This window comes from Embiotoca jacksoni, unplaced genomic scaffold, assembly GCF_022577435.1.
Source record: "Embiotoca jacksoni isolate LCO1_2020_lvr unplaced genomic scaffold, fEmbJac1.0.p SCAF_14, whole genome shotgun sequence".
Taxonomy (NCBI): Eukaryota; Metazoa; Chordata; class Actinopteri; family Embiotocidae; genus Embiotoca; species Embiotoca jacksoni.
In genome coordinates this window covers 10,625,901-10,770,079 of record NW_027185274.1, presented here as the reverse complement: position 1 = coordinate 10,770,079, position 144,179 = coordinate 10,625,901, and the positions used below count along the sequence as shown (strand labels likewise).

At 39.7% G+C, this 144,179-nt stretch overlaps 4 protein-coding genes across 9 annotated transcripts in view; 2 read left to right on the top strand and 2 right to left on the bottom strand.

Moving 5' to 3' along the window:
- gucy1a2 (guanylate cyclase 1, soluble, alpha 2) overlaps positions 1-2,358 on the top strand; it is a 42,065-nt gene extending 39,707 nt beyond the window's left edge. Inside the window, exon 9 of the mRNA XM_069147919.1 lies at positions 1-2,358. This exon is cut by the window's left edge and continues 2,498 nt beyond it. The gene's annotated coding sequence lies outside the window, so the exon portion shown is untranslated.
- Positions 2,359-22,671: 20,313 nt separating this feature from the next.
- On the bottom strand, positions 22,672-30,086 carry aasdhppt (aminoadipate-semialdehyde dehydrogenase-phosphopantetheinyl transferase). 2 transcript variants are annotated; one of them, XM_069147917.1, is made up of 7 exons: positions 29,747-30,086; positions 29,526-29,639; positions 29,008-29,128; positions 28,223-28,344; positions 27,249-27,410; positions 24,383-24,451; positions 22,672-23,349 (listed from the first exon to the last, which is right to left on the bottom strand). In XM_069147917.1, the coding sequence occupies exons 1-7, from the start codon at positions 29,888-29,890 to the stop codon at positions 23,182-23,184; spliced, it is 900 nt and encodes a 299-aa protein (XP_069004018.1). In that variant the 5' UTR covers positions 29,891-30,086; the 3' UTR covers positions 22,672-23,181. The 2 variants fall into 2 exon arrangements, with proteins under 2 accessions (XP_069004018.1, XP_069004019.1); XM_069147918.1 differs by lacking the exon at positions 24,383-24,451.
- Positions 30,087-31,280: 1,194 nt separating this feature from the next.
- Positions 31,281-37,869, top strand: msantd4 (Myb/SANT-like DNA-binding domain containing 4 with coiled-coils). The gene is made up of 5 exons (XM_069148385.1): positions 31,281-31,284; positions 32,130-32,320; positions 33,373-33,468; positions 33,595-33,891; positions 34,870-37,869. Exons 1-5 carry the CDS (start codon positions 31,281-31,283, stop codon positions 35,617-35,619), a joined length of 1,338 nt encoding a protein of 445 aa, XP_069004486.1. The 3' UTR covers positions 35,620-37,869.
- Positions 37,870-41,445: 3,576 nt separating this feature from the next.
- Positions 41,446-141,812, bottom strand: gria4a (glutamate receptor, ionotropic, AMPA 4a). Of its 5 annotated transcripts, none has more exons than XM_069147911.1 (18): positions 141,623-141,812; positions 138,095-138,253; positions 97,255-97,494; positions 94,027-94,079; positions 93,640-93,771; positions 91,441-91,494; positions 90,323-90,481; positions 85,603-85,770; positions 84,684-84,788; positions 83,613-83,723; positions 75,456-75,662; positions 73,993-74,208; positions 72,898-73,058; positions 60,582-60,780; positions 57,079-57,326; positions 53,920-54,034; positions 49,788-49,925; positions 41,446-44,954 (listed from the first exon to the last, which is right to left on the bottom strand). In XM_069147911.1, the coding sequence occupies exons 1-18, from the start codon at positions 141,714-141,716 to the stop codon at positions 44,790-44,792; spliced, it is 2,724 nt and encodes a 907-aa protein (XP_069004012.1). In that variant the 5' UTR covers positions 141,717-141,812; the 3' UTR covers positions 41,446-44,789. The 5 variants fall into 5 exon arrangements, with proteins under 5 accessions (XP_069004012.1, XP_069004013.1, XP_069004014.1 ...); XM_069147912.1 differs by lacking the exon at positions 53,920-54,034 and adding an exon at positions 52,152-52,266; XM_069147913.1 differs by having other exon boundaries at positions 44,863-44,954; positions 49,678-49,925.
- Between the last annotated feature and the right edge of the window lie 2,367 nt (positions 141,813-144,179).

Here is a 144,179-nt window from a genome sequence, read left to right as displayed (position 1 = left end):
CGGTGCTGCACACAGATTGTAGAAAAATGATTAGAAGAATAATTGACTTAAGACACTAACTTAAAACTAATGCAGATCTGGCCAAAAGTCAAACCCACGAAAGGAAATGCCCTCTAACAAAGAATAACAGCATAACAATGAAATGTTGTATATTAGAGGAGAGGGACGGATGAGGGAGATTCGCAAAGTCGAAAAGTTCTCCTTTTAATCCGCCAGTGTTTGAAGTAGAGATGGGTTGCCAAGTGCTAAAAGACTTTGTTAATAGTTCATTTTTGCCATAAATAATTCTGCCTTCAGATTCACAGTCGGCAGTAGTGTTAGAAAGCTTAAAAAACTTCCACATTTACAACATGCTCTGTAAAAGTTCTAGTACATTTTGACAAGGAAAAATAGACAATTTTGCTCACAAAGAAAATGCGAGTATATTTTTTAGGCTTTTTTTTTTTGCATACAGCTGATAGTGTTATTCACATTTACTGTAAACAAAAAAAACAACCCTAAACTATTTTCAAAATTTTGTTCTGTTGCTTAAAGTATGCTATGCAGTATAGAACTAACAACGGACTGGAGAATAAACACATGAAGAAAAACCCTGTCAGTCAAAAACATTGCAACAATTGTAGCCTAAAACTATTAGCAATCGTGACACAAAGAAAGAAAATATGTGTATTAACTCAAAACTAGATGCCTCTGTTTTGTTGGCCAACCTTTTTAATCTTAAACCAAGAGTGTATATCTACAGTTTAAATTCAGACAAGTGGCTGCTCCAAATTTAAGTCAGTATATTATTTGTTGTTGGGGTTTACTTCACCTAATAGAAGACAGCATAATGTTGTTCACGTTTTTAATTGCTTTGTTGCAACAAAGCCAAAACCTTTTCTAATGCCTGGAGGTCTAAAACATACATTTAAACAAAATTATAATGTAGAGAACCAAAATCTGCAGCACCCACTGGCTCATCACTGAAATATACATTCTGCATATGTATCCAAGATCAGCACTCTTTTATAAACGTTGTCAAATTTTGCCTGAGAAAAGTAACTTATGGTTCATTACAAATTGTGAAATACAGGAGAGAATAGTTCACCATAGTGTTCAAAAGCCTGAGGGAAGTTTCCATGTCTTTAAGGCCTGGGAAAGTACAGTAGATACTAGTTTGCCTTATTTGTTTTCCTGATTATTAAATATAATTACACAAGTATTCGAGAGGCCACGAAGGTCCTTTCAGAGAACGGATCAATTTTTTAAGAATTGTCTTTAGCTTCGTGGTGCTTTTAAAATCCATAAGGAGTCAAATGTGCATAAGGGAAATAAGGCAAAACTTTCCAGAAACCCAATATTATCCAGATTATCCATAATGCATTTCTTATTTATTCATTTTTGGTAGAAAGAAATTACAATTAGTGAAATCCAAAAATTGAAAAAAAAACAACAACAACTACAGTTTGACTATGATATTACATTAGCAAGTGAAAACAATGGTAAAGTCACTTCAGGGAAAAAAACAACAACAACTAACCGCATCAACACAACGACAGCATTGTATCATCAGGTAAAAATGACTGAATTTCCTTCGGGACCTTGTGAGGTAGGTGAGCTACTTTTAGGTGTATTTGACAGCTGTGTCAATCAACTTTTGGATGAGGTGTTTGCAGTGCTGGCTTTCACATGCAGATGCATCAGTGCTCTCCGACTGTCGTGCCAGCGCTAATGCATACAAGCATTAATGTGTTCTTGATAAATTGTAGCATAAATGGTAGTGCAGGCGTCGTTTACACTCGACTTCAGCAGTGCCTAAATTCTGCTTCGAGGCTAAATAAAGGACATTACACCAGCGTTCCACCCACACAACTTGTGTCCAATGCTCACGTCTCCAAGTCTCTAAATTCTTGGCATGATATTAGACGTTTGACCAGATCTTAACAAGTCTTGCTGTTATGATGCAGAGGTGTTGCAGGTTCTGATTCCCGACAGTGTTGTTGTCAGTCTTGGACAATCACACTGCAGTGTGTACTGTAGATTACTTACTCTTACACGTGCATACATCACGGTTACAACGGCAATACAACCGAGCTGTACTGTATAAGTTGCGTCGAACAATGAACGTGAACAACTGTCGCCGTGAGCCTGAGGTAAGTGTCAGAGGGTCCAATGTCCAGTGAGACGAAGCCAAATACATCTACAACTCCAGAAACTGTTATCTGTGTGCCTGCCTGTTTGAGTTTTTCTGTGTGTGGATCAAACAGTATCGGATTATTAATAAAAAGCTAACTGTACTTGTAATAGATCTGTACAATTTAGATCTATTTATTATAATTAGACTGAAACATGAACATTTTAATAAAATTCTATGGCAGATATTTCTTGCTTTACTTCTCAAAATGATTTGACATTTTCTTTGCTGGTTTGTCTTTTTATATATATATATCTATATATATATAGATATATATATCTATATATATATAGATATATATATCTATATATATATAGATATATATATCTATATATATATAGATATATATATCTATATATATATAGATATATATATCTATATATATATAGATATATATATCTATATATATATAGATATATATATATATTTCAGCCAGATACTTGACGTCAGTAAGAGTGCCATCTAATGGCAGCCTGGTTTTCCCAGCATACCAGTGTCCCACAAAACCTTCACACACTCAAGTAATGTCTCTCCAACCCCCCCACCCCCCAAGAATTGAGAAAAAATAATTTCCACACTATTGTAATTTTTTCATTCCACGTCTTATTTTGAATGATTTTCCTCAGATGCATTTATGAAAACTTTTTCTTCAACTGAATTCGCATGAGACTGTCCTTTTTGTTGAAAAATAAAATTGCTTAACAGATGTTTTTCGCAGGACATTCTTATGAACTGTTTTTGTTGCCAAGGTCAACGTCATCCCCACTTACTTACAGTACAATGGGTCTCAGCTGAGGGGAAATTGGTCCCTTTTTGATCAACAGTAGCCTGGTTTTAACAGCAGAAACAAACACGGTTGATGCTTGTGAAGCATGTCCAGGGTTCAATAAAAAAAAAAAATCTAGTTCCCCTTAAAAGGTGCTCATTACTCTCACTCACCTCTAGTCTACAAAGCTTCACCCTTATGACAATAGCAGCTTCCATAACATTTGTTCACCAGCTTAATTTAAAACTGATTAAATAGATTTGACATTTAACAGTTCATCATTTCACTGAGCTCACTCTTAGACCTCAGTTTGGGAACCAGTGGTTTATCATCACGTGTGAAAGATCTGGTGTACTTTGGTGTCATGTTGTAAGCTGACCCTGGACATGAACCCTGTTTGACCTTGTTGTTGGAATCAGGTGTCTACTGTATATTAAAGGGGCTTGATGACAGCTGTTGGTTTCTGACTGACATTAAGGGCGCATCTTTTGTCTTATATGATGTTGATGTTGTTATTTTTTTACTTCAGGTTCAAATTCCACCAAAGGGTTTGTTTACATTTTTTCAGCTTTCATAAACAACAACAGTGCTCGTAAAAGCACCAAAAGGTGCTTCAGGATAATCTTTTTTAAGTCTAAAAAACTAACTAAGTCTCTTAATATTTACAAGTCAAGTTGTGACATAGTCCGTTTAAACAACAAAAAAAAGCTGTTTGTGTAAAAACATGGGGAGGTAAGCCAGTCCATTAACTTGATACAGGGTAGTTTCACCCAACCTTTCTGACTCTTTAAGAATGCTTTTAAACTGTGCCAATAATTTTCAGCCTGCAGGCACTATGCAGAATTAAAATGGTTGCCATGTAAACTATGGTAACCAGCAGCGTTTGTTTTTTGCTTGCCTCCTGTTAATTTTGTCATGCTTGTGCAACTCTTTATACAAATCCTCAAAGACATTTTACCTTCGTCGGTAATTTGGTAACAACTTTGGTTGTAACAGTCAAATAACGGACGTCTGCAAAATATTCATTGACCATTTTCATTTTCTCATAGTTCACCCCTCTCGTCTGTTTGGTGGTAACTTTTCTTCTCGTTTTTCCTAGCCTTTTAGCCCTTTAGCCATCCCTCCTACCTTTATCTTTTGCCCCCTCACAACCTCCATATATGCAAATACTTCTCATCATACTAATTGGCTCTGGGAGGTTTGAATATTTCACATGGACCATTTTCAGTGCCCAGGCGCCAGAACATCGCACAGGCTAACGTGCTAATGGAAATCACACACACACACATACACACGCACGCACGCACGCACGCACGCACGCACGCACGCACACACACACACACACACACACACATCTGAAGGTATGAACGAGTGATCAAAGACCATGTAATTTACACACTGTGCCAGTCACATTAGCCAAATGAAGTAGGACTGAGTTATACGGGTGTTGTGGGATGAGGGTGTGGGTACTCTGTATCTGAATGAATTATGTAGTCATTATTTATCTGCAGAGGAGATGGTCTCTGATCACTGCGTGTCATCGTGTATTTAAAAACATTGGTATGTTTTCCTTTAAGCTTGACCTCTTAGGGGGATTTTTTATAGAAAAATGATAACAAAAATCTTTTACAAAATTTGCCAAAAAGTCTCTCTGAGACACACAACCTCCCACACCATTATGTGTGTGTGTGTGTGTGTGTGTGTGTGTGTGCGTGCGTGCGTGCGTGTGTGCGTGCGTGCGTGTGTGCGTGCGTGTGTGTGTGGGCCGCTCCTGTCTGGAGCATTTTAGATATGAATATATCATTTTGGGTTGAGTAATAAGTAATTTCTCCCCTGTAACTGCTGTGGTTTGCTTCCAAAAAAACTCATTGTCAGAAAAACTGTCAAACTTTAAAGAGCTCCTGAAATTTGCCTAGTAATAAATATTATGAATTTACATGTGAAATTATTTTATATTTTTCTATTTAAGAAAAAAGTTAAAATTACTTCTTCACTGTTCAACCACTCAAGTTATAGCTTACGTGCATATCAGTCCAAACCAATATAGATGTTGCGGCAAAAAAAACAACTTAAAATTCTAAAACATGGATTTTTCATACACAACTTTAGTCCTGACACAATTTTCAATTGTGGTGACCTATACAATCACCACAATTTCCAGATGGACACACTGGTAATGTAACCAGTGGCCCCTCAGTTGTCGTGTTGAATCATGGACATAATAATAATAATTGTATCCTATTAAATATTTTAATTATTGAGTTATAACCACAAATATGTTTTACGAGACAACCAAACTGTATTGAGTTCATCCTTGAGTCCAAGTAGATGCCAGTGCTAAAGTAATTCCCTATATGGCGTTCCTGAGATATCACATTCACAAGAGAAGGATGGATGTACGGATCACATTGACTTTGACCTCTGACCTTTTAATACTTAAATCTACTTACTTCATCCTTAAGTCCAAGTGAATTTGAAGAGATTCCCTGAAGGCGTTCCTGAGATTTTGCATTCACAGAAATGGAATCAGGGTAGATAGTACGAACATGAGGTCATGTTGACCTTGACGTTTGACCTCTGATCAGCAAAGCCTTCACATAATTCAAATTGAAGATTTCTGCCAAATTTGTAGGTCTCTATAGGTAATTCCTGAGATATTGCGTTCACAAAAATGGGAAAAGATGTGTCTAGTTTTATTCGTTATTGTATTCTACAGAGTACAAATGCACCAAATTACTGCGGAGCCATCTAGAATCGTGACATTTGAAACAAAAGTGTGGTTTGAGGCTGTGATTTAAAGAAAGGAAGAAACTTGTAAATAATGTAAAATATGATGTGCTGGACATAAACGAAATATTTGTGATCAGCTAACGATTAATAACTATGTTGAAGTACTGTAATGATGAATGTAAAGTCTTACTAGACTGATCTCAGGTGAATATCATAGTCAGATAACAACCTAAGAGCTGCTAAGTATGTTCTGCAATTTACTACTTCACGTTAAATTGTGTAGTCTGACATTTCTCTATTCTCTTTAGCCTTTTTAGTGTGCCTCGCCAAGATTTTCACTGGCTCAATCTGGCCCCTCCCCAACAAAAATTTTTCTGAAGGCGCCACTGTTAGTGGCTCAGGACAGCTTCAGTGGGGAGTACAAGCCAAAAAGATCATGTTTGTGACAATGACTACATTGTACAGTTAAAAGAAAGCTACAGACAAAAACCTGTGAAGATGAATAATATGTAAAGCATGTAAGTGCATGCCCATTAGTAAAGTGCTGAGCTGATAAAAACTGTGTAATACTCTCTTAAGTCCCAAGAGAAAAATGTATTCAAAACCAGAAGGTATGTCTTGGTCTTGTGACCTTCAGCGCATTAATATTTATCTGTAGGCTGTAAACATGCAGAGGAAGACAGACTGGATGAAAAAAGGATTGACCTTCATCTTCCTTGTGGTTCTTGTTAAGTAATAAACTGTCAGAAGCTCCGGCTGATGGGGCGTGTCTACACCCACCCACAACACCACCCTCCAAATCAACAATCTGTATGTTTGTCCGTATCTGTGAGTGTAATTTGTAGCCGAAGGGTCATGCTCCTCAACAATGAATCATTGCTCTTTCCTCACTTTTTTTTTCCTTTTTCATCTGTGGTCTCTCCATCTTTCTCTCATCCATCACCCACTACTGTGTTCTCTCAGGCGCCTTCAGCTTTTTACACATCTTTCTCTTCCTTTCAGCTCGTCTCTCTCTCATTGCTGTTTTTGTCATCGTTTTGTCCCATCTGCATTTGAAGGCCTGAAAGACATTCAAACAATTTCTGTTTTACTGATTCATTAATTGTTATTTTTCCTTTTCAAAACCCTGATTTAAGCACCACTGTTGTATATTAAGGTTTTCTAATGCATTCTTTCTTCCACCTGCAGTGCCAGCCACAGGCGTTGTGTTTTTGAGTTGTCCATCTTCCTATTCTCATTAATGCTGTACACTTCAAATATATGAATTCATTCAGAGCCAAATGCATATAAAAAGCGATGGCATGAACGGAAATTTCGGATGAGACAAACTGGCTTTAATGCCCATATCCTGCCTTGCTCGGACGTTATTCACCAGAGTCACCAGAGTGGAAAAGAGATGAGTGGGATTGGGGATTAGTGTTGATCCATGCAAATTAAAAGATCAGAGAGGCAACCTCGCAACGCTGTGTGGTTACAATGCCCTCTGTGTCAATCCGCATGTTTTTGCGAGTGTGTGCGTGTCTATTTACATGTTTTGTTTGTGATAGCTTGTAAATACCCGCAAGACATCAATCTCCTATGATCATGTGCCTTTTACTGTGCTGGATGCATCTTTGCTCATTTGCAGGATTGGCCGTCCATTAATCTTTTTAAGAGGAGCAAAGTGATGCATATTTTTTTTGCCTGGAACATGAATGTATATTTATCATACAAACCTCTGTGGCGACTCATATATGATATACTGGTTAATCTCACAGATCAATATGCAATATCTCTGTGGCAGCAGTTTTACCTGCAGGATTACTAGAAAACACACCATGGGGGCCAATGTTGCAGCTGTCCTTGAAAGCCTGGATTTTCTGTAAAAATCTTACTTAACAGACAGAAATCAGGCATATTTTGTTAAAGGGTTCTCTCGAACCACAAGCTGACCTTCCCCATGCTTTTTTTTTTTTTTTAACTTATTTTCTTTGATGTAGATGTACTAATTGGACTTTCATTGCTAACTTGCTGATTCGTGAAAACAGTGTTGCTGTCCGTTTGTCTCGTTCTTGTGAATATGATATCTGATGAATGCCTTGAATGAATTTCTTGAAACTTAGCAAAGAGATTCACTTGGTTCGTATGGATGAACTAAATATATTTTGGTGATCAGTCAAGGTTACTGTGGCCTCACATCACACGACACGGCACAAACATTCACTTTGATTAGAAGAAGAACTGAAAATAATTTTTTTGGTCAAAGACACATTCATATCCGTTTCCCTCTTTGAACAAAAATAATCTCTGGAACGCCTTGAGGGAATGTCTTTAACTGTGGCACAAACATTTACTCGGACTCAAGGATGAACTGATAAGATTTTGGTGGAAAAGGTCAAAGTTTAATATCACTGTGAGGTTACATCCATTTCCCACTGTGAATGCAATATCTCAGGAAAGCTTTGAAGTAATCTCTTCAAATGTGGCACAAACATTTAATAGTAAATAGATTTTGGTGCTCAAAGGTCAGAGGTCAAGGTCAATATGACCTCATGTCCATCTTATCCATTAGTCCTAGCCTAGAGAGAATTTGTTAAAATTTGGTTCTGACATTTACTTGGAATCAAGGATCAACTGATCAGAATTTAATTGAAAATAGAACAAAGAAAACATGTCAAATGATGAAACTGAGAAGTCATATTGTTTCATGAAAAATATATGCTTATATTGAATTTGATGCCAGCAATATGTTTAAAAAAAAAAGTTGTGACAGGGGCATGTTTACCACTGTTTTGCATCACCTCCTCACTCTGTAAACGTTTTGGAACTGTGGTGGAGTTTTGAAAAGTGAAAGTTTTGACAGTGAAATGTTCCATTCTTGCCTGATATAGGCAAGCTGCTCAACAGCTCAGGGTTTCCTCTGTTGTATTTTTCGTTTCATGAAGCGGCAAATATTTTCAATTGGTCTGTGCTGCGGGCAGGACATTTTAGCACCCGGACTGTTATACTATGGAGACATGCTGTTTGTATTATGTGCAGAATGCAGTTTAGCATTGCTTTGCTGAAATAAGCAAGGCCTTCCCTAAAAATCTTGCTCCAAAACCTGTATATATCTCTCAGCATTAATGGTGCCTTCCCAGATGTGCAAGCTACCCATGCCAAAGTAATTTCACATTTTTATTCATCAGACCACCAGTTTTCCACTAATACCTTACTCCATCTTAAATGAGCTCTGACTCAGCAAAGGTGGCAGCATGTCGAGATCATGTTTATATATGGTTTCTTCTTTGCATGGTAGAATTTCAACCTGCATATGTGGATGCAGCCACAAAGTGTTTCTGAGCCCAGGCAGTGATTTCCATGACAGATTTGTTTCTGTTTTTTAATGCCGTGCCAACTGGGGGCCCAAAGATCCGGCCATCCAATCTTCCATCCATCTTGGCACTAAGACTAAACTGATCAGCAGCTATTTATTTATTTTACAGTCATGAGAGTGGTATACATTTGTTCTACTAATCTGCTGCAAGAAAGCAAATGAGTATATTTCCCCAAATTTTGAATTTTTTCTTTAATACTAAGGCCATGAACATTTTTACTGGTCAGTTGAATACCCGGTGGTTAAAAAAAAAAATGCTGTTTTAATACAAATGACCGGAAGGTAATACACAATATGTCCAATTATAACACTTCAGAGTCTACCTGTCTATTTGGGTTGTGTGCGTGTGTGCGCGCGCGTGTGTACGTGTGTGTGCGTGTGTGTACGTGTGTGTGTGTGTGTGTGTGTGTGTGTGTGTGTGTGTGTGTGAGACTTGGAAGTTCGTCAAGGGCTGTTCAAAGGAACAAGCAGGACACAGCTGATGAAACAAACTGTACATAGCTCTCTGTGTGTGCAAGTGTGTGTGTGTTGTGGTGAGCGTGATTTAAGGATACGCTCTCAGTACTACTTCCTGGAACATCTTGTAACCTTATTATCATGCTCTCATTAGATACTCATTAAGACCAATCCGATTTCCTTGTAATCGAATCACTCTGCATGAATTATGAGAGAAATCCATTATTTCTCCAAACATCCAGCTAATAAGACTGGGATGTGCCACCTGCTATGTGTTTGTGTCCTTCTACATCATTGGGCCTTCACTGTTACAAATATACACGTAGGATTCTTTATTATGTCCTGTAAAATAGATGAATAGGTCGTCACCTATTCATGAGTGGTTTTGGGTTGTAATTCGGACAGAGCAAAGGTATGCGTGAGATAGTATACGTATGTTATTACATTACATTTCATTTAGCTGACGCTTTTATCCAAAGCGACTTACAATAAGTGCATTTCAACCATGAGGGTACAAAACCCAGAACAATCATGTGATTGCGCCTACTCTGTTTTACACACCTCCAGATAAATATCTAACTCCTGGACTGAGAGCTTTGGATGAGACAAAGTGTTCACCTCAACCCAATTCAAACTAAGCAAACAGGAGTCAAGTTGTGTAGTATGCAGGGAGTTACTTGGTTTTGATCATTATGACTCAGACAGTCTGTGTGTGTTCTCACTTAACTACAGTTTACTATACTGTATGTTTGTGTGGAGAATTCATCTTTTTTTGTTTTACCTTAAAGTGGATACAATTACAGATATATCTTTTTTGTACTTATAAAAGAAGCATTTGTAACCACACACAAGACGCCTGGAACTGCAAACAGGATTGATTATTACTTTTTGTATTTGGAATTTTTAATCCATGAAGATATTACCCCAGAGTCGAAGTAAGTGATTTTTATGCCTTCACACCAGTGAGAGCCAATTCTGTCCCTCTTGAGTGAAATATCTCAAGAGCACCCTCGGTGAATTTCTTCAAAGTTTTTCAGCTGGTCCCAAGGATGGAATTATTAGATTTTGGTGTTCACAGGTCAAAGGTCAAGGTCACTGTAACCTCACATCATCCTACTCCTCACATTTGCCACAAACATTAACTTGGCTCCCTTTTAAGAACACACTACTGGAAAGTGGTACACAAGTGGTAGTGAATCATAAGTGTGAAGTTTATAAGGGACCCAACAAGTCTGATATTTACTCTATGAACTGTCAGAATATTCACTAGACTGTTTGATCAAAACATCAATATTTGCAGCCCCAGACTAAATATTAAATACAAATTCACATTCTTTTCCTAACATGGATGCAGTTTCAGTTTTAAGATTGGGTGGTTTTCTGCACCAGCCAGAAAAGAGTTTAAACAATATTTCCCCCATGTGCTAAAATGACCGATCTCTTTAGAATTGAACCTTCTTCGAAAAAAAGAAATCGATTTTTTTTTCGGAGACAGCTGTGTAATAATGATAGTCCTTGATATTCATTTTCTATTTCATTGATAGTTTGATTGCAACATTTAACACACAAGAAAGATTCATAAATACAAATTAAAGTAAAAAAAAACAACCAAAAAAACAGATTGGAATGTTCCTTCACCATATCATCTCTGTCTTTCCTTGTTTCATCTTCCTCACCCTGTCTTCACTTCTGCTTCTTTTCAAATTTAAAAGCTCCAGGCATGTATACTCTATCGCTCATGCACAGGCATAAATATATCCTTTATTTAATGTAGTAGTCATGGACGTTCATACTTGTGTGCTGAAAGCACGCACAGAGTTTAAATACAGTTTAACAGTAAACATTCCCTCGGCCTGTTTGACATCTGACCTTTGTGAACTTGTTCTATTCATTTTCTTTTGCAGCTGCAACAACAATCCAAGAATCCTTACAGTGTTTGAGTGTGAGAATGTGTCTTGTGTGTACGTGCATTTATCCAAATGCTGACGAAGGAACTGATGGGAATTTATTGATGCTTTGATCATTTTTCAACCTCTAGTGGTCTGAACCGGGGTGTATTTGATGAAAAACGGTTTGTTTCTTGCAAAGCGTTACTCATGTTGTGAAAGCCCTCTCCCTAAATTAAAGATGCAATGTATTTTTTTTTTTACAAGTAACAGTAATAGGCCCGACTTAAAAAGTCTCTTATTTCATTCACCTGGTTACATGTCAGTACTGGGTTGTAGAGTTGTTTCATAGCTTTGGAATTCAAATGTAGAGTGTATGTTTGGGTTTACTGTGGTGATCTGACAGATCAGATTGTTTCTTAAACCTATGTTTTCTTTTAAACATAAATATTTGGACACTGGAATGTGATGTGTGCAGCCTGATCTGTTTTCATTTGTAACATAGTTTTCATCTGATGTAGGCAGCTGAGCATATGTCGTTTTTCTGCAAAGCTCTGTTGCACTTTTGCACAATAATATACTTTCATATCTTTGAGCTACCCAGTTCAGCTACTGGTCACTGAACGGCTTAACCAAAGAAAAATAATGTAAAAGACCTTGCTCAAGGACAACATAGCTAAAGCCTGCAGAGATAAAACGTGCCTTATTTTTGTCTTTTACTTTCACAAATACTTTACTGATGTAAAGTATTTGCAACATAGTTACTGATGTAAAGTATTTGTCACTGGTAGAAGCTCCAACTGTCTGTTTGGCTTCAGGTTAGACCGACCTCCTGGAGGACACAGGCTCCTATTGTTTTGTAAAAAGCCATTTATAAAACAATTCACAAACACATGCTGCTGCTTTGAGGCAACTATATTTTTTCTTTTACTTTGCATGGACAAGTATCCTTATCTGAACATTAAGCAAATGTAATGTTAGGATGCATAGATCAAAGTTAGAGTCCTGTACAATTTTCCAATCAGTAGATTAATTTGCAGCATTCAGTTTATGTGAACCCTGTGGGTGGCCTGTATTGTTGTTGCGGTTTAATGAACATCCCCACACAGTTGAATTAATGCAACTGGATTTAGTGTTAGACTTTTACAAATAGTTTGCGCCTTTAATCGAGGAGGCTTCTTCAGTTCAAACTACCAAGTGGGGACATTGTAACTGAGCACAGATAACTTAGCTGAAAGAAATGATGACAGACTGTTTTTTTCAACAGTTGCTGATACTTTCTTTTTTCTTGAGGCTCTTGCTAATCTTTTCATTGAACCTGCTTTTCCTAATTTTAATTGCACATGGTCTTTCAGGCGAGGCATTACTGAGTCTCCTGTACGTCCAAATTTTACTCAACATTTATGATGTGTGAATCAGTGCTGATTACTCCAATGACAATGGCTCACAAATGTCTATGTTGTGACATACGACATTTAGATTAAGCATCTGTTGGGTGTTGTTGTTTATCTAATGTGGATTCAGTATGATGTTGGAGAACTGATGTAGTCTCTGGTCATTTTACATTCTCTCACCTTTTGACTGTGCTGGTATGTGTGTGCACTAGTCTGAGCTGGATGGGCATTTACATTTGTGTGTTATGTCCATGCCCTTTGTCTCCTACCCTAGAGTGAGGTTTATTTTTGGGGTGATGCATGATGGCTTGCTCCCACAGGATGCCATCATCCCACAGGATGCTCATCGTGTCAAAACAAATCGCTGTGCGTGAGTAAGTCGCTTTGGATAAAAGCGTCGGCTAAATGAAATGTAATGTAATGTAATGTGCATGTGTAAGTGTGCATATGTGTGTGGCTGTTTTATTTGTACCGTCTATGCATCCGTGCATATTAATACTTAAAGTGCACGTACATGTATGTGTTTGTGGAAGGATTGCTTTGTTTGTTGTTTGTTAGTTTAGAAACTTCAGACTTTGTAAACTGAAAAAAAAAAAATCCTTAAGTATTTTAATTATTTAAATCTCTACCAATCTACTGAACTGTATATGTTTAATAGCTGAAAGATTTATGCAGCAGCTGTAGTAATTCAGAATCGCAATGGCAGCTGCTCTACTAAGTCATTACTGTAAATACAAATATGCGGCATGTGCCAGCTTTTTACCTAAATCACCAGCTTTCATGGAAACAAAAAGACAAATAAGTCAACAGACAAAAGATCAATCAATCCAAGAGCACTGGTCGGAGCCAGATCCAAACCAGCATTTAGAAAAGAGACAGTCAAATATGCGGTATCTTTGCAATCATCAAGTTAAATCAAATCAAACTTGCTTAAGTGCTCAGCCCTTAATCAAATAACTAAATCTGCAGCTCTGCAGAATTCAGTGTCAGCTTGCAGCTGCTTAAAGCTCAGTGTTTTAGTTTGTAGATCCACCCAAAAAGATATCACTCACTTCTCTCTAAAAAAAAAAAAAAAAAAGTAAACTAGCTTATATGAAGTGTGCTGCATGCTTCATCCACAATGTGAAAGCCAGAGCAGCAGAGGGAACAGGATTTTTACCATCTAACAAGCCAAAAAAACATTTCTATGTGGATGAATGAAGCACGAGTGAATACTGGGCTTACATGTGATGGCCGGAGAAAAAAAAGCCCAAGTTCCATTGTGTTTTTCTATGATATGTGTAAAATAAAATCATATAGAAGTCATTTTGCCATGAGATTGTTTTGCCTCCACAAAAATGTTGTTTATTTGGAATATTTCAAAATCACTGTCACATTGAATAATCTTGTCCGACAGTCTGAATATCAGTGTTTTTCTAACACTGTCATTGTAATAAGTCTTTTTTTTTTGTTTTGTTTTTTGTCTGTGACATACAGTTACAGTTGCTAGTTTAAATAATGACATATCCTTTGGGGGACAGGTACATGGCAGTAGACCAAGACTGAGGTCTAAATCCATTGTGGCAATTCTGACGTTGCTCTGATGTGAATGCTGAGTGTGTCAGCGCCTAAAGGTGAATTGATTTTGAGCACCCATGACCGTTCCCTGAGCACGCACAATTACTAACCAATTTCATGGGTTTGCATGTCTGTGTGTGTGTGTTAATGAGCCGTTCCTAAACCTATCAATCAGTTTAATTAATCCACCTCAAGATTGGTTATAGGCAACATGTGGAAAGGGGAAGGTCCAGTTCTTTCTTTTCAGCCCTGCTCTCTTTCTTCATACATTTAGTTTCAATTATTTTTGCATTTCATCCATTTTACCTCTCTTGAATTCCCACCACTTTTTTTTTAATTTTTTTTTATCTGAACATAATGTCTCTCATCCCTCCTCTTCAAAACTCTTCTTGCATTACCGCTCCATGGCACCAATTTCAGATTCCCTATTTAAAGAGTGCAAATATGGTTCTGATGCAATGAGATGATTTCAGAAATAATTTTCCAAATTGACTACGGTGGTGGGTTTGGTGGTCTTAATGTCAGAGTTGGCATCACTGTGTGCTGAGTGTATTTTATTTTCAGAATATCCTCTTTAACACTAGAATGGAGGTCATTTCATGGAGTTTTAAGCAGTTTAAATAAAAAATGTACTTCAGCAACTTAGGTCCACAGTTATGTTGTAGCAAAACCACTGAACATGATATGATTATTTTACCTGACAGTAATTATTCGTTTAATTTTGAATCTTTTATTGTTTTAAATTCCTGACCATATTTTGTGGGGATTCTTGTCTTTTTAGTATTTTGTTCTCTCACCTCATCTTTTGCTACAAAGCCTAATTTCCCCCTCCAACTCTCCTCTCTTGTCTCTCCAAGGAAACTGGAGTACCTCTCTTGCTGCCTTCTCCAACTCCCTCCTCGCCATCATGCCCTTGTGAATGATGTTAGAGTACCTGCAGCACTAGATTGCATTTGTGCAGATGGCTGAGAACACAAGCACACCCAGGTTTGCATTAATACAGCTGGCTGGATGCAGGTGCCCCACTTACATATGGAAAATAGGCCAGCGACCGTGGTTGTGATTTTTTTGCATGAATGTGTGTCTTAAGGACACTTTTTCTGCACACGTAAGAGAGTGTTGAGCAAATGTCATATCCCGGTAGCTGCTGCATGTGTGTGTGCGCGTGTGTGTGTGAGAGTTCAGTGACGCAAAGATGCAGCCTGTATCCCATTTAATACAACGTATTTAGTAAGTTGTCGCCACTTGAAAGATGGATTTATAAGGTATTAGGTTTATGATTAAGGTAAGAATTGGGATTATATAATTTAGTTTGACCAAAATGTACATTTCAGATAGTCAGCAGACGGGTTGGTTCTGCCTGCTTTGTGGAGAAAAATGGAGGAAAACTCGCTGCCAACTGTAACCCTGAATCTCATAAAAACAACCTTTAAAAAAATGCTGTTACTCTTTAGTAATTTATGAAGACTCAGCAAATCTAAGACCTATTTATTCCCTCAAATATAATCAGAAACCGAATTTTATGCCAATTTAAGGCATAGCTGGAGGCATTATGTTTTTCGGGTTGTCCGTCTGTCCTGTTCTCGTGAACATGATGTCAAGTACGCCTGAAGAGAATTTCTTCAAACTTGGCAAAAACACTCATTCAAGGATGAACTGATTCGATTTTATTTATTTTTTTCTCGTGCGTGCAATATCGTAGGAATGCTTTGACGGAATTTCCTCAAATTTGGCACAAACACTCACTCAAGGATAACCTTATAATATTTTAGTGGTCAGAGGCGAGGGGTCACTGTGAGTTCACATCCATTTCCCACTCTGAATAGAATATCTCAGGAAGGCTTGGCCAGTGAGTGGAGACTTTATTTTTTTGTGCCCAGTCAATAAATAGTCCAGCATTAAACTCTTTGCAAAATGTAAATTTTAAAAAACAAAATAAATCAGATTTTTGCACAATTTTTGGTGGGCAGATTTTGTTACCATCGGTCAGAGCCAGATTCAATGTTATCCTATAGCCAGTATTTGTGCTAAGCTAACTCAGCCAGAAAGGGACAAAGTATAACTCTCAGAATGAGGCACTGTTCCTCTAACATTTGCTGCAAAAAAACAACAACAGCATTTTGGTCTATAATCACCAATAACTATACTGTAGGTATTAGTAGGATTTAGGATTCTAGTCATCCCATTCAGCTGCATGTGCAGTAATGACATGATATCTGCACTAATACTCTGGGTTACCAAAATTCAGAGTAATTAATTGACTGACTCATATCAGTCAGGCAGTTGATCACAGGAGGATTAGATGAACATATGCACTAATGCTTTAACTCCATATTACACACACATAGCGTAGAGTATTTCACTTAGCAGTGAGCACATAGAGGAAGATTAACGCAGCTTTTTACTTAAAAAAAGGATTGATACAAAGCATTTGTTTTGTATCTGAGTAAACATGAAGCTTAAAGCTTGGAGTGAAAAGAACATTTTTTCACTCAGGGCAACGTCAAACCTATTTTTGGAGACGCCAAGCAAACATCGAAATAGCATCCCACTCCCTTGGAAGTAAACAATGAAGTAGCCGTGAGAAAAAGAAAAAGGGGGAAAAACACTTTTGAACACATTTTTCGTCCAGTAACGAAGTATGGTGTTTGACAAATCACTTTAGGCTTAGTCTTAAATTGTGTTCTTATTGTAGTAGTTGGGGAACATGGACATAACCACGGTCTTGTTGGGGGAGGGGGGATGTGCCCCCCCACAACTGAGAAAATACCAATCTGTCCCCCCAATATAGCGTAGAAAATATATTAAATATATTCTCCATTCATGAATACTACTCATGGGACTATAGGTATGTAGCCTAACATCCACAATACAGACATATTGCTATCTATCAGTGATATTTATGAGTGATCCTTTAGGGTTAAAGGAAAGAATAAAGAATGCAAAGTTTATCCTACTGGGAATGGTCAAGAGGAGACCATATTAGTACATATTCATGACATATTGGACGACATACTATGACATCACGTTTTAATGACATTTTGGCTAATATACTATACCAAGGCATTTTTGACAACATACTAAACTGAGACATTTTTATGATAATTTGGACGACATACTATAGTATGATATTTTTATTACATTTTGGACGACATATTATAGTATCACTTATTTATGAAATTTTGGAGGACATAATGTAGTATGACATTTTTTTTCACATTTTGGAGGACATATAGTATGACGCGAGATTTTACGTAAATACGTGATGTCAAGTACATGAGATTTTAAGTAAGTAAGTCAGTAAATACGCAAGTATGCACAGAAGTATTTAGATTTTTCAGATGACACTATATGAAATATTTCTGATATTTGGGAGGACATACTATACTATGAAATTTTGGACGATGTATGACTTTTTTATTAAATTTGGACCACACGCTATCGTAAGACTTGTATTTAATTTGGACAACATATTATAGTATGACTTATTTGACATTTTGGAGGACATACTGTAGTATGACTTATTTAATTTGAACGACATACTATAGTATGACTTTTTTATGAAATTCGGACGACATACTGTAGTATGACATTTTAATGACACGAGATTTTATGTAAATACGCGATATCAAGGACATGAGATTTTAAGTAAGTACATGAGAATTTAAGTAAGTCAGTAATTTTTTACATTTTGGACTGTATGCTACACTTTAAATTTGTATTACTTTTGCACGACATACTGTAGTATGACGAAATCAAAGGTAAGCGAGGGATATGCGTATCCTGCATTCAGTACTCATCCTTATCAAATCAGCCTTGACTAAAAACAACCAAGACTAAGTGTCTACAACCAGGTTTCCAGCTCTCTGAAGATGTATTTAGGCATAGCCATACTAAAATTGAAATGCTAAAGACAGAATGCTATCATCCTTAGCTTTTTTGTGGTGAAGATGTTAGGAGACGTCATGTACTTTGCCAAGAATTAATTTCCTCAATAGCAGCAAAATTAGCTTTCAGAAACTCCTACAAGTTATGTAAATACTTTTACTTTTACGGTTGATTAAGTCGGACAGACACAAACAGACTGAAAACACTCACTTGAATATAAGAGCAACCTACCTTTTTCAGACCAAAGTTTCTATAAAACAAAACAAAACAAAACTGATATGCGGGCCAATGTAGGTTGAACCAGTTAAAACTATTGCATATGAGAGCATATTGGTTACCTTTCTTACTCAACAAAACATCAAAATGCAACCTTGTTGTATTATTATCATAAGGAACATTTTTCTCTGCAAATGACCCATGCTCTTAAATATGATATTTCAGTAATGCCAAAAGGAAATGTCTTTAAATTTAGAACAAATGTTAACTTGGCCTCAACAATTAAGTAATTCGATTTTGGTGGTCAAAGGTTTTTACCTTTGTCACTGATTCATTGACTCATTGTCACTGTGGCCTCATATCTGTCCTATTCTTGTGATTATGATATCTCAGGAACGCCTGAAAGGACCTTCTTCAAATTTGGCACAAACATTCCCTTGGACTCAAGGATGAAGTGAATCGATTCTGATGTACTCTTTGGAATAATGGTTGTAAAGCAGAGCTTAAAAACATTTATGCAACTTTGAAACTGACTAAAATGATACAAATATGCCAGTAAAAGTATAAATGTAGCACAAAATGTTCTTCTCTTCTTCCAGAAAAAAACTCAAACAACAACAACAAAAAAAACTGCTCTTATCCTCAACAGCAGGCTGATGTGAGGCTCATCTCTCACCTCGGGCTAAACTCACAGTCTGATGCCCAAAGCACTCTTGTCTCCAGCCAACATTTGAAAAAAAAAAAAAAAAAAAAAAAAAAAAAGTATATTCCTGTGGTCTCATCTTTGACATGGCAGTCAACTTGAGGCAACTAAAAATGGCCTCCCTCTCTGCAGAAAGCCTGTGTGACTCCAGTCTGACCCTGCTACCTCGTTTCTCCTCTTTCACTGCAGCCTCCCAGATACACAAATGCATTTGTCAAGCTGGGCAGTATGGTTGAAAGAGATATCAATATTTTAGTACGATGTTATGGCTTTGTAAAAAAATATATTTCACTGTTATGCTTGAAATTATGTATATTTATTAAAATATGTGAAACAATAAAAAAAAAAAGTGTCATTCATTTGATGTTGCTTGAAATCATTAATTAGCTTATGTCGTTTATGAAAGGATATGAAAATATGATAATAATCCGGAATGCCACTGAATATTGATTAAAAATTAGGAATTATTGCGCAGCTAAACTCATGAACATGTGAGAGAGGACAGACGAAAGGACACACAGGAGAGTAAGAGCTGGACTGAAAAAAAAAAAAAAATCATAAATAGAACATGCAGTAGTTACTGGACGCTTTATGTCAGTCTGTATTGGACTCACAACAATCACTGGAACCACAGGGAAGAAAAAATTAAAATAAAACCATGTGGGCTTCATTTATAATGGGAACACTTTCTGGGGAAAACCTGGTGTGGTCCGGAGAGACGGCATCCATCCCACTTTGGATGGTGCAGCTCTTCTTTCTAGAAACATGGCCGTGTCTCTTAACAGCCCTAAAACATGACATCCCAGGGTTGAGGCCAGGACGCAGACTTGCAGTCTTACACGCTCCTCTGCAGCTTCTTTAAAGCTGTCACTCCCCCAAAACTTTCAACATTCCATAGAGGTTGTGTCTGTTACCAAACCACCTACATTTAAAAAATACACAAAATTCAACAACAGACGTATCAATGAAAATAAAAAAAAATAAAAAAGATCGATCCTAGCAATTTAATAGATTAAAAAAAAAAAAAAAAAGACAATTAAATGTGGGCTATTAAATATCAGATCTCTCTCGTCTAAATCTCTAAGTAAATGATTTGATAACCGATCATCAAATTGATTTATTCTGTCTCAGTAACCTGGCTGCAGCAGGAAGAATATGTTAATATTAATGAAGCAACTCCTGACTGACTGATGTTCTCCCAGCAGTAAGAGGCCTTCATAGTTTATATGGTCCTTCAAAACAACACCATTAGACAGAAACAGCAAAGTTACATGTTGAAAATTTGGAGGGAATTAACAGTGTTAGCCTTTGCATCATTGATCGTGTCATTCAACGGAACATCTTCTCCTTGACATTTTGTCCTTGTCCTTTTCCACCACTATATCTTATATTGTACAGAAATGCTGAATCCCTTGAGTTACAAAATGTTTAGTTTTTTGGAAATTAAAAATGAATTCGCTGCATTGTAAACAAAACAATGTTTTCTAGAGCTGCGTGCCTTGAACATTGTGTTGTATATTTTTTTGATGCAGTGTGTAAGGACTGCTCAATATAGTGTTTTAATTCTGACTGGCTTGGAACATGATCTGAAAACTTAAGTTTGGTTTTGAGCACAGATGAAACTGTTTTGAGGCGAAAGTTGGGTTTTGCAGGAAGATTTAGAGGTTTTGTGAATGTAGTTTGAAGATTGGGTTTTGTGCTTACAGTTTATAGAAAAGGGTGGAAGGTTTCAAGAAATGTGTCCTACCGATCGTGAAAAACTGTAATAGAGAAAAACAAGAACAACCCCAGGTTTTTCAGCAGTGTAGGCTGACAAAGAGTCACAGCTCTGTTGAGCCATCTATTCCTTCAGCTCTCGGCAGTAATGATTTCATCAACTTTTTCACGAATAAAATTGTTACTGTTAGGGGAAAAAAAATTGGGCAGACCCTTCCTGCCACTGTCACTGATATGTTGCTAAGCATAGCAGCCCTGGAAGCATCCGTGGGACCGGATTTGTACCTTGAACATTTCTCTCCTGTTGAGAACTCCGAGCTAACTGCAACTATTTCCTCATCTGGATCATCTACCCGTCTCTTGGATCCCATCCCAACAAGACTCCTCAAGGAAATCTTCCCTTTAATTAGTACTTCCATATTAGATCAGATCAACCTATCTATTCTAACCGGCTATGTACCATAGGTTTTTAAAGTGGCTGCAATTAAACCTTTACTTAAAAAGCCTACTCTTGATTCCAGTTGTTTTAGGAAACTACAGACCAATTTCCAACCTGCCGTTTATTTCTAAAATCCTTGAAAAAGTTGTTGCAAATCAACTTTGTGATCAATTACGGAGGAATGGCTGTTTGAACATTTTCAGTCAGGCCTTAGAGGTTTTCATAGCACAGAAACAGCACTGGTGGAAGTTACTAACGATCTCCTAATAGCCTCAGATAATGGACTTGTCTCTGCACTTGTTCTTCTGGACCTCAGCGCTGCTTTTAACATGATTGATCACACGATTTTATTACAGGGATTGAAAGATGTTATGCGAATCAAAGGAACTGCATTAGACTGGTTCAAATCCTACTTATCAGATAGATTTCAGTTTGTCCATGTCAACAATGAGTCTTCCAGACAAACAAGAGTTAGCTATGGAGTTCCACAAGGCTCAGTGTTAGGCTCAATACTTTTTACTTTGTATATGCTTCCATTAGATGTCATCAGGAAGCGCTGCATAAACTTCCATTGTTATGCAGATGACACTCAGCTATACCTTTCTATAAAACAACGAAACAAATCAGTTAGTAAAACTTGAAGAATGTCTGAAAGACATAAAGGACTGGATGACCAACAACTTCCTGCTTCTAAATTCAGACAAAATGGAAGTTATTGTCCTAAACACCTCAGAAACTTTCTCTAATCACTTTGTTAATCTAGATGACATTGTTTTGGCCTCCAGCACCACCGTGAGGAACCTTGGAGTCATCTTTGATAAAGATTTGTCCTTTAGCCACCGGATAAATCAAGTCTCTTGGACTGCCTTCTTTAATCTATGCAATATTAATAAAATCAGGAAAATCCTGACGAAAAAAAGTTAATTCATGCATTTGTTACTTCCAGGCTGGATTATTGTAATTCTTTGTTAGGATGTCCAAATTACTCATTAAAAACCCTGCAGTTGATCAAATATGCTACAACAAGAGTACTGACTGTAAATTATATTTCTCCTATTTTAAAGTTTTTCCTTCCCTCTGTTGGAGGTTTTTCTCCCTTAAAGAGGAGTTTTTCCCTCCTAGTTTATGTGGGAATTGTTGAATTGTCGGGTTTCTCTGTATAATGTAAAGTTCTGCTGTAAGGAATTTAATGTGTTAAGTGCCATGAAATAACCCGTGTTGTGATTTAGTGCTATATAAATAAAATTGAATGGAATTGAATTGAATTGAAAAAGCACATGAAATAAATATAAGTTGTGAGAAACATCAATCTTTAAACTAAAGAGTGAATTATCAGGGTTTTTTTTTTTCACCAGTGCCCTGCAGACATTGCAACTCTTTTTTTTCCTTTTCTTTATTTGAACAAATACATTCAGATTGAAAAAACATATTTTCGTGAGGGATGGTGGGGAGTACAAACATCAGTAATGAGGAGTCAATTACAGAATCTTGGAGCTTGTATCCGGAAATTACAGAATCTGTTTTTATTTGTAAAAGTTCGCTTCATCTCACTTTAAACACAAAGTCAACCAATATAAGAAGTTAAGGATATTTAAAGAGTATTCATAATTTATCAATAATAAATGTTGGATGCACTGTACAATATTGGTGTTTTTTGAATATTTTTTTTTCACCAGAGCCAAGGATCTAATGGTAGATGGTGTATTGATTCGTAAGTCCTCTGAGACAGCTCTGCAAATAAACTTGACGTGACTTATGTTGAATAAGAGAGCAGCTTCAGTGTCAGTGAAAGTGTTTCTTTTCAGGCACTTCTGAAAAGTGCGTGTGTGTGTGTGTGTGTGTGTGTGTGTGTGTGTGTGTGTGTGTGTGTGTGGCAGGTGTGAATATCACTGAGACAGGTGGTTATGTGGATGTGTGTGTATCCCTCTGTCTCTGTGGAGCTTCAGCCTTCATCCTAAAGGTATCCCAGTAGGCGGGGTCTTCCTCTGTCAGAGGCGAAGCCGAGGCGATGAGCTCACTGAACAACAGCAGCGTAAATGTAGTGGGGGGTTGAAGAGATGAAGAAAGTGTCTGAAAGAAAGAGAGAAGAAAGTTAGTGTGTAGTTGGGCTGTATCTAAAAAAAATATTATTCATTCATTCATTAGCCTGCAAAATGATGGAAAAAAGGCAAAAGAGACCTGACCAACACTAAAAATACCAAAATGGATCCTCATTATTGGGGAAGATTAAACTTAGATTTGGTTGGTATCCTTATTAAACAAAATATAAAAAATGTATTAGAACTATTTACATTCTTGTAAGAAATGTTCTATTCACCGTCTGAACGATTGATTCTCTAATTATTTCCCCACTATTGTCTAATTCAGACTATCGATTGTGACTCCTGCTAACCTTTTTTGAATATGCTAATTTCCTGAGTTGCTTGCTTTTGTACATAAAGGAGGTTTATTGGTGAACACTTCTTGTTGCTGCTGTTATGACAATCTCCACCAATAGATAAATTACATATTGTTAATCCAGCACTAACGCCTTCGACACATTGCCTCCGGTACGGCGACCCCCTCGCCGTGCTGTTGCAGCAGGTTCGTGCGTGTCCACACTGCCAGCGTGTCCGCTGCAGCGCTGCTACTGCCAGCCCTATCTTTATACACTGACTTCCCCTTTGATAAAGGCCATCGATAAATATTTGAGGTCAGACAAATAAAGAGTTGTAACTGAAAAGCAGTAACATCTTTTTTTCCTTTTTTTTTTTAACTACCTCAGTGCGAGACACACAGCCACCCACACATACAGCCTTTCGCCTGTTAAATAATTGGCACGAGCCTACATTGGGTTTCTGCAATGACTGCGTAGTTCACATGTGATCACTGATCTTTTCCATGTTTTTTTTTTTTTTTTCCTTTCTGGGAAACGCAGATGTCCCACGTGAAAAATAAGCGCAGCAGCAGCAAGGCAAGACACGGACGTAATGTACATCTCGTGCAGGGCTGTGCGGCCGCTAAAACCTGGGATGGGATCGGTGGACGGACTGCTTGTAGGTTTGGCTCACAGGGTGATGTTGGTTTTTGATTGTGAAGTATAATAAATGTCACATGTCCTTACTGCGGAGCCTGGTTTGTCTGCTGGTCCGAGCGCTACGGCAACATGATGATCAGCATCCAGCAAGCTCTCCTGTAGAATCACGCACGCACAGACACACACACACACACACACACACACACACACACACACACACACACACACACACGCAAATAAAAAAATTGTGCATAGTGCACCAAATTAAAAAAAAAAGAAGAGCAAATTCACACAATGTGAAAAATACTGCATCTGTGCACCCTTATCTCATATTCATTCATACATTCATGCTGCATGCGTCCACTCGTGCCTTATCTCTCGAATAAATGAATTTTGAACATCTCGTAACTGTTTGCATGATTTGTAAGGCGAGGGAATGAAGTCGGATAACCACTGTGCTCACCAGTTACACATCACCTCCCGAGCAAAAATGGGGTCCGTGATACCATGACGCATCATGAGCGTACACATATTCACTGTAAAGGTTGAGGAAATAAATATATTTTACAGCATAAAATGTGTGAAGCAAATCTGTAGTTTTCCAGCCTTGCTTAAAATAATGTTGATTTATTTTTTTACTGTGGGTTTTTTCGCTTGAACAAAAAACGTGCTACTAATCTTATTGCTTCTTGTATTTACATTTTAAAGGGAACATTCACTTCTCAGCTTGCCCACATCCACTGTAAATCCATCCGGTTGAGGCTCAATACATCCATTCAAACTTTATAACTTCTACTTCCGAATACCCGTGGTGGGTTTGTGCAACCAGAAACAACAAACATTTTAGAACATGTTATCGCGTTTAAATGTGAGCGTGTTATCATTTCACTGTTCGAAGAGAACTGTCTTTGTGAGTGTGTGCAGATTGTGCGTTATGATGTCCCTCAATGTCCGAGCCAGAGGACGTGGCAGCATTCCCGCTCATCTCGCCTCACTGTAAGCACTTAAGAGCTTCGAGTGGGCCTATTTGTATGCAAGACAAATCAAAGTCAATTCACTTCGAGTTCGCTTGACCTCTCAAGGTCACGGCAGTCATTTACTGATCACAAATAATGACGTGTTGCTGTTCTTAAGGGCGAACAGAGATATGACCAGCCTCGCTGAGATGTGTTGGTCCAGCCTGGAATGGTTGTTTGTACATCATCAAGCTCATGTCTGAGTAATTACACCTAAATGTGCAGCATTAAGCATGTAAAACATGACTGGGTGGAGCCAACTATATACGGTTGTGTAGTTTGGTGAAGTGATTCCCAACCTGTAGGTTGACCCCCCCCCCCCCCCTTCTAAGAATCACAAAATAAATCCAAGGGGTCGTTGATGATTAAAAGGTAGAAGAAAACCTCTGTTTGGTGTATATGAGGGGTCCCGCTTAGCCACTGCTTTTTTTTGTAAGGGGTCGTTAACCACTCGTTTAATCTTTAGCATTGTATTTTGTTATGATAATAATAAGAAACTAGTATGTAAAGCGGTCCACCACTGCTTTTCATTCTTTGTGCCCCATCAAATCCAACATACTGCATGTTGCTGTTACTTCACTATGTGCCCGAGATCGATAGGAGCCGTTTTTCCCTGGTGTGAAAACACAAGACACTAAAACAGCATTAGGCCTCCGTGACCTCAAGAGGGATGGAAAGAAGAGACAGCTTTTTAAACCAGTAGTAACCTTCTAGCAGCCACTTGTTAATCCCTCAGACACTGGGCACGGAGGGGCGAGCGAGACGAGGAGGAGGAGGAGGAGGAGGAGGTGGAAAAGAGAGGAATAATATGGGGAGGAAGGCACAAGACAAAAATGACGAGGATTGATGGAAACATGATTCTTCTGCTCTGATGGAGGCTTGTCATGGTATCAGGAGGGCTGGAGGGACACTCGAGAGCCCCTCTGATGCAATCACCCGTGGGTACTTTCCTGTAAGACCACCTGCGATCCACTTTGTAAATGCTCTTAAGGAGCAGCCAGACCCTTTGAACCACGCTAGGTTCACTGATTTCCCAAGAGCTGCTTTTAACTGGTTCTGTACATGTTAATATCCTAAATCATATGCAAAAAAAAACCTCACTTCATAAAAAGCTGACAAAGCAATTCTTTCACAACATACATTCAGTAGCCGCTCTATAGCTTTTGATCACATCACACGTTTTTCTTTTTCATTTCTTAACTCCCCTCACGACCTGATTTTGTTGCCAACTGATGATTCTCAGGTCAACAGTGATCTTTTGGTTGCAATTGCAAAATATGTTTTTGGTTTTGTTTCACATATTCTGCAAAAGCTAACTGCAGTTTTCATCCAGTAATGTATGCGTGTGTCTTTTGCATTTGGCTTGAAGGGCTGTTGCAAACAATTGGAAATGAACATTTTCATCTTTGTACTGTGAAGTAAAATTTCTGTTCAGACTTTCTGTGTTTAAAATAAACATTTGAGATACCACAAAACAAACTGTGGACAACTTTGAACACTATCTAAAGTGTGAATAAAGCCCACTGCATCTATAACAAGCTATGACACTGGTAGAAAAAAAAAGAAAAGAAAATACAACAGTTTGGCCCAATGCCTTTTGAATCTGGCAACTGATCAGTAGGAGAAAACACAGACTACTTCCAACAGTTTTTCAGTTTACAAGTTGGTGAAAATGAAAGAGACTGAAATATCGTGTCTTGTCAAACATTTTGGGAGCATGGGAAACATACTCTTTGGGATCTGGCCAAGTCTGCACGTTTTCAATATTCAGAAACTATACTGAAATAGTTGTAAATCTGCTCTCAGTTTGTTTTGTTCCTTTTAATTTAACATGAATTTAAACATGTACTAGAAATACGTCATGTAGAGTTTTAAGGATCCTGGTAGGTGTTTTTTTCTTTTGCTTCTCTTTGGACCTTGTTCTTAACCAGACTCACTTCAAATATCCAGTCCTCTTCTTGCTCCTCGTCTAGATGCATCTTGGTCTGACGCAGCGCACGGCCCTGTGTGAGCGGTTCGGACGACAGGTGAAACTCCACCCTCTGCAGGTTGAAGCCCAGACCTGTGCCGATGGCTTTGATGAAGCTCTCCTTCAGGGCCTTGGTGGAAAGGGAGAAAACCTCATCAGCTGCAAGCAGAAAATTATCACGGGCACATAATGGAAAAAAAAAAAAAAAAAGGACGTTTTTTTCAGTCTAACAAAGCCGAGATTGACAGTCTAGGCTGTGTGTGCTTCTGTTTGTGCGTGTGGTGTAATTTGGCTGAGAAGCACAACTTAAAAACCACAACAGATGGGAATCTATGCACACATGTTCAACAGTGTGTGTCCAAAAGAGGGACTTTGTGCGCCTGTGTGTCCAGCCAAAACCAACCCTGCTCCACAGCCAATAAGCCACAATAACACTATTACAAGGCTAATCGCTATGGCAACCGTTGAGCTCTACCATTAGTCAACAGCGTGGTGGTGATATCAAAGCTTGACGTCTCTGTGCCACCCTCTCAATCTCACAACATCTTTACTTAGCGCCACTGTTGCTTTCGCTGACCATCTGTGTGCGTGTGCGTCTGCGAGAAAGAAAACGAGAGAACAAGAAGGAGAAGACTGTTGTGTGACGAGGACACGCCATACAGGATACAGGAACTGGACAGAGCGTGAGAAAGAGACAGAAAAACTAGATAAACTTGAGATCACACATGTACCATATGTGCAAAATGTACAAATGTGTGTTTGTCTCAAAGGACACTGACAATGTTATTTTCTCCCCGTTTCCTTCTCTCTCTCTCTCTCTCACACACACACACACACACACACACACACACACACACACACACACACACACACACACACACCGCCCGCGGGACCCAGCAGCGTTGCAATGTGATGACAGGGTAGTATGGTTGCCATGGTTACCCAGTGGCGGTAGAACGCGGCGAGCTGCTGCTGCTCCGAGCCGGCTGATTGGATGATGCTCCACTCATACCCTGTAAACTGACGAGTCATGATGCGGAAAAACTCCGGCACGGAGCTGCTACCTGGATGGGAGGGAAGGGGAGGGAGGGAAGGAGGGGGGGGGGGATGAAAGTAAGTAAAGAGGAAGGAGAAAGAAGGATGGAGAAACAGAGAGAAGGAAACAGATGTGGGGAGATGATGGGAAAGAAGAATGAGGTGAAAGGGAGATGAAGAGAAGCTTCAGATGCAAAACTGAGAAAGAAATAAAGCCCCTCGATAATTATCCAAACACAGCGTTTGAGTTTAATTCAGACTGTGTTCTCTCTCCAAAATATCTCATATTCTGAATTTGACGATGACACACACACACACACACACACACACACACACACACACACTTGCATTAATCCAAATTTGCTCACTCAGGCAGCCTCAGTTTATACTTTTTTTTTTTTTACATATATGGGGCAACAGTGGCCCCGTGTGGTTGATTTGGAGAACTACTCAAACATAAGTCCATCTTTAACAGTTGGACTTAAGCTAATTAAATATATATATATATATATATATATATATATATATATATATATATATATATATATATATAAATAATCAATTAGAACTGAAAGTTAATGTAAAAACTGTTGCGCTCTTTATGTCTACAGTGAAGTGACGGAGAAAAAAAACCAACAACAACAAAGAAATCAATATATACATCTATGTTCATGTGTTACCCCGGTATCTACCTGGCATTGTGGTCTTCATGACGTCCACCCCGACTTGCACCCCCTGCTGTGCAGCAAGCACAGCGAAGTCTCCTTGGTGGGAGAGGTTGAAGCTCCAGACCGGACCTGAATCTGAACTGACCTGGAGGCAGACGGAGGGGAAAGAGATCCGATGTTCAAATAGTAAATATTATCAGTTATATATATATATATATATATATATATATATATATTTTAGCGACTCTTTGGTCTCCTGACAGCTACAACTTGTGTTTTGCTGACTGAGCCGAGTGATCTTCTACAGCAGACGTATTATATTACAGAAAGACTCCAAAGACTTTGACAACCTAATCACCCAAAGTGTTATTTCACCGCCGGACTTAGTTCAAACCTGCTGAACCTTTGTGTGCAAAAATCCTGCACAACGGGATATTTAGAATATGTCCAAAGTTCAGCCAAGTTAAAGTAAGTTCAATTGCTATAATTTAAGACTCATACGTTTTATGAAATCCCTCAAGGAGACGAGGGTCGGAGTGAACCTTCAGTGGTGCAGCCAGGTAAGGTTTCCCTCTGGCTGATCGCTCCAGGCGGATCTCCGACCAGGGGATCCCCATCTTCTCGCACACGAACCTCCTGAGTAACAACCGGCCCACCTGGAGAGGTCACAAAGGCAGACGAGGGTCCGTGTCAGGCACCTTCTGGTCGGTCATAATCCGACAGGACCTGCTGAAGGTGGCGGAAGTTCAGAGTCAAGACTCACCAAAGCCGACTTGGCGTCTTCGGCGAACACAAACTGTCCGATCCGGTGTTTCTCTTCCCGCTGGATGCAGCGAGCAGCGAGCAGCAACTCGGACCTGCTCGGTACCCACGACCCGCAGCGGAAAGCCCAGCGGACGGAGCCCATCTCCTCACCTCCGCAACTTCACCAGCTGTTATAGTAAGCTTACGTTAGCATGCGGAGTTTACGTTTTCGGTTTTTTATACCTTCGACGTTCAGGTGTTCGCGGTTCTCTCCAGCAGCAGCGAACGAGCGAGGGCTGTTGACAAAAAGTGAGACAGGACAACGCAGGCTTTCTGTTTACATTTTGTGTTTGACCGCCGTGCACATGCCCGGAAGAGTCCGGGCGAGATTCGATGTCGTCATAAGTGGGCGCGGTGCAAAATTGACCAATAGCAGCAATCGAATCGGTGCGCCACCGACGGTGCCTTCACGTGTTTTGAGGCATAGTGTATGAATAAACCGTGTTGGAGTTTCAATAAATACGGCGGGTTTTTTTTTTCGTCACTAGAAATATAAGATTTTAGAGGGAAATCACTGAAGCCTGCTGACTGTAAAGATGCTGCATCGTAATCCTCCAATTTTAATAAAACGTCTTTTAGGCAGGCTACACCATTGAAACCAAATTGCATTTCTTTCTTAGGCAACCAAATGGGGGAAAAAAAACAACGCGTTGTGCTGCATGAAAATAAGACAACTAATCAATTGTATTGCAAGGTCCAGGTACATTTTTCTAATGAAAACATTTTTACTCCTCGAATTTTCAACGTGAACATCAGATTTCTTCGTTTCTGACTTGGCCTTGAAAGCAGCATTCAAATTGTATTGCAACGATGCTGTTTTGATTGCGGTGTATCTCTGTGCGTAAGGTGAGTTATTTTCATGATATGTTGGACAAAATGTTTAAGTAAAGGTGGTGGGAAGATTTGATCCAGCACTGTATTTATTATTGTAATGATGAAAATGTGTTGTGCTCCTCTGGTCAGAAAAAATACTCAAAGCCTAATGTTCCTCGAAAAAGACGGATTAATTTGACATTTTTGAAAGGGAGTAACCTACAAGCAAAGATTACGCAAGCAGGTATTTTGTCTGCCTGTAGGTTAACGATGTATTCGTGCCAAATAGGCTATACCCACTTACCATTAATGTAGCCATACATAATGCAGTAAGGACAAAAATTCTCACAATTAATGTAGCCTATATTTGTAGAACTTATTGGTTGCTTATCAAACAATGACAAATTGCAAACTAGATTAATGTTTGGTGTGCTGCAGAGTAAAACCTTTGAAGGAGGATTTCATTGACAACTGGCAGCATATTCACGATGTGGTCACTTACAACCTCAAAATCGGTGTCTTACATTGACAGATGTGACAGATAGTGAGCCAGATATCCCTTATTTAAAATTTGATTAATTATCTTTACAGATGAAATTCATTTAAAAAAATAAAAATTAAAAAAAAAGCATCTGGAAGGTGGCCTAATTTCAAAAGATAAATAACAAAAAAAGTTCAACATGTGTAAAATTTTAAATTAAAAAGGTGAGAGACTTACATAGTGCGTTTAATATACTTTATTCACGCATTATTATGAGTTTGTTCTCCATACTGAAAGACACATAGGAGGCCTATTGCATGTCTGCCATCAATATAATATCCTTCCTCTGCGGTTTCTTCTCTTTTACCTTTTTTGTTTGTTTGTTTTTGACCTTTTGTTATTCCAAATTGGGACTCTAAGAAATGAACAAATTTGGGGTTTTGGGGTCATTTAACAAACCAAATGATATTGCCTGCTCTCTGTTTCACCTATCATCCCTTCCGGCTGTGATGCTTCTTTACATGAGTCAACTCACCAGGCAGCTGTCGAATCCAGAGAATAAAAGGCGGACCACCCTGAAAGTCTTGCCATAATAAAACTCTGTGGCTGCATTAAATCAGTGCCTTATCAAGGTAAAAAAAAAAAAGTGAACCCTCCACTCAAAGACAGCCTTTGAGGTTTTACTACCCCAGACTACCTGGTGTGATCTTTACAACTCAGCGCACTTCTTTCCAGCTTATTTTTCCTTAACTCCAAGTTTCACATTTCCTGACAGAGGCAGCATCTAGTGTAACAGCTGGGGTCCATCTCCCAGGTGGAAAACTTCGCAGGGACCGCTCGAGCCACAGAGGAATTCCTCCCCTGGTGAAAAATGTTGTGCTTTTGATGAAAAGGTGCTGACAAAGACTAACCTCTATCACAAACACCCACACTCTCCATCTGAAGACGGAGTCCTTCGTTTTACTTTGTTCTGTGACCTGTCTCTCTTTCCACCTCTGTTTCCATTGCTTCCCCCCCCCCCCCATTTCTTCTGTTTTTTTCCCCCCAGTTGTATCTTCTTGCTCCAGTTTGTCTCTGTGCATTTCCGGGGGTTTCTGTCCCTTCCTTGCTGTCAAGCTGGATTTCCTGCAGGTGAAGCATCTGAAGAGGAAGAGGAAGAGCAACTACAGTGTGAGAGAAACACAGATTCTCATCAGGGAGATCCACAAGAGAAGAGACGTGTTGTTCTCCAGACAGCAGGTATTGATCTCCTCTCCAAATCATAGACTTCATTATCTCAAACAGTTGCAGCAACAAGTGACTAACTCGTAGTGGAGTGCAGGATATTTTGTATGTCACCCAGGTTGATCTTTTTTTTTCTGCTGACTGAATCCGCATCCACTACACCCACTCTTCATTTACGGGCTTGCTCACTGTAAAAAAAAAGTCCTAACAAAGCTCCAATTTTCTGTGATCTCTGTTTTCTGAAGTGTGAGTAGAGGTATACAGATGAACAAGAACTGCAGCAGCAAACATTTAGCTAACTCTCCAATCTTGCTGCATCCAATTAGCAACTTTTTTTTTTGCCCTCGTTCCCTCTTTGAAACCTCAGAGTTTAATGTGTGAAGGACATTTTTTAAACCAGGTTGTTTCATATAAATTCCAATCAAGACATTTTGAGTGAGAAAAAGAGTGACGCTAGGAAAATGTCTGCCAATATTGGCTGATGTATTGATATCAACATATACAGTATCCTGGCTAGTAAGTAAAATGAAACTCCGGCACAGAAGTGTCAAGATATGTTTAAACTCGCATATAAGCAGTATCTTCTTTATCTACACTGTCCACCAGAGAGCACTGGCATGTCTGGTTTTCAACTTAAGATGTCCTGCATATTACACACCTGTGTCAAATTTCAGCTAATATGCCATGATCATATGTTGTTCTCCAGTTTGGCTAATCAGTAGTTGTGTAACTAACAGCCCAGTGTTGGGGTCATGCATCCCAATGTCTTTCTAATGGTAGATGATTTCATTTGTATCATAACTGTTTTCCCCATCATACAAACTATATGCAAATGGAAACAGAATTTATGAAAAGCACTAATACAATCCAGTACTGGTGGGCCTATAACCCAATGGAGAGTTTTGATAGATGTGGCAGCTTTGTTATGTTTTAAGGAAAACTGTCATTTCCATTATTTTGACAGGAGCCTGCAAAGCTACGCTGCTGACAGAAATCTACATTTGAGTTGTTAAATTAAAGGAGTTGTTGGTTCTTGTTCTTCTTCTCTTCCCTGCGGGTCTGATTAGAACACAGCCATTAATGAGCTGAAGAGGCAGGCATGGGAGGAAGTGGCACAAGGAGTGAATTCACTGGGAGAGGGAGAGCTACGTACTGCTGCTGAGGTGTGTTTGCCTCTGGTCAAATCAAACTTTTACATTTATCATATTCATCCAGTGTGGATTATTAAATAGCCCACCATCTCTATTCTCTTCCACATGAAGTCCTTTCTTTCCTGATTTCCTCTGCAGGTGAAGCGTCGTTACCTGGACTGGCGAGCGCTGACGAAGAAAAAACAGCTGCAGGCTGAGCTCTCTCTCTCTTCCTCATCCTCCTCTGTGGCCATGAAGACTGAGTACGAACAGTCCTCCCCCGAGCATGAGGCAGCTTCTCTGGGATCGGGATGTGACCAGCTGCTTGACCTCTCAGGCTTCCCAAAGGACTGTCACTGCGACTGGCCGGAGCTGGTGGCTCTCGGTGAGCCGAGCGGGCCGGCCACGTTTACGCTGCCGGGTGTCAAGATGGAGGACGACGTTAGTGACTACAGAGTACGAAATAGAAACTCAATCATCTACGTCATGGTGCCACCGTAGTGCCTGTGTGTGAACAACAACATGACAAGACAGAGGCTTAGTTCTTACACAGTCATTAGATATTTTGATTCAATTTTAGTGTATTCAATACCTTTGAAAAATTATTCTCCAAAACATGTTCATACTATTTGATACAGGGCTCACATTCACACTGTTCATGTTATGAGCAGACAAGTGGCATACATTGACATACAATTATGACTAATTTGCTAATTATCTTAATTCATGTCCTCATCAGTAGATGTTTAATACATCACGGTGATTATCCAGCACATTATGTAGCTCAAGTGGCTCTTGTTAATCCAGTCTGCTGATTGGCCTCCTGTAGGTCCACAACATAGAGACCAAATTAAGTTAAAATTGTGTGAATCAATTAAAATGTAATTGAAGATTGACATTTTGATGTTAATTTTTGTAAATACATTAAGGTCTGTTTTCAGATAAAATTCTTGAGATATCACGTTAATCACCCCTGAGGGAAAGTCAGGTGTTTCACAATAAGTCACTGAAAACGTCCTTTCTTAACAGTGTTATTGCACCGCAGTCTAATAAAATACCTCATATTACCTGCCAGACAATCTCCAGTAGTAAGAGAGATAATAGGTTTGTGTGTCAGACCATGTTACGATCAGACACAAAAAAACATCCATTTGAGTCACAGTGTTTTGGGGGTGTTAATGATCATATTCTGTATCTCAGAGCCAACCTGAGATACAGAATATTGAATCAAAAAGTATAATAAAATGATTTTCTTATAAAAAAAACCTAATACAATTTAATTGATTGACATTAATATAAAAATTTATAACAATCAGAAGGAATCAGGATCTTACATTTCCCATGATGCATCTTTCCACCTTGTGTAGCTGTTTTTGCGGTTTCATGTGTTAAACGGTGGAGTGCCCCTTTAATGATTTCACTCTCTCCCTCTAGCTGGACGGTGAGGTAGGTGATGGAGAAATGGACGAGGATGATATTCCCTCTTTCCTCAGCGACATTGAGTCACGTGGAGAGGGGCATGTTGGTGACGTTTACTCCCACAGCGACATGCTCAGCTCTTCCAAGGACCCGACTTCCACCACCAACAGAGATCTGCCACCGGCTGGCGGCCTGATGGGAGTGCCGGCTCACGGGCTGGGTGGACTCAGCAGTCTTGAGAACACGGGTGCAGGGTTTCTGGTTGCTGTTGAGAAACAACGATTCGAGCTGGAAAAAAAGCGTCTGGCTGTGGAGACTGAACGCCTGGCCGTGGAGAAAGAGCGTCTGGCGGTGGAGAAGGAGCGACTTTGTCAGATGGAGGTGGAGAGAGAACGACTGCAACTGGAGAGGGAGAGGTTACAGGTGGAGAGAGAGAGGCTGAGGCTCCTGCTTGTCAGCCAATCAGAGCACATCGACTCCTCTTTTAACCTGCCACCACAACAAGGCCCGCCATCCTCCTCCACTTCTTTATCCTCTACTAATGATGGACAGAGGGAGAGAGAGAAGAGAAGCAAAGGCTGGATAGCAGTGGTTGATCTGGAGACAGAAAAGCTAAATCTGGAGAGGGAGAGACTGCAGCTGGAGAAAGAGAGACTGCAGTTTTTCAAATTTGAGGCGGGCAGGCTGCAGATTGAGAGAGAGCGCCTGCAAGTGGAGAAAGAGAGAATGCAGCTGCACAAAGACCATCAGTCAGTAAAACTCTAATAAGAGAAAGAGAATGGCTGAAAACAAGGACTAAATTTTATTTCCATCATCTTCTGGGATGCTTTTAAAAGTGATACGATCACAGTATTTGCACCAAGAGCAGATTTCGCACACACGTATCCTCAAAGAAGGTGAGAGGCACTTAATGATTTGAATTTGGCCAAAGGGACACCCAAGATGGAGGGCAGGAATATTTATGACCATCATGCATAAGCAGTGCCTTTTCATGTCTATATGAAAAGGGTGACTGGACAGAAATGATACCATGATAATAAAATGTAGGATTTGTTTGCCGCACTTGATTTATAAAATGCAAATTTTTAACAGCTGTTCAGTATCTGTCTAAATATGCTAATGCACAAAATGTGCAGTGTAGGACATTAAATGCTGACTTGTCATATTGTCTAGAAATGTTTTATAATGGTATATGTTAAAGATGATATCTTGCTCTGCAATTATGCATCAAATCAGTGCCATTTTATGCACTGCACGGTGCTCGCCTTTATCATTTTAGCTTCCAATCTTGAAAAAAGAAAAGCACAAAACTGTTTTTGTACAGAGATTTTATGCTGTTTGTGTTGCTGTCAAGTGCTTGTTTTAAAATATCATTCACAGTAAATGTTGTACTAATATTTTATTTTTTTTACAGACATGGAGACATGTCATATTAAAAAAACAACAACTCAGATTCTACTAATAACATGACCAATGAGACGTCATAAAATATACCAGGAATTCAGCCACTATTATTTTAGAATTTACACTTGTTCAATAAGGTCTGTCGATAAGGCATATTAAAATGTGTGTTTTTGCCATCAGGATTTGTGGAAGAAATCCTGAATTTGTGGTGAACGGCTGTTTGGTGTGCATGCTAGACAAATTAGGTAAAATATTCCGAACTATAACTATAATACCAGAAGTTCTGCTATAAACTGTAAAGTGTTGAACAAGTCCAACACAGACAAACATATAAGTTGTTTTTCCCTCAAATTTTTACCCTGAAATATGACTGTAACAAGGTTGGTGCTACCGGGGTCTCTCCTGGGCACAGATGACACGCTCAGTCGTACGTTCGGGTGTAAAATGCCTTTATTTGCCCGGTCCATACACCAATGTATCTGTGCAACCGCTCCTCCCCCAGCCTCCTTCTCCCTGCTCCCTTTATAGGGGAGAGCTCATCAGTCCCTATTCGGCTCAGCTGTGCTCATTACACCTGCCCGGCACCGTTCCCCGAACCACTCCTCCCACTCTCTACCCCCTGCAGCTGAGCTAACCACACCCCGCCACCACAATGACCTTCAGGAATGTTGCCTAAATTAGCTGCCCTTTAGGTTTCATTGTTTCTATTAAGATTTTCTTATATAACCTTTGTTGTTATGGCAACAGTAAATGCGATTTCAAAAAAAAAGTTCTCCCAGTCTGGTAATACGGAATAGCCTGTTATACACCCATCAGTCCACGCATGTTGAGGTCATGTGATGAAACCCAGGACTTTCACCCAGGATAGCAAAAGTCAACGTGGATTACTTTTAATATGTAACGTAACGTAATTACCTAACGTATATTAAGTTATGTGGCTCACCTAATATTTTGTCAAATTACTTATTTTAAGCCAAACCTCAACTTTTTCCTTGCCCTTACGAAGTATTTTTTTGCTTAACGCTAACCAAGTAGATTTGGTGCCTGAACCCAAGGTATTGTGAAGTGGACAGATGGGTATGTCACACGCTTTGTCCTGATACCAGGTTGGGTCTCCTGCAATCTGCTGTTTATGAACTTTAATACGCAGCTGGTCGTAATAAGGTACTTGCACAAAAGACATATGGCGTCGAAGACACTTTCAAAGTGTTATGGGCTATTGCAAAGTCTATCTTGCTCTTGTACTGAAGGTTATTTCATCCAATACAATTAAACACGTAATATATTTGATCGAATTATTATTATGATGTTACCTCTACAATGAATGTAATATTATTTATATATTGTAATGGTTTCTGACTCTACGTTATTAGTTTTGTAAAAGTTTGTTGACAAAAAGAAATGCAACTTCCAAACAAATTTTGTGATGGTCAGAGGTGAATAAAATTTGTGGTCCACTTTCAAGCTCCAAAGTACTTCTGACGGTGAACAACTGCGGTCTGTCTCATGCCTTCATGTTTTCATGTTTGCCTTTGAAGAATAATGGTAAAGAGAATAAGAAAATAATCCTTTTTTTCTTTTTGTCTCCTCGATATTGATGCACCTCAGGAAGCTCATCAGCGGTTCCCAGATCAGCGTAGGCTAATAAAAGAGACAGGCGTTAAAAATCCCTTTTGGCACCGATGGGCCACGCAAACCCTGAATCTCTAAAGATCCAGCTTTTGAGGATTTTTTTCTCAAACTGATGTAACCTGGTGACACTCGTGTTTAATTTTTTTTTTGCTTTTCACTTAAAATGTTTATCTGTGTCTCAGTGGCATGGAAGCGTAGATACAATTTTTTTTTTACCGCAAAACCAGAGCCAAAAAACTAAACAGAAGAAATAAAACATACAGTTCAAACACTTAAATTCATAAGTGAGACCTCTTTGAAGCTCTAAAAATCATCTGAGCTCGCACAAACACATAAACACACATTCACAATTAGGTCAGCAAGGCAAGCAGAGATGAAATCCCAAAAACAAGTTTATTTTTCTGTCCCAGGGTTATACTCTTGTCTGCCAGTAAGATAAAAGCTTTATATGAAAAGGTTCTTCTTTAGCTCTCTCTGGATTTAGAACTCTGAAAATTCACTGTATTGATAGAGTCCCTCAGCGCTCGAGGCAGCGATTTAACTGATGGCTGTCCACACTACGTGTGTTTATCCAAGACACGGCCAGAGCAGAGGAAGATAAAAATGCTACACTATTTCCTTTCTGATATTGTATTAATTTTTACATTTACTTATTATGGCCTACTTTACGTATTACTGTCATCCCTGTTAGGAAAATTAAATGAAATGGGGTAAATGTTGCGATCTTGCCATTAAAACGTTTAGCAAATTCATCACTTTCAGCAGAAAAAAATAAAACTGTTGGGTTCTTTCGGCTCTGGATTTAAGGGGCCTTATAAGAACTTTTAAAAAAGCACATTACACTGATTTTTGCACCTAGCTTCAAAAAAAGATTTCTAAAGTCAAGTCCTCCTTTGTCAGCCTCTCAACAATGTCCTCGGAAATTTGCAGATGAAGAGTTTGTGACTTTTACTTGTATCTAATATGACCTGAGCCTGAAGGTCAGCACTCACTCTGACTCTTAATTTATGTTTAGTATTGTCAAATATATTCATCACAGGGTGGAGGAATATTTGGTGGTGATTAATTTTTTCCCTGTGAGTGAATGGAGTTGGGATAATCATTCAGAAACAAATTCTTTGTTTTTGTAATCAACTTTTAATCAGTTCCATTTGATTCACTCTTGAATCTAAGCTGAAAATATTGTCATATTTTTCAAATGCCATTAATTGAATAACAATTTTATTGTTTGATTTATTCTCCAATCACTCAGAAAATTATATTTGTAATAAATCAACTGAAGAATCCCAGCTGCATGTTCATTTGCTGTCATCTCATATTGTATCTGATTGACTAGTCTGTATGTATTCTATAGTAACCAGACTTCTCAACGGACTTGAAATAAATAGACCATAGCTGCAGCAGCAACAGCAACAGCGGCAACAACAACAACAAGAACAACAACAGAGAAGCACAGGGATGAGCTGCTTGTGTGCACTGAGAGTGCTGGAATTAAATTTTCTATCCGATCATGAGAGACGTCTCAAAGAAATGGAGAGTGCAGGGGAGGTGGTCATGATGGGAGAGGGGTTGTGGAGGCTAAATTAGGGCTGGAGATGGATTCCCATGAGTGCAGGATGCAAAACTAGAGAAATGAAGTATGACAGGATGAGGGAGGATAAGAGAAGGAGCAGAGGCATAGAGAGAGCGAACAGAGAAGAAATGAAGAGGGGCTGAGCAGAAGGGGGGTAATGCAGATCTGAGAGAAGGAAACACAGAGGCTGATGAAAATGAGATGAATCGAGCCAAAGAAAATAAAAAGGTGAAAAGGCTGCTCTCCCTCTGTGGTGATGATAAAAGAGGCAGATTGAAGGGGTAAGGGTGTGTGTGTGTGTGTGTGTGTGTGTGTGTGTGTGTGTGTGTACGTGTGTGTGTGTGTGTACATATGTGTATGTGCACATGAAGGTGTAAGGTTAAAAGGTTGGCTGAACCTCCCCAAAACTGTTATTTTGCTGCATCTCAGGGTAAATGGGAAATACTTGTCAGTAATAACCCAGCATGGGGGGTGTGGGTGCGTGAGTGCGCGTGTGTGTGTGTGTCTGTGAGAGCGAGATGGGAAATAATGGGAAATGCTTGTCAGTGATGGCTCTGCATTAGAAGGGTTACATCCCCAAGGATTGAAAAGAGGAGCCCAAATGACAAAATCACAGCAGGGAATTTTGAACCCGGTAACATCTGATCTACAACAGCAGACTGTGCAACACAGGCTTCACACACGCACAGAACAGATACACAGAAAATGAGGGTTACAAATCCAGCTGTCCTTGAAGACATCTCAAAGCCAGAGTTATTGATTTGAATTCTTGCTGTGTTGCCAACAACAACAATAAACAAGATCAACTAGGCTGATATCAATTTTAGCCATGCTGTCATAATCTTACTGATTAACATTTAGCCCACGGCGTTGGTGTGCCAGCCCCGAGTACAGCTCCACAGGAAGTCTGGCATGGCTATACTTTTAGTTTTGTTAATTACTCAACTGTACGTTCTGGCTTTAAGGTCTACTGTGACACTGTCGTTGCTACAAGAGCACATTTATATCAGTACTTGCTAAATATTTTTCTCCTTTTCTCACATAAATTCTGCAATGTGTGTTGATGACAGACCGGTGTTACGCCAGGGAGATGTTTTATACTTGCACCTAGAGCATTTGAGATATGATGGTCATTTTTTCATCAATTATTCTATTTCTGTAACTGTATTCACATATTGAGGACTTGGTGTATTCGCAGATCGAGCATGGCTGAAGAGTTTTTGTCTGTAAAAGACCTGTGTAACACTTTGACTTCCTTCGTGTTCAATAAATGTAGGTACCTTGCAGCAGTACAGCTGTCAGACTACCTCTGATCTCATTTCTACATTATTGATTACCAAATTTTATCACTGCTTAACCTTCCTGAATACCAGTTTTTGGAGTGGAAACAAAAGATTCTCTCATATTTGTGTAACAGCATAAGTCGGTTTTATCCATTGAGGCCATTACTAGTAAAGTCATAACTGTCTGCTTTAGTTGGCATTCCAGTAAGAGACCAAACCTTTGTACACACTGACTGCTCTTTTATGTTCAGTTTAGAAAGGCTTTTTACAGTAGTTACCCATGTGTGCTGCATACAAAGCCTTGTATCTTTGTGGACCATAAATTGTTAAAATAAATAAAACGAGACGAGTTATCCATTGAATATCCCTCGTGTTGTCCTTGGGTCAAAATGACCCGCAGCTGTGTTCAATCAAGTTCTATTTTATTTCTATATTTTTATATTTTTTGGGATCATTGGTCATCATTCTTTAAAGAAACCCTCACAGCCTCCTTGTCACCAATGATCCCAAAAAATATGAAAATAAAATAGAACTTGGTTGAACACAGCTGCGGGTCATTTTGATCCAACGACAACACGAGGGTTAAAATAAATAACATTCCTTCCATGATTTGGCTGTAAACAAGGCCCACAAGCTCTTTGCTTTACACAGTACAGGAAGAAAATCAGTGGATAAATGACCACAAAGAGCGAGAGCATATTCAGCATTGATGTTTTACTAGAAAAAGAAACCCAATGGAAAGAAAGAAATAAAGGAAGAAAGAAACAGAGTGTTAAAGCCAGAGTGTTGGCAGCCCAGCAGTTTGCTTTCTGCTGTCTACGCATGAAATCTTATGTGCTGGAGGTGGCAATAAAACAAACAACAGTATCATGTACATCTTAACGGCCTGGTGTGTTTGGTCTGGTGATAGTTCGATCAGCGATAACTATCTCCTCCCAAATGGATCATCGGGAGAAACACTCTATTTCCACAGTTTTCTCATGCTGGATTGGCGCAGTACTGCTGTACTGATCCCCTGTGCGGAGAGGAAGAGTTTGGATATTGTCTGCCTTGTTTATTCCAGCCATAAAGTGTTGTTTCGAATGAGCTGTTTAAAGTTCTTGTTAAGATATAACTTTCTATTTATGCTTTTGTCTGTTGAGTTTGACTAGAATATATTTGATGCAGGACTAATACATGATGAGGTATTTGTGTGAGTTTTAGCAGGTTACGATGCAAAAGGTATGCAATGTCCAGAACAAAGAGCTCGAGGAAACTCAGATTGTCAACCGATGTCTCAAGTTCTCAATCCATCTCCATCTTATTATCTTGCTGCGTATCAGGGCAGAAAATAATGTCTTTTGTCATCACTGATATGCACTATGTACAGAGATTTCTGTCATACAGTAGGAGAGGAGCTTAGAGAGGGAAAGACAAAACAAGAGAAGGAACAATTAAGATTTGAGGGGTGGGAGGCAGGGTGGGACAAACATAACAGAAAATGTTAGTGGAGGAACCGAGAGCGCAGGGGAGGACGGAACAGTATCACACAGAAACATTTCATTCTCACATACAGTATCAGAGTGTATTATGACACAATCCCTGTGCAAGTATCACCATCATGCTTAAGTTGTAATACAACAAAAGAACTGCACTAATGTCAACCCATAAAAATATTTTTTTGTTGTGTCCCAAGATATTAATCAGATATTAATGCCTATCCCCTAGGCTTCAATAGATGACCCAAATCAAGCGGCCACAGTACATAACAGATTTTTTTTTTTTTTTTAATTGTAAGATTGATTCATGTGCAAACCCTGTTCAGTTTGAACCCGTGTCGGCTTTGAATCTCCTATCCGGTGAGAGGGCAGATAACGAAACGCCCAGAGGCGATATGAAATGAACACAAATGCTACACTCTTGAAATGTCAGACAGTATTATTTCTCAATAGTACAGCAATCACATTGGCCCTTCCTCTCTAGAGGTCTACCTAAATGTATCGTCAGTGTGTGGGTTGCAGTCATGAATACTGGCATCTACACATTGTTTCAGGGCCCTTTGCAGCCCACAAAGAGAAGATCTGGAGGTAAAGACACTATCAGACGAGGAAAAGTGGTGAATAACTAATGGTGCTGGAGGGATCACTCTGAGCTGACCCTGTGTATGCAACAATGAACGTGTGTGCGTTTCTATGTCTGTGTCCGTGTGAGTGCCAGATGGACATTCAGTGTTGAGTAGGACACACAAAGACTGTGGCATATTAATATTCTCAAGTTATCAAAAAACAGCCATATAACAGAATGTATGCCATGGCCTCTGACAATCAGTGATCAATGTTTTCTATAGCTCTCTATAGACGTATAGATATATATTTATTTGTATTATATATAATATGTAGATTTATAAAAAAAGATTTTATCTTAATTACAAGTAGTGTCATTTTCTTTTATATTCATTATTGCAATGAATTGTTATCTAAGATGATTAAAAAAAGACAGGTGACTTCTGTTTTGCTACGCAGTTATTTACAACAGTTTTAAAAAGCAAGCTTTCTGATGTGGTACCTTTCCTCGGCCACTGGAAAAGACTGAGGATCTCAAATGACAACCAAACTGCCCATTACAGTCTACACTCTTAGAGAAATCGGAAAATATACCGGTAGGCCTTTTATAGTTCGAGTCAAATGAAGCACAGCCAGCATAGACCTGTGTTTCTCAACCTTATCACAGCCAATGAAACAAATGGTTCGCCACTCGACTCGCCCCACGGCGGGCAAACCTGCAAAGAGAGATGAACTTTGATTTGTCTTTTCGGTTGCCGGGCCATTTTGATGAATTTTTCAAGAGTACCAGGATTCTGAATTTGTTCCTAAATTTCAAAGGTTTTATTACACATATTTTAAACACTGCATTTATTCTCATTTCCTCCATCATTTTTCATGTATACTTAGGTGAGGTCCCAGTGTTCAGGTTGAGAAGCACTTTGTTTAGGGAGCCATTTGAGATCTGCCCATGTGTTTTTTATTTTTTTTAATTTTCATCACTGAATATACAGCTTAAATCTCGCCTTTGCCACTCCTCGAAAACTAATCATCACTTTTCTATTTAGCATTTTTACTGTCATGATGATGCTGTTGATGAAGGACTTCATTAAGTACTATGTTTTTGTTTTACAAACCCATGTGTGTTTTATGGCTGTGGTCAGCCACAAGTGTTTGGAGGTTACTTCTGTTCTATATTGGCTGATTATCTCACTGGTTCAGGGCGAGAAATCATTCTGTATGCGTAGTAAGAAAGCATTTTCATTCGTTTGAACAGTCCACGGCAAAGTAGCGGGTTTGCACAGTCCAAACCTTCAAGCTTTACAGTTTTCTGGTCTTCTAAGGGTTATATTACCTGGCACTCAGTCTTTGCAGGCAAGTTAAGATGATGATGACCATGATGATGATGATGATGAAAATAATGTTTGTAGTCTTAGTAAGGCGTTGTCAAGGGGTGTGGCTTATTAGCCAAGGTTGTCCAATGAAGACAAAGCAGGAACAGAGTTGTTTGGCTGTCTCTTTTTTTTTTTCCTCACCGTTAGCTGTGGTCATCATCTTTATCACTATCATCATCATGATCAGTTTTGTGGTCATGTTCACAGCTCATACTTCAGTTCATGTAAATCTGTGCTGGCTTTCCTGTTGGTTTGATGATATCACAATGGTGTCCTCCCAGAAAATAAAAAATGAATGCTGCAGGAAAGTGTGACGTCATAGCTGTCCTTTGCTCTTTTTTTTTTTACACCGTTCACTCCACAGCTGTACTTCATTTGTCTCTTGTAAAATAAGTCAATGGCAGCAGGAACGTGAGATGAAGACGCTGAGTGTGTGTTTGTGTATTCAAGTGTGTAAAAATGTATATCTCTATATCAGAGTATTTGTACTGGAGTTTCTGTAATATAATCATGTGTGGGTGTGTGTGTGAGAATGGTATGTTTGTAATTCTGTGTAAGTGTGTATTTGTGTCCTTGTCAAAGTCTGTATGTTTGTGTGTCGTTAAGGCACGGCAGGTGTTTTTGGTTTTCAGGGCAGTCCAGAGGAGACCACTGCAAGGCCGGGGTGTCGGAGAGAGGCGTGGCCAGCATGCACAGCTTTGGGGCAGTCTGGCGTCAGGACGCGGCCATTCTCCCCTACACTTCCTGTGATGGACAGACGGGCCTTGTTCCGCATGGCTTCAGAAAAAGACAGCTATATGAGGAGACACGGTGGGGCGGACAGGAGAAAGGGGTGGAGATAGCAGAGTGGAGATGCTGTTTAAAAAAAAAAAGTCATCTCATAGACATAGAAACTGTTCAACAAATGCAAAAACTCGCATAAAGACATCGAAGTTTCTATACAAACACATGCACAAAAACACACATGCTTGTGCCTGTACAAACACTACACACAAGTACACTAACATATACAAATGTCTGAGGGCACAATCACACAAATAGATTAAATGTTACTGAGAAAGTTTCGATTTGAGCATTTTTGTGCTTTTTTAAGGTTAATATGATTGTATAAGAAAACTAGTGCTGAAGCAATCAAATAATGGATTAGTTCAATATCAAGTTAATCAACAACAGTAATTTTTTAAGCAAAAAAAAAAATCTAAAAAGGAATTGAGGATTATTGATATGTTATGTTATAAATATGTATTTTCATTATTACTATTATTATTATTATCAAATGAATGTCTTTGGATTAAAGACTTTATCAGGAACAAACAAGCAACCTAAAGATACTACCCAGGGCTTTTGAAAATTGTTGTTTGGATTTTTGTTTTTACTATTTTTAAACCTGAAAAAAAAAACTACTTATTACTTATAAATATTATCAGCACATTAATAAATGATAATACAACCCTCTTTCCAAAACATTAAGACGCTGCATAAAATGTAAATAATAACAGAATGTGATGAATAGCAAATGTAAGGCATGTTTACCACCGTGCTGCATCATCTTTTAACAACACTGTAAATGTTTGGGAAGTGAGGTGGCCAGTTGCTGGAATTTTAAAGTGAAATGTTGTCCCATTCTTTCCTAATATAGGATTTCAGCTTCTCAACAGCTCATGGTCTTCTTTGTCATAATTTTATTTCTTAATGTGCTAAAACCTGGACTCTTCTACTATGGAGCCATGCCGTTGTAATACGAGCAGGATGTGGTTTGACATTGTTTTGCTGAAATAAGCAAGACCTTCCCTGAAAAAAAAAAAAAACATTGCCTGGCTGGCAACATACATTGTTCTAAAACCTGTATATATTGTTCAGCGTGAATGATTCTTTGTAATTTTACATTGAGGAACATTATTCTTAGTCTGTTGCACTATTTGCCCACACTGCCTTTCACAGAGTGGTGAACCCCTCCCTATTTTAACTGCTGAGAGACTGCCTCTGTGGGAAGCTCTTCTTATAACCAATCATCTTAATGACCTGTTACCAATTAACACAATTAGTTGTGAGATGTTCAATCAGGTGTTTTTTTTTAGCATTGCACAACTTTTCCAGTCTTTTGTTGTCCCTTGCCCAACTTTTTGTAACAAGTTTATGCTATCAAATTCAAAATGAGCATATATTTTTCAATTCAATCATATGAATATTAAATTCAATTAAATATGGGTTAACATGATTTGGAAATCATCGCATTCTGTTATTATTTACATTTTCCACAGTGTGCACCTTTTTTCGGAAAGGGGGCTGTTAGTTTGAACAGCAGATAAGCTCTAGACTTTAATCAAATTACTTAAAACGAACACGGTGTGAATGCACCCTAAACTACACATTCAAATCTCGCTAAAAGGCTACCACACTCTGCAAATGCGACAGTAACATACAGTACAGTAGTAACCAGAAGCAAAGCAGGCAACAATCAACATGTACATAATAGACAAGAGGGTTTGGGTTGTAGACATCTGCATTTCATAGGTGACCATGCATTTCTGGGTTCTGGGTTTGAGTAATCTGGGAGATTCAGGTGTGGATTTGAAAGAATAGGATTGGGAAAGTGAGGACTTTGAAAAAGACAAAAGGAAAACATGAAGGAGTGATTTTTCTTTTAAGGTTTCAGATTTATAGAGAGGGAGTGACTGACTATACTGCTCAGAGTCGGGTGACACTTCACACAGACAGGCTACTCTGTGATGTTTCAGTAAAGTTTGTGCTGCTGCTGTCTGGATGAAAGCCATATCTCCGTGACAGCCAAAAAGCTTCCCTTTCAGACTGATGTGTGTACATTCTTGAAAACATTTAAGTTCAGTGGGAGTTGTCAGTGCTGTGATGGGGGAGACTTCTTAAAATCACTCTGCTATAACTTTAGTCAAAGGATATTACAAAGAAAGCATCGACCGTCTAGAAAGAACAAACTCGAGAAATAATTCCAGAAAATAAAATTTGGTTCAGTTTCAACATTGATTTCTGAAATAATACATAAATGAAAGGCAATCATACAGTCTTGTCAAAGTCAATTTTATGTTCATCAATTGTAGGATGTCAAAATAATACTTCATCCTATTTTTCTGCATTTATAAACTGCCAACAGTTTAGTAAACTACCAAAAAGTGGGATAAAAGTCTCTCTTTTTCTATTTTTATAATTGCTGTCATGCTGAATTGAAAAAGGACACATGGAATTTTCAAGGAACCTATAATTTTCAAGACATTTTGAGTGGTATTGATGTAGTTTGAAGCTTATCTGGTTGATGAATAACAAACTAGAATTATGGTGTTAATTGCTGTTAACATCTGCGTTATTGCTTTTGAGTGGGGTCCAAAAGAGTCCACTCTCAAAATGTTATATCTTTGGCAAACTTTATAGTTAATCTAAAATTGGCATAATAGGCAACACTTAATGTCCTGCATTGAGTGGTCTTTATCTTTGCGTCCTGGGCATTTATCCTGCCACTTATCTCAAGGTCATCGTCAGATATGAATTTATACTGCCTCTGAATAGTTTGCTAAGCAGACCAATAAAATGAAGCTCAGTGTATCCAATCACTTCAGTTAATTGCTCTTTTACATCAGTAAACATGAGTCATGTTTTTGCAACAACATCACTAAGTAGCCGTTCTATATGAAGTGTTTGCTTCATCAATAATTCCTCTGCATTAACATTAAGTAAGTAACTGGGCTGTTTTGAAGTTGTCAGGGCTGGAATAAGTTAAATTGGCTGTTTGGACCGTCTGCAGCAGGGGTGCACAACTCCTTTTTATGGATGACAAACTAAAGGATATGGATAATGAACAAGGTTGACGACTAGTCACCAGACCTCAGAAAGGTCAGTTTAGAGGGGATAAACTAACTGTAGATACGAGGCACATATTATTTTTTTTTGCCCTGGTTGGTTGTTGGTAAATTAAATTCACATGTATTTTGCAAATACTACTAGTCCTGCTCTGCATTTGCGTATAAAATAAGAGTAAATGCACAACTATGACCACACCTGACCGCCTTCCTTGTTATTACTGAGTCAACTGAACGAGATGAGAACAAGATTAGGTAGGTGAAAGTAAAGATTAGTTAAATGTTTTAACAATAATTCATTTAAACTGACTATACTGCGAATCAATTGGCAAATATCTTGGTTGAATAACATCCAACAAAAATGTAAAGCAATTAAAAAACACTGCTGGGTAAAAATTTGCTTTGCCATTTCATTTGTTACTTTGCTGATTATACAATGTACATGGCACACGAATAGACAAGACTAAATCAGTATTTCAAGTGATGTTATGCAGCAGAAACTTTGCTCGAGCTGTCAGAAGACCAGACTTTTCTTAAATCAGTTTGAACTGTCCTTAAGAACAGAGTTCGTGCCCATTTCACAACCTTCTTCACCCATATGTTTTTCTGGCATTGCAGTGGTGCCAGAGGGGTGATTGAAAAGTCTAGTTCTAAGAAATTGTGGTGAAAGGCTGGACATCCACCTACATAGAAATATCTTAATAATATTTTTCTTTATTAGATATCTATCACATTGTGGATTAAAAATTCAAAGTGAGACCCAAATCCACGATAATTGGTGTCCACAACGTAGCTTATTAATTTGTAGCTAGAAGCAGTCACTGATTTTAATGAGGACCACCACATGAACAAACTATTGCTCTCAAGATAGCGAAATACCAAAATAGACTATCCCTGAAACCTTATCATAATTTAGCCAAGAAAATACTGAAACATATGACTGATCAAATTGTTTTTAAGCTTTGAGCTTGTCTAGTATGTTTAATATTGTTAGAACCGATACATCAGTATGTTCCCTTTTTGTTTGCATCTAGAAGAGCAGTGTATAGTAGTATTAAAATTAAAACAGTAATTTTTTTTATTAGTGAATTAACAAGAACATTTATCTATTTAAAAAAGTGGATCGTAAAGAATCACTTAATTGAAAGAAGAATTAGCAGATTAACGGAAAATAAAAATGTTCATAATTCAAATAAATATGAATTTATGCAACATTGGAGTTGTGCATCCGTGCTTTGTCAATATGTTGGTAACAATGAATTAAAATTATAATGCAGGTGCCTAGTCACGTCATTAGCCAAGAGCATCACCATCACTGTCATCATCACCACCATCATCATCATCATCATCATCTGCAGCCAAAGACGATGGAACCAAATCTGTAGTCACACAAACCCCAATCTAGCCCGGGGTGAAATGGCCATGAGAAAACACAAACCAAATTTTAACCCAAAAATCTAAGAAAATATTGGGCCAATAAATAAATAAACAAACGGCCAAAATAAGCTTTCACAAAACATAAAAAGGTACATTGGTTCCACAATGCTTGACCACATCCTCATCACCACATGAAGAACAACACGGTTGCGTGGGGCTGCTGCGACAGCCTCAACAATACAAAATCTACAGCACCATCACCATGATCAACACCACCATTACCCCACCTATATGGGAGCCTCTAAATCCTACCCCTATATCTTGACCCCCTCGGAGCCGTACACGTTGTACCCCTCCCTATAAGTGGCTAGATTCTGGGTGCTGGGGGAGGGGCTGGGGCAGTGGGGGGGGCTAAGGTCCACCTTCATGCGCTTGGCTTCGGCCCGTGACTTGTAGCAGAACTCAACCAGGGCCACCAGCATGGCCAGACCAAGGCCGCCCACAAGGATGTAGAAGACCCCGGCCACGTTGGACAGGCTCAGAGCCTGGGACGACTTGTCCTGAAGAGAGGGGAAGCAGGGAGAGAGGGAGAGAGAGAGGGAGAGAGAGGGAGGGAGAGAGAGGGAGGAAGAGAGGGAGAGAGAGGGAGGAAGAGAGGGAGAGAGAGGGAGAGAGAGAGAGAGGGAGAGAGAGGGAGGAAGAGAGAGGGAGAGAGATAGAGAGAGGGAGGAAGAGAGAGGGAGAGAGAGGGAGAGAGATAGAGGGAGGAAGAGAGAGGGAGAGAGGGAAGGGAGAGAGAGAGAGGGAGAGAGAGAGAGGGAGAAAGAGAGAGAGAGAGGGAAGGGAGAGAGAGAGGAAGGAAGAGAGAGGGAGAGAGAGAGAGAGAGAGAGAGAGAGGGAAGGGAGAGAGAGAGGAAGGAAGAGAGAGGGAGAGAGGGAGAGAGAGAGAGAGGGAAGGGAGAGAGAGGGAGGGAGGGAGAGAGGAGAGAGAGAGAGAGGGAGAGAGAGAGAGAGGGAAGGGGGAGAGAGAGGGAGGGAGGGAGAGAGGAGTCGAAGCCAAATGAAAGGATGGATGTAAGGGAAGGGTGGAGTAAATAAATGGTGGGTGGACAAAAGTGTATAAAGTGTTGGAAGTGAATAAAGGTAAAAATGAAAAGTAAAGAAGAAGTGGAGCAGGATGACGAGGGAGGGTTAATGAAGAAGAGAGGCAAGTAGGATGTGAGTTGGAGGAAAGTTACAGATGAGGGATGGTCAGAATAAGAGGTAAAGGTGGGAAAAAGCAGAGAGAAATAGGATACAGTGAGTTAGAAAAAAAAATGGAGACTATCAGAGAAAAATATTGAGACAATTTGTATATGGTTACAACTGTGCTATTCTACACTACTAAACTTATAATATCATTATGAATTATCACATTACTGCATTCTACTTCCACAAACTACAAAAGCAAACTACAATCATCACTACTGCCACCACAGCTACTACACACATATACTACATCTCTGCAACAGAACTACAAAACATTTCTAGGTGTGTCAGTGTAGCAAGTATAAATCACTTTTAAATGAATAACAGAGCAGGTTTTAATCTGAGCGGTGATAACATGTTGCTCTAGTTCTAATCAAATGTAAAGGCTCCAGTAGCACACACTAACAATTTAAAATAACTTCCATATTTTATATTGTAAAAATGTTCCTTTCGAACAACTTTTTTCATACTTAGAAAATAACTTTGATGAATGTTTTTAACATTGGGATATGCGGTATAAATTAAGCTGTAACATTTGAATGGAAATGCTACCACAAAACACGGTAATGCTTTATCTCATGGTTCTGTGATTATTTTGTCAAAACATTCCTGAAAATAACAATAATTTAGTTCCAATTATACAAAAAATAGAGGAAAAGTTCTGAGATAGTTATTCTGATTCACTCATAAGCAGTTCCATAGGAACAAAGTGCTCTACGTAAATCCAAGCAGTCGTAATCTTAATTATTCGTATCTTGTAATCTCTTCTACAGAAATATGTTGAATTCTATTCTCACTTGTTGCCAAAATTTACAGTTTTGCATGTTCAGCTATCTGGTAAAAAAAACAACAAAAAAACAACAAAAAAAAAAAACTTTTTTTTTTTTTTTTTTTTTTACAGATATTAACCCTGATATCTGTGCTTTATTTGACCTATTACTGGTTCCAAAAGGAGTTGTTTCCAGGAATTATGAAAGGAAATTATGAAACTTTGGATCAGAAATAAAGCATTACCAGAAATACTCAACTTTATGGAAATAACAAGAAAGTCCTGATTAAATCTCAAATATAAAAGCAAGAGCCTGTAATTGCAACAAGTTCCTATATCTGATGCTCAAGAAAAAGTGCTACTCTCATGAGTTTTAGGCTACCAACAATGGCCTAGCACACTGTATGGGATTAAAATAAAAACATGAAAGTGAAAATTGGCTGATGATCAAATTCAAACATTTCAAATACTAACTGTAATGGAAATGGGATTGCCACAGATTGCTACAGAAACTGAACAAGAATTTGTCTTTTTTCTGGTGTAAAATTAGGTAAATGTGTTCCACCATCAAAATAGAAGCATGCAATAAAATGCAGTACGAAATCACTGTCAGTTAAGTCTAATGTGGAGCACGTTCTAGACATGTTTCAGGCTAATTGAAGAAGTATTTAAAATGCTATGCTATGAAACAGTAGTTGCAGTAATCTGGAGCGTATTCAGGATGAGTTTCAGGCTAGCGTTCTGCGGGCCACAGCAGCGTGAGACTGACCTTACTTCCAGAGTCCTTGGGTCCACACTCTCCCTTGTCATACCACCATTTGTTTTTCAGTTTGTCTAAGACGCCTGCTTCGCTCAGTTTCAAAACTGCAAGGTTTACTGGGGTTCTTCGCGTGTAAAAATAACATAAATAACATCATAGGTCATGTTATTTTATGTTATTAGAGTATTTCACATTTGCATTGAACAGCTCAGTCACAAAAAAAAACAACTTTTGTTTAGATCAAGTAACCTAGCATGGATCCCACTGAGTACATGTGTGTATGCTCGTTGAGGAGGGGCTGGGGGGAGCGAGGAGCTAAGGCGAGCTACAGACATATGAGTGGGACCCACCTTTGTCACTTCAGGTAACACATCCATGCTGCCCCAGCTGATCCGATAATAAAGCAGAGGCAAATACTGTTAAGCCAGGACTATTGGCATCAGGCTGGCTCTGTGCTACGACTGGGAGAGTGAGCAGCAGGTTTGCAAGTGAAGCTGAGGAGTTCATAAACTCTACAGACTTTGAAGGCCATAGAAAGCCCCTTTCTATCTTTTCTTTTGCACATTTTATTGACCCGATAAATCGCTAGGCTACTTCGATTTAGCCCGAAATATCTTGACAATCCTTTGGATGGATAGTTGTCAAATTGGGACATTCATGGTCATTAGAGGGTAAATTCCTACGACTTTGGCAATCTTATGACTTCACATTGCCGACAGGTCAAAGTATTGACTTATCCAGTAAAATATCTACAAGGTCTTTAACACAAGTAAGATAACTGAACTGAAACAAGAATCTCCAAATAGATTTGTTGAAAGCAGACATACAAACAGTACCCGAAGGAAACTTTATCCTGTAATTGTATTCTGCTTCTATCAATTATTCATCCTCCCGTCTGCCTCCAGTCAACCCGAGCCTTAAACAATCTGAGCAATAATTTCACTTGCATCTGTTTTTTCTTTTTGTTAAACCTTTCTCATCTGCTATGTCCTCATGCAGATTTTCAGTTGCAGAATTGATAAGTTTCATTTCGTTGTTCTTGCTCTTTGACTCTCACTAAAAGCGCTCCTCCTGCTCCTGCCTCTTCCCAGAGCTGCCACTAGGGGGCAAATATTCCTGTCTTGACAGTAATTGCTCTCTATTTTTCCAGCTATCCATCACTTAAACATCTTCCCATTACCTTGCATGCTGTCCTTTCAGAGGGGCATTACCAGATCAGTGCCAAGCCCATTTGGAATGGTTATTATTACGAAATGTGCTTGATTTATCTTGGCAGGCACTCACCCAAGAAAGGGACGTACAGTATTTTCCTGCATTATATTGAAAATGAAATTCTTTTTCTTATGATTTAACATAAATCACATGACATATTGATTTTTTTCAGGCAATTTTGTTCTTGGTCTCTAAAATGCACAGCCAATTGATTCTTTAAAAAAAAAAGCCATTATTTTGGAGCGTTTCCTTTACCAGATAATAATTGTGCTTTTATATGTCTCAACAAGTTCAAGGGAACTATTGTCACTGTGTCCAAACCTTTCATATAAAAAGAGGCACACACCACTGACAACAGATGCAACACTGTGCCTATTTTTGAAGCTGCAGGCTGTCTCGGGAGATTTTTACGGTTTTACTTTTGCCCTCCCTTTACGCTGCTTAACTCTTTGCCGGGGCAGATGCATGTGTCACACACCCAGGACGGGGGGCCGTCGCGAGCAGCTTAGCTAGTGAGCGGCCCCCGTCACCTAGTGGTAGGGGGGGGCAGACAGAGAGGGCTAACCTTGGAATCCCCTCCCCCGCTGCCACATTCTCCTTTGTCATACCACCACTTGTTTTTCAATTTGTCCAACAGGCCCTGCTCGTTGAGTTTTAGCACGGCCAGGTTGACCGCATTTCTTTATGTAAAAAAAAGGGAGGAACAGATAAGATAGTTTGGTCAGAGCAGAGGATGGAGGGACAAACAGACAAGATGGACGGGGACCACAGCCAGGAGGACAGGGAAAGGGAAAGGGAAAGGAAGAGGGGGGGGGGGGGGGGTTGAAGGCACAAAGGTGAGTTAGAGGGGAGAGACACACCCTGGGCAACGTTCTCTCTCACTATTTCTCTTTGACTTTCTTCCCACTGCGAGGATGTTCTTCAAATTTGTTTCTATTTATGTGGTAGTTTTTGGTATTACAATAATTCTTGTTACATAGCTGTCGTCTCCTCTCTGTTGCTCTCCTGTATCAGGCGGCACGAACAGAGGATGCTCCACAGTGAGTGTCAGATTGCTGGTATAAAGTGTGTTAACCAGGTCTCGGCAGCCTGCTGATGGTGCTCTTGTTCCCTCCTGCTGTTCTCCTACCCTCCTACTAGAAGGTACGTGTCTGTGTACGTGCGTGTGGTTGTGTGGCTCCAGCTTCTTACAGCCCTCCAACTGACCTCCAAACACAATTCAGGGACACGGGGCGAAATATCCGGCAGTCATGCAGTGTGTGCAAAGCTAAGCTCAATATATCTGGTATAATTTAGGTAATTTTGTACGTTATTAAAATCAACTTTCCTATATCCTGTTGAAATAGGTGAATCAGCAGTTTTTCCGCTTTTTAGATGTGGTGCAAGGCCCGTCAATAGCAGGAGCTTGAGTGATGTTGTTATCTATTCCCTGTATGCTCTTTCTAAATTATTTTTGTCCCATCTTTCTTAATTTGGTGCATCTCTGCTTTTTTTACAGCAGCCAGTACAGGACCTCCTGCCACATTTGTCACCTGACCACACTTTTGTTTGTCAGATTCTGTAATCAACCGGGCTCATCTTTTACAAAAAAGGTCGCTGCACTCACTGCCTACTTGTTTGTTAGTCCGCCCATTTTTCTGTACACCTCTCTTATCTGTATGCCTATCTCATCTCAGATGTTAAACTGCAGGTAAGAGCTGGCTCTTCCCACTCAACAAAATCAATTTTTTAAAAGACATGACTTTCTGTTCACTGCTTAAGATATTCAAAATAATTTCCTAAGTAACGATAATCAAGAGATTCAGAGAGAGACAGTGTTCTCTGGGGTGATCTGATCAACAGGCCATGACTAATCTCATCAACACAAGTATGGATGAAAACAGTTCAAACTTGTCTGAGCTTCATGATAATAACAGTCACAGTCATATCAAAAGTAGCTATACTTCAGACAGCATACATCACTATTTATAATCATTTTAATCATCAGAGTATTCATGCTTCTCATTAACGTCATCAAATCAAATTAGCCCTTTGATTAGTGCACCAGGAGGAGAGGCAGGCTTACCTGACATGCACACTCACAGCCGCGTGTGTGCGTCTGGACGACCGTGTTTCCGCGGATTGAGAGAAGCCAGAAACAACCGTGGATAGTCCCAGGAATGTGTTTTGGGGGGGCTTTAAACGGAACCTATCCACCTGCTGTCTGTGACTTTTCCCTCATAAACGGAAACCCCCTTTTTTTTTTTTTTTTTTTAATTATACATAATAAGAGGTGTACTACTGGGTGACTGGGGTTTTGATGAACTTTGCACCACACACAGGGGAAAGTTATAGGACAGGATGTGAGGCTGATGCGCTGTTTGTGTTGTGCCTTACATATCTGAAAATCTGAAATGCTGACAGAGAAAGATGGAGGGAGAGAGGAGAGGAGAGAGCAAGTGGTCCAGCTTTGCTTGATTTACTCAATTATTTTCCCTCAGCAGGCACTTGTCACATTGGGAAGACAAAGTCTCTATAATGCTGTTACAGTCACCAGAAAAATGAATTATTTGCATTGCTAGCACACCTCAATGAAACCTATTGGGACTGTTACTGTAAGCTCAAGTTAATAAGCCAAAGAAACAAGTGTCTGCTGAGGGAAAAACAACATCAAATAACCAACTTTAGGACTTATACTCAGTCACTTTCTCATTAGTTTCCTCCATCTTATGCTCTCTTTAATCAGGTTTCTGCACACTGTTGTGCATTATTTTTTTTTATATACTGCTGATTATTCTGCTATTTAGGGTTTCATTTGGCATTGTTCAATTACCTACCAATTTAAGTTGTTCAAGAATTGATATACTGTTTTTCATTTCGTTTGTGACTCAGTATTTTTGTTGCAGGATCATGCAATATGTTTACTTTCTAGATCCCCCCATTGACCAGGCCCCTCTGCTTTCTGTTCCTCACTTTATATTTCCTGTCTGTCTATAAATCCCCCCGCAGCTCTGCATGTAGTGGCAGCAGTCTGAGGTTCTGCACCTCCTCATGGTCATACTCAATAAATCTATCTGATCATCATCATCATCATCATCAAGGAACAAATAGATGAGAGACAGCAGACAAATGGACAGAGTTACCTGAAAGGTGGCCCTGTGGAGAAAAAGAAGGACTGAAAGAGCAACAGATACGAATGGAAGGATAAAAACATAAAGGGATGCATGGACCAGCGTCACAGCACAAAGAAATGGAGGTGACATGCTCTCTAAGTTAACAGAGAGTGAGGAAAAGCATGACAAAAACAATCTGAAAGAATTACAAACAATAAAAAAAGAAAAAGACAGCCAACAAGAGAAACAGAAAGAAATAAGGGAACTAGAGAACGTATGATGAAACACATAATCTGAATTTTTAACACATTAATCTATGTCGCTGTTGCTGGGTGAAAACATACAATTGCTTCTTTGCTTTAGTAGCTTAACTAATAAATATATAAACTGTTCTGATTCAATAACCTAACATTTTTTTTTTTTGCCCAAATGGTTGTAAATAACCACTGATATCCAAAAATGGTCAATTACAGGCAGTTTAAAATTTTTGTGGTTAAGAAATTATCACCCGACAGCACTGACAGGTTGATCTTGGTTTAGTATAAAAGGCACAGCAGGGTAGGTGGAATATCGCAGCAATAGTACAGTATCACCGTCGTTACTGTTTCCTATTGTTACACTATTCCACCCACCTTAACTGTGAGCCTTTCGGTGTAGCAATGCCATATCCTTTGGAGTCCAGGTTCCCTCCGACTTTCATGGTGTCACAAGGCTTGCGTTGCTCCGTGTATTCATTCATGGTGGACTCCAGGAGGAAGGCGTACTTCCCCTTGGACTTGCGGACCCTTGCCACGCCTTCCGCTGTGGTTTTGGTGAAGACAGTTGGCTCGGCAGATTTCATGTAAGACCACATCTTCTCGTATACGGCTATTTTGGACCTCTGGGATGGAGGAGGGGTAATGGGAGAAAGCACAGGTTGATTAGGAACAAATGGACTTCATTTTGCTTCTGTACAAGGCCAAATCTAATCCCTTAGAGTCAAGTTTTTTTTTGTCAAGTGAGTCCATAAGTTTCCCACGTTTTCCACATGATTACATGATGCGACTTGGGAGAAAATAAGTGGAAAAAGGTTTCACATGGGACTCTATGTGGGCTTTACACATAAACTACACACGTGAAAATGTTCTAAAACCACATTTCCATTGGGGAAAATACATGTTTCACATGTCTATAATCACATGTGTATGTGGTCACGTGATCACATGAATTTTTGCAAATGCGAAATTTATGGGGTTTTCTGTAAGGGAGAGGTAATGGATTGGCTTTTTGGTACATTTGACATTGTTTGTTTTGAAAACATAGCAGTGAGTTGCACTGGTTATGTTCCTTCATTACCATGAACACAGTTACACTAGTTTTTGAGTCAGTCCGATGTACACCTTCAACTGTAAATATGTAATCACTAAATATTCATTGATCTGGCACTGAAAATAGTCAAGAAATCAATTATTCACTCAAACTATATACAGTATTTGTGACCTATTTGAAGAGATTGATGTTTTAGGAATGACAAGGAATGAATGGTGTGACTGAGTTACGATTATTCAAATAAACTTGTTGCCTTTGCAGAGAAAACACGAAAAAAATGTAAGATGTAAAAATGAGATAACAAAGTGCATTATTCATTATGCTGACACAATGACATGGGAAAAAAAACCCACCAAAAAAAGTGGTGATAAAGCACTGAGATCGCACTTGCACAGAGTGTGCTGTGTTAGAACATTGTTAAATGTATTTTTACTACATTTCATTTATTGCTACAGTTTCTCATGATGGAGAGCAAAGTGCTGTGGCTGATTTTCCCACTTATAGTCCTTGAATAAAATTGCACTTCTGATGGAGGACTGTGTCTTCCATCTTCCATTTTTGATTCTCTGGTATATAATGACATTTATAACCACATTTAAAATGTAATACTATGTCTCCCTTGACAAGTCAAGCATCAATCTTACTTTAAGTGAGTTTATGACTAGAATAGTGCTACACTAATCAGCTGTGCAGCTATGAATTCAGAAGATCTTTAGAGGACATCTGTCTGGCATGATACTATTCACTGCGTTGTGTCGTGTATATAGCAGGCATATGTGTGTGCGTGCAGTTGTGTGCACCAGTTTAAATGTGTTTGTGTGAACTGTGTGTACTCAAGAGTGAAAATAACAAGCAGCGCAGTCAAACTGTCATCCTCCACAAGCGTCCCGTATCTTTCTTCTCTTTCTCTCCGGGTGATAAAGTGTTATTCTGTCGCTCTGCAAGCAACAAGCTACGGCCTCAGCCACTGAAACCAGCACCCGGGGGATGGTGTGTGTGTGTGTGTGTGTGTGTGTGTGTGTGTGTGTGAGTGAGGGTGTTGCTAGTGCGTGACGGACACCTATCCCATAATAATGTCAATCATATCCAAGAGGGCAAGTAGACTCCACCCCTCTCCATTATACCCTTTCTTTCTCTCTATTCTGTCTTTTTTTTTCTTACTCTGTCTGCCGAAGTCTATCGTAGATTCTCACCATCCCCCTTTTTAGAACTCCAGCCCTTCTGTGCTTCTTTCTTTCCTTCCTTTTATCTATCCATTCCTCCGTCCCTCCCTCCCTCCCTCCATCCATCCCTCCATCCATCCCTCCATCCCTACATCCATCCCTCCAACCCTCCCTCCATCCCAATGAGACAGTCAGTCAGTTGATGCTGCTCACGTAAAAAGCAGCGACTGGCCTTGGAGGGATGGATGTGTGACAATACGTTAAGACTCTTTCCAGATTCTTTAACAAGTGTGGCTGTGAAGAGGAAATGAATGCGGCAAGTCACCTTCAAGCAGCCACATAATGGACACACTTTTAAATGTCACTCAAACCTACATATGAAAAGCATACATATGTTGCTGAATATGCATACATGCCTGCTTACATACATACAAAATGTACACACACACACACACACACGCTCACACAAACACACACACAAAGATAATTAATGGTGGTGGTGAATCCCCCCTCAGCTGTGGGAGAGTAAATTGCTTTTTCACCCTCCACAGATTTCAGCCTGCTCGTTATGTTGATGATGCCAGAGCCACTCACAGGAGCACAAACTGTCTGCCACAACCTCCCCTTTCCTCCTCTGGCACCCCCATGTCCCCAAATACAAGTACTGGTGCAGGCACTCTTACAAAGCATAACTGTAGATTGATATATATATACACACAACATGCTCAAGAACACAAACAACTCTTACATGGAGCATGACCATGTGACTGTGCAGATTTGTTTCTGGACATATAGTGACTTGGATCTTTGCCCGTGTCTGCAGAAAAATGTGGTCCTCATCAGCATTTTGTGCGTGTGTGTCTAGTATTAGGAGTATTTATATAATTGCAACCCACATGGGTGAAACAGGTCCTTTTTTTGCTAGTATTCAGCGTACTCTTTCAAAATCTTTCAGTGAACTGTGATGAAGCCTTGAAGTTTTACAAACAAATGAGCTGGAAAGTGAAAGCCAGACACGTCAGCTTAGTGTCTCTTTCAAAATTTAAGCCTCTCTCAATTCAAGATGAGGAAAAAGTGATTCATTCATTCCCGTCCTCCCACCTGGACTATTGTAAATCCATTTACACTGTCATTAGTCACTTGTCCTTGTCCCATCTTCAGTCAGAGCAGAGTGTTACTGCTTACTTCAATACAGGGAACAATACTGCCCTCATAACTCTGCCTTCCTATTGGATTAAAAGTTTTTTTACAGATAACTTCAAGATTCTGTTGCTCGTTGTTTTTGTTGCTGCTATGTGCGCGCTACATAGAAACACAAAATATTTCCCTGCTAGACTACTCGCGGCAAAACTCCATAAGGTAACGTAAAATTTTTTCTGGTTGTTGTGGAAAGTACTATCGAGGCCATCTCTTATGTACGCTTCTCTGTAAATCATGTAATGTATGCTATACCTGAAACCTTGGGATTTTGTGTGTGATCACAGGTGGTTGGGCTTTTAATAAGAGTGAGACCAGCAGGATTAAAATAGTCCTCCCACATCTCATCTGAGACTTTCTGGCTTTTCTGCAGCCTGATCTCGGTATCAAATTATCTTTACTTAACAGTAAAAGCCTGAAACCTCACCAGGAATCAAATAAATGAGCAGAGAGCGATGAGTCCATACCCTGAAGAACTCCTTGGTAGAACCTGAGTCCAGTGTCCCGTAGGCTATCTCTGTCTGTTTGGCCAGGTCCTCTGCACTCTCTATAGGTGACACCATCCTCTCCACAGTGAGGAAGGCAGCCAGGTTGGCTGTGTATGAGGAAATTATGATAAGCGTGAAGAACCACCACACACCGCCGACAATACGTCCAGACAGGGACCTACAGAGAAGATAAAGGGGGTTGAGGTAGGGAGAACAAAAAAAAAAAAAAAAAAAAAAAAAAAAAAAAAAGAGGCAGAGGGGAGTGAGGAGTGAGAGTTGGAGAGAGGAAAAGTTGAAAGAAAGAAATTACAGATGAGTAATTAGCAGAAGGAGGAGTAGGTAAGAGAGATGAAGGTGAATGTGCAAGGGATAAAACAAAATAACATAAGAGATAGAAAAACAAAAAAGAAAGAGAGAAACGAGAAGGAAAGATAATTACTTTAGTTACCGAGTCAAAGATATGCAACACAAAACACTTTAGTTTCACAAAGCATTTCCACACCACTGTGTGAATGACTGTAAAACTGACATTGCTGCCAAAGTAATTGTCTTTCAACCCCAAAACCAATTCAGCACTAACAATAACACAGGCTACATGAAACAGATTGCAATCTGGGCGCTTCTCCATCTCTCTCTCAACCTCTTTCTCTCCCTTTTTTCCACGTTTACTCTCTTTATCTACCAATTGTGAGCAAGAGCATCAAAGTAAACGTCAATTCGTTTAGGTTTGTTGAGCTTGTTTTCATTGAGTAAAGGGAACGAGGGCAAGCTAGAGTGAGCTTATAAGAGAAAAGAGAAAGTAGAAGACGGTGATGTTGAGTTTTCTTTTAAGTGTTGCAATCGGTAAAAAACCTTAAGATTTTAATGGGAAGAAAGAGCAACATAAAACATCTTGATAAAGAGTGAGAAAAAGAGTGAAGACGGTACGGTGAGACATAAACTAAAAGTTGCCCAGTGTTAAATGTAAAAGAGTCATCACACTCAAAGAGAATGAAAAGAAACATGTTTTTCTCTGGCAGGTCTAATCTGAACCAAGTAAAGTGTGTAGTTGAATGTAACATTCACAGGAACTATGAATACCTCCACGTTATTAGTGTTCCTCAGGAAATCAGTGATTTGATAATGTGCCACCTTGAACAATCATTAAAAACCCAAACTATGTCTGGATATGTAACATTTTTCACTTGAAATGAGGGCATTTCATTTGAAACAGAAACAGGAAATCGCAGCATTCGGCATAACTTTATCCCTTGATTACTCACACACACAGTCAGTGACAGACATTTTCATTTTAAGAAATCTTCCAAACCATCAAATGGCAGTACTTTCTAAAACTTTACTGGTTTCATTTAATTATTTTCTTAAAAATTGCAATAACTGAATGTATAACTGCTTTGGTTGTAGGGAAAAAAACGACACTGACTCATCACCTTTTGAGTTGCTTATTTATACATCCATATGGAACAAAAACTAGCATTAAATAAAAAAAAAGAGATGCTCAAAACCTTGAGCTAAGGCAAACTACTTAATTGTGTGAAAATGATCCGTGGGCTCTATGAGCAAATTATTTCACTATATACATAATAATATGAGCCATTACTAAAAACATTCATTATTGCCATTTCAACAACATTTGATGATGGTGACATTTAATGATAATCATATCCTCTTAAATGCAATTACAAAGTGAGGCCTAATATTTCTTGGACAGGCTGTTTGGCGGTAACACTACTCTCATGCGAAAGCAGCGATATGCGAGTTATGTTTTAGGAGGGCTCAGTTTTAAGGAGTGTGTGCTGTAGAGATAAAAGTGGAGAGGTGCATTGATGCCTGACTCAGCATAAATTGTCACCTTTCTGAGCAACTCCGTATTCTGCTGCTGTTCAAAACCCAGCACAACTTTTAACCCACACACACACACACACACACACACACACACACACACACACACACACACACACACACACACACACACACACACACACACACAAATATGAATTGATAGTGTTTGTCCTTGAGGCATTGATCTGTTTGCCTGAATTAATGAACCTGGCATATACTGTGATGGATTCTCGTGAGAAAGAGTTGTTAGGTTTTGTTTTATATTTCTTAAGAGACGAGAAACTTTTTTTTTTTTTAACCAAGTGAAACTTTAAGGTGGATTGACAGCAGTTCAATACTGAAAAAGTTCAATACTAAAATGTAGACTTTCAAAAGCAATGGAAAATAAGGGTCCTGGAATTAACTACATATTAAAATATTTGATTTGGCCAGCTGTTACTCAGTGTGCCAATGAAAATGGCACATTTATACTATTGCTCATACTTATTAGGATATCCATACACATTTTTTTTTTAAACTTCTCGATCAGGTAGAGTTCCATGACTTTTGATAGCGATTCGTCGCAAAAACCCAGCCAGCTTCGGAGCCCTATAGCTCCGGCATACTTTATAGTAGAAGCACCCTCCAAAATTTAAACAAGTCACAATATTTTTTAACCTCTTACTAATTCAAGCTGTGTTCGATTTCTGTTAAGGTTCTGACAAAATCAGAGTTTAAGTTTGATTAACTTTTTGGAGCATTTCTGAGTTTACAATTCATGGTTTTCACTCACGTAACCAGCACAGAACCCTGGAGGGCAAAACATTATTGAAACGGGTCAGGACATATCTGGACAATCTACACAACTGCAGAGCACATCGGAACATGGACGGCATAGTCATTTTCATCCTCAGGATCTCCTAACGAGGACAAAAGGGGCATGTGATCTGATTGGTTGGCTGGTAAATGAGTTTTGACAGCATTTGAATCTGGCCTGATGGAGTGAGGCACGGTAAAGCTAAAAAGTATGACTGTAGATGGAGATCACGTTAAAGAGCAGTACACTTTTCTGCTGTGCACCTACTATTTAGTCTGTTTCTAACAATCATAATATTACCAAAATGTGACAGAAATTCAGCTTCCATTCCATCAACCCGTTGAACCTGAGAGCAGGGGCACAGATTGATTCGTGTGTTTGGGATTGTCACTTCAGCAATCCATTGAAGTTTTAGTGTTAGAAATCTTAGAATGTCAGTAGCAAAATCTAGCACTCTTTGTGAATGTCCATTGGCCGCTTACAATTGTCTCAAAGTATTAGATTGCAGAACGTTCTGCAGCTGCCACTGAAACACCCTCGCTCACAACTGAACCGATTTAAAAAAAATGTACCCTGATTAGTAATTTAAACCCCAAATTAAAGGAAAATACTCACGTTTCCCTTTGAATTGGTCCTTCTTGCATTCCTCAGCATTATAAACATTTAATAGACGATTAGGAAGCAGTCTTTTTTTTTTTTTTTTTTTTTTTTAATGTTTTTTAAAACACCTCCAGTGGGCTGTGAGTATTGGCTAGAGTACGAGCAGATTATGATTAACAATGTAGTAAAACACAGTTCTAATAATATGAAATATGTGTAGTCTACAGAAGGTGTATTTGTTGAAAAAGACTCTACATTAACATGTTAAATGTCCTTAAAATGCCCTTAAGTTCATGTAATACTATGTTATACTGTGTTTAAATCATGTATTCAAGGTCTATATACTGCTTATAAATACTTAATACAAGAGCATAAAAGTGTTACAAAGATTCTCCACACATCTTACAGCAAATAGCAGCTGAATAATAGTAGCTTCTTGTCAGCTTAAGGGCATGACATTTTCAAAGAAAAAAAATTAACTGAAGCACACATTAATGGCCTTTAATTGTGTAAACAGACTAAGTATAACCAACATTATTAATACCAAAAATGCACATGACAGACTCAATAGTTGGGAAGAATTTAACATTTCACACAAAAGCAGCTTTCCAAATGTGACAATTAACTTATTTAACTATTATTGAGTTTGCACAGTAAAGTCAGATTTTAGACTGCTGAATAAAGCAAATCAAAACTTTAAGTTCTGGTGTGTGTAAATATGAAAGCAGTTAAACTTTATAACAAAAAACAAATGGTTTAGTGTTTGCACAACTTAAATCACATAATTTAGAGCTGATCAACAATCCCGTAACATCATGGAGGAACTTAAGCTGCCTGTTTTCAAAGCTTTTCAGGAGTCAGCCTCTGACTGAAACCTGGGAATAATTCCAATTCTTTAATGCATGTTTACACAGTCTGTTAAGTTGCTCATTAGATAATTAGAGTACTCTCTCTTTTTTTTTGGCAATAGAATTGTCATCCCAACTGAATAAATGCTGCATTTATCAACACTAGGCTTCATTTCCAGCTGTATTCTTTGACGGATTAATTTCTTTGGCTCATAAATTTACCTGCAGCGGCTGAATGCATACAGTACATTTCTATAACTAATTTATTTTGGCTAGAGACAAGGTTATATTATACTTGTACAGTTAGCTGAATGAATCACCAAACATGCACAACCTGTGGCAAAATTAACCTCAAGTGAACAAAAAACATCTAATTCTATTATTTCATCTTAAGTTCATTCTTAAATTAAACCTGATTCCAGTGAGGTCTTATTTGATTATCTTTTATTATGAAACACAGTGATACAGTGATCCTTTGTTGTTATAGGGGTCGCAGTAAGCTAGCCTTCCACCTTTTCCTTATGCTCAGGGTTTAATGAAGTTTAAAAATGTGTCACAGAAATAGTTGTAAAACCTTAAAGCAAAGATTCGGGACGTTATTACACTATGACACTGAAAATTGAAATGATTTAAGATTAATTAGACTTTTAGAGTGTTTAAAGCTGATTAAGCATGATCCCAACTACAGAGGCATAGTTTCACACTCACTGATTTATTAGTTATCATAAAGACATGACTGTTTTACTGTATAACATTAGCAGGCCACTGAGTCTACACATGTACAGGTCCCAGATTTTTGCACTACGCCACTGACCCCATCACATCACTGGGGGAGGCCATTTATTGTATGTGCAGTTTTTAATCTCATCTCATGGGGGCTTGATAGGCAAAGGAAAGGAAAATCGGCTGGTTGAGGGTGACATGATTAACACCCTGTCTATTTCTAAATGTGAAGACCTTGATTTGTTTGAATGTGTGTGTGTGTGTGTGTGTGTGTGTGTGTGTGTGTGTGTGTGTGTGTGTGTGTGTGTGTGTGTGTGTGTGTGTGTGTGTGTGTGTGTCTGTATGAAAAAGGGTGAGGGAGGTATTAACTAATATCTGGCCTTGGAACGAAGTCAAAGAACATGTTTGCCTTCTGGTGCATGATTTAGATGATGGGTGAGAGTGCGCAAGCATGCACGCGAACAACTGTGTGTGTGTGCGTGTCTCCACATATGTGTAGTGTATTTTGCTGCTGTATGAATACCTTTTGGTGTACATGGGAGTTCTTTGGCAGTGACGTCTTCGATTTTTTTTTATGTGACGCATCTGTATGAGTGTGCCGCCCGTGTGTGTAGATGTGTCGTGTGTGTTGGTATGCAACAGGTGAATCATTCTATAGCGGGTCATGTATCATCTATGATAGCCAACAGATTGCCTCCCCAATCCTCTGTGTGAAAGATTAATGGCATGCTGTTCCTCTTTCTCCCTCATACACGCCCACACTGCCACACCGTTCTGAGCTATGCTGTTTGTTTCCATCCAATCAATCTGGATTTTCTTTACTTGACGGAAGTGATTGGTATTTTAGGCTGTGTGTGTGTGTGTGTGTGTGTGTGTGTGTGTGTGTGTGTGTGTGTGTGTGTGTATATATGTACATATTATCTTGCATGTGTTTTATATTCTCATTTGGTTGAAAGGAAGATCAGTTTTAGGCAAGCTATTTGAAAACAGCAGCAAAAGTAACGCATTATACAGTATTTCTTGTTACTTTCATTATTCAGTACAGCTCCATCTAAGATGTCTCTGAACACCTCCAAATTCATCAAGTAATGGTGACAGACATGTTAACAAATGCCAAGTCTGTCAGTTAGAAGTGTGGCTGATGTTTGGGGAAATTAAGCATGAATGTTTGGGAGTCAAGAGTGAATAATCCAGACAGAAATACATATAGAAAACACCCCTTATTCTTCTTGTCCCTTGTCTGTTTTATCTTTTTCTTGACAATGACTACAGGTGTGAAAGAAAGTGAATTGTTTAATTCATTGAGAGAATACGTCACAGTATACAGGAATGCTTCACAGTAGATGAAGGCGGAATAAAGAGCGAAGGAAAAGAGACGGGCATGAAAAACATCTGATTAATAGTTTAAAGATTAGGTATAGCAGGCAGATAATGAAAGGCGTAATGCAAGAAAATAATAAGAGGGATTGTAAAAGCGAAGCAGAAAAGATGCGAGACGCTGAGAGCAAGTAGCACTGAACAAATTCTTCACAGGATTTATGCAAAGGATTACTTGTGAAATTCATAAACACAGTCAGTCAGTGAGCATGACTGGGTTCTAATCAGTGACCTTGAGACTAATCATTAATTACTCAGTAAGCTTCAGTGCCCCACTGCAGTTAGTTAGTCATGCCATTAGCTGGATCTGTTGCTTCCATTAACTATTCAACACACCCACAGCCAGTTGATCAATACTTACACATGACACTCACAAACACACACTCATACACAAATACATGCTCTCCAGAAGTGCACAAATGCCCTCAGCAAGCGGTAGACACACACCCATATACACAGACATGCAACCACACACCCCAACACACTCGCACACAAGAGAAGAAAGCTGTAATTTCAGATGTTTATTGACAGAGACAGATCCAATCCAATCCCTTTGAGATGTTCACTGATGATCAGTTTACCTCTCCCTCTCCTGCACTTGGTCTTCACCAATGTAGGCCCTCACACTTTACTACAATTTATGAATTACTACTTTAAAAAAAAAAAATTGCTGTGCCATCACCGACCTGTCCGTCACTCTATTGCCACATTTTATGTTGTGAGCAGGTCAGTCACTGACATTAAAAACCCAAAAGCCTGGGCTGAAAGATGACAGGTGGGTGGAGAAAATGCCTTATCAAGGTCACTGTGGCAATGTGTGAGGGTGTGTAAATATGTTCATGTCTGCTGGCACCCATTACCTTGTGCTTGAGTGGAAAGGTGAAGGAAACACAAGCCGCTGTGTTTAAAAGGGAAGGAGTGTGCGGGTTTCTAAGATACGGTAGTGATTGCATTCATATGCATGCAAACACGTCACCGTACGTGTGCACGGCTATTTCTAGCTATGAAAATGTCACTTGACAAAGAGGATGACTAGAGAGCAAAAAAAAGAGATTGAGGCTGAGAGAAAGAAAGTAAACGGAAAGATGAAGAGAAAACACGACCGACAGACAGAGAGAGAAAGACAGAGAGAAAGAGAGATAGAGAGATAGAGAGAGAGAGAGAGAGAGAGATAGATAGATAGATAGATAGATAGATAGATAGATAGATAGATAGATAGATAGATAGATAGATAGATAGATAGATAGATAGATAGATAGATAGATAGCTTAAAAAATAGAGAAAGGGAGGAAGCGGAAGAGCTGAATGGGAGTGTGTGTTCTACTGTGTCTCCCAGACTGCAGAGATGACTGCACCACAGAAAGAGGAACCCACGCTGAATACCAATGGACCTACTATGGCAGCTCAGTACACAATACACACAGTCTCACACATACAGAGCGTAGGGAGTCAAACAACCAGTGTCGAGATATGGAGCACTTGACCGCGAGACGCTCATATAATACAACACCGAAAACAGGACAGAAGAGATGCGGTACTTAAAACAGAAAAACACAAATACACTGTAAAGAGCCAACCGGGAAAACTGCAAAGCAGAACAAAAATATATACAGTACACAAAAAGGTATTCAAACAGTCTGGAGGAACATTTCTTCCTGTAGAGGCTGCCTCCTTCCCTTTATTTCCAACTGCACAGTAAATGTCAACCTCAATACTCGGATCCCTGCCAGCTGGTTGGGAACAATACAGGTGGCAGAGTGGAGGTGAGAGGGGATAAAATCAGAACAAAAAATGAGCATCCCATGGCCAGGGCAGACATCTGGGAGATGAAAAATGTAGTAATTATTTACTGAAAAATTCTTCTGTGAGTTGTGACTGGCATGACTGTGTCCATTAACTTGATTTAATGACTCGAGCTGGAAATGTGCATAGCAAATAAAGCAGTTATAGGAATAACGGAAGGAATCCAGCATATAAAGTTTTGAAAGAAGGTGTAGATGCTATTAGTTAATGTCTCAACTGACTTCACTTAAAACAGCTCATTAATTTGCACTTTGATGACATCATCGTATTCAATGATATGAGATCAATTTACTGGTGCATTCTGCTTCATGATATTCCAACAAATTAAACAAACATACTTACTATTAACATGAGCTATATTAAAATTCTTCCTCTCCACCTTGTATAGTACTGTTAATACATTTAAATAAATTATTGAAAAAGCTATTTTTCTGCGTAGTTTGGTTCAATTTTATCTACTTTTTCTGTGGGGACTGTTTCAAAGAGGATCAAGCGTTTGCTTGTTCAAATATGTAAAAACAACAACAACAGTTTCCATGTGATGTTCTTACTTTTTCACACGACTCTAAAGCTCCACTACTGGTTTTCATGTTAAACTGTACCTATATTACTGGCCTAAATTTACACAGAACATTCTTATGTTCTGTAATTGAGACCCTGCAGATTTGGTCTGTTGAGTAAAGACAGCAAGAAACTCAATTATGTGTTCTCATTCATGAGTAATTAGTTCATGATGTTGTTTGTAGATATTACTGCATATCTAAAGGAGGGTAGATAAACTGAGGAAATAAAAACATGAATATGCTATCGTATATAGCATGTTGACAAATGTCCATTAAGCTAAACATGAAATACTGGATACATATGGGAGACATGAAGGAGTTGCAGCAGGACAGCAGTAATGTTTTTCTTTGATATGATGATACTGTATCTTTGTCTTTATGTAGCTAATGCACATTTCGGCTGTGAGATGTGACTGGAATAAGCGATCTGATTTTGCCTGCTTGCAAAGGTGAACAAGGGAATGGAAGATGAAAGGAATCAAACTGAGGAGTAATAAAAATGATATGACATTATAATGACATGAACTACTATCTTTTGCAGGGCACAGCCTCACAGAGGCTCATCCATCACATGACTTCAAGTCAAAAAGCCTGGTTTATTTCCTGTTTATATCAATGACTCCAGTGACTTGGACCATTATGTCTTGATATTTTTATTTATCCTTTTACATAATAGTAAATTTAACTCAGTTTATGTGGAATGCTAAAATGTGAAGCTATATTAATAATTCACGAATCAAGAGCCTTATTGTCACATGCACAACAACTTGAATAGGCAGCACACTCAAGGCAATAACATGTTTTCAATCTCTAGTTCTAAGTACAATATTAAATGAAAAGAAGGGGGGAAACATGAAAAAGAGGACGTGCTTAAGCACATCAGTAAAGCCTCATCACTCCCTGCAGCATTTACTTAAGCCCACATGAAAATAACAAATTCTCCTCCTTCAGACAGCATTGGGTCAGCGGAGGTGACGCTCACTAAATCCTGTAGTAAGGTGATGATGATCACGATGCAGTGAAGCACAGTGTATCAGTAGATGCACAGGTCGAACAAAATAGGGAGCAGAGCATGACAGATTATACGTGTACGCTGTTCCTGCAAAAATACTGATTTTAGTCTTTTCAAGGGCCTTAAATATGGGCTGACTGGAAATACTGCTGCATTTTGAATGGCCTTGGCCCATTGTGAATCAAATTTGACAAACTATACATCCTATGAAAGCAGAAAGCCTCACGACTCAAGCGGCGTAAGCCATTCAGAGACAAATACCCTTACTTTGTGTGTACACAGCAAAACGGTAGCTTCATACCTTGTCTGTCGTCCTTAAGCGCGCCTTGACTCATTATGTGCTGCACACTGTTTTCACCATAAAAGTCCAACAAACTAAATGTTTCTCAGCTTGTAGTCTCTTTTTAGTAAAAAAGGGAGAGGATGCATGTTGTTGTTAAATATTTATCACATGTAGGAGTGAAGCTGTTGTTAAAAATAATTAGTGGTAAAATAATGCAGACTCACTGACACATATTTATACAGTATAGGGATTGCAGTGTTGTCTTAAATAGATTTGTGGTTTAAGGTGAGTATGCTGGTTTTTTTGTGTGCCACCATAAGCTGTTTTTTGAGTGCTCTTACACCTCCCCCCTCCCCAATTAGGAAGCAGGAAGCAGGAATTCAGCACCCAGTGTGTCCCTATATTGTCAATATTACAACTAAGAGATATGCATCTCCAAAGATCTCCTGTGTGTACAATAGGGGGTTACATACCCTGATCTAAATCTACAGCATGTTGCCATCAATTTTCTCTATGATCATCAGTGGGAATATAGCCACACAACATACATACCAGTCACTGGAATATGGTTTATCTCATGAGACTGAAATAATGATACATGCGTTACGATCACTTTAATTTCACATGCATTTATATGGTAAATTATCACCATATGGGCAACCTTTATGAGAAACACATCTCAGACTTAAATTTGTATTGAAACATCAAAACACACATCAAAAGTCCAGGAGATAAAATTGAAAGGAGAAGAATAAAAACGATATAAGTGACATATTTCTCATTGTAAGAATATATTCTGGCATTTATGACTGCTGTAATCCTGGTCTATAAAAGGATTTGTGCTGTATTGGAAGTGACAGGACCGAGTGATTTATATGACGAACACAGGCTTCATGTTAAGTATCACATTATCGCTATGACAGCTGTAGCTTATGCACAGGGCCTGCAAGTGATGGAGAGGTCTGCATGCGTGTGTGGGATTGTTGCGAAACTGCACATGGGGTGTTGTTTTTCTTTTCTGCATGTGTAAAAAGAGTGTGTGAAAGAGTCTGTGTATTCATGTGCACGTCCTGTATGCTTGTGTGCCTTGGAGTGTGTGTGCGTGCAGCTGGTGCGAGTGTTTTCCGTTTCGTGTTTTGGGGCTAGAATTGGCCTGTCAGTCACAGTGAAGTGGGGAGGAGAGGGAGATGAAAGGTGTCGGGAAGGGGAGAGAGTGAGGAAGAGATGGATGACAGAGTAAAAGAGAAGGACAGATTAACAAAAACAAAACAAAAAATTGGAGGAAGAAAGTAAAGTTTGGACAGCTGATTAGAAACTTCTGTTCTTTTGCCAAATAAGCAAAGCTAATATGGATGCAGAGGAAATATTTGAGGGATACGTGCTGTGAACTAGTTTTGAAAACAAAAGATACGTTTTTGGGATAATATTTTGTCAGTAATATATTTTTTTTTAAATAGCTGAACATGTATAAATGCTGAGATGGGAGTAGTCTTAATAATAAAATGATCAACTGTTTTTATATAAACAGCCTTAAAATGAAACATTTATTATTCTGAACACTTACCAAAAATTGTTTCCTTGAAGAACATGTTCAACTGGACAGGAAGTGGTTATATATTAATGCTGTTACTGTCAATGTGTTAGGGCTACACAGTAAAAAATGTATGTATCAAAAGGAAATCTGGATTTGTAACCATTCGTCGTTGTCCTACAACATAACCGTACCGCTTCATCTCCACCTTGAGTTTAACGTGTGAAGTTTATATTCACATACAGGCAGAGTTTGTATTTTTCTCTCAGGCACAAGTACTCAGATTCTTCTCCTCTTTCAGCTCATCACCTATTACTCCTCTCATTCCTTTATTTTGGTGTGAAGCTCTCCCTGCTGCTCCTTCTCTCCTTAGATTTGCTCCCTAAAGGTCTTGAGGATGCTGGCTATGAATATTTCACTAAACTGCATTCTCAGGTTATCAATAATAAAATGCCATTTTCTTATAAATATTCTAAAAATACATCTGGACTCTTCAGTGGCGCATTAAAAATTCATATACACCTAGCAAACTGCTAAATCTTCCACCATCACGGACCCATATGGACATGACCGCTGGACTGTGTGTAGGTGTTTTCTTCTCACTTTTATGTTTCTGTGTTTGTGTGTGCAGCCCACAATGTCTTGGCGTATCAGTCCAGTTCAGTGAAGGCCCCCAAAGTGCTAACAGAGGTGATTCACATTGTCATCACAGCCTAATACCGGAGCACTCAAACATTACAGACAGTTAGACAGACACACACACACACACACACACACACACACACACACACACACACACACACACACTCTGCCCAGCTCAGACACACACATCCTGCATACAGCCTCAAATACTATCTCTTACTCCCTTCACAAATGAACTCGGATTGTCTCAGACACGCTTGATTTTCCTTCCTCACCGTGGCGATATGTCGCAGCCCTGTTGCATGAAGGCTCCCAGTGAGAACCACAGGGAGTTGAAGATCCCAAACTCATTGGGAGGTTGGTCAGTCGGGCCCTGCTCTGTGGCACCCTCCTCTGGCTCCTCTGCATGCCATTCATACGGACTGAAGCGACTCACCTGAGACAGCAGAGGAAGGTAAGTTTGAAAACCATAAAATAAGAAAGAGCAAAGCAGGTCCATAAAAATAATAAATTAAAACATATTAAGCGTCCTGGACACCCACACAAATGTTTTCACTTATTTGGGTTGATTACATTACATTTCATTTAGCTGACGCCTTTATCCCAAGCGACTTACAACAATAACTGATACAGGTGGAGGTGGGCAAAGTTATGCATGATGTCACCAGACTGGATGATAAAGGTCCAAACAGCCCACATTATTGAAATCACCTGTGGTTTTGTTCTATAGGTGGGCAGAGGCTTGAAGAGCAGACTAAATAACAGAGGGAGAAATCTGTTCATCATTCATAACAGATCATGTAAAGGAAAATGTGGAAGGTATCTTTCTGATTGATGTAAAAGAGAAAAATGTTTCCTTGAATATTCAGACACTCTGGTGTCATACGTTATTCTGACAGGATCTTGTGTATGTGAAAGTGAGCGTGTCTTTAATATTTCACATGATGTATTTGCATATCTGGCATACATATGCTTTATGTTGTGCTATTTCTGTCCACATAGGAAACCCTTAATTAGCTAACCTGCCCAGAAGCTTTCTGCAATGCAGTAAACAACATTTCAGTTGAAGGAGTAAAGGCAGTGAAAAAGTATTTACTGGCAGAGATGAACGATAACTCCATATTATATTATCAGAAAAAGGCATCTGACAGAAATCTGTCATGTAAGAAGTCTCATCCTCTCTATCTATGTTGTGCAAACTGACTTTAAATGAACAGAAAATGTGTCCTATTAGCATACGCAGGAGCAACATGGACTGCAGCTCATTGTACAGAAGTATGTTTTACCCTGAGAGCTAAATGTTCTTTCATCACTGAACCCAACCCTCCAATAACTCTCCTGTTACAGTCCTGCAACGTAACGTCACTCACCAAAAACAGCACAACACTGACTCCAATGTAAGCGAACACTATGCACATCCAGATCTCGTAGGCCAGTGGATCCAGGAAAGAGAAAACACCTGGTTTAGACTTCTGAGGCTTCTTGATCATGATAGAGATTCCCAGGGACATGAAGGGCTTGGAGAAGTCGATCACCTCCTCTCTCACCAGAGTGATGGTCAGCGGGGCCACTGCAATTTCTGCTTTCTGCAAAGAAGGTGGGTGGGGAGGTCAGCTGGGCCACAATATAATGCAGTTAATTTGCAATGACTGGTGATATCGCAGGAGAGAGAAGAAGATGGAGCAAAAAAATGGTTAAAAGAATCAAGAGGAGGGAGCGGGGGAAAACAGGATAACAGAAGAGTATTTCATATAGTATGTAAGCATGAAAGTGACACATCCAGAATATAAATTAGTCAGCAAGGTCTCACACATTTGCATTACCGAGCTCACACAAACACACACATGCAAATTCTATAGAGTCGATTCATCATTCATTCAGTGAACCCAGTATCTGTTTCTGAATTCCTGAGTGTGTCGAAAAAATGTCTGCAGTCGTAACTGAAAAAAGCTACAATAACAGCATATCAAATAGCAAGTGCTCATTCGCAACAAGGAGTGAAGATGTTGCAATGCAAAGAGAATAAACAGCAAAACAAACACAAGGACGTCAGAAGTGATACGGAAGGAAACCAGGGAGGAGAGGGCAGGGGCAAATCAAACATCCACACATCCAACACAAAACAGGAAGGCAGAGGAAATAAATTACATCTAGAAAGCAGGAGAACACAATAAAGAGACGTGGACGACAAGCTGTGGACATCTTATATGTATTTTCTCCGTGTGGCAGAAGAGCCATCCGAAAGGACGGGGAGTGTTTGGAGCAAATCAAACCTGATTAGTCAGTGCAGCGGTTCTGCTGTGTCACCTTCCACTACGGATTCGGGAGGGTAATTAATTCTGTCACTGTTCTGCAACAACATATAAACTTTCGCTCTTCCTCAAAGTGAGGACTGACATTGTCTTCTGCATGTTCAGAAAGTTTGTTTTCAGGCAGCAATGTGAAATCTCAGACTGTGCAAGGAAGTCAATGGTATAATTGACTAAGTTGATAAGTGAACCCTTCATGACACAGCATCAATGCAGAAAACTAACGCACTAACTAAAGAGACGCAGAGCTTGAGAAAAGTTTCTAAGCTATTTTGAATATTTCTCAGCTATTGTGTGATGTAATTGCCCTGCAGTCTATATGTTTTCTGCAAAGATTATAATCTTAAAATTTTAATAACGCTCTGCCAGAATTGTGTTGATTCCATGCAACTGTTCAGAGGCCAACATTTTAGATTTTGTTGTACTTTTATTGTGATATAATTTGAACATCACACTCTGATGGCTATGGGTGAACCAAAATCAATCCAAAACATTATTTCCAGTCTATTGTTTTCCATCCTTACCCCGTACACAAGCTCTCCGACCATGCCATTCCATATCTTTGTCTCTGGATCCCTGGCTCCGTATTTCCCATCTGGTACGATGGAGATCTTGTATTTGATTCCGATGTGTTTGGCAATCTCTGAAGCCAAGTCCACACAGTATCCCTCAAACTGGTCGTTGCCTTCATAAAGCTCCCAGTTCTTCTTCAGCATCACATAAGGACCCTCCTACAAAACCAGCATAAGGGCAGAAAGACAATTGTTTGGAGGAATACGACAGCAGTGATCAAGAGGAACCAGCAGTTTGGTTGTAAGCAATGCACAAGGGGACAGCACATACATAAAAAAGTGAAAATATAGGCACATAGAATTTGAAAAGAAACCTATACTACTTATTTTAATCACACCCAGAGGGACACAGCTCAATGAAATACACCAATGCAATGCTGCAGACCAGATTCAGTTCTACTCCACGAAGGCAAAGTGGAAACCAGCGTCTGAGAGCTGAATTATAAAATACATGCATATCATAAGAGACTGATTTTACTGTACATGTAGGACCATGCACAAATCACCCATCATATGTTTTTGTAACTGTTTGCTCCATCTCACTCTACATCACTCCAACCTTTACCTGACTTAGTAAAACACAAATGCTGAGACGGAAGATATTTACCAGAGAGGAGGAAAATACAGAGGAAGAAGTAAAACGAAAGAAAAGAAGGAAGACTGCTGCTTTTATAATGTGTTGTGAGAGGTAAAGCGATTTCTGTGAGACGGTGGGTGTATTAGGAAGGAGACACACACGTGTATGTGCACACGCACGCGCGCGCGCGCGCGCGCACACACACACACACACACACACACACACACACACACACACACACACACACACACACACACACAAGTACGCAGTCACATTACTTCACCAAGGATCTCCTCAAAGAAAAGAAATGCACAAACAGGCTTTTGAGTGACAGCGCATCTATCAGGAGTTATTATATTATGCCTGAGGCTGCTCACCCTGTAATCCAACTGAAACCAAGCCTATTAAAATGCTATCAAACCCTTTTTTAATCAAAGACTAATCTCATCTAATTAATCAAACAGGCTTTTATAATATCCAACACTATGAAGCTATGAACCCGTTTATGAAGATAATAAAACACAATAAAAAATGATAACATGTTTTGGATTGAATTCTTCATTCAGGAAATTGATTCACATTGAAAACAAGTACAATTTAATCAAATACTAATTTAATCAATACTGACATGTTTTAAAAGGGGTCAAATGAGCAATGAAATCACTCTGACACAGATCTGGGTGGAATCGACAGAAGAATCTTCAATCCAGGAAATTGAAATACATTGAGAGTGAGTCGAGCTCAGAAGCAGGCAGGCAGAGGAATTAAAACAATTTTACAACGGGAGCTGAACAATACAAACAAACCTACAGAGGCAAGTTGGATTTAATGTTGATTCACTTTCTCTTCAGTAAACAAAGAGCTTGAAATAAAACCTTTAACTTGTGTACTTGTATGTGACTAAGAGGTAATATAGTTGAAATTCTTTTAAATAGGGATAATCAACGGACTGACATGTATCCAGATGTAAAAATGGATACTTTGGAAATACTCTACTGAACTTTGTGTTTATTGTTAATTAGCAAATGTTAGCATGCTAACAAACTAAATTAATGGTGACCATAGTACAAAAAGTACCTGATGAACATAAAAATACTGTGTCAAAGTACAACCTCAGACAGCTGCATATGCATGACTCTTCTTGTTCATAACTTGAAATAGTGAGTTCATCATTAATAACTAGGTAGGTAGAAACTCTGATTTCTTTCTGTTAAATAATTTGTAAACAGGCACTTTTGTTTCTTATTCTAATTGAATTCCATTTTTTTTTTTTAAATAATTCTTGAAGAGATGAATGTCCATTTCTCTGTGCAGCCACAGATATAAAGTAATGACAATAATCTTAAATTTAGATATGACGAGTTATGAGACAAACACAGTTTAAGACTAACTTAAAAAAAAAAAACCACCCACAGCACGACATCATTACTTACAAACCGTGATTCACTCATAAGAACAAGATTTGCTAAAAACAAAATACATTTGTTCCAAAACCAACCATTCAAATGAGAATTCATTACTTAATTTATGCTGAACTTTTCTTTTCTGAAACAATTTATCACAAACACCACCATCATTATCACCATCATCAAATACAAAAATTTGCCCTTTTGTGTCAGAACATCCAAAAACATTTCTCATTAAATGTCATTATCAGAGGCATTAACAGTTCCTGGGGCACTTATTCCATTGACTCAACATGAATCATAACGTTAATGAACAGCAAAACAGTTTCAAGTAAATTCCCTCTAACAGAGCCATCAACACTGATACGCTGTAGGGATGAGGACTAGAGGTAATGAGGATGTGCTCTGAAAATTATGTCTAAAAGGATAATACCAGTATATTCAAAGCTAGAACCTGATTTAGTCTTTTATTTATAAGTGTCCCAACCATCTTCATGCGTATTTTTAACCTTGACTTTTCATTGTGTTGTAATTACAAACTAAATGGTTCCCAAAGGTTACATTCACGGCTGATACCCTCTGAATAGTGACTTAAATGTGAACTGTTAGCGAGGAATCCTGTTCTTGAAACTTTTTTTTGTGGCAGAGATTACTTGATGGATTTCTTTACCTGAATGACACCAAGCTGTCTGTACTGTCTCGTGCATTGTTTCATGAAAATAGCTCTCTTTCACACAAAGACAGAGATAAAACAGACCATCTACAAAATAAAAGTCTACTTGATACTGACTATGGGGGAGTTTAAGTTAGCAAGCTGAACATAAAAATGATGCTCATGCTGTAACCAGATGGATGTGATTATATTCTTTCAAATCATCAACACGTCCTATAGAAAAAGTAAACATGAGTGCTGTTTTTGCTTGTTTCTTTCCATCTTAAATCACTGATTCTCAAGAGGAATAATTGACTTGATTTGTGTTAAGGGGAATGTGATTATCTCTTTTAAGGTGAAGTGTTTTATATCAGAGAAGGCTACTTTATTGAGATACTTTAGTATTATGTAAGCAACCACACACATATATCAGTGGAAGCTCCAACAACAGTGGCACTGTTTCACTTTAATGCCTCCTTACGGTTTTTTATTAGTTTGCTCCAGCTGCTTTTGTCTTTGGTTGAAGGTGGTACTGCCAATGGTTAGTGCATGTATTTACTGCTGGGAGGAGAGCATCGTGTTTGGGTGTTACCTAATGTGGCATCATGAGTCAGGGCATGGCAAGAAAGGGGAGGTGAGAAGATGGGGGGGGGGGGGGGGGGGGGGGGGGGGGAGAAGGAGGAAATGAAAGCGAAAACCAGTAGGTTGAAAGGAAAGAAAGGAGGGCATGGGGAAGAGAAGGAGGGCTGGGGGGTGCACTGGCTCTATGAAACTACAGCAGAAAGATGAAGGAGCAGATCAGAATATAAACAGCAACAGCTGGGAGGGAGTATGGAAGATAGATAGAAACAGAAAAGGGGAACGTGTGAAGGAGAGATTAAGAGAAAGACGGAATATGACAACAAAAAAAAGGAGAAAAAAGGAGAGAGCAAGTGAGAGAGGGGATGTACTGAAAAAACAGACGTAAGGAGGGAAATGGGTGGGTGAAAGAGGGAGAACAGCTTTGTAGAAGCAAATGGTTGGAGCTGATAAGACATGAAAAACTTCACACTGGAGCCAAAAAGGCAGACAGGACTCACTATGTAAGCCAGTTAGACAGCCAGTGAAAAAGACAGGCGCTCTAACTGGACAGTCACTGAACTGTCCAGTCATTCATTCAACCTGCCAACCAGACACTCAGTTCAGGATTGAAAAAGCCAGATAGTCACGTCACAAGTTAACTGGCCACCGAGACATTCAATCAGCCTGCGAGCCATACAGTCAGAAGGCCAGAGAGGCAGGCAAGGCAAGTCACAGCCCGTTTCAGTCAGTCGGTTGGTCAATTAGTCCATTTATTAAGCAATTACTGCAATTACAGTACATAATCATCTATCGAGTCACAGATTTGGCCAGTGAGTCAGCATGATCATCTCCCAGCTATTCAGCTAAAAAGGGAGCAGCTGAGCAGTTAGTCTGACAGTCAGTGATTTGCTGTCAACCTGCAACCAGCGGACACAGTCCCTCCATCAACCGGTTTGTTGGTTGCCATGTCTCCTGGTCTGTCACTAAACCAACCAGTTACACAGGTTATTTGCTGGTCAGCCAGACTGCCAGCAGAGAAAGCTACAAGTCAGCCACCTTCATACTTAGTCGTACGACCAGGTAACTAACCAACCATCCAAAAACTGTAAATCAATGAGTCACCAACCACTCAGTCAATCAGCTATACATTTTCCCATGAGCAACATTTTCAAGATTTTGTTCATTTGTGTCTTATTATTACGATGTTTCTTATATTATGTCTTCTTTTTATCTTGTGCACATTTCCTATCTGCAGCTCAATGTCCGAGCGTTCATTACTTATGTTGAAGACCCTGGAAGATTAGGGATATTGACCCCTCATTATAAATACACTGGGAGAAAGTACAACACTGAGTGTGCAGTTTTTTTCCCCCGACATACTGTGAATAAGCATCCTGCACTGTTTGAGCAATCACCAATAATCAAAAAATATATCAAAGGTCAAATTTAACTGAGTAGAAGTCACATATATTCATACTATATGATATTGAAACAGATTTACTAATACAAAATACATACAAAATTAGTAAAAGCAGTTTTTTGAGCTACAATGAATTGAGGCCAGAGCAGAAGCAGTATAAAAAAGACATTGTCATAGCCATAATGGTAATATTTGAAGTGAAGTAGAATGAGTACACATTAAAAAAAGACAAATTGAAGGAGCTCTAACAGTCAATCCCCATCAATGCTCTTTGCTCATAGAAGCTGTGTCTGGGTAAATGCTCACGTGACTATTCTGCCTGTTGTGCGAAAATACATGCCAGCAGCTGTGTTTTCATAAATGGTGTGTATATATCGTGATAATGTCCGTGGCAATTTCATATTACTGAGTAGTTGGGTATTTTTTTTTTTTGGGGGGGGGGGTTGAACATACTACACATCACGTCTGCCGTGTAAAAAACAACTACAATGTCACTGCGGAAGAAACACCAAGCGCAAGTTAAGACATAAATCATGGTGTCTTTTAAATATCAAAGGATTACTTGAGCTTTAGACAAATACCTTCAGTATTACCCAGAACTAAATAAAACGTCTTTTTTCCTGCCACTTTAAATAAGGTGTAGATATTTAGAAACTATCTCAGAGGAACTTAAATACAGGAGAGGAAAGTTGAGAGTCTAGGCATGACTGAGTGGATATACAGAGTGACAGAGCAGAACGATAAAGATGATGGCAGAGCGGTATCAAAATGTGAGGGCAAAAAAATACAGGACAGACGTACAGTCCTGTCCATATGTTGCTCTCCTCCTCCACTTTCTCTTAATGAAAAACAACCAAAAAACATAAACAATGCAAATATGTAGAAAAAAAAAAGCTTTTGTTGAGGCAATTTCTCCTGCTGGTGCTCTGTAGCGTAACAGAGAAGATGGTGGTGACCGTAGTGTCCTCAGAAAGAGGGAAAAGGATCTAAATTAACAGTGCTGTTCCACAGTCCAGTGATTTAGTGCGGCCAAATGTCAAACCTTGACAGAAGCCACAGATTCCCTCGCAGACCTTCATCCAGCTGTGGCTTTTCTCATGAGAGCAAGACAGGACCACAGCAAGTAAGGTGACCCAGCACCTCACGGACTAAAACATGGTGGCCGTGCAGCTCCTTTTTATCTCTTCTCTGTGCGATTGTTACTGCAAGGCAAACCAGCAATGATATCTGAACAAAACATCCGTTTTTTAACCAAAATATACATAGAGAAAAAAAAAGGTGAAACAAATACAGTCTTTAAACAGAGCTTTAGAGGAACTCAGTCTGTCTGTTCTTAGTCTTTCCCCGGGGCCTGCGACTCAGGCGAGTCTGTGTTTCAGTCTGTAGCTCTGCCTGCAGACTCGGCGTCAGTGTCGCAGCAGAGGCTTCCTCATCATCAGAGGCTGCAAAGAGGAGGAGGTGGCTGAGCTAACGTTAGTCAAAGCCTGCTGAGGTCACCCTCCACAGAGAAAATATGCGACGGTTGCAGGCATGGGGGTGAAAGCAAAGGGTGTAGGGGAGGAGGTGAGTACAGTTAAAGAGGAACAACAGAGGAGACAAAGGGAGAGAGATAGGAGGTGGTAGTCACAGTAGAAGTTTTGCAAAAGTCAGATGATAGACAGAAATGGGAGGGGGAACAAACATTGCAATCATGTACACTGTAACACTGACCCTCACCCTCATCTCGTTTATAACAAAATAAAAATCAACGTTATTAGAAACAAAAGCAGAACAGCCTACATAAAATATACATTAAGATAATACACACATATTCAAAGTAGGATTTGGTCACAGGGTAAAAAGTTGTATTGATATGTTTGTATTTGCTTGTCTTTGACCTGACTCTAGGCACCAAACAGCTCACTGTCCTGAGGTTCACTACAGTTGAGGCATATATGTCTGAAGGTAGATCTGTCACAGGGGACACTTAATCCAGATGAATGTATTCTTTCTAAACTTTTCACAGCCGTATGTGGTGTGGTTGTTTTCCTCATTGCCGACCTGACATGTTTTTACTGCTTGTGGCCACTGGAGGCACTGTAGACTTTCACTGTATATTATCAAATCTTTGTGCAGTTGTCCATTTATAGGTGTTTGCATGAGCACCACAGTGAGTACAACTACAGATATTTTGGTCACATTAATGACTTTGCTGGCTGAAGCAGTGTGCCTTGAAACAAAAATACTGAATAACCAAAGCTCGAGCATCTGTGACTTGTTTTATCTCTGGGCTGGAATTAGTCTTTTGAGTTGCTTTCACTTGCATCATTTTGCATGCTCAATTGAATTAGACTGATTGCATTTACAGGAAGGGGATGGCCACCATAAAAAGGCTGCAGATGGGTGAAGTGAAAATCAAATGTAAGCAGAGGATGTGCACAAATCCACCGATTAGCCCTCCTTTATCCTTGTTTGTCGAAGAAAGAGGAATCATTAAACTGGGTTGCAGAGCAGTGTCTATCTGAAAGCTGTTAGGAGAGACTGGACTGAGGTCACTTCTAAATGGTGATCTGAGGTCAGTTTTAGATTTGCCTACTAATGAGACATTAGTGAAATCTTCCAGCTGGACAAGTGCCACTCCCTCCTGGCTGTGCTATGAGAGCTCTCTTCAACTCGGATAGCTCATCTGTCTCCAACCTAATTTTTCTGCGATGTTAACAAAACTCAGCCATATGACTCCCGCATTGTGCTTCATCCTCAATGGCTTTAAACTGAATGGATCCCAAAAGGCCACTAATGGAGGTAAACGTCAGCTTCCAGCTCAACTTAAAATAGTCAAAGAATGACTTCTGAAAATATGACAACTGGTTGCATCTACTGATTATGATCATGAGAAAATGTTTTCCATTTTGTTTTATTTGAATAATGATTGAAATTAAAAAAGAGTGGACAATCTGTAAAAATATATGGTAATAATTTGCTGAAGTGCAATTGTGTGGACATAAGGGGTTAATCATCTTGTGACCCCTTCTAGGGGTCCCACACCACAGGTTGGGAACCACTTTTCTCCAGCTGGAAAGCCCTGTCTGCAACACATTGGTTGTTACTGCATCCAGTCTCATCTAACCACAATAATGTTGTACCCATAGTGTCACCACAGTGAAGGCTTTATACATTAAATTTTATGTGAAACTCATCTTTCTTGAAAACCAAGATTTCCATCTTCCCTCCTGTTTCCTGTACTTTACACTCCGTTCATCTTACTTCGGGGAAAAACAACTTGTTTATTTAGTATTAATCACCTGTTCTGATGTGTCATTTGAATTTCCACTAATTTCCATCTTCATAAACTTCACATCTCTACACGAAGGGTCTGGTGAAAGCCAGATTTTGGTGAATTTAGGTTGTGGATTTGAAGAGAAGATTGTCAGTGCTGAAGGAGAGCTACTGTACACCGAAATCACAAACCGTACCCAAACTATGGAGAAATGAAAGCAGTCAGAGGGTACATTACCATGATGGTTGTCACGACAACTGTCCGGTTCTCCATTGGTGAGCTGTCATTGGATAGAGCATTTTCATTCTGGACCAACACTAGTTTGTCGATGTCATTCCAGTAGCCGATCTGAGGTAAACAGAGGGAGAGAATAGATTAATAAGACTAATAATAGGAAAATATAATGTAACAAATTGTCATTCTTTAAAGCAGAATTCATGCAAAAAAGGAATTTAGGGCTTATAATAAAATCAAGTTAGGTAAGATAAAGCTCAAACATAAAAAGAAATGGAACAAATGAGATAGATAAAAAGTAATAGAAAGTAAACAAAATGAGCGCTCTCCAGCAAATTTCCCATTGGAACAGTAGAAGATATTGAGAGATATTGAGTGAGATAAGAACTTTCAATAAACACACATTGCCGTCAAAGGAACAATTGAGATGCCGAACATGATGTTATTTCTTTATTATAGGTGCTACATGTATGCTTTTTTTTTTTTTTTTCTCCAGGAAAGGGCAATTATAAACACTTTCAACCTGAGCCTTATCCTCCTGCTCTTTATTGTTATGAAGACACATTATGTACTAACTATTTATGTTCCTCCAGGTTGTCTGTAAGTTGCTCATCAATGCACACCCTATAAACATATTATAACACAAGCTGTGATGGCTAGTTTGAATGCAGTTATCGAAAGGTATTTATGACCACATAGAAACAGTTTTAAACCAGAATTATGGCAATAATTATGGACTAAATAAGTTATTTTTCTTTTAGATGAGAGGGATGTAACAAGAAAAATGTAACATACCGTGAGTACTACAGGAATTCTCTTTTAACACTAACATTAATTATATATTCTTTCAATTGGTATCAAATGTAAATTTCAAACTGAAGTGTCACATTTGCTGAAACAATAAAAAAACTTGTTTTTACATGCAGTTGAAAGACAATTGTCTTTTGATATTTGCTTTTCAGCCACACAGTCTGAAATGTGAATGCAATAATTTGGTTGTCGTATGATTTTAAGAAGTCATCTCACAAATTCAAATGGTTTCTCTTTATTTCTAAAGGCACGAAAACAGCTTACCTTACGAGGTCCGTTGCTCTTCAGTTCAAACACGTCCATAGTATAATTGACCCTCCGACCGTAATGATCAAACTGAATGTTCCCAGTCAGGCCCTGAATGCGTACCTGAATTTATAGCAAAAATTATACTAAGGACCAGACAAATATAAAAAAAATACAACATTCCTTGAACAGTCAATTGAGGTATTCATTTATAGTGCAGCCAAACAAGCAGTGTTTACACAAATTGTTAAATTCTACAGGAAGCAGCAGCTGGGAAAATATTGAGTTTGTATGAGCAGTAACAGTGCAGAGGGGGGTTTTATCAGAGATTTTGCTCCAAACAATAATACCAAATTACATGAGTGCATCGTTTCCTGTATATACCCAGTAATTAAGAAGGCCATTTGAATCCAGTCTGGTAAAGGAAGACACTCACTAAGAATAAAAACAGCTATATAGAAAGGTTAGTACTCACGCATATTAAACGGCCATTGCCGAAACAAATCAAACCACAAATAATACATTTCATAAAAGTTTTAATTACATGTTTGAATACATGTAGAAATGATTTTCAAGGACTTTTTACAATAGCTATAATAGGAATAGGTTTTACAAATTATTTGCAAACTAACAAAAAAATCTGTCCCCACAGGGTATTTTGTGGGGACAAGTATTTCAGAGTTGAGGCTTGGTTGTAGGATTACAATTAGAAGTATGACAAAGTTAAGGTTAGAGACAAATAGCACTTATTGTTGATGTTTAGTACCTGAGAAGTGAATGGAGGTCACTGCAGTATCACCCCAAATATAGCAGTGTCATGTCAGCTGTTTTGTTGATTGCATTTAAGCATTTGTGTGTGTATTTGTGAACATCTGTCTAAGCCTTTGCCAGTCTGTGGATAGTAAACTGTACATACTAACATCAAACTTGTGCCTACCTGTTTGAGTGCACGCTCCATATCTATCCCTTGGTTCCAGGGAGCAGCTGGATTGGCCAGGCAGTCACCAGCGTTGCCACGGCGACTGATATCAATTTTTTGGCGGCGAAGGGTGCGGAAGGCCTCAGCCATGACAAGGACACCATCATAAGTTAGAGATGAGGTATACTGTAAAATGGAGAAAAACAGAGAAGATGAGTTTTAAACGTTTTTGGGAGAATCTTACAGAATGTGACAAATACACAAGTAAAAAATATGATAGAAATTAAGTCAAAGACTCTCAATTTTTTACTTATTTTTAGTCAACTCTCTAATACTAGCATAAAAATGTGTAAAAACTGCAGGCATGTTTTACTGTTACTGGCATTCATTTATACCGTATTACGAACATAAACTGACTTTTAAATATATTTGTTTGTTCTTGCTAACAGTTAACAGTGAATTGAAGCAACTTCAGCATTTCAAGCAACTACGTTTAGATTGTTTCCCTATTAGTATTACAGCCCGCTCACTTCAGTGCTGGAAACCCTAAAACACTGTGTACAAATTCACCATTTATATCTTCTGAGTTACTTTTCAAAGTCAAAAAAGGCAATGCGAGGATACCCTGTGAGCTTATGGGATATATTCCTAAAATTATACTCAAGTTAATCACAATAACTGCATTGCTACATGAAGGCTTAGGCCATCTTAACTCTTTAAAAACCATCATGGTCAGTATGCAAACACGCTGACCAATACAACAACCTATTTTACTGCTCTGAGTTTTATTTGACTTCCACAGTTAACACCAGTGAACATCAATTAACACCACTGTGAATGTAACGTCACTGTAAATGTGCCAGCTTTCGACAGGCTTACAGTTTTCAAATACAGTCACTGGACAGGATTGAAATCCATTAAAATGACATTAAAATATGTTTAAACCATATTATAAAGCTGTTTATCAAATTTGATGGTTAAATTTAGATTTCCAAGGTTTATACATGTTTCATCGGGTTAAGTTCTAAAACATTTCGAAATGACTTACAACAAATTAGAAGGAACTAATGAAACATGACAGCGAGTAAGAAAGACAGAAAAGGTAAAACTTCAGAGGTATCTGTTCTCTAATGAAATTCTTAAAAGTGGCAGTGATCTTGACAGATTGTTTGACAAAGTCATTATAGGTAAGACAGCGCTGCAGGGAACAAAACCACACACTCAGCAGCAATTCCCCCACCACACACACACACACACACACACACACACACACACACACACACACACAGCGGCACACAGACAGAGGCAGTCAAACACACCGCGGGTTGCCTTCACATCACGGTGGAAACAAGTGGAGAGATGAGAATGGGAGGAAAGAGGGAAGTCGGCTGAGCTACTCTGCCGATGCTCTCCACGCCTCCGCAGGTAGTTTCTCGCTTACTGACATACCTTGATTTGTATCCCACAAGGTGTGTTTTGGAAGGCTGCACAACCATGTCATCCCACTTTCATCTCTACCCTTTTGAAACTAAAGCAGCCTTTAGGCGAGTGACTGACAGATGACGACGATAGGATACAAATCAAGGAGAAAACAAAAACAAAACTGAGTCAACTAGCATACTATTTTCTTTTCCTGTCAGGGGCAGGACAGAAACACCTCCGGGACACATAGAAAGAGTAGTAGCTCATAAAAACCAAAATTCAGGGTACAATTCCCAGGATCAGTTTGAATCTCTAAGTTCAACTAAAATCCACTCCGTCAAAACAACTTTACTCTGTAAATGTGGATTCTCTAAATAGCACAAGACATTTAGCTAAATACAAGTTAACTCTGATGTTTCATATAAGTTCAAGAACCAGATCTATAAATGATGTAGAGCAAGAGAAAGGATGTCCTATATTTCAAACATATTCATAAAACATGTATGCAGTGAATTTAAAATGTACATATCTGCATTCAGGCTTTTCACCAGGTGAACTGACCTGAGTGAGAATAAGCAATGTTGCAGGAATAATAAACTGTCGTATTTATTCATACATTTTTTTGTAAATATTACATAGATGTAACAACAGCATGAGGTCAACATTTGATTTTGTCAAGTACGCTTGTTTAGGATAAAATACCTGCAAAACTGCTGTAATACTATTCTAATCAGCCTTAGCTTTATTTTGTGTCTACTGCTTAGCAGCAGCACTACTAATTAGCAGATGTTAACCCGCTAACAAACTAACATGATAAACATACTGTACCTGCCATAAATCAAATTGACAGTACAGCTTCACTAAGCTGCGAACATGGCTCCACACAGTCGTGTTTTATCTTAAACCAGAGTAAATAATAATACTGATAAAGATTGTCATCCACATCATAAAGTAATATCGGAATATGGATAATGCAAATCAGATGGTAGATTTTGAACCAATCTTTAGGTCATTATGATTCACATCAACACAAGGACACAAAAGATAATGTGGCACTATTAGAGGACAACATCAGTGTCAAACTAAAGACAACACATGTCTGGTTTTAGTCTAAAAGCAAAAAAAAAAAAAAAGGAAACATGTCACCTTTGTTTTATGGATTACTTTGTGAGTAGCCATTAACCTTCTGCATGTGTGCATATACTGTATATAAATGACACAATACCACCAGGAGCATAATATAGCAGAGGCAGCATTAATGACACACTGACAAACACAAGCTCTCCCATTAATTTTTCTTGTCAAGTAGGAAAAGTATTAGAAATGAAATATTAAGACAGTAGCTTCAAAACCATTTGGACAAGCATATTCAATTTATAAAATGAGCTTTGCACAGGTGTCAGGCAAACATTGGAGGACAAATATTGATAAAGACAGCCCCATCATCTGTTAATTATGCTAACGCAGATGTTATAAAACTAGATATATTCTGATCAAGGAATCAGAGAAAGTGTAAAAAAAAAAAATGAGAGGACAAATCACAAAGATGGCTGTAACTTGGCGAGGATATGTGCGATCACAAGCATTGTGGCAAAATTTGGAGGAAGTTAACATATTTCTTTGCCACGTCATTTTCATTACATTTCAACCAAATCTCGAGGCACACCAGAGGTAATTTCAAGGCACACCAGCGGTTACAAAATTTTGATTGATGGCCAAAAGCAGGCAGCTCAAAATCCAGTCTCCAGTGTAGAAGGGACATTTCCCAATGGTGATTTCCACACTGCAAATTATTAGACCGGATTCCTACTTGGCCTGAGGCTACCGGCTGGCCCAAGGCGAACTGAGCTCAGTTTTTACACAACACAGGGGCAAACTGGAGGTATCTGTTGTCACTGGAGGGATTTGACTTCTTGGTATTGTTTGGAATCATTAAAATCTTGTTATTCTAGGTTTTCAAAAAGCAAAGGTGAAACATCATTCCTGCAATTGGAATGGAGAGAAAATCTTTGGATGCACTCGATCCGGGATGTTTACAGCTCTGAAAGTTCAGACCACCTGCAGGTGTGTTCGCCGCTGTTTTGCATATTTACGGTAAGTAGGTTCACTGTGTTTATCTGCCATAATCATCCATAATAGGTGTACCCCAATTAACACACTGAATGTTGTGTAAATGGTAAGGGACGACGCATGCAGCCGACATCTGCTAATGAGAATTCATCAGGTGAATCTAAAAATGACGTTCAGTCAATTAACACTGGCTTCTGGGTGAAAAATGATATGCCGACAGTGAAAGAATATGACTATCTGTATGTATTTGCTCACTTAAAAGACACACACACACACACACACACACACACACACACACACACACACACACACACACACACACACACACAGCATTGTCTTTTTGTTGTTACAACATTGTGATTTTTTAAGTACTAGTTATGTATATCATTTTTTTCAAGCTACAGATCAGAGGACTCAGAGTTGCAATATGATGTATTTTTAATGGGACAGTGAATGTATTTCCAGTTAATATATGCAACTCCGATTGCCTGCAGGTCAGTACCCTGTAAACAGAGGCGTGCTTGGGAAGGTGAGACAGAAATAAATAAAGAAAGGGGTGGGCGGAGGAGTCAAAACACAGATACACAAATGTGACAGAGAAAGGGCTGAAATTAGCAAGAGAACACAGACAGGAGGTTATACAGAGAGACAAGAGATGTACAGTGGGAGAAATAACTAGGTTAACAGATAAGGGATTCAATTGTGAATTTGGATACCGAACAGGAGACATGTGGAGGGAAAAAGCTCAGAAAAAGTGAGAAAAATAAATATCATGCAGAACAGACGTCTTTAGTCTGTGGAATCTGTATGCATCACGCTAACCTTGACACTAAATCACAGACCAGCCTTTTCACCTCTTCCATATCCCGACGTCATGCTTTGATTGGTTAAGAAGCAGTGCCAAATGCACCACATCACACTCTGAATGGTTCAAATACAGCATATCAGCCTGTGACGGCATACCTGACTGCAAAATCTCTTTATGTTGCTTTTGTGGTGAAATTCAGATACAAAGAACAATTTGCACACCAATGATACCATCCCTAAATGTATGCGAGTGTGTGTGTAATATCTGTGAAGATTTCTGAATATCAAGTGAAGCTCTGCATGTTAATTCTACAACTGCATTTATATGTCATTATATCACACATAATAGTTGTAATGGCAGGTAAATAGGCGGTGACAGCTCTGGCAGACAGATTTCCAATCCATATATTCATATTCACACTCAATGTGTTATATTTACCTTAGGAGGGCTTTCAGATCCAGGGTATTCTCGTTGATCCAGTTTGTTCCAGCGTTGCATCAGTTTTATGACGATAGGCTTGCTGAAGTCCACCAGCTGGAAACCCGTTACGTTGGCCCCACCGTGCATGAACCTCTCCAGAGATATATCCTTAAATCCCTGGGAGAGAAAACCAAAGCACGCAAGAAAGACACAAAGAACAAAAGTGTAAGAGGGGAGTTGAAAAAGGCAGAAAAAACATAAAAGACATCCCAGTCCAGACGCTGAAGAGTGGAACTACACAAAGCACTCCCACACAGTGTGCACTTTTGCTGACATGACAGCTGACACATTAGCCATACTCACAATAGTACACACGATGAGTTCACCTGATTATCTATTCCACTACTTAATTGATTGGTGTGCAAATTAATCCTTGTACAGCTGCAGATGTAACTTTATGGAGATTGACACTTCGTAGGGAAGTGCTGGTGAATAGGGATCAATTTGGGATGAGGCCAGAGATAGAGAGTAAAGACGTGTGAGGGTTATGGTGAGCTGATGGATACTAATTGCTAAAAGCTGGGAGCCCATTTAGCTTGACCTGAGTTCATTGGCCCCTTCTTCACCGTCCCAGAGAGAACCATTGGTGAACAGATTTTAGAGTCTGAGGTTGGAGCAATACTTAATTTATTGACCCGAGTTCCAGCAGCCTCTGACAGCTTTGACTTTCTCAAGGAGAGGCAAATGGTAAAATACCAATTCAGTAAAAATAGGAATAATGGCTTTCGGTGGGAATATTAAGACAACAAAAAAGAACTGCCAAAGATTTTTTTCTGCTAGTAACTGCAGAAAATGTACAACTTGTACAACAAAGTGAATGTCAAAGTAAAGGGAATTAAAACATGTCCCGCAATGTTGACTTTAAAGACATAAAAATATTAAAATTTTTCAAAGCTTCATCGTGGCTAGTATTTATGGGTCTGTTGTGCTTCCAAACAAGCGGCTGTCCGAACTCCCTGGCATATCAAAAAAAGGAACTATCCTCATGTAGCTTGTTAAAATAAGACATTGAACCAATGCTGTTGCAAACATGTCTCAACATAACATCTGAAAGTCCTGCCATTAGGAGTTCTTACCAGGTTTGCTACGATGTAATGGTATCCTTTCACATGTTTCCCCACGCTGACGGCCTGGTAAGTTGGAGGGAGAGGGAGGGAAATCATTATTACTTTGCAATTTGCTTTGCGGCAAACAAACAGAATTAGGGAACACGGCAGGGGAGTCTAACTGCAAATAAAGGAGACTTCTTCCCATCTGTTGCTCCCTTACTTTCCTTAAGAGTGTGGCTGTGTTACTTTACTGTGCTGATTAAAAGCAGAGGAAGTGATGGGGCTTAGGCTAGTCTTTGGTACCATGCTGGCAACAACTCTGCAGCCTCTCAGTACATTTAAGGAGTTTTAGTGGTGTTGTCTCACTCAGATGAGTTTCGACAGGCTGGTCCAACTTTATTAAAATAATTAGCAATTCACTCAGAACTAAAACCTGCAAATTCTTTCTTATTGTTACACCTTTATAGAAGTGTCGAATAAAATATGGCATGTTGGGAATTTTTCCACAAAAAAGGACTAATATGCATATTCATGTTAACCTGGTGCATAAAGCTAATTAATAAATCGTTCACATTTTTTCTTTGTCTCTCTCGCGCACACATATCAACAGTTACATACTGACACAGACAGATGTACACACACCTACACACGCACGCACATAGATCGCAGCTGGCAGGGCACACAAACAGAGCAGTCTCTGTCTCAGAACAGGGACACCAGCCAATGCCAGCACCGCAGAGCCCACTGTGATGGGAGTGTGTGTCTGTGCCTGCGTGCCTGTCTCAGTATACATGTATGTGTGTCTGTGTGTTCGCTCACCACAGAAGCCAATTAAGAAACAGTCTGTCTGTCTGGGAGGCTGCTACTGGTGTGTGTTTTGTGTGTGCATGCGTAGCTGGAGAAATTTGTGCATTTAAAAACTGGTTCGTATGTTTGCTTGCCTGCGGCGTTCAGCCTGTATTTGATTTTTATGTACTACTTGTAATTGTGAGTGTGTGTGTGTGTGTGTGTGTGTGTGTGTGTGTGTGTGTGTGTGTGTGTGTGTGTGAAGCACAACTTATTGAGTGTGCATGTGGGTGTGTGTTCAGCTGTGTGTGTCATTGAGTTTGTCAGATGTGGAGACAGAGGATCAGATGTGATGACAGGTGGCAGAACCAATGGGATGTTACACTCCAACCTGAGTCAAAGGGCACGCAGACACACACACACACACACACACACACACACATGTTTGCACCACCTGTCAGAGCTCAAGTCTCAACCGTCAGGCAAGACAATCTAATGAACTTAGACAAGCGTAAGGTGGCAGAGAGCCTTGATGTACTGTATGCATTTGTGTGTGTATGTATGCTCAAAATCTGTGAGTGGACAGTATAGTGTCATTACTAAAATCACACAGATAGAGCTGTTGGATGAAAATCTTAAATCTTGTTTATTTCCAGATGTCAGAAAGCATCAGGAGTGCTGTTCCAACTCGCTGAGCGGAGCAGACAGCCTGCAAACCGACACTAGAAGTACAGTGAAAAGAAAACGTTCGACAGTACTACAATAATTAGTAACATAATACAGACTATAATTGTTTCCAATTTTTCTCACAGGGTCTCATTTTGATTACTTACCACATCCTATTCTGTGGTGGGAGGCTGTAATAATGTGCCACTGTGGCACGGTTGTACATCATTATTAAGGGTTGAGTGCTGTGAAGTCCAGGTCAGTGATGTGATCTGTGCCCCATCTTTAGTAATCTCAGTTATAGTAACAGTGCCACATACAGTGTGGCCTCGATTAAAGCAGTATCTCATGATCTAAAATCCAGCAGGCTCAATTGTGGTCCAGATCAGAGCCAAACATCTTCATGTGCTGCAGTTAGATAATGGTGGGTTTTTTTTCTTTCTTGTGATATCATGTAGCAAAGGACTACAGCGTGTTTAGTAAAGCACTGTATGAATCACAGTAACTAAACACCAATAGAAACTTTAAAACTGTGAAACATGATTATTTTTATTTAGTTTGTTCATTTGTTAACTATTTCATATTTAATTTTTGTCCAGCTAAGTTGGCTGCGTGGAATAAATTTGGAGTATAAATATTCAAATATCCAGTCCCCATATTGAAGATGTACATGCCAGATTATTTTTCCAGCACCAGTACCACAATGCTCGTACATGCGTGTATTCACAGTCTTATGTTTAATGTCATGTGCTAAGATAGATCAGTTAATTTGACCTGTTCCAGGATGCTCTGTAGTCTCTCAGGCTCCAGGTCAATGACGTATTTTCTCTCCTGCCGGCGATCCAGGTCCTCTAAGAGTCTGCGGTACGCTGCCTCGTTGAAACTCTCCACACAGATTGCGCTCACCTGTTCGCACAATTACACACGTATTCACAGGAAATGTGCACGAGTAGAAACACAAACAGCATGTAGGAATATGGTCAGAAGCAGTTTTACCATCGTGTTCGAAGAATTAATGACAAAAATATTAAATATAATTATGAGTGAACTGTTTGTGTATGTGGCTGTGTAAATTAGACATGTAGGCCGCATGAGATCGTGAGCGTTCTTGTGTGTGTGCTTTTTTGGCAGGTATCCAAGAGTGTGTGTGTGTGTCCTGACCTGCCATCCGTTCTGCCCCGCTCTCTCCATAATTGCCTGCAGTATTGCATAACCTAAACAACAGAGAGGGGGAAAAGAGAGAGAGCGAATTAATGCTGTACTTGGTAGATGCTGTAGTTGGGAAACGGAGTAATTATAATCTGCAGATTTTGCAGGTAAAAATTCCCACCAGTAAATGCAAAATCTTGTATTTTATCTCAGTTACCACAATGTGTTTGTACCACATGCTGTGAACTCAGCAAAGTGTTTCCAGGTGTGCATTACTTTCAGGCCCATCTCATTTACCAAAGTAATCCTCCACTGTCTTCTCTTCAAAAGTGGGAGCAAAGTGCTTAGCACTTCAAGCAACAGCTCTCGCTTCAATGTCACTTTATCCACCAACCCGCAGCGCTTATCAGGATTGACAATCATGTGAAAAAACAATAAACTGTCAGTTTCATTGTGAATGATACAGTTGATAGTGTCATTTCATTGAAACGGAATTTGTCACTGCCTCCTTTTTTTTTTTAGCAGTGAAATTTGATTCAAATGCAATACATCTGAGCACACACTGACATTTATCAATTTATAGCCTGGAACCAACACCAGAAAGGGAAGGTCTGTTTCTACAAAATGACGGACGTGAACAAGGTGAGAAAGTCTCTCAGTGTGATGTTAGAGTTTGAAAATGATTATGATCAGATGAGCAGCCGGTGGCAACAAGAGTGACAGTGCATTGCAGTGTATTACACTGAACAGCTGTCTTGATGGCTCAAAATAAGTGGAGATTATTACAATGATGAGAAAAAAAACCCGACATGACAGGAATAATCCTTTATAATATTGGCACACAGCAACCTTTTCATCACAATAACTATTAAATCTCTACCAAAACTCCACATATGTTTTTTTTTTGGTTTTTTTTCTACATTCTGCTATGAGCCAGAATGGGAATTGGGGAAAAAAAATAAATAAAAATCACTCAAAGTCTTTACACACACTGATAAGCAAAGGCCCACAGAGCATATCTCTTGAAACACAGCGGCATGAATAGACACAGATGCACATAAATAACACTAAATGACACAAACTCCAGTATTACCTCTGAAGCCTCTCCAGTGATGTCATGAATAAGTGTGTCTGTGCCTAAATGAATGTGTGTGTGTGTATGTGTTTAGGGTTGCATTTGTCTGAGATGTTTACTGTATACGTGTACGTTTTGTTTGTGCTGTCTGCAAATACATTAATTTAATGCTGGCACAGCTGAACATGCATTATTCTACTCTGTGTGAATTTATGCATGACTTAGTACGTGCGTGTATGCATCCTTCTTTGGATGCAATTGTGTGGGGGGGCATGTGGGGCTCAGTTTGTGTGTATGTGTGTGAGTGTGTCGGCAGGCCGTCTGTAGAGCAGAGCAGGGAGCATAAAACAGATCACAGCGTTACTGCCCATTTTCCAGCACATTACCGGCAGCAGGGCCTGATGGGAGCTTATAATGAAGGGCCCTGCCTTGGCCAAGTCACGGGTGAGTACAGCCCAAACTCTACGCATCCATCCTTCGCTCCATTTCTCCCTCCTTTCCCCCTTCCTCTCAAGCCTCCCCCCTCCTCCTCCTGCGATATGTTACTGTATATCCCCAAAGGCTTGTGATCCTGGCTGTCCTTTTACTCCCCCTTTCTACCCTTTCTGTAATCTCCCCCCTGTCACCTAACATTGCCACCCATCTCCTGTCACTTTCTCCTTTGCCCGTCCTCTTGTTTGTCTCCTCCTCCCTTGACTCGCACCTACTTTGTGTCTTTTTTGGCCACTCCAGCCTCTCTACTCACCTAACCTGTCTCTCCCTCTGCTCCCCCATGGGTACTAACCCAGACAACCTGGGCCACAGGGAGGTTGGCAGAGGCATACACAGAGCACACAGAGCACACAGAGCACACAGAGAGCATGCGCGCACACACACACACACACACACACACACACACACACACACACAACACACACACACACACACACACACACACACACACACACACACACACACACACACACACACACACACACACACACACACACACACACACATATGGTTCAGCTCACTGATTCCCTGACACACCACTATACCGTGGTCTGGGGACTGTGTGTCATGTTTGACCTGTGTTTCTTTCCCTGTGGCAGGGAATTAGTCTGTGTGAGAGTGTGTGTGTGTGCGCATGTATGTGTGTGCTGGGAGAAATAATGTGCCAAGCATTCCCATGATACTGGTCTGGGGCTGAGGGCGTCAGCTGTGCCTGCTCCATTAACTTATGTGCACTGCATGATGGCATGTTTAAATTATAGGCAGGTGAACGCTGCAAGAGCTGAAGCAAAACCTTTGTTTTTTTAGTTGAAAAGTGCCCAATTGCACGTTTTGTTTCTGCAGCTGTATACTTTATCAAGCCTATTAAGTTTCAGTGACACAAGGTCTTTAATTCTGAGGAGACGAGGCTGAATCTGAGAGTTACATGAAGGCTAAATAATCCTCGGCAAATAGACTTTTATAAAGATGATTATGAGGTGGTGAGCTTATAATGCTGTTATGTTCCAAACTGAACCCAAATTAGCAGCTACTTCTTCATGCAAAAAGGGTTTTGAAACTAATTAGAAATCTATTTTAATCTTTCAGAACTGAGTTTTGAATTTAGGAGCCGAGATATAAAACAGCAGATCAACCCAGTTGGCTCTTGTTATCACAGCAGCATTTATAATTATCTGGCAGAGAAAAAAAAAAAAGACAATATGCCTCTCCAGTTACATTTCATTTGGGCTACAGTTAATACAAACTATTTGATTGCCTCTTTTGCATACAAAAGCCTCCTCTGAACTTTATCCTTAAAACAAAGAAAGAAGATAAAGTAGAAAACAGATGAGAGGTTGTAAGGCGATGTATTGGTCACATCAATGCCTCTGCAGCACTTTGATGGTAACAGGTGAAAATAAAAAAAATAAAACATACTTTAATTTACTACAGTCTACAGTCTGTTTCTCTCCCAATCCCTGAACCCAGAGAGTAATAATGCTGAGAGAATTTTACATTTTTATTGAAGTTTATATTTCTGAATGCTGTAACCTCATTCAATGCCTTACACATAACCATGCAGAAAATAAAAATACGTTTGAAGCAATCAAATTGTGTGGCATTTAAAAAAAAAATGTTGTAACATCAGCTCTATGCGCCTTGTTAACATACTGTATTAGTCCCTGTGCGTTTACCTCTGTCTGTGTCGTAGAGGAAGACAAATCGGCTCCAGTCATAGTGGTCCAACAGTGACAGCAAAGCACCTCTGATGGACGGCCGCAGCTGCAGCGTGAACTGGCCCTCTCCCTCAGTGGGGAAGCTCGGTGTCACGAGGCTGATGTGCAGGGCACCACAGAACGATGTCAGCGTGTTCACCGAGCGCTTGTCGTAAAGGCCGAAGATGGCGAAGACCCCCCTCGAATACTGAGAACAGACTGAGGTGAGGAGTGAAGAGAAGAGGCGGGAGGTGGATCCAGATGGAAGAAGAGGGACACAAAAAACAAATTGAAAAGAGAATAAAGAATTAGGGAAATACAGATATACAGTGATATTGTGTTGGAGAGCTTTGTGTTGACTTTGCAAATGAACATGGTAGAAAGAGAACAAGAGAGGGGAATGCAGAAGAACACATGGCTCTTCATTAAATTCACACTGTGGAACGTGGTAAAACATGTCAACCATTTTAATGAGCGACAACTTCAGCCTGTGTCAGTGCTACAGTGCAATGGTTTCTTACTCCTAATTAAACCCATAAACTGCATCTTTTAGTGGCGTGTGCAAGACTGGTTTTCCAAAAATGCTTAATGAACTGATTTGATCTTGAAAATGTATCAATACGTTTTATAAGACTCTAAAATACAACTTTTATTACGTGCAGAACAACATGAGGCAGATTGAAGTCACCAAAACAAAAATCATTCGCCGCCTCATCATACATCCACCTGTGGGTATGAATTACAAGCACAAATGTTTGCACATGGTTGAAATCAAACTGACCTATAAGCCCCTGGCAAGCAATTTTCAAATGTTCTGAAATGCACAAAATCGTTCCCACAAGCCCAAACTGGTTTGGCTACTTATACAGTTGTTAAAGGAATTACAGTCAAATACCTCAACCTGCTTAGAGCTCAACATCCTCAAGATCCATCCTTGCACACACATGCGTGCAGATAAAAAAAAAAAAAAAAGAAAGGAAAAAAAAAAAGCCCTTGACCGAGCCGCGAGCTCACTTCAAATGTGAAGTCATTTTCCACTACAACACTGCAACTCAGTCTCCAAACACCCCAAAAGCTTTCAACCATGAAGGAGAGGAGAGAGAAAAGCGCTGACGTCCTCCGCTACCTCGCTTCTACAAAATGCTATCCTCTGTTTTGGTTTGACGTTCATCTTTGTGGTTCGACCAAAACTGTGTTTGAACAAAAAAAAATAAAAGAAAGCATTTGGTGTTGAAGCCAGGGAGTCCAGCATATTCAGACAAGTGTGAGCAGAAACTCTTGTCTCATCCTGTTTTTACGCTATTTAGTGTTTCACTTTGTCAACTCACTTTCTCTTTAATCCTCATTGCTTCCCCTCCTTTCTTTTTTTAGTCCCATTCATCCTTTCAGCTAGATTCTTTCAAGCAGGCATGGTATGAACTTCAGCTCTATCCTGCGTCATAATTCACTCTCCACCCTGTAACACGTCACACTGGAGTAAACAGTGAGACAGGAAGACTGCAGGCTTTGCTTTTGGCACTGGTCGGACATCACTCTGCAACCTTTTCTGTCTTTCTGCCTCTTCTGATCTCCTCCTGCATCGTGTCATCTCATACCTTTCCCTCGTTCATTTTTTTTTTTCTGGGCAGAAACTCCATCCATCCTCTCTCTCTCAGCTTCCACCATCCACCTTCCTTCATCTCCTCTCGCTCCCTTCATCTCCGACTGCCTCCTCTTTCTGTTCCTCCCGCTCTCCCTCCTCCTGGGACTCAGAGTAATTCCATTATCAGCTATAAGCCTCAGTGGGGGTAAACACTGAGGGAGACGCAGCTTTGACGGCTCGGCTTGTGGCAATTAAACAAAGCCGAGGCCCCTGCACCCAGGAAGCGATAAGGCAGGGATTTAGTGTCCGATTATGACAGGAGCTAAATGTTTTCAATTCAGAGAACTAGCATACTAGCTGTACTTAGCATGCGTCATTCAGCAGGAGCTGAGTCATGGTGTCCTTAAAGTCAATATTCTCAGTTTCTTCCAAGAAGACTTTAACAACATTTCCAGATTGTATTTGATATTTCTGAGCACACAGCAGCATGATAGATGGTTACAGAGATGACACGCCGTATGATAAACAGCATTATAGTCGACCGAGACGAGGCAAAAGAAATAGTACCTACGATGCTCAAACATTTGAACGCTAAATCACTGAAGTTGACATTATATTTAAGTGCTCAGAAGAGTGAGTGTAAAATTTAAAAAAAAAATGACAAGGGTTTAAGCAAACCACAAACAGAGACCGATTCCAATTGAAACACAGAGGAAAAATTAGACTTCTTCATCTATGATGACAGCTGGCTGGTGAAAAATGGCTCTTGGTTGAGATAAATGATGCCTGTGACACAGTCTAAGGACAAAAGAAAATCAGCATACAATTGAATTTGTTTGACAACAGTGCTAGGGCATATGCCATTTACTTGCTTTTAGATTAATTGGTGTTTTAGGGATCCGCTGTTTTGGGGATCAGAGTAAAAATTGCACATGTGAAGTGACATACTGAGTAACAGTCTGGAGCGCTGCTCCCATGCCAATTGGTAACTTTTTCTTTTTTGAAACTTGACTGAAACTTCTGGCTTAGATACAGCTTGTGACATCACTGTCTGCAAAACTTTATTTTCCCCCGACCTCCTGGGCCTCCATCAAAACTTAAAGGAATATTGATAGCCTTAATCCCAAACCATTCTATTTTTAAAGGAACACCAAGACAACCATACACACAGGCCCAGAGCACGCAACACAAATCTTATTTTTCATTCATCTACTCTATCTTTCTCCGTTTCTCCTCACCTCCTCGCTCCCGTAACCCCCTTATTTTTCTATCTATGCTTTCTGATCTTGGCGTTGCCTCTCTGTAGCTCACGCCCCATGTTTCTCGATCTGATGTATGTATCTATGGGCTTGTTTCTCTGCAACCCTCTCCACCAACACCACCCCGCCGCGAGGCAGGAATGTGCCAGACAGTGGCGTCATTGTAATAAAATGTTTGCTAAGCTAGCTTCATAAAGCTTTAATGAGAGGAGGGGACCAGCGGCATGGTGCATCATCACCACAGTAAAAGCCCTGGACACAATAGGTCTCCTGGGACTTCTTCTACCTCTACCTCCTGTTGTCCCCCTCTCGCTTGTTCTCTCACCATCACCATATGTTTGATTTTTATGTACAATATCCTGTTTTTTTGGGGGGGGGTTCCTAATTGCTCCATCTGTCTGTCAAACCTCTCCCCTCCTCTGTGCATACCTCTTCATAAATCTGATGTCTCTCCTTTGCATGTATTGCTCCACACAGTATATCCAGCCTCAGCATCCCTGCATCTCCCTCTGCAGCTATCCCTGCCTTTCTCTGATTCATTTTATTTGTCCCTGTGCATTTAAAAAGCTCTCTCAATCATGGGCATACTCTGCATGTCACTTTATTTCCTGTTTTTTTACATTTAAATGTGCCAATTTGCATAACAACGAAGAAAATATATTTCCGAAACAGCACAATATATCACAGACTAACATCTTAGCTCTCTTTGCCTCTGGTTTTGTTCAACTTGTGTTTACTCTCTCCCATATGTCTCTCAACCATGCCTCCCTCTTTTTGCCTCTCGGTATAGTGCTTATGTCTTTAGACAGGCCTCGTGTTTGTTTTCCACATGACAGCAGGAATATATGCTGACAGATAAACCTGATTTCACTGTCATTGCACTGCAGCACAACACCACTCGCAATAAACATATACAGACCCACATTATTCATCTATATTTCGAACACACACGCACTCATAATCCCTCATCCTATACAACCGTCAGACTTTCGGCCCTGATGCTGCAGTTGCTTCTCACCCATTAGTCTGAATAATAACCTTCTAGCTGCAGAGACATTCTCCAGACAGCCACAGAAACACTGCAAAATACCACAAGCTCTCATTACCTGCAGGGAAATGTCAAAATAAAGGAAGCACCAGAGTAAATGAGGAATACAAGCTAGTTTAAAAGCCATAAGGAGTATTTTTCCAGGCATTGCTCAGGGCTACCTACAGTGCACCACGGTAATACTTGGAGGGGGGGGGGGGGGAATAAAGGTAAATGCCAATAATAAGCTATTATGAGCAACATCATTAGAGAGGAATCTACTGCCCATTGCCTTATATTGACATTTCACATTTAACCCATTTACAGGAGTACCCTCTTGAGACGAAAGCTCTTGGGTTATATATTCTGTTTCATCACTGCAAGAGAGCAAAGAGTTTTCCTTTTCAAGAAAAGCGAGAGAAGATGATCTTGCAGCAAGCATTGGAATCTGTACAATTACTGAAGCTCCTACCCAGACTGACCTGTCGCATTCAAACACAAGTTTCACATGTACAAAAACTCATATGATCACGTGACCGCATGACATGTTTGTTTGTTTGTTTTGAATATGGGAAACATGTTTTGGAACTTGTTCATGGTGTCATGTGTGAAGCCCAGGTAGATTCTAATGTGAAAACTCGACCACATATTCTCCCCACGTTATCATATGTTACAACATGTGGTAAACATGTGTCATACATGTGATCATGTGGAAAACATGACAAACGTATGTTTTTTTTCTGTAACGGAAACCAATACACCAGTTTGAATAAGACCATTTTTACAATTTCACATTAGCATGAAATAAATTAACACTCATGATCAGTCCACATCCTGATATATTAAGTAGAGCTGTTTGGCAGTTGCATGTGTGGATGTGCACGGCTGAGGCTCAGATGGTAGAGTGAGTTGCCCACGGACTTTAATGTTGGTGGTTCAGTCCCTTGGTGATCCTGTCCACATGCACAAGGACAATTTGGCGAGAACCTGAAACCTGAGTTGCTCCAGATGGCAGGCGAGCACCCTGCATGACAGCTCTGCTGCTATTGGTGTGTGAGTGTGAACGAGTGAATGGGAGGCAAAATCTGTAAAGTGCTTTGTAAGCCTCAGACAAAAAGGTGCTTCATAAATTAATCACTTATGTATGACAGGAATAAATCTGTCTTGGACTGTCGTGACAACAATATCATGAACAAGTATTTATGCACATACAGAAGTGTCCTTCACTATTTAACACAATACCTTGAAGCTGTTTCTAAACACGTCTATGCTGTCCTCATAATAATTTCTGCTTAGCAAAGCTATCGTAGACAGCTTACAGAGTCAAGTCCACTGATACATGCAACTTTTCTTGGCTATGAAATTATGCTACAAGGCTGCAGTTAAGTGCACATTTCTAAAAGAAATCACATGGCAGGCAGTTACAAGGCCTCAGCCATGCCAGCTAATACTTAGCTAAATTCAAGAGTCTGTTTGTGGCAAAGCAGAAATACACTTTCTAAAATGAACACTTACAAACTTCCAGACAAACTATCGGGCTTGGTTAAATGATAATAAACACATTGCGTAGTGTGCGTTTTCTCAATTTTTTCGGTGTTAAACCAAGAATAATCTTCACTAATTTAGCGATGTAATGGCCTGAACAAAACCATAAAAAGGTTTAATAATGTTTACTTCCTACGTTTTGTAATGCAAGATAAAGAAAACTAATTTAATATTTAGTCTGTGTGTAGTTTGCTGATAATTATTAATATTAGCAAATTAAAGACATGTTAATTCAGAACGTTCCTTCATTATGTTGATATAATATAATCCAGGCAGCATTATGTTGTCTCCAAAACATGTATAATGTTGCAAATGAATGGCATATAGCCATAATTTGTAGGAGATAGGGTTGCATGGTTACAACACATCCTACTGAGCAAAAGCAGAATGGGGTATCTGAGATCTAAGATTCAGCTGGTTTGAAGATAATCATTATGATAAAAGATCACACAGAGAGCTCTTATGATTTATGTCTGATTGTATTTCAGTGTCAATATCTTTTCTTTAAGCTGGAGGAAACCTTTTTTGAATCGACTCTCTCACTCTCAGATGTCTTTGCATGCCCTTGGGTTTGTAGGAAGCATTTATTTCTTGAACATTCAATGAAGAAGAATAGGGAGCTCTCTGTGCCTTCATGATTTCAATAGCTCTCACCAGGTGGATGGTACTTGCATGCTGGGTATAACTGCCTATTTTTTTCTGGAGTTTGATAGCACCACTCAGCTCAAGCTCAAGTTTGGAGTTCAGAGGCAAACCTGAGAGACCTCAGTACGTGTAATTCATTGATGATATACGTTGTAAAATAATGGCTAATGATTTAACAGGGAAACATATGTACATCATTTATTAAGTCTTTTAAAATGGCCTTCAGAAATGGATTTTCCTAATTATTTGGTTTGTGTAAAGGCAATTTTAAAGACTACATGCGCGACATTTCCCTAAAAGTATCCCAAATGCTGTATTGATAGCAGCCTGTGAGAAGCCTGGAAGAACACTTTTAGTTTTTAACTGTGTCTGTATTTGATAGAAAAAACACCAACGTAAGAGTTGTGCGACAGTGAAACACTACTTTTATACAGACAAGTGCACTGCAGCTCAGTTTTGGAGCAGCATTATAAAGACAAGACGGAAGAGAAAGTTGCGAGATCTATAGTTTCTGGCAGAGAGCACGGTCACTGTATGGATTTCATATTTGTTCCTCTATACAATAACATAGATTATGACACAATGGAGCAGTATCTCGACGCAAAAAAAACGCTGGCACCTCAGAGGTTAGAAAAGGAGTTTTATAGAATGTGAGGCTTATAAAACAGTAGCACTGGGTGTACCAATACCATGCACAGTAGAGGACATAATTAAAACATCTCTTAAAAGAGCGTACATTTGTGTGAAAGTATCGCTTTTCAATCCTGCTTTTAATTAGTGACAAAACAGTTTATCAAATGCTCCTCTATTAGATGACCATGGACACATTATTTTCAACCCAGGATACAACTAGTCATCCATCCTAAGGAGCAATTTTATGTTGTCAAGCTAAAAGCCTGGAGATCGATATTCTTTAAGAGAGCAGGCTCATTATTTTATAACAGACAAAAATTAGAAGGCTTTCAGAGAGCTTTTTAAGCAGTGACCAACTGTTCAGCGGCAGACATCAAAACAGAGACATATGCGCAGCAATATAAACGACATAAACAATACTTATTTGTTTTGTAGTTTCCTTCCCTGAGAGAAAAAATTAACTTAGATCGAACTACAGAGTTAGATTTGGTTCTGACTGGCTTTGATCAAGTTTAATAAAATACATTTGCAATATAAAACCTGCCAACATGCAGTGTGCTGAGGCTTTATTACAGACACCAAGCCTCAAGTGTGCTCATTAAATCCGCAGCATTATAAAGACAAGATAAAAGATAAAGCCTGACAATCAATTGTCTGGCAAGGGCATTCAGCCACCTTATGGATTTCATATCAGCTCATGTCCACTAGAACATGCTGTAGTTTACAAGATAACTGAGCCACAAAAGCTTCATAAACAGGGCAGTGATTACTGAGGGTGATAGAGCACGATGTGCTGCGCTGTGTCTGTGTGTGTCTGGTTCGCTGTGCTTGTGAATGAGGCCATTCATCCCTCTGTCTGCCTCCTTCTCCTGTCTATCTCTGTCTATCTTCTCTCTTTCTTCACTCATTCATAAAACTGCCTCAAGCAGGGAGGAGAAGGAGGCTTCAGTTGTTCTCAGTGAGGAAAGCAAAGAAGAAATATAGAGAGGAAAAAAAAAAAAAAAGTAAGAGAGGAAGAGAGTAGTTCCAAAACCCACGAGGGGCTCTGACAGTAACAAGAGAGCGTAACGTCTGCCAAAGCAGATGCTGCAGAGAGAAAGAAGAGGTCTGGAAAGATATACACAAACCAGCAAAAAGAGAAAGTAGGAAAATACTGGCCTGCAGGCCAGAGACAGAATAGAAAAGGCTTGAAATTAGTCATTAAACGCGCTCACAGCTGTTTGAGTGTGCTGAGAGTTGGGTTGTAAACTAATGTAGTACATAGACACACTTTCAGGTTCAAATTACTATTTTTATTTGAGCTGCCTCAAAGGGCGTGCAGAAAAAGTATTTTTTTGGGGATCTGAATACCAGGCTGAATATTGGGTCAGAAGTGATGGACAGCAGGAGAAAAGGCTCCTGGGTAAAACTGCCACATTCTGCTGTTACTTCTTTATTCCCTTTGATTACATCTTTCCACTTCTCTGCACCTGTCCCTGCCATCCCCCCCACCCCCCACTCCCCCTCCTCCCCTTTCCTCCCCTCCTCCAGGGCTTGTCCCTCAGGCTTCATGAATAAAGCTTCTAAGAATAAGGGTACTGATTGGGGTAAATGAAGACAGGTGCCCAAGAGGGGGGAGCAGCTACCTGTGTGGCCTTCAGTGTTGTCGCAGTTGGTGAATACACTAATCGTTGCTGACATATCACTTCCTCCCTTATGCCATCATAGAAATAAAATACTTTAAATAGCTACCCCACTCAGCTTTCTCTTGAGGATAAAACATGATTTGGCTCTGACGCGTTGTGTTGAGAATTCCAATAACAATCAAACAGCAAAATAAACAAGGAAGGCGGCTGGTGTGTGATGGTTTATTGTCCGCAAAGATTTAAATGTTCGGAATACAAATTGGATAATGCTTGCTGCTAACTTTACTCAGATTGCACACACATCACTTTGTTTTTCTTAATCGTAGTATTATTTGACAGCTCATTTACTCCTTTCTCAGATTGGTTTTCTTCTCTTGATTGATTAACTGACACTTGCATTGAACCAGAGTCTTCGGAGGTGTTTGTATTTGGCACTGCTTTACTGTTTGTTTTTAAATTCTATTATTTTTCTACAGTTATTGATATTGAATTGGGCTATGTGTCTGTCCAACTCTGTCACTGAGAAATTATGTTTATATGCAACTAATTTAAGGAAATTTTGATGGAAGCATGATTTTTTTTCACTGTAATTAGGAAATGACAAAAAAAATTATATCATTTAACATTTCTGCAAATTGCTCCCTGAGAGTGTCTTCTACCTTCAATTGAATTTCCACTTGAAGGAACAACAGCAAGAATAAATAGTATGTAAGTGCTCACAGAACTTGGTTAAGGGTAGAGAAAGAAAATAGTCTTGATTAAATAAAGAAAATGTCTACAATGTTGTAAAAAAAAAAGAAAAAAAAAAGAACCCGCAACTTTATTACTTTGTAAATAAAATCACTATCTTTTTACCTGTAACTAATGTTATTATATTATGCACATGCTGAAAGATGAAAAACGAAGTCTTTGGTGTCACCTTGTGGCTTTATTTGCCCACCATTAACCCTGACCTCCTCCCTACAAAATCTGCGGAGTAAATACATATCTCACCTTACAAATATAAGTAAGCTGTTCCTCCATATTTTCTAACAAAGCATATTTGTGTGCATATTCTCTCTGTATATCATATATATGGATGTTCAAATCGTCCTGAACGGATTTATGTTTTTGCTTGTTTTGATGTGATGTAAAAAAACAGACAAATCCGTGCTGGGAAAGTCCTCAGCCGCCGGAACAGAAACAGTGATCACAAAGATGAGTGTAGTATCTCTTGTCTTCTATTCTCTGCTTTTATGAACAGTCATACGGATAACTTCAAGACATGCAAAACTCTTGCAGCACTCTTCTTATAAAAATACCAAATTGCACAACACTGTGAAATTGACATTTCATTAATAGCCAGTTTGGGATTTCACTCTATAATTTGTTGTGATGTGGCATGAAGCCCCGCACATTAAGGAAATAATGGGCTTCAAAAATTACCTCTTAATATTAAGTTTGTGGCATTTCTCTGCATTAGTCAACAGTGAAAATGGAGAATGACAAGAAAATGGGGGGCAGGGGAGTTACATGAAAAAGCGACTGAACATTGATATGGCTTGTAGCTGGTACTATCTCAGTCCAATGAGCCATGGATATGACCAATCAGCATTTCTGTTTCCTTTTCTGTAAAGTCATGAAAATGAACACAATTTTGGTGACATCTCATTAGTGTTTCAAGTTCATATCTCTTAGCTCAGCACATTACTCGGAACATCAGGCTCGTTTGGCAAAGATGTTGTTGCTCTCCCGTCAAAACGACAAAGAAGTATTACCCACAAACCTGCTGAAGTCAAGTATTCCAGACATTTCCTGGAACTGAAGCCTGCCAAGTATTGTGCCTCCACCCAGTATCAACTGCATATAAAATCTGTACACCTGTCACAACATTTTCAGCCGAGTCCAGATAATTAACCACAAGCAGAGAATTAGGCACGCTGCTGCCACTGTTTGTAAAATTGGCATGTCTATTAGACTTAAGTTTTTAAAGACGTTGTTTTAGAAGTATTCAGTTTGATCTGTGACAGCCAGAAAATCGAGGTGTCACCATGGCAAATGATCATTTCTGTCAAACACTTAAGCCGCAATTGCAATGAGCACTCCAACTTCCTAAATCTCATGACCTTTTAGGAACAAAACAATGCTTATATTCATGGCAACATTATTAAAAATGTCCCCAGGACTTGTTTTCATTGAGGCATATTATCAATGTTGTAATACTGAACCCGGCAAAAGAGGCTGATTTTAAAATTGTGGCCCAAAGCATAACTGCTCGCCGCATGCTATACCGGTAAAACATGCACGCACTAATACACATACACACAATTGGAGCGGCACACGGAATATTGACAATGCGCTACAGAAACTTTACCTCATTAATTAGGTCTGCAACCACAGTGATACAAGATAAAGGGAGGAAGAGAGAGGCAGCAGAAAGATAAGAGGGAAAGAAAGAAGGAAACTACATGTCACCTGTCATAGTGCTGTGCTGTGTACCCTGAGGACACAATCCTTTAAACAGGGATAATCTATGTGTGCATACATGTGTGTGTGTGTGTGTGTGTGTGTGTGTGTGTGTGTGTGTGTGTGTGTGTGTGTGTGTGTGTGTGTGTGTGTGTGTGAGAGAGAGAGAGAAAGAGAGAGAGAGAGAGAGAGCAAGAGAGAGAGAGATGTGACAGGGAGGCTTTTTACTCCAGTCATCTTTAAGCACTACTAACAGTAGCTAAAGCCCCCCGGGCCTGTCCAGCACGAACACAGTCATTCATCACACACACACACACACACACACACACACACACACACACACACACACACACACACACACACACACACACACACACACACACACACACAGACACGGCTGATATCAAAACCATTCATCACAGCAGACAGGGGGAAAAGGAGGAGAAGTGAAGAAAGTGAGGAGGGGAGGAGAAATTCTCGATGCTAGACTCCTTCTGCATGTAAGTACGGAGCTTTCATCTCTCTCTGAGGGAGTGGTCACTCAGAAGAATCTGTAAAAACCATTGCTTTCCAATTCAACAGCATACTTGACGTGCACTTCTCTCTTGTGATGTTCCTTTTTATTTACCTTGCAGTTTTGTAGCCGTGCATAAACCTTCAAATATTCTCAGCTTGTTAATTTCACACTAGGGTTTGGAAGCCCCAGGTGCATAAAGCCATTTGGCCGGACGTGGTTTACCTATAGATGTTTTTGAAGTGTCTGCCTCTGTTGTTACATGCCTCTGTGTGATTGCGCCTTAAGAGTGCCTGCGAAAACATGATAAGTGTTCTGTACAGCAAACACACAGAGACCTAACTAGGTCATAGGTACATTATTACAGAGGTGTGCTGTAGCAGAATGGCTGCAAATATTAAACTATTACTGGATTAACTAACTAATCATTGTCACCAAAATGTCTCCATGTTCTTCATCTTGTATCTGAAGTGTTTATAAAATGTTCTCAGGCACATTTATTAGGCGGTCCGCATTCATGAAATGTTGAATATATTTCATAGACAGATGGAAACTCTTTGAGCGATCTCCTTACCCAATGTCTAAACATGTGAGCAGAACAAAATCATTTGTCTGTGCTTTCTAAAACCTTTACCAATCAGGGTTAAATGATGAAATGGTGTTCTGATGTGAAACTATGGTTAAGGTTCAGGACATGGGTCTCCAATCCGTTGCTCGCAAACTACTAGTAGCCCGTGACCCAGTCGATTGAGGAAGGTTCAAACAATATGTAGTACTTTACACACATAGACTGACTCGGGCGGACATGGTCGGCCGCCTCTGAATCCTCAGAGTCCTCTGAATCCTCAGAGTCCTCAGAATCAAAGTAGCTCTCAGAGGAAAAAAAGGTTGGAGACACCTGGTTTAAGAACAAAAACAACATTTATAATGGTTTGAGTTGAAATAAGTACAGCGTTGAGCTCAGGGAAACATTTTGTTTCTGAGTTAAATAACTGCTTTGTTGAAGTCAGGGGATCTTTGTTATCATGGTTACAATTAACTAAGGTTAGGGAACAATCATAGCCATGGTTAAAAGAAACCCATGTTCACTGTCAAGGGGAACCAGGAAAGGAACCGCAGTCTGCTGTGCTAAAGTATCACACTTTGTTGAGGTGACCATCAGCGCCAACCTACTCTTGTGGACTTTGGGGCTCTATAATAATGTTGGCTTACTTCTTCTTTAGGTCCCAGAGGAAATGAGTTATAATTCAGACCTGCTACTGGCTGCTTTGTCATTTGAATGGAAACAAATATATTTTTTGATTATTTGTTGAAACAACTGACGCTGTCATTTGGGCAGATGTAGTCCTGAAATGGCAGCTCCAAATGTGTCCGTTTTTTTTTTTTTTGTAATTTCAACCTCAAATATATCAGTGAGGATTTGGATTAGTGTCCAGTGCCAAAGGTAGTCCTGCATCTGGTGGGCTTTCCAGAAGAACAATAGCTCAGTTTTACACTGCATGCCAAAGATGTCATTCAGAAACAATGAAGGTTTCTTGTCTGATTTCCAGTATTGACTGGGAAATTGTAAAAAAAAAAAAAAAAGAAAAAAAAGAACATAAAGTGATCGATCTTATCTCAGAAGTTCTTTGCGCAGTGACAACAACAAAAAAATTATCACTGACTGATGCATAATGAGCCAGACAATACGACAGATTGAGAAACCGTCAGGGATTAACGTCTCTTAAAGTTCAGCGACTGTTACCTGCTGCTGCTGTAAAAAATACAAAATGTTTCTGTGCCTCTATCTCTTTTTTTTATTTTATTTTTTTTTTTATCTCTGACCTTGTCTCTTTTTCTCTGATGATAAAATGTGTGGGTATACCATGAATAGGAATGAGCAGGAGGGAGACAGACATCATGAGTGTGAAAAGTGGAGGACAGAGATGAGACAGATGAACATTCTAGCCAAAAACTGCACATATGCACGTGTGTGTGTGTGTGTGTGTGCGTGTGTGCGTGCGTGCGTGTGTGTGTGTGTGTGTGTGTGTGTGTGTGTCGTACATCTATCTTTTCCCGTCCTTATAACCACAAGGACTGGAGGAATATTACCTGATGAAATGTCCCAAAACGTAATAAAACATCCTGGTACCTGTGTATGTCCGAAGATACGCACACACCTGTGTGTGTGTGTGTGTGTGTGTGTGTGTGTGTGTGTGTGTGTGTGTGTGTGTGTGTGAGTGTGTGTGTGTGTGTGTGTGTGTGTGTTTGCTCTTCCAGCAAAGTAAGTCCACAGTGATTGAGTGTGCTCACAAGATAAACAGAGTTGTAATATAAGAGGAAATGACATCCCACAACCCATTTCTCCTGGTGTCTTGCTGCTCCTATCATTATTCCTCAATATTCCCCAAGTCCATCCATCTCACACTCCTCACGGTCTCCTCTGTCTTTTTCTTCATCTCTGTCCATCGTTTGGCTCCTCATAGTTTTACTCTGCCTCTCTATGTCCACATGTCTGAGTGTTCTTCAGCAGGAAACGGTACTCCAAATTTCTTCCTACACCCACCCATTATACAGCAGCTCCACTGCCATTGGTGGGTGAATGAGAGGATAATTGTAGAATTGGCTATTAAATATAATGCTACATTTTCCATTGTTCAAACCAAAAAATAATCAGACATGTGGTCAGGTTAGTGCAGGTATCCTACCAGTTTTGCAGTACAAAATGTAGAAACGCATGCAAAGCATTTAATTGTGCTACAAGCTCAATAAGACATGGATGAGTGTCTTAGTTTATATGGTATGTGAATTTTACAAGGAAAGTCTAAAAAGCCAAGAGAAATTATTCTCAATCCTAAAACGTACTATGAAAAAACCCAACATATATGTATCAATAAGTCAATAACTGTCTACAAAGCATCACTTGTATCACTTTAGTTTAGTGATTTCATTTTGAAAGTATTCATTTTGGATTGATGCACTTTAGGGGATTTCTCCCCTTCTTATTTGTAGTCTTTTATTCAGTACACATCCAGTCAGCAAAAACAGCACCTGGCTTATTATTCTCTGTTTGATATGTAGGCCACATACCATGAACTCCATGAGTGGCATGAATAGAATGTGCAGCTATTTCATTACTAATTTGCAATTAAAGTAGCACTTATATGACCTAGTGTGGCAATTAGAATATGTATTGAAACTGATATAAATAGTGTTATCTGATTAGGATTCATCAGATGTTTGAAGTTTGCTGTGAGGTTGAGCAGTAAATTCATGCACATACCCAAGCAGTGTGTTGAAACCTTCCTCGCTGGCCTCTTTACCGCCTTGTTTGCACAAGGAAAAAAAGGCTTGCTTCTTAAAGTGCTAAGAGCTGGGCATATTTTTACTCAATGTGCCAGTGTGATTAAAGTTAAAAACCAATTTCACCCAAAGAGCTTTGTGCTTCGAGAAGTCTCATATCGTCTCTAAGCAACAGAAGAAACCATGGCGAGCACTTTTGCCAAGCATCTGCTAAGTGCTGCTGCTAGCTAAAAAAAGAGTTGCTTGGTGGACACAAGCCTTAAGTGCCTCAAATTGCTCTTAGAATGAGCGAAGACGGCTATTTAATTAGAACTAACAAATTATATTTGTTTGTATTTATTCCAATTCAGTGATATGCCTTCTGCTCCCACAGACACTGGAGTGTTGTAGCACAGCTCAACCTGCAGTCTCTGACCTGCTGATAGAGGTAAAGAAATCAATTCTGCACAGGGATTGCATAAGTATCTCTGTCTTTCTGTGAATTTGGATCAGTACTGTGACCTGTCTGCTTTAAGTCATCAAACAAAAATTCATGTGACAACAAAATAGGCTCTTATAAATTTGGTCAGTTTAATAGAACAATGTTTCAGTCAAGTCTTTGACTATCTATGAACATAATTGTTTACAGTTTTAAATATAATTTACACACTATAGCTTCACAATTTGTACTGCAAATGCAACGATTTGTACTTATTCCTCAGTCAATAGTAACAAAATAAGCATATACTTTCGAAGCTACTATTAATACAATTTCCTCTATAGACAGCTGACTATCTGCACTCGGCACTTCTTACCCTAATAATGTATAACAAGCCATATGTTACATGGCACAAAAACAATATAGAAAAAAAACAACACAAAATATGTAGGAACACAGGCACAGTCATACTAATGTAAAGGCAGGTTGAACCACATAAAAAAAAAAACACACACACACACACTTTCACAGAGTGCCAAAAATGTGGACTAAAACTGAATTCTCACAAAACTAGTCTCCAGACTGTGGCTACTGTTTGTGTCTGCTGAACTCCCAGCATGAGTAAACACAGACTGGCTAAGGCAGAAGGTTTGGGAATCCAAAACCAACACATAAATCATTAAAGAAAACTTGTGAACAAACTTCTCTGGTAATGTAATGCTACTTCCAGTGTTAATGTAATTGTTAAGGACTAAAATGATCCCCAGACACAGGGGAATAATTCTGACAAGCTAGTCTAAAAACTGAGTACAACTATTTAACATTTTACAAAATCTGCTGAATCATAGGGGTGGGTAGTTTATTCATAGTAACTTCTCCTCACAGAGTACAATTGTACTCTGTACATAAATCATTAAAGAAAACTTGTGAACAAACTTCTCCGGTAATGTAATGCTACTTCCAGTGTTAATGTAATTGTTAAGGACTAAAATGATCTCCAGACACGGGGGAATAATTCTGACAAGTTAGTCTAAAAACTGAATACAACTATTTAACATTTTGCAAAATCTGCTGAATCATAGGGGTGGGTAGTTTATTCATAGTAACTTCTCCTCACAGAGTACAATTGTAAGTCAATATTAGGTGAATTGGTCCGATCTATGGGTTGGGTACTGAGCTTTGATACTTTCTTGAAACCAACCAAATTGCATTGATACGATATAGTATCATTTAGCCTCATATTTGGTATTAACTTTGATACTTCAGCTACATCCACACTTGTATGTTTTTATTTTAAAATAGTTGTACATCGTTTTTACTACATTTAAACAGGAATACATCTCATTAGCTGCCCACATAGCTAAAAATCCCTCAGTTTCAACTGAGATAAATCTTACATTAGAACGCCTCATTTCACTGTTTTTAGACTATTTTTGGCCACACACCTATCTGGGTTGCATGCACTGCAGTGACTGGGCACTGGAGGCTTCATTCTGCGCAGCTTAACATCTTCTGATAGCATGTGAGGCCTTTAGGGAACATTGGTAAACTGTAGTGTCTACGGCATGTGAGGCATTTAGGGGATAGCTGTAAATTGTCGCTATAGAAGATAACCTGGGTTACACCCTGAAGTTCATAAAAATGTAAGATTTGAACTGTAATGTGTATTGTAATTTTCCTTTCGTTAAAATGGATCTTATAAATTTGGTATCAAAAAAAGTATCGCTGAGGAACTGGTTTCAAAGTCATAGTTACTCTAGATGATGTTGTCTCGGTCTCCAGCACCACCGTGAGGAACCTTGGAGTCATCTTTGATGAGGATTTGTCCTTTAGCCACCAGATAAAGCTAGCCTCCAGAACTGCCTTCTTTCATCTATGTAATATTAATCAAATCAAGGAAATCCTTCCTCAACATGATGCAGAAAAACTAATTCATGCGTTTGTTACTTCTCGGCTAGATTATTTTAATTCCTTGTTGTTAGGATGTCCAAATTATTCATTAAAAACCCTGCAGTTGATCCAAAATGCTGCAGAAGAGTACTGACGGGATTTAGAGATCATATTTCTCTCGTTTTCTCCTTTTTGATAAAGCATATAGTTAGGGCTGGCTGAGGTGGACCTGAACCATCCCTTAGTTATGGTGTTATAGGCCTTGTTATACACTGAGCTTCTTTCCTCACTCTTGTAGACTTATATCTCATATCAGACTCATATATCACCATCACATATCATTAACTTCATGCTTTTTCTCTCCCATAGTTTTTTCTTATTGTCTGTTGTCTCCATTCAGTTCCCTCGCTCGCGTAGTTTCTGTTCTTTATTTTGCAGATGTCCCGGCCATGGAGCTGCATGTCTCTGCTCTGGGATTGTCAGCCCCACCAACAGTTCATGTCTTGTATCTCTATGCTGTCCTTTTCTCTCTCTGCTCTCCTCTCACCCCAACCGGTTGAGACAGATGGCCGCCCACCTCCGAGCCTGGTTCTGTCGGAGGGTTCTTCCTGTTAAGAGGGAGTTTTTCCTTCCCTCTGTTGGAGGTTTTTCTCCCTTAAAGAGGAGTTTTTCCCTCCTAGCTTATGTGGGAATTGTTGAATTGTTGGGTTTCTCTGTATAATGTTGTAAAGTTCTGCTTTAAGGACTTTAATGTGTTAAGTGCCATGAAATAACCTGTGTTGTGATTTGGCGCTATATAAATAAAATTGAATTGAATTGAATTGAATTGAATTGAATTGAATTTAATTGAAATGAAAGTCAAGGTATCAGTACTGGTATTAAAAATTCTGACCGATACCCAGCCCTTCTTAGACCCCATGTTTCAGGCTGAAACCAGGATTGTCACAGAAAAGCTAAGCACTCATTTATGTTTTTATTGTCTCTGTCAGAGCACCGTATCAAAGCTGGAAGGGAGAGGCTTAGGTCCATATTATAGTAAAGTACCTAATGTCCATCATGTGTAGGGAAATGAGGGAATTTGCATGTCCGATGGCAATGCACTTACAGTCAGTAACTAAGTATGTGGTTTCATTATGTTCTATATTGGACTCTCCAATTCAATGTGAATGCTAGTGATGTTGCGTGTGTGACGGGTGACTTTCTCCCCAATTTGTTTACAGTCTGTCGCAGTTTTAATGGTATAATGTACTGATCAAGGTAATATTTACACTTCACAGATATCTGTGTAGCTCCTTGCAATGTGTTTAGTAGGTGTAGGGTTTGGATTACGACTTTGAAAACATGTTTGATTTATTAAAATTAAAGCCTTTATTTTATTTTAAAAGTCAAATAGAACATTAGTGATTATTGTTGAGACTTCTTCTTTTTAACAAACATTGGAATTGCCTTGAGTTTGAATTGTTACGGACTGGCACAAAACCGAATTTGGCTCACAAGCCTTAGAAAAAGTGCACCTGCATGAAAAAAGTAAAACGAGAAAGAAAGCCATGAAGAGAGAGAGTGTGTGCAAGAGAACAAGACCTTTCCCTCTCCTTGCTCCAAGGAGTGTCCACAGTTCTGCTCGGAGTGTAAGTACACTTTCTGTCCCCCCCCCCCGGGGGTCTCCACACACAGACACGCTGCAGGGTAGCAGCACCGTGAACAGTCCTTGTCCCCAAGCAAAAAGTCAACCTCTGCTGATGAAAGCTAAACAGACGCGCACACATGCGCACACTCATACACTATCACTGTATGCACATAAATTTCCCCCTTCCCTCGAGACACTCGAGCATAATCAAAGACGAACTTGCTAACAATTCACTGCATTGGTGATATATATACCAACACACCAACAAAAGTCATGCTTATACAAACACGGGTTCACTTCAGACTTGACCACACAGTCATGGTTGTACGAGCTATCAGCCATCTAAGTCCTACCACGACCAAAACACACGTGAAGGACAGACTCTGCTCTGCCCACATGAGTATATGGATTTACCTCTAAAACATAACTGTGAACCTAATCTATTTTGTCTGCAAATCGTGAATGCGGATTTATGTTGTTCTTTTTCAGAGAGGACAGTGAACTGGCTTTAAAAGTTTTGAGGTTGCTGCATGTTTACAACACATCTACACTTCAACCTTTTGTTGATGCCTTTATCTGGAGAATAACAATAATTTAATAAAATGGTCAAACATGCAGCAACAGTGGACAGAAAACAGTTGGTAATTATCCATGCAAAACATGATTAAATGTTAACGTAAACTACTTGGTATGGTGTCAGATTTTAGAGACAGGACTGATATGGCGGCTCATTTGAGCATCGTTAGGGTGAAAGCAATGAGCAGTTATTTATAACTTCTCTCAACAACCATTGTTGAGATGCCCTTGAAAAGCTTCGCACTCAGTATTTATTGCTCCAGTGAAGACAGAAGTTTCTAAAGCACCCAATTAATGATTAGGCAGAGCGACATAATTAAAAATAAGGAAATGCTCGTTGACTTCCCAGTAAAGAAACTGAAAATAAAATATGTAACACTCCACATATCTGCTATTTAGCGTGAGCAACTTCAGTGACTCTCCGGGATTAAATGCAATGGAAAAAAACGATAACTTGCTTGTATTCAATATATACAGCAGCTAGCGCTTTTGTTATAGCTTAAAAGAAGGAACTGACAACCGTATTACCTAGTTTTAACTTTCCAATAAGAGAAACCCTCTCTTGCAGAGGTCTTCAACAGGGGGTCCGTGACCCCTAGGGGGTCCGCGGAGGTACTGCAGGAAGTCCGTGAAACTTTTGGTTGATTAGACAATTTTTCATATTAAAAAAAAAAAAAAAAATACTTTACAAATTTAAATGTCTTTAAATATACATTAACATGAATCCAACATATATTGTAACGAATGGATAAATGGAGGCAGAAGATGTTATCTTTCAGTCAGAAATGCACACATTCAGCGACACACAGGAGCTCTCTCAAGCTGGGCACGGGTTCACTCACAGCGCGAGATTAACCTGGACCTGTTCCTCCGAGCCTGCTGCACACAAAGAGGAGGACCCGCCCCTATCACTGCTGTGCCAATCACAAGGCTGCATGTTACATGCTGGCTCTCTCAGGTTCCCCGTGATTGACCGAGAGCCTATTCAGTCCCGAGCTGACTAAGATCCCAGACACAAGGACGCACGCTGCTAAAAACGTCAATTTGAATAGCTTGTATGCATGATTATCATGCAATTGGCAGACAATGTTGATATTGGCATTGGTATCAGTTGACAAGGTATGTTTATTAATGGCGGTGGCACGGCCACCCTACTCACTGTACCTTGCACATATTTAAAATAAAAACATGAATATATGAGCATGTGTATTATTTGAATAGCTTAGTATTGAATGCACAATAACAAGGTATGTTTATACATGGCACTATGTGCAGTTTAATATAAAACACAATTTTATACAATATTTACAGTAGTGTTCCATATCTCTATCAGTTTGGGGGTCGTTGGCCTGAAAAACATTGAAGACCCCTGCTCTACGGGATAAAGACCCTGAGAATTCACAGCTAGTGTCTCAGGAGAGGATCACAAAGCAAAATCAGAGTTCAACATTGTCATGAGCAACATCAATTATAGTAAAACAAAAACAAAAAATATATATTTGAGATAATAACAAAGTACAAGGACAGATGAAGAAAAAAGTAACACTGAGCAGCAGTACAATCTCTGGAAGCAGCTGATCCAGTGTTCAATGTCTTAAAGTGAGGTGAGAGTGCAAAAACACTTGCCTTAAGTGCTGCACCTCCTCAGGTAGATACATCAGCGGTTGAAGCGCTGATGCTTGTAGTTTCTAATGTCCATAGTTATGACAACCAGAATGCTGTCGAGTCATCAAATACATAGACTAGGGCTGCATTGCATTGGCATTGTACAGCTTTTGTGGTTACATAATGAGTCACAATGTGCAGCAGTGGACACAGATTTCTCTTTAACATGTTCTTCACTTTGTGTTTGTCAGGGATTTGTTTATTTTTGGGGTAGGGATTCTAATACTGAAGATTTGTCCAAAGAATACAATTAATAAAGTTTATCAGAGACATACAGAACCAGAATGTCCCACTTACAAAGCAGTCTGAAACACATTTGTCCTTCAAATAGAAATTCTATAAAGCAAAGTGTGAAGTTGATTTCTTTTCTTTTTTTTCCAGTTTAGACATTGCAGCAATTAATACTGAAGTTTTTAATTAGTAGTAAAGCCACAGAGAACACATGCAAGTGAAACAAACATTAAACACCAAAGCAAATACATAAATAGGTGGTTTAGCCCTCAGCGTTCAGACAACAATCAATTTAGAAGTAATTGGCTTGTAAACTTGGAGAACACTAATGACGAAGACCAGTGGAAGAGTGCTTTTCACTGTTGATCAACTCTGTTGAACAAGGGATTTGTCATTATGCACAGCTAAGGGTTACTTGTTATTCATACATTACAAATCATACTCAAACTGGCTACTACACTGACATCCTTTTGCATCTCGTTTGCAGGGATGAACTCATTTATTGTTCATTTCTATTGGATAAACAGTGTTTCTATCTTATGCGGTACACAAGTTTCCTTGTGTATCTGCATATGTGTGATGATGCGTGTATAACATATATGCCCAGTGGTGTATGTAAATAGCATTCAGAGCCTTATCGGCACATCAAGCTTTCAGGAGCTGCGTTTGACGATGACTCAGCCTCTTTCTTTCTTGAGGCTAAGCTGTTTACATGCAGATAACTACAAACAAACAGGACAGACAAGTGCACACACAGAATGAACTATGAGGAAGAATGTGCAAACGCATGTCAAATAATGCAGGATTCAAACAACTGCTTAGATGGATAGCTGGATGAACACAAATGTAGGAACACAGATTCAGTGGATACCGTAACGTGCGGCCTATAATCTGCAGACTAGGAAATATCCCTTCTTGTTACAAATAATAACAAAAGACATATTTACCAATCTATTCGGTATCTGTTTCATCTATCTCTCATTTGATATCAGTTGTCAGCATTGTATGGCGCATACACAGCAGGAAAACACTCAAAAAGTCCAGGGAGCTCAAAATGCAGAAGTCTTCTCATGAAAAATAGATTTGCTCTATAAAAAGAACCTACAATATATACCCCAAAGTCTTTTTGAGTTGCTTCAACAATGGTTGGAATATATATGGGGTGTTGTGACAGAGAAAATTTTGAGCAACATTTTGTGAAAAATGCCCTCAGTTTGGCAAAAGGTGAAACGAATGTTAATGTGAAATAAAACTTTGAAGTTGTTATGTCAGATCGCCAATTCACTTTGAAACAGAATAGTCCCGCAGGGTATTGCCGTGGCAATTTTAGGGAATAATTTAACTCTTATTTTTGTATTCACACCCAAATAAGGGGTTTAGATATTTAGGTTTAACTGGAGTTCAAAGTCTGACTTAAATGGAGATGCTGCAGTATCGCAAGCGCTATCCGTGTTGCTGGTTGTGTCACGTCCAGGCAGCAACCCACCTTTTGTTTTGGGAACTGCTGTTTTGAAGCCGTCGCCATCTTGTTTTTTTGGAGCCAGAAGTGACCATATTTGGACGAGCTAGGGAGGAGCGCGAGGGGTGGATCTGACCGAGAACCCGAGGACACCACGGCCACCCGCCTATAGCGCAAACCTGTCTGTACTCCAGGTATGTCAATCGCCCCCAAACATACCTCTCTTTGAGACCTACTATATAATGAATTATGTAATTGTTTCCAGAAGGAGCACCAGGACACTGATCAGAAAGAGTAAATGTAGCTACTGACACCACAGTGACTTGTAGAAAAAAAAATGATTGACTACCAATTGAGAGTTGATGTTTTTTGAATGGGAGTCTTTTGGAGGTTTTTTGGAGCCAGACCCTAGTGGCTTTCTGTGGTATTGCACTTTAGGCCACTTCCGCATTGGCCTCTATCTTCAGACCCAGAGACCATGTCTGTAATTAAATACGGTCTATGCTCACATCCCAACAGATGATGAAGGAATATCAACAACTGCACCCGTGATCTCTCAAGTGTTCTTGGCTGTGTAATATATATTCAGCTACATACCACGTCATGGGAGAGACATGAAAACATGATGATGATTTAAAATGCAAAAATAACAGATTTTTATAACTACATTTACTGCTATCTACTGACTATATTTAAACAGAAATGTTTCTACATCGCCAAATGCATCCTTTGGCCTATGGGCATGATCCTTTGACCATGTACAACAAAAACCCAGCATCTCTCGCCCTCTGCAGATCTAATCTTCCTTTCTCCTTCTCCCCACACAACTGCTCTGACAATATTACCTTCCCATATGGAGAATATTACTCGAGTATGCCATCTGTACTATCATCCTATCATCCCCTTGAGCATGTCACTGAGTGTGTTGTGTGTGTGTGTGTGTGTGTGTGTGTGTGTGTGTGTGTGTGTGTGTGTGTGTGTGTGTGTGTGTGTGTGTGTGTGTGAGAACTAGCGCCTGTGGGAAAATGAGCAAAAAGAGTGGGACATGTGTGTGTGTGTGTGTGTGTGTGTGTGTGTGTGTGTGTGTGTGTGTGTGTGTATGTGTGTGTGTGTGTGTGTGTGTGTGTGTGTGCATGTCTGTAGTTGTGTGAATGAGAGAGCTGGAGAGTGAGTTTAAGTGCATGTGCATCGGTGCCAATAATTCACAATCTGCATAACACTGCCACGATAAGACACAGTGTAATAATCCCCACCAAGAGCTGATTGTCATAGTAGCTGCTCTTTGTCTGTGGAAGCGTTTTCCGGACTCTTTCAGTGTCTTCGTGCACACAGTTGTCATTGTTACTCTTATGCATGCACTACAGACAACACAACTGTATTTTCTAAAGCTAAGGGAGAGATAATCGATGGCAGCAGACCTGTTCCAGGTTTATGTGGCAGGAAGGCAATGTCAGAATATCCAATCACCTCATAACACGAGTTCATGTGTTTTAAGATTCTGCTTGACTATAAGCCCTTTGACACTTGGAGAGCGGCCTCTCTCTGATTATCTCTCTCCCTCTCTAGCCTTTCCCCTTCCACCCTCGAGCAGACCAAACGCATTGCTGACCCAAATCTTTTCTGCCTAGCCTCACCAAACACCAAAACCTCCTCCGAACATAAGAAAGAAAGACTGCAGGGCAAAATTTATAAAGAGAAGTAATAGGCTCTGTCTTGACACACCAAACACACTCCCATACCATACACAGTTTCACATGTATCTTTTGGAGCTCTTTAAGTGTAATTACTGACTTTACCTTGACAAGTATTTCAATGAAGAGCTTCAGAGTGGACTTTTTCCCTCCAGCTGCTCAGTAGACAGTCAATAACGGATGCTAGTGAATGGTATGTAAGTACTGGAATTTAAAATGCAGTATGTACTGCAGACAGATGGAAAATAGAATTAAAAAAAATACAAACATATCCTCTTATTGTCATTCTAGATACACAGTCTAGACACTGCTAGGTAAATGTGGAACGAACAGTAAAAAGTGCCCTCTATTAAAAAGAAAAAAAGAAAGAAAGAAAAAAAAAAAAGATAGGGGTAACAGCAGTGGGATTCTCCAGGCAGTTTGTGATCCCATTTAGTAAGCACCCTCTGGTGACTCCTCCAACGAAAATAGTCCCAGATGGGAAGACTTTGACCTTGTTTTGAACTCCGTCTGCACTGCCAAAAGGTAATGTGGATGCTCAGCTACTTTAGATTTCCCAACTCAATGCCTCTCTAAATGGAGTTTTGATTAAGTAAGTGTCACTGTGATTAGAACACAGACTGAACATGTTTGGCACACAAAGTTTAAACTTAATTAATTTATATATTGTAAGGAGGATTCTGCTAGAGTTAATTAAGCTGGAGCCCCTTGTTCAAAAGAGCTTTTGGATTACAGTAAACAGAGTTGAGGTTATACCACAGTCATGGGTAATTATGAGCACCTATATCAATAGCAGGGAGACCATAACTAGTGGTGGAAGAAGTATTAAGATGTGTTATTTAAAGTAAAAAATACTGCACTTTAAATGTCATATGGTATGATACAGAATTTTAACCAAAAATGCAGTTATATTCACAAAACTAGTCTTTCTTCACTGTCTTTTAGGTATCATAGATTTGTTACTGTTTGTACGTGACACAGTATAGACAGCTTTTTATTGTTGTATTTGGTTGAGGAAGAGCAAATGCTGTCCAATCAAGGAACAAAGTTATGTCATATTTTCTGTGTTGAATTTGCAGCTCCCTGCACGCTCATGTACCACCCCAACATGTATTTCCTCTTTTAAACTAATTAAACCTCTGTGGGTGTGTACAAACTGTTATGCATTTGAAGGTAGAAAAAAACAAATATTCAAACTGTGATGGCCTGTTTGAATTCAGTACTAACAGTTTGCCTTGTGGTCCAGACTCAAATTAGTTTGAACTAATTACATGCCAGTTTAAATGCCTTCAGACTTTTTTTTTATTATTTTTTTTTTTATCTAAAGGACAGCTATGTAGTTTATTTTACTAGTACATGGAGTACATAGTGGTATAGTGACATCACATAATTCATAACCTATAGCTCTACCGAACGTACATCTGACTAGAGGTTGAATCAGCCAGATTGATAATGCTCCATACACAGCTACGTGAAAAGTATAAAATTCACGTTGGAAATGAAGTAAAATTATGAAGTTGCATTACATTGAAATTCAGAAAAATACAAGGAATTACAATTTACATTTTGCTTTGGCATTGATTCCCCTTGAATGGTGCTTGGTTACCCATCCTGACTCTGATGAGCTGTTTTCATTAATATAGGCAGCTAGTCAATATAATAAACGAGATGATGTTTGTGCAGTTTTGAGGCTTCATATTTTAATTTTGTTTTTCTTTTGCCTTTGCTCACAAGCTGAGATGGAAGAACAATGAGACACATTCTGAGCACTGCACATCAAAGCACCACAAGAGTCTGCAAATGTCTTTCACTGTTCTTTGACATGCTTCTGTGTGATTAAAGAAGAAAAATTCATCAGGAGCCTCTGTGTGAGGCTGCAAGTTTTGCCATGTGGTGCTGAGGCTAACTGCTGCCTGGCGAGTAGAGCAGTCCGAAGTCTGAATGGGGTCCTGCCAGGAAAAACCTGCTGGGCTGCTACCAGGGTGGAAAAGACACACCAGGAATGCAGTCAATCTCACATATCCTCCCTGTACAGACTGGTTTATTTTTATGATACAGGGATTTCTATACTTGAGAAATGAAGAAGGCAGACACACAGAGAGTGCTGGGGGAAGGAGGGGGTAAAAATAGAAGCAAGGGAGTGTCCATCCATCACCGTGACTGTCTGAAGGGCCAGATCGATGGTGTGCGTATGTGTGTGTGTGCATGTTATTTGATGCACTCCACTACTTCAGACAGAAGAGCCAGAATGTGAGTGGGCAACCTGTGATGTGACTTTTGAAACACAGACACACATCTTGCCTTGTTCTCACACGCACAGACGCGCACGGACATGAACACACACAGGTAAGCCAGTGAGCTTAAGGAGATAAATACCAATCCTGTCAGAAAAAAATTGACCTCTAAGGCCAGTAAACACATAAACAAGAATACGTCCGAACATATACAGTAACCATCTCTGTCTGGCATAAAGGTTCTATAGCTTGCTTTTACTGCATTGCTGAGTCTGTGTATGTGTGCGTGTCAATACTCCTGTGGTCATGTAGGGCTGCCTTCCCTGCCTCTTTATGGTGAATCTGCCCCTATGATAATTGTCATGGGGTGCCTAATTAACTATTTTCTTCTATTTCCATGAGAGCCTTTCTCTCTGTTCAAATGAGCTCGGTTCCTGCTCTGATCAGTTTAATGGCTTTTTGGCTACCTACTCTGTCTCTTCCTATTTGTAAGTGTGATGAATTACCTGCTGGTTACCAATGAATCTATTACCCTTGCTGAATACCAATGGGCCATTAGGGATGAATTGGTTCAAGGCCGACACTCTCCTCAACGTTTGACAGAATTTCAGTCTTCTAGATGAGCAAACAAGGTTTTAACCAATGCTGACAAACTTGCATGGGTACACAAACAACGTATGTTACTCCAATTAAGGGAGAGTGGGAATAGTTTAAGAGTGGGAATAATTCAGCTTGAATAATACAGCAATGATTGAACTTTGTGGTTTTTTTTGTGTGCATCCACACAATTTTAGGGTATGTGTGCCGAAACAAATGTGTGTGTGTGTGTGTGTGTGTGTGTGTGTGTGTGTGTGTGTGTGTGTGTGTGTGTGTGTGTGTGTGTGTGTGTGTGTGTGTGTGTGTGTGTGTGTGCGTGCGTGCGTGTGTGTGTAAAGGTCATGCCTCTCATCTCTAAGTGAGCCTCAGTGAGAAGGGCTGAGTGGCAGCACTCATCAATATTAACTAAAGCCCTTCCTTTCATCCACATCATAAATCCATGGAAACAAACACTCATGTGGGTCTCAGGGTGTGTGTGTGTGTGTGTGTGTGCAAGAAAGGCAGAGAGAGAGAAAAACAGACTTGGATTGCATTGAGAGCTTCATAATTAAGAATAAATCTGTGTGAAATTATTATTATTTCCAGAGATTCCAAGTTTCAGTATGTGGGAGATATATGAAATAAAATACACAGGTGAGGTAAGTGGAGAGTTACAGGGAAATCAAAACAAACAGAGGGACAGATTGATACTGCAGGTGACACACGTGAATATGTAGGTGTAGGTTCAGTGAGCGCTTCCACCGTTAATGTGTCAATTTGAGTTTATAAACCCACTACAACCACATTGCAGCTATTGTCCTACACCACAAGCCTTTTAGCAGCTAATGAGTGATGAGAATGACTAATGACAGACAGGAGGAAGGTGTGAGAGCCGCGGAGCCTGAGAGAGGAAGGAAATATTGTAAGTGATGTGAAAACAAATGATAAACGGTGACCGTGAAATTGGAAGTGAGAAATATAGAGAGGAGGAGAGGACAACAGAAAAGCTCTGTGTTTGTGTTTGTGATATTGTCCAAGTGCATACTTACGACTGTCAAAAAAGCAAGAGGAATAAAAGAGAAAGAGAAGAAAATCTGCAAATGAAAATCATTTGATCAGGACATGAAAACAACGGCAGCCAAGCCAAGAGAGTGAAGAACAACAAAAAGACGTCACAGTCAATTACTGCGAACATGGCTCTGTTCAGTATAAACACTCCTGTGTTTTGCTAAGGCAACGCGCAACACTTAAAATCCGCTGTCATCTCTTCTCATGCTTTTCATCTTCCAAACGCCACAGCGTGAAAAACAAACACACAGGAAACAGACAATTTGTTTTTTTTCTGTTTACAGCATAACTATCATGCCCACTGGGAAAACAGGGGTCTTAATGAAACACATTATACAGACAGAGTATCTTACTGTGAGAGTGCATACAAGTGTGTAGGTGTGGGTCAGTCAGTGTGTGTGTTAAGAGACACAGTCAGCCTTTCATCCTAGCGAAGTCAGATTACCTGGAGGATATACTGCATGGCTTAATAATATTATTCACTCTTCATTACTACTGAGGCTTGAACAAACAAGAAAGACAATGCGGTGCTGACCCGCAAATCATGTCCACATTAAAAAAAAAATCCTCCATCCAATTGATTGATGTTTTCTGCCTGACCACAGCAAATTAATTCAAATGTTGTTCTCATTGTTACTTTATATCACTTGGCAGAAAAAAACACTGCAGTATGCTGTGGGAGGATTTAACTCAACCAGCTTTAGGGCTGGTAGTCTGTAAAACCTGCAATAAGAATGTCTCACTTATTTTCATTTTGCCTCAAGAAACTGCAGACCCACAAAAAAGAATTTCATTAACGTGAGTTTCAGTGCAGCTTTAGTATCAGTATGGCTCCCTAAACTCAGATCTATTGTCCTTTTTTCACCTTAACAAGCAAAGATACCTTTGCATTTCTGTGAAATATAGAGGTCTAATTGAATGTCCTTAAGATACATTCCTGTTGAAGTTAACAGACTGTGCAGGTCACTGTAATTATTTTAGTATGTAACCTAACTCTCCAACTTTTCTTTCCTCTGAGGGCTACGATGACAAAATGAAAGTGTATGAGAGCTATTCATGTTTAGTAACATTTGTTACCATAGCTAAGCTCTACCCTTTGGTTTTAAGCTTTTTTTAAATGTGTCAAATCAAGTGTTCTAATAGAAGATTTAACGGGGAAAATCCAGTGGCCCTTTGACTGAGACCCCTGCCCCTCCCAAAAGAAAAACATATCTAGGTCAAAAGCTGGTGCATGGCTGGATCCTGTGTGAAACTGGATGGCTTTTAATTTGAAAAGTCCCTGCATTCAGGTGAACTGCGGTGTAACTTTTGATCTCTCACTCACTCACTGACTCCATAGCTCCGCCCGCTGTTGCGGTCCCGCCAACAATATTGTATTTTTGTTATTTACCTAATGTTTGAGCATCGGATTCTTTCCAGCTCAGCATGAGAGTTTCTGCTGCGACATTGACGGTCGCAGTTTCTGTCCTCTGATCTCTGTGTGTTTCACTCAGGGCGAAGGTCAACCTCTGCTGCACTGACATGGTGCAGGGCAGACACACGTGAAGGGAGCGAGGGGAGATTGTCCACTTGTTAATTGTTCGGGTTGATAGCGTCGTTCTCTCGGACAGGTTTAAAAAATAAATAAATAAATAAACAGACAAAACGATTTGAAATGGATTGCCAACTTCACTTGGCCGCCCATAAATATACTTGGGCAGAAGCACTGCAAATTGTTCGAAGCATCAGCGAGCTACTTAGAAGCGGGTCGCGGGCTACTGGTTTTTCGCGAGCCATGAGTTGGAGACCTGGTATCGAAAAATTACAATGTTACATTGATGCTGCTATATAGTATGTTCTACATCATAACATTTGGCAGCAGATCATCGGAATAATAGATAAAGGAAACGTAGCCATGGTGACTTGTTAGATGAAGAGCTGCAGAAGCCAGTACACGTACAACTCATCGGCAAATAACCAACTTGCCAGAGTGGAAAAGTACTTTTATCAAGTGTTGTATGAAATCCCATACAGATCTCCATTTCTGATTTCATCTTTATCACTCAAGCAATTTCAGTTTGTTTGGCTGTCCTGTAAGCAGACACACCAGTTCTTCAATTTTATTTCGGACAAAGTAGCTACTCAAAGAGTTTTTGCTGTCCCAAGATAAGCACAGGGGGTCACCAGATACGTCAGGACTAAAATCATAAGCATGACAACATTAAGAGGGGAGTAAGGATTGTATAGAGTGTAATACGATTCACCGATCTAGTCTAACAAATTGTATTTAAAAAAAAGTCTGCATGTTTATTGCCTAGTTAGTCACTATTAACACAATAAAACAAAAAAAACCAACAACAAAAATGTCCTAATTGAGTCCAATCCTGCCTGTGCATAACAGCTTTCAACACCAGATAGGACATTTACTGCGATTAAGGAATTCATTTTTTGTTAGTGCGTAAGCTTAGAAACTTTGATGCAAACAGGAGAAACTTGCGAAGGCTAAAACTGTCAAATAATTCTGCAGGGAAAAATTTCAAAAAAATACCGTAGAAACTCTTCAAGGTAAAGCATCATGAGTCTACCATAAATATACACAGTCAATTGAGAGGGAAGCACCGAGCAGACGGTCCATCCAGAGATCAACAATCAATAACGAGATTTGTTATCATACAAAGTCAATTTGATGTTAGACGTGAGGAGCGAACAACCCTCATCTCAAAGATGAAAGATATCAGCTTTGTGAAAGCCGAGGTTTTTCAAAGTTTGATGGTATTTGTTGAGCTCAAGTTGTGGGTGGTGAGCGTGAGTGGGTCTCTCTCTCTTCCTGTGTGTACGTGAAGCAGTGGCTGTTTGAATAATAGTCAACTGGTTCCCCGCAAATATCGAACAGTAGTTTTGCTTGAAATGCCCATCCCTGCTGTTCAGAAAAGTGACCTGAACTTAATGTCACGAAGGACAGAAAGATGATGAAAAGCAAACATCTATCTCTACACGGTACTACAAGCAGGATTTCCTATACTGTAGAGAGTCCAGAAGTTTTTGAACTACTGCTAGAGTGATCTGCTCATGAACTCCTTCACAAGTGAAGGGTGTGAACTTCTGTGACTCCTGTGAGGCTGAAATATAGCGGAAATATTAATGAATACCTTTAAAGATGCATGAACATTTACAAAGTGTGGCTCATTAATACGGGTGGTATGAGGACTGCAACATGTGAGCATGGCCCCCACCCCCCCAAAAAAAATGCAGTTATAAAACACACTGAATGCTCACTGAATTCCTCCTGCTTCATGTCGGTGCAGCGCTCATGTCGGCGTGCCACAGTGAATACCACATCTGTTCGCACGAGTGCGTGCCAACATGTTTGACCCGTCGGTGTCCACTGCGCTCCATGCACAGCTGATCACTCACAGGTCTACAAGAAAACTCAGTCTGTTTCAGTCACAACATCATTGATGAACAAGATAAATATAAACCACTGTGTTAATGCTATTATTATTCCTCAGTCACAGCAGCTCTTTGTAAACTGGTCGAGTGCAGCTTAGAATGACCCCCGGAGGTATTATAGTGGATGAACTGGTTGTTTTCAACCAGTTGCTGTAGTTTGTTAATGCAAATATATGTCCAAACACCTACTGTATGTGATGACGTCTATTAGATGTACTTAACTGGATAAGATAAGATACTAATTCACGAGGCAACTTCAAAACCTCATGACCACCATCTGCCGTACATAGCTCAAAGGCTCAGGAACTCATGATATAATGGAAGGTGCAGAATGCCTTGGTTGTATTGTGCTCAGTAGCTCTTCACTGTGTTTTCATCTCTAATCTACTACTATTACGACATATTAATTACCTAAACTACAGCTTTAGGCCTATTATTTACTGGTGGCTAACAAAATAACGTTGTAGGGAAGCTACCTGTGGTGTTTCAATGAAATGAATCAACTTTTGCCTCGCTATTAGCAATGTACCAGATAATGTATCTTGATTCCAGGAAAAGCATTGAGGGTGCCGTCACAGTCATCGACCACTAGTAACATGAATAAACGAAGGTTTGCTGCAAAGTAAATCTCCCTGCCTTGCCGGGGTTTCAAATTTCATTTCACTCTATTTTCCCTAGTGTGGTCATTAAGAAGACATACAGCCATGCAAAACGTCACCAATGAAGATGAGAGTACGGTGCTATTATTGAGCGTCTCAAATCATCTACAAGATGACTGAGCCATTTAATGGGAAGACATGAGCGAGGCAAAGGCACAGCGGCATGCTGTATATGAGGAAGTCCGAAATATACAGACAGGTTGGCAAATCAATGTGTCTATGTGTCAGAAAGAGAGACAGCGAGAGGGAGACTGTGTACAAAATGTTATTTATTTATTTGTGTGTGTGCTGCTGAGTTGTAGCTGCCTGTTCCAGAGATCTATTTAATCAAAGTTCCAAGGCTGGATATGTGGAGTAAATGTGAAACCCTGAGGAACTCTTGGGAAGTGTGTGTTAACGCGTGCACACACTAACGCTCAACGTGTGTACGTGTGTGTCTCCATGGTCATCAGTGTGTAAACACCCTCTCAATTAACAACTCGAGTGAGAAACAGCAATTTTCTTGTCATCATGGGAATACTTCTCACCACGTGTCATCATTAATGAGACATACTGGTAACAAGCCTTTAAAAAACAACAGCTCTAAGAGCCGCTGAAAACAACGCGATCAATCAACCTCAAACTGTGATTGGTCACTTTGTGAGGAGTCATTAAAAAGTTGAGCTAATTGGAGCTTTGACAATTACAACTGCATAATTGTATTACTAGGAAATGTCTAACTGCGTGACTAAAACGTCAGAGTTCATCTGCAAATAACTATGAGAGAGCTTTTAAATTTATAGCTGAGCATTGCAGTCATCAATGGTTTCACCACAACAACACTACGAGCATGTATTACAAGGGATGAGGCTACAGCAGCTTTGATTGCCTTCTTTACATTCTTTTGTTAACTTTGCGATATAGAAGTGATAAGTTTACATGCAGCCAACATGTATCAGGGCAGCGATCGTGGTGAGCAGGAGGTTTGCGTCGGCGATGGTTTTGCAAGAAATGTGTTACTGAAGAAATGGCGACTAATGCTCTCTATGACTGTGTTCAGACTGCAAGCCCAAATTTTTTTTTTTTTTGTCATATCCAGATTGTATCCAGATTGAATCGAAGAGCAAAAAAACCCCACATGAAATGCTATTTTGCAATTCCAATCGGATTTCTACAGATGCATCTCAGTCGGACACACGGTGACAACGTCATTTTCACAGAGACAGAGTGAGCAGAATCTATGCTACCGCTAGCATAGCGCTATCAGAAAGTGTTGGTTTTTGCGCTGTAAATACAACAACAACACTCCACGGACAGAAGCCAGCAGCCAGCAGCTTCCATGTTGGAAAGCCGCATCACCGGTGTAGCTGTGCGTACGTCGTTACCACAGCAACCAATGCTGATTAATTGGTGATGTCGTGACACACCTAATCCGATCTGTTCACCTGCAAATAATCTGAAAAAAAAAAATCAGATTTGTCTGCAGTCTGAACATCGCCTCTGTTGCCAGAACTCTGCATTTTAATGATACACTAAACCTCTGAAAAAGAGACGCTGATGCTTCCACATCATAACTCCTCCAATGACTTCTGAGCTGTTTACCGTTTTGATATTGTTTTTAACACATGAACCTGTTGTGTTTCTTTGACTGTACAGTGCTGAGTTTGCACATTTCATGGCAATCACCCTGACTGAATGAAACACCCACCCCCGTAAACACACTGCATGAGTACTGTTGCTGGCAGAGTTTTGAATTATACGATTTCTTCTAAAAACACCAAACATCAACGTATCAACAGTCACGCTGTCATGACGTTTTATTATCTTCATATCAGAATCTTATATCAGACTAAATGTAGTAATTGATGACTGATAATATGGGAACTATTTGTCCTGAGTGTAGGTGTTACAACCGTTGGCTTATTCAGAAGTCTAATAGCGGTCACATCTTTGAGTTGATTAATTTTGTCCTTAACTCTCAACAATGGGAGGACGAAACGAGACTGACACACGAAGGAGATTCTGACTCCAGCAGTTTGACTCAGTCGGGCTGAAAAGATAATCAGGTGCAGCCTGCGTGTAAATGCAATCTGTGGCAGTCAATAACACGTAAACAGTATTGATTTGCAAATGATTCACTATAGGGACAATCTATACGAGATCTAGATGGCAAATGAGGTTATACATCACCGCAATAATCAAAGAACCAAACGACACCAAATCACTCATCATCATCATTACAATACAATAGAATAGCTTATCAATAATATAAAAAAGAAGTTATCCACATATATAAAATCTTATTTCCAGCTATGGAGGCACAACATTATGTCTCTCTGCTCTGGCACCACAAACCAGGCATAACCACCTCTTTGTTACAAATCCATTTCTCTCCATTTCTTTCTTCTCCATCCCTAATTCACCTTATCGTTTTCTGTCTATCTTCATCACGCTCTGTCAATGGATTTGTTTTATTCACAGCACACACAGCCAAGTTCACATGATCTCATGCACCTCAGTGACACACAGGTTTGCACACATGCATTCTGTGCAGACAGAGATGTCACCACATATGCATACTCACACACACACAGTCTCACACACACAGTCTCACACACACACACACACACACACACACACACACACACACACACACACACACACACACACACACACACACACACACACACCGTGCAGCCGTTGGTCACGCTAATCCATATGCATTAATTTCTATAAGCCAGTGAATAGAGCTGAGGCAGCGAGCTCAGTGGAATAGTGTGCTTCTCTCAGTGAGGCTCATCAAACCGACACACGCATACACACAAATGCAACGAAGTCAGACAAACCTGCACGTATCGACGTACTCAAAGAGACAGACACGCATGCATGGGCACGCAGGAAAACAACGGAGATTGACAGCAGCCGAGGACGTATGACCGTGTGACCCTGGTACAAGAAAGTGGGTTGTATTCCTCTGTGAATATGGAAAACGATGGGGACCAGGGATTTTTATGATCCATTCACGCTTTCTGAATACTAGAATAGAGAAGAACTAGCCAAGGTCAGAGGCAGAATTCCCTATTCTAATTCGAAGCGTTGCTCACAACCCGGAGCAAGAGTCAGGGATTAATTTAGAGATCCATTCACCACGCCTGTGAAGAGGAGAGGGACGGCAAGACGTGATGAAGAACAGAGGAGAAAAGGAGGAGAGGGAGAGTCTGAGGAGATGGGGAGACAAAGGAGGGAGTGACGAAGAAGAGGAGAGGGAGAGAGGGAAAGATGGATCAAGGCAGAAAGAAGGTGGGCAAGAGAGAGAGAGAGAGAGAGAGAAGTGGTTCCACTTGTTAGGAAAGACAGAGAGACAGCAGACTGTTCACACTGAAGAGCTTCATTTCCCGACCACTTCCGTCTTTTATATTCCAATGCCTGGATGTTTGTGTGTGTGTGTGTGTGTGTGTGTGTGTGTGTGTGTGTGTGTGTGTGTGCGCGTGCGTGCGTGCGTGCATGCGTGCGTGTGTCGTACACCTGTGATAGAAAGGTAGATACATGAAGACGGGAAGAGAAACAGCAAGACAGTTGAAAGCTGAGCTGAAAAAGAGTAAAATAAAGGAGAAAATGAACCATACTCTCCAAAGGGAGAAGGAACATATGCTACTATACTTTTCTCGTTGTCAACAAGTCCCTTGAAAAGAAAACCAAAAACACAAGTCCATCTCTCAGAACTGTCCGACTTGCCTCGAAGCCCATTCTTTCAACTGAAGACATAAATCCTTCGAATTGGGTCAAAAATGTATAATTCTTTATTGTTAAATAGGCTAATTTCAACATGCAGACATTGCAGCTGTTAGCAAACTTTACTCAAACAGTGCATTGTGCATTCATCAGGGACTATTTACCATCCACAGGTGAATGCACATTACACGGGATTCACTGAAAACAAACTTTAGTGGTAAAGTTCATGGGAAGGAAGGAACATGTCAGCCAGGCTGATAAGTGTGAATTGCCATACATTTAATTCCAATGTGATTGACCTTAGTGACTCCCTAACTTTTCATTTAACACCCCTGGGAGGTTTATACCTTTGGTTTAGATTAAAATGTTTCTTTAGCTACTGGACACGTCACGTAGACATTCATGCCGTCAGCAGGGCAAATTATATTATCTCTGGTGATCCGTTTGCAAAGTCTTTTGTTGTGTTTTTTTTGTTGTTGTTCTGGTAATAGTTTCTGGACAAATAGAAATGTGTTAGGAGGATCAGTTCATTGTTGGTTGTGATTGATTTAATGACAATAATAGAAATATCGCTGCCTTTTTCCGTTTTCACAGTCTTTTTCCGTTAACGAGAGAAAAATCCTCTTACTCCACACTGACAGTATAATATATAAATTCTGTATCATAGTCTTTCAGCTCTCCATTGAAGCTATACTGTATGATGCATAAACTGAAATATTCAAACTTAAAATCCCTGGCTGCACCATTCTGTCAAATAGATATATTCGAGATGACGGCGTCTTTTTATACTTTCTCATATTTAACCTGACGCAAACAAAATCTATCGAAGCTTTCGGATTACTAATACGAATTATGAAACTCCTTTAACTGAACTACAAGTAGGTCATAGGGATTTAAGTAGAAATTGTATAAAAGAAAAAAAAAAGGGGGGGGGGGGACTACAAAGAGAAAAGAAGGTTTCCGGTGGTCACTGAAACATATCTCAGCCTGTCAGGCTTCAGTGAATGCACACAGGCTATAAAACACCTGCTGCATTGTTTCATACTGTCAGAAATGATTGTGCCTCTCCCCTGAGTCCACCCCTTTACTCATCACTGATATCCTACTCCGCCCCTTACATGATAAGAAAGAAACCTGATGTGAATTCATTGTGTACCATTCACACAGTGAACAGAAAGAGATGCAGCATGTTATGATATTTGTGGGTGGAAGGTAGAAGATGGATTATTAATTTTACAATCATTGTGGGTTGGATTAACTAACCTATTTATTAATGTGGGTCTATAATGCAGTGGGGGTAGTAGACAAACGAACTTGGAAATTATATTACAGTTTTGATTTATGATTATAATGTGACTTCCATTTGGCTGCAGTAAATTTCATAATAATAACCTTCAGTGATGTTAAACGTCTACATTTATTTTACTCTTGTGAAACACAACAAAAATCCATTGCTAAGGTGATCCTCCAAACCTCTCAGACTTTGAGGCACTCTTTTGAGAAGCATTATTTTGTTCTTGTTATACGCATTGATATAACATTGTGAGGAGAAGCACTGTATTGTTGTATAATACTGTATTGATTTTGTTCGCCTGCCTATAGTTAACAGCCCCAGTAGTCGATTTGTTAAAGCTTAATGAGATAAGGAGGTAAAACATTACAACACAATCACTTGAATATTTCCCTAAAATAAGATGGATGGACCACCGGGCTGTGTTAACGAGCGGATGTGATATGATACCTGTGAGAGAAATTCAGCGTTCAGCACAAAAAGCTGTCTACCTCATTCACTGAACACCTCCACATTTTGCAGACAGACTTTCATGTTGCTTTCCTTTTTGATCATTTAAATATAAGCACCACACACTGTTCACTAACGCTCAGCGCCGCTTCTCAGAAACCAAACTTATAGAGAGTATCGACTATCTCCTTTTATGCACCGACTTAAAAGACACTGTTTGGCAGATGAGTGAGAGAAGATTGTTCCCATCTTAAACACAAAACTGAAACAGACTGGGGCAAAATCACGCAAGCACACACACCTATCAGCAATGTAAGCTTTTAGATTACAGCTGCATAAACCAGTGTCACCCAGCAGATATTAGAAAACAAACAACCAAAGTTTTGTGGGGTGAACACATACTGGCAGCCAAAAAACAGTCATCTCATCGTCCTAACAGGTGAAACAGTAACAATGATTATGTCAGCAATCTTTTGTTTCATAACATAAAATGATCATGGCACCAAGACACCAATCAGATTAAAGGAACAGAGTTTTGTGAATATGCAAACAATGTTATAACCACTACAGAACTGGAAAAAAAAAAACGTGTGAAAAAAGAAAATTAAATAAACATATTTAACTTAAGTTGGTGTTTTGATAAAAAAAAAAAAAAAATGTTTTCCAGGATTGCATATATGAACATTCTTGCATTTACTCTTTGTTCCTCTTCTTTTATTGTTCATTGTCAAACACAAAACAGTTTTGAAATATGTCTGAACAAAGATGAGGAACGGCTACACCTGGCTACGGTTTATGTTGCCTATTTGGTCGAGAACTGGGGATTCTTCCAAATGCTGTCTTTAAAATGCTTTGAGAGACACTGTGGACGAATACGCAGTGGTGTGAAAAGGTGTTTGTCCCCTTCCTGATTTCTTATTTTTTTGCATGTTTGTCACATTTAAATGTTTCAGATCATCAAACAAATTTCAATATTAGTCAAAGATAACACAAGTAAACCCAAAATGCAGTTTTTAAATGAAGGTTTTTATTATTAAGGGAGGAAAAAAAATCCAAACCCACATGGCCCTGTGTGAAAAAGTGTTTGCCCCCTAAACCTAATAACTGGTTGGGCCACCCTTAGCAGCAACAACTGCAATCAAGTGTTTGCGATAACTTGCAATGAGTCTTTTACAGCGCTGTGGAGGAATTTTGGCCCACTCATCTTTGCAGAGTTGTTGTAATTCAGCCACATTGGAGGGTTTTCCAGCACCAACCGCCTTTTTAAGGTCACGCCACAGCATCTCAATAGGATTCAGGTCAGGACTTTGACTAGGCCACTCCAAAGTCTTCATTTTATTTTTCTTCAGCCATTCAGAGGTGGACTTGCTGGTGTGTTTTGGATCATTGTCCTGCTGCAGAACCCAAGTTGGCTTCAGCTTGAGGTTACGAACAGATGGCCGGACAATCTCCTTCAGGATTTTTTGGTAGACAGTAGAATTCATGGTTCCATTTATCACAGCAAGTCTTCCAGGTCCTGAAGCAGCAAAATAGCCCCAGACCATCACACTACCACCACCACCATATTTTACTGTTGGCATGATGTTCTTTTTCTGAAATGCGGTGTTACTTTTACACCAGATGTAACGGGACACACACCTTCCAAAAAGTTCATCTTTTGTCTCGTCAGTCCACAGAGTATTTTCCCAAAAGTCTTGGGGATCATCAAGATGTTTTCTGGCAAAAATGAGACGAGTCTTAATGTTCTTTTTGCTCAGCGGTGGTTTTGGTCTTGGAACTCTGCCATACAGCCATTTTTGCCGAGTCTCTTTCTTATGGTGGAGTCATGAACACTGACTTTTACTGAGGCAAGTGAGGCCTGCAGTTCTTTGGATGTTGTCGTGGGGTCTTTTGTGACCTCTCGGATGAGTCGTTGCGGCGCTCTTGGGGTAATTCTGGTCAGCCGGCCACTCCTGGGAAGGTTCACTACTGTTCCATGTTTTCTCCATTTGTGGATAATGGCTCTCACTGTGGTTCGCTGGAGTCCCAAAGCTTTAGAAATGGCTTTATAACCTTTTCCAGACTGATAGATCTCAATTACTTTCTTTCTCATTTGTTCCTGAATTTCTTTGGATTTCGGCATGATGTTTAGCTTTTGAGGATCTTTTGGTCTACTTCACTTTGTCAGGCAGGTCCTATTTAAGTGATTTCTTGATTGAGAACAGGTGTGTCAGTAATCAGGCCTGGGTGTGGCTAGAGAAATTGAACTCAGGTGTGATAAACCACAGTTAAGTTGTGTTTTAACAGGAGGGGGCAAACACTTTTTCACACAGGGCCATGTGGGTTTGGATTTTTTTTCTCCCTTAATAATAAAAACCTTCATTTAAAAACTGCATTTTGTGTTTACTTGTGTTATCTTTGACTAATATTTAAATTTGTTTGATGATCTGAAACATTTAAGTGTGACAGACATGCAAATAAATTGGAAATCAGGAAGGGGGCAAACACTTTTTCACACCACTGTATCTGGATTTTTACTGTGATAATATTTTTTTAACTTTCGAAATGCAGACACCTGTAGGATGCTGAGCTGTTTTGAACTGTTGGCAACCAGCTGCCCTCGTGGCCTTGTTAACACAAACTTGCCAGCACAAATTTCACAAAATCTCTCTTGCAAGCTTCTAGGTCGAGAGGGTAGCGTGAAAGATTCGATCTCAGCTCCCAGAGAACAGACAGGGATGGTGACAGATTAGCTGTCATCCTTCAAAAGATCAGAGAGGACACAAGTACCATCTGTTCCCCTCTGTTCTGAACACAAAGGGCCCGTTTTAAATACTGCCTGCAACTATTCCCACACTAATGATGAGTAATATTAACTTTTTGCAGATTGGAGGGATAATGTGGATAGATGTGAATGACATGTGAGAAACAAAGTATCAGTCTGATAAGTGTCAGCAAAATGAGCCACACTGCCGAAAAATGCCACACAGTAGGAGTGTTTGCATTTAGGATTTTTGAATCGTACTTTACCTTGTCTGAAATCAACATTTGAAAATGGCAATTTGTTGCAGTTAGTTTTCAAACTAAGTTCGCCAAAGACCACTCAGCTGCTGCATTGTGCACGACTAAATGATAAAATTGAAGTCTGATCTTTTAATGTACCTGATTTCCTAACTAAACCAATCTTTATCCAACAGTGAGGCTGTAAATCCATCATGAAGAGAGCACAGAGAGACGGAGAGAAAGAAAATACTTGCATGCATGTTTCAGTTTCACTCTGAGTCTCACACACACGTTTGAGCACTTACATGCATTGGTGACTGCGAAGCTGTTGGCGGTCTCTATGTTGTCGACGTGTGGAACCAGGTTAAAGGGAGCTTCTGTAGCATTAGGGCTGGTGTTGTGAAGGAAGATAGCTAGTCGAAATGCTGTATACTCCTGATCAGTATTCCTAATGAACAATCCACCTAGAGAGAGGGACAAAGAGGGAAGTCAAGAAAGGCGAAGAACATGATGGAGAGGAGAGGAAGTGAGTTATTGTAGGGCGGAGTGGGGTCAGTTTGGAACGTGGTGAGAAAGGGAGAGCGACAGGAAGAGGGTGAGTAATGTGGGGAAAGAAAGATAGATGGGGAGGGCAGAGAAAAACAGAGGAGGAGACAGAGAGAATAAAGCCAAGATCTTCATTAGCTTTGTTACAGGAAGTCATTTGTCTTTCAGCACATTCTCACGCACAAACATGAATACAAACTCACTTGTGGAGGCTTGGACGGCACATTTCTTTGACGAAGAAAAGAGAAACAACTAAGCTGGCAGGAAAGCCGTCAAAGAGATCATGAGTGAGAGAGGACATAAAAGGATACAGAGGTGGAAGGCCAGATCAAAAAGTGTAATTTCAATAAAGGAGGAGCATGGGCCGTGTGATCAAAAAGGCAGAGGGAGGCAATTGCTAAGTGTCATTGGCTTTTAAAAATGAAAGCATTCCTCTGTACAGTTAAATATGTGTGTGAGAGGGGAAAGAAGAGATGATTAGAAACAATAAAGTAAATGAATAAAGGTAACCACTGCAAAATTTCAAAAGAGGATGAGCACTTGAAAGTATGTGAGAAAAGAGATGACAAAAACAAAGACACAGCTTTGCTTGAAATTAAGAAAAACTAGAAACAAAAAAGCTCAAGAGTCACAGGATCATTTTAGGGCGTTCTCACATTACATGTTCTGCCGAGAGCGGGACCTCTTCCATTACCTGAGCCTGATGAAAGATATCGAGAACCGTAATATAACACCAGTCACTGCTACAATCAGCTGAAAATAGACTAAACGTAATATAAATGTGCTATTTGCCTTTGGCAAAATTTTAAAAAGAAAAGAAAAAACACAACCGTTTAGATCCATGCTTTTTGAAACTGTTAACAATTACCCATACTGAGGAGGAGTTTTGTAATGAGATATTTAATGATCAAGAGAAGATGAAATAACCATAAGTCATATATTGATCTCAATAACACAAAACACTAAAAGCTTCTGGGAAAACATAAAGATCCTGTCCAAATATGATTGAAGACATAAAAAGAATTTGATTTGAAAATTTTTTTTTTTTTTATCTGATATGACTTCAGAAAATCATTGGATATTACAGATTCTATGGATATGTAAAAAGGTTTTATTTTATGAGTTAAACAACTGAATACAAGACTCCTTTTTTACAGCTATGATTCTCAACTTTTCACTTTCCGCATCACACTTGTGTAAGTTACATTAAAACGCTGAAGCTCATCTGCTTCCCAAATAGTTGTGATGTCGACAAATCGTGCTTGTATGAGCAGGTGCGAAACTGAAATTCAAGGTGAGCACAGAAAATATTTTTCCATTGAGCAGCTGAATTGAAAAGAGCCTTGTAGTGTCAAACTCTGTGCCAGCTTCATTCTGCACAGTGAAGCTCAAACACCCAAAGGATGCAACAATCAGCAAAACGTGTGTTGAAGTTCGGGTGGACTTCAGGACTTAAAGTACAGCAGCTGCCTTTGATTCCAACCATCACAAGGTACACTGGAGATTTAAACTTTTTATGTATGTTTCAGTGTAACTAAAGGTCCTTTTGTACGTCTAACATTAACTAAATGAACCTTTTTGTTGTTGTTGTATTGTGGTGGATATGAACGTGATCTTTTTTCTTTCAAATGCTCGCCCCTTAGATTGCTTCTACACTGCTTCATGACTTGAAATTAACTGATGTGACTTAAGTTTAATGGATTTAGACTCAATTCAACTAAATTGGATTACACTGGGAGACTGTGAAGCCTTGACATTGCTTTGGGAGGGAGAATAAAAGATGACAGGGGGAGGAGTTGGGAGGCACAACATATTGAAGGAAGCAATCAATCGTCACTACATACCATGTCACTTAGCGACACATACCTGCACAGATAGACAGAGACCTTACAGCTGGAGTGTGTGTGGGCCATGTGCAAAAACAACTTAATAACATTAAACGCTGTCTTGTTTATAATTAATAATTGGGAGTGTAGGTTTTGAGGACAAAAAAAAAAAATGTGGTTTTCATTTTAGGGTAGAATTCCCCCGTAGAGCACACATGTTCACACACATCCACTTCAGCTCAGGAGTCTTGATATGTCCCAACATGACACGTTATTGCACCCATTTCTCGAAGACTTTTCACATATTCTCATCGGTGTCAGTCTCTGTCTCTCTCCCACACACATATGTGCAGTATGTAAAATTAAACTGTCTGTGCTTCCACTGACTTTACACTTGTGTGTAATGCAGAGATATGCAAATAACTCTTCAAGTGAATGATCGTGCATGTACAGTGGAGTGTTTAAGGAGGATGGGCGGTGGGAGGGAAGACGGCATGTATGTGCTTCTGCAAGATCACACATTTTACAGAGTCTGTATGTGCAAGCAAGCATGTTCAATGTGTGTCTGTGTTCCTGCCAGTGTAAATGTGTGCACCCTTATGCCAGATATTTGTAACTGTGGGAATGAATAGCACAAACCATTTGTGCATTTCAATGACTGCATGTGCACCGTGTACATGTAACCATGCATGCTTGAACATCACTGAAACGATGTGTGTGTAGCAAGCATAAAATGTTTAGCGCATTAAGTTTATTGGCAGCTGTAGGGAGACAGAGTCAAGGAACCGAATCTCATTATAGGACCTCCCAGCTGCCCCCCACAAGGAGTGATGCAGTGCATTCATTATCACACACACCCTGCATGAATGTGTGTGTGTAAGAGAGAGAGAGAGAGAGATACAAAAAAAAAACAGAGATTCCGTGCATGTGTGGTCCACATGCATTCTTCAAAACAAAGATGATCAAGGTTCAGTTAACTTTGTCTCTGATCTTTTGAAAGACAGGCTTATCCCGCACTGACACCGGGTAACAGGAAAAGGGCAGAGAGAGAGAGAGAGAGCGAGAGAGAGAGAGAATGCTGCAGTGTCTAAACACTGAAGAAGACTAGAAGGAACAAAGCTCGCTGAAACATTCATGAACCCAGAACAGCTTTTAAAATACACGCAAATACAGTAAAAGGATGGACATAGAGTGAAAGAGTTTGTGCGCCTTAATAAACCGTATGAGTGACAGAGTGAAGCAGGATGCGTTGGGTAAAAAACACAAGAGGGGAAGGCTGCAGCAGAAAATGTTTCTATAGTTGTGTGTTCTTCTGTTCCATTATTCCTGAGTGAATTTCTTGTATTTTCTACTGTTGCTGTGTTTTGGAGGGTCCTGCTGCCCGCTAAGGATCCACTGGTTTTCAGTGTTGCGTGTCTGATCTGAGTGTCCGTGCGTAAAATCAGTAATCCTCCAACTCACCTATCTGCACTGAGCTGGGGAAAGCCCCTGTCGCCAGCCCCCAAAGGGCGGAATACACCCCGAGAAAGTGCCAAGAAAAAATAATAATCCTCATTTTTCTCTTTCCTTCAATCCCTTCAAAAACTGTTGAGAGACATCGAGAGACAGGGGGAGATGCGAAAGAGAGCAAAGGCGTCAGAAAAAAGGTGAAAAGGAAGAAAGATGAGAGAGGTTTCTTTCCCCCGTTTTTCCCAGTAGTATTCCTACTCCATGGTGGGTTCCTTCGTTTCTTCCCCTGCAGTGTCCGCTCGGGAGAGAGCTGTGTGTCCGGTGCACATGTGAAGACGGGGAGAGAGAAAGAGTGGGGAAAGTCGCTAGAATGCTTGGCGAGCTGGGAGAACAGTCTGCATGGTGGAACTGGACATGCGCGTGCCGTCTCTCATTTTCTCTCTCTCTCTCTCTCTCTCTCTCTCTCTCTCTGTCCCACTCACCCTCCCATCCCCTCCTCTTTCCCCTCTTTCTCTCGCTCTCGGTTAGATGGTCCGTTTCTCTCTGAACCACCTTTCCTCCTCTACATCTCCTACTTGTCCTTCCCCGTCTACCGTCTCCAACTTGCTGTAACACGGCCTGTGATAAGGTTTGTTGGTGGTAGTTGTTGAGACAAGGGTAAGAAGACTCCGTGTGTTTCCCATGCGTGTTCACGCGCACCCCCTGGACCCCGTGTGTGCGCTTGGCCGCATTAAGCCAAACAGAACTCATATTTTCTATATCTGACTGTCACCACTCCCTCCATTTGTGTTAAAAAATAAATCCGTGTGCGCGCACAGGAAATTAATCAAGCAAGAGAAAGTGTTTCAAATGAAAGTGGAGATGAAAAAAAAAGAGTGCAGCTGATTTGTTGTGTTCTGATTGGCGAGGCAGACCAAAGTGAGAATGAGTAACAGAGCTTCTTGCGCCCATAACTAATTGCATTACAAACCCAATCCATCCTTTACGCAGCGGTCCGCTCTGCTGTCAAAGCAGACTCTAGCCTGTGCGTGTCCCACTAAGGCAGCAGCGTTCAGGCCAGCTGACAGAGGGAAACCTCAGGCCGCCTTCCGCTGCGGGACGCTGATGGCGCCCTGGGGACCTGCTAAAATCATCGTTATTTCAACGTCACGACCTCATGAGCGAAAACATCTGGCCACGGAAAGGAGGGGGTAAAAAAAAAAAAAAAAAAAAAAAACAGACACAAGGATAGCGCGACCATTTAGCGGCACAGAGTCATACGAGCCTGAAATAATGAGATGTTCTGAGTATCTTAAAATAGGAAAATAAAACGGTGAAAAGAGAAGCATTGTCCGAAGAAGGTCTTGTTCTGTTAGAGTACGTGATGTTACAGCCGTATCCCGTTCAGAATCGTTTCATCTAGCCTTCCGGTAGCAGATCGGTAAAACTGACAGACGGTCTGGGATCGCGCAGTTACACGGTGGAGAGCACGGTTTCATTCTTCCAGATGGCAAAACGAAAGGGAAGCTTCACGGCTTGTCCCAGTGAAAGATGCGGTCTGTCCATCTCGAAAGGGTTTTCCCGGTTGCCTGCAGAGCATACGAGTACATCAAACAATCTAACAGCCTGGAAAAAAAAAAAATGCAAGTTCAACATCTCTTACGTTTTACACACGAGAATGTTAATTAACTTAAAAAAGAGATTTAGACCCAGTTCCCCTCCTATAACAGAACATGCCCTGTCGGCTCCTACTATAATTTAAAGTTACATATTAAGCCCAAAAACTGTTATATCATAAACATACGTTCATGTGAACGGTGTATACAGTGTGCACTACTTGTACACTGTCAAGAGTATGTCATACACAATAAGATAACACGGGTTGAGACATATTCAAAATGTACTCAAACAATACGGCATCCATAGTATTTTCAGACATATTTCTGTTCACGTCTACTAACACTGACTGACTCTGTCCATGGTGCTGAAGTCACACTGCGCTCCACGGGCAGAAGAGTGAAGAGGAGAACTGGCTCCCCTTCACTGCTCTAACACCATGTACCGCTGAGAGCTCAGCGACGGCAGGTAGAGCTGAAAACAATCACCACACCCCGAGATGACACTGATGAGTTACTTCCCTCCGGATGAAGGTGTGCTAATTAGTCAAAACACCAGGTGCCCCCAGGTGTGACTGTTACCTGGCCTCCATGGCACATTAATGTGTCTGCCTAAAATCACATACTTATCTATTGTATAGTATGTGGCATCTTTTCTTACATCTCATTTTGGCAAAGTATGCACATTTCAATCATTATCATATCAAAAAAATGTGTAGCTAAATGCAGACTGAAGCACACTCACAAACAGTTACACCAAACTTTAACAACTGTGTGGCTGTAATGGGAAGTGTGGAAGGATTCTCACGTTCTGAGAAATACTGTAGCATTGCTTATTCACTATAATTTAAAAGTAGGCTATTACTGTGAAGTTGTTTTTTCCTAATCGTGATGCAAAATAACTGATGAGCATGTTGGAAAGGCTTTGGCCCATAATCTGCTGTAATTTCCAGTACGAACAGGAGTATAACTGT

Excerpts from the sequence above, each read along its gene's own strand:
- aasdhppt (XM_069147917.1), bottom strand. The coding sequence starts at position 29,890 with ATGGGCTCCGTCCGCTGGGCTTTCCGCTGCGGGTCGTGGGTACCGAGC. Across the intron at positions 27,411-28,222 it reads CCGCGTTCTACCGCCACTGG|GCCCTGAAGGAGAGCTTCAT; the intron begins GTAACCATGGCA and ends CTTTCCACCAAG. Across the intron at positions 23,350-24,382 it reads CAGACAAACCAGGCTCCGCA|ACACTTTCTTCATCTCTTCA; the intron begins GTAAGGACATGT and ends TCTTTCTTTCAG.
- msantd4 (XM_069148385.1), top strand. Across the intron at positions 33,469-33,594 it reads AGCTACGTACTGCTGCTGAG|GTGAAGCGTCGTTACCTGGA; the intron begins GTGTGTTTGCCT and ends TTTCCTCTGCAG. Across the intron at positions 33,892-34,869 it reads ACGACGTTAGTGACTACAGA|CTGGACGGTGAGGTAGGTGA; the intron begins GTACGAAATAGA and ends CTCTCCCTCTAG.
- gria4a (XM_069147911.1), bottom strand. The coding sequence starts at position 141,716 with ATGAGGATTATTATTTTTTCTTGGCACTTTCTCGGGGTGTATTCCGCC. Across the intron at positions 90,482-91,440 it reads ATTACATCGTAGCAAACCTG|GGATTTAAGGATATATCTCT; the intron begins GTAAGAACTCCT and ends TTTCTCTCCCAG. Across the intron at positions 84,789-85,602 it reads TGGAGCGTGCACTCAAACAG|GTACGCATTCAGGGCCTGAC; the intron begins GTAGGCACAAGT and ends CTATAAATTCAG.